This window comes from Diadema setosum, chromosome 11 (assembly GCF_964275005.1).
Source record: "Diadema setosum chromosome 11, eeDiaSeto1, whole genome shotgun sequence".
Lineage (NCBI taxonomy): Eukaryota > Metazoa > Echinodermata > Echinoidea > Diadematoida > Diadematidae > Diadema > Diadema setosum.
The window spans coordinates 3831944-3976122 of record NC_092695.1 but is presented as its reverse complement, the minus strand read 5'-3'; the positions used below and the strand labels follow the sequence as shown (position 1 = coordinate 3976122).

The following is a 144179-nucleotide window of genomic DNA, read 5'->3' as shown; positions in this document are numbered from 1 at the left end:
TGTTTTTAACAACAAAAGAGGGAGCGCGCGCCCGTTGCCCCCTCTCTGGACCCGTGTTAATGGTAACAATGATGATAATTTTGATAAATTATATTATGATGATGATGATGGCAATAATAATTTAATCAATAGAAATAACCATGATAATAATAATGATAATGATGATGATGATGATGATGATAATACATGTAGTAGTAGCAGTAGTAGTAGTAGTAGTAGTAGCAGTCTAGTAGTAGTAGTAGAATGTAGTAGTAGTAGTAGTAGTAGTAGTAGTAGTAGTAGTAGTAGAATGTAGTAGTAGTAGTAGTAGTAGTAGTAGTAGTAGTAGTACTACTACTACTACTACTACTAAGTAGTAGTAGTAGTAGTAGTAGCAGTAGCAGTAGTAATCCACACAAGTCAAACAAGTGCATGAATAAGTAAGTAGGTATACAAGCCAGTCAAGGTCCGGACCAAGCAAAATTATTCACTAATGTTATTATCATAGACTTCTCATCGGACGGTATGACTCCCTCGCGGGCCTCGCCCACTGATCTCCCCTGAAAAGAGGAGAGATCAGTGGCCTCCCCAACCAGTAACGATGGGACGATAGAGGGCGTAAGTTTTCTTTTCGCTTCGCGTCATTTTGTTTACTGTTAGAAACGGCTATTTATTCTATTAGAAGAGTCACGAAAACAAGTGAGTAACCTCCGGAAAACCATTGATTTAATTGTCTGATATAGGCTGACTGGTTTTATGCATGTTTTAGCTGAGATTGGTAGCGTAACTAGCTATATTTCAGGTGAACTGATGTAAAGTCAGTTTGTATAGTCCCATACGTTGAAAATATGTGTAGGCTCTGCAACTGTCTAGCATCTTCGTCTAGCAAGACTGGCTCCCCTAATAAACTCCAGTCTTACTGTATAGTCGCATGATAATACGAGCGTTTATGTACCGTACATACGCCTTCCCATCTAAAGTTGGATATTACGTAGAGTCTGGCACCACCAACGCCAATCCAATGCCATGGCCATGGAAAGACTGTTTACTATTAAGTGTTAGACTGTTAAATTTTAACTGTTAGTGTTAGTGTTACAAACATAGTTCTAGACAATTAGTAAAGTTTAGTGTAGCTGTAGATCTATACAATACAGCTAGCTACTGTACACTAAACTTGTACTCGGCCTGTAGGTTAGGCTTTACAACTTGCAATTGGCACAAAATAATACTTTTCACATTTTCCTATAAACTAACGTTAGACCTAATCCGTAATCGAGTGCATTGCTTGACTGAAAGATTGGTCTGTATCTGGTCGTTGGGGATATGTTTCGCAGAGACTGCGTCTGGCTTCACGGATATGGCCACGGAGGAGAGCGATAACATTAAAATAGGTAAATAAATAAATCAAAGACTCCTCCGGACAGACGAATCTTTCTGTCTACAGTCTAGTGCAATACATGCCTTCACATTTGATTTTCTGTGGTAGCTGTTTTCATAACTATCTAGTGCATCTCTATTCCAACAGGTCTACAACAAACCAGCTAGAAAAGGTTCTATGCCCAACCAGGCATGAATAGTCTATTTATTCGGCTTCAATTATCAATGTCCTTTTCACCTCATGATTAATGATCACAGACACTGTCAGTAGTGTACTCTCTACAGTGCTCAGTGCGTAATAAATTTTACCACTTTCATGTAGTGTCCTAACTTACAACTTTACATTATGTACACAACTTTACATTATGTACACATATTGCACTATAGGTATGGAAATGAAGATGTCATTGTTTCTGTGTGTATAACAGGTCTGCAATGTCAGAAGCAGTGACTCTGACGGACGCTGAAATAAGGTATGTGTGAGATATTCTTGGCTATTGCTCTGAATTCTTGTCTCAAATCAAACTATTGTTAGTGGCAAATCTTTTGTGAGGTTTTTATTTTCACTGATTAAAAAGAAAAGAAGGGAAATTGAATTTGAAAACTGAACAACCAGCCAAAATAATGCCCTCAAGTTACAAAGCACAAAGTATAAAATGGGAGTGATTTGCAATGTTTGCATGTACATACATGCAGCATACATGTTACAGGCAGGCAGCAGCTGTCTATGGATCAGATACCAAGCCCACTAGCAAAATACAGAATGCACATGTGCACCCATATACTGAGGGTATGCAAAAAGTATGATATTTGCTGTATTGCCAATTCCACCACCTGCCAAGTTGTGGAATATGCCCAGAAATATTTGCCATCTGCAATGTTCACATGAATCATATGATAACTCTTAGTTTCAGTTTATGGTAATAAAACATTTTGATGCTATTACATTGATGATGTGAAGTGGAGTGCAAAATATTTCTGTAATTCTTGTACTCATTTTTTTTTTTTTAAGCTTAAAAAAAAACAATTACTGTCAAGCATCTCTGTTGGACATTGTCTGATTGTCATAATATGGATACAAAAGTAATTGAATTCTCCTCTAGCTTTTTAATGTATACATTTTTATGTTACTTTTTTTTTACTAACTTAACTATAGTGTTTGATAACTCATCCTAACTGTTGATTCAATTAAGTAAATTACAATTCTCACTGCAGTGTTGAGTTAGCTACGAATGATTCACTCCATGTTGGAAGAATGAACCTTGTTTGCTGCCTTGTCAAAGAGAAAAAAAAAAAAGAAAAAAAACTGAAGCTGTAAGATCTGAAAAGAACTATTGGTTGTTTTGTATGTTTTCATTGACTTTCCCTATGTTCAGCTGTATTTAGTGATTGACTTAAAAATTGATTGCTTGGTAAATATCAATATCATATGTGGACATAATAGTTTTATTTCCTATTTAGTAATTGTTTGAACAGTTGATTGATTCATTTATAAATCATGTGTATGGATATGATTACTCATTAATTAATTGATTGATTGACATTATGAATTAATTCATTTAAAATGTTTCCATGAAATTGTGCAAATATTACAGTGCTTTGGAGAGTTCTACCTCCCCAGCTCACAGTCCTCAACACTTTGAAGAGACAGACACTATTCACTTCAGTAACTGCAAGACTGGGCTTGGTAAGTGTGTGAGGTGCATGCTCAAGCTCACTCATATATATTATTAGTGAGATTTGTGGGAGGCAGATTGTGGATAGTTGAAGCAATAAATCATCAACACTTACTCATACAATGTGTATAATACAGCATTGGTTTCCTGTCAGATTGAATGAGAGCAAAAAATAATATTGTGTTTTTTAAATGCATGTCATTCACTTTGTCGAACGGAATAAATCTCCTGTACTTGTCAAAAGCTATGGTAGCATTTCGTGGTTTTGTTATGCTGCAAACAACTTAATTGAGTTTTGTATGATTTTGTAACATGAAAACTAGTATGTGTCAATCCTCTATGCCTCCATAGATTTGATGTTTCACTTTATTACTTATCATTGTTTGAACTCAAAAGATGCTGATTAGATAAAGGGAATGTGGTATTTTTGTTCTGAAATTAATTTTGAGAGTGGTAACTCTTTGTGTTCAACTTTGTTGCAGAGATAATGTTTCTCTGTCACATGGAATGTAAGAGATAAAAACATACTTTCCTGTAGTGGAGCATGCTTATCATATGACTAGTCAATCACCTTATCAGATATTCCAATATTTTTCCTGTTGTCAATATCTATGGCCACACTAAGTGAAAAATGTCGAGTTACATTGTATTTGTACATGTCTTTAAATAATGTTGCAAATTCAGGATCATTTTCATTTTGTAATATTATTTAATATATAAGTAAGGTGGTGTGTTTATCATTTTTTGGTGCTAATGCTGATAAAATGTAAAATGTAAAATGTTCATACATGTGACTGTTGTTCTTAAACTTCTTTTGTAAATCTGTTGTGCGCTCTCAACTCTGCAGGGATCAAGATTGTTGGAGGGAACAGTGAAGATTTAGGTGATAATGACTATGGGATCTTTGTGAAGAGAGTCATTCCAGGTGGATTGGCAGCTGAGAGTGGTAAGTGTGAGCTTGTCAATTTATATATCATGAAAATGCCTTTTGCAAAAATGCTGAAACTGTTGTGTCTTGCAATGAGATTTTACTTCAAAGAGAATTTGTTTTTTTTTTTTTTTACTGGAAGCTATGTATTCAAGGTAGTAGATCAGCAGAAATGTCAGAGAAATTATAAGTGATGAAAAAGTTGCGATTTCACGAGTGTCAGAAACCATCATTACATCTCAATTTTTTGGACCAAAAAAAAAAAAGGAAGGAAAGTTTAGTTTAATAATTTATGTGTTATGGGAAAAATCAATTCCCTCTATTTTTGTGGAAAATCAATGTCATAGTGTTCTTAGAGCATCTTTGGTAGAAATATGGAAGTGTATCTGAGTATCCAACTACTTTGAATCATGTGCCAAAGACTTAAAAAAAAAAAAGGTGGCATTATACCTTATGTTTGATGACTAAATGAAATCAAGTGGTCCCCTGTATTTTTACCTATTTTTTTTTTGTTTTTTTAAACAAACTTGAACTTGTCCACTTCTGTGTTACAGTATACTGTTCATTTTATGAGCTTTTCTTTCTGTGTTAAATTTTCGTAGACATCCTATAGACAGCAACTAAATGTAATTGATTTTGTCCAGACCCAAGTACGAAAGTATGTTAAAAGGGTCAGCAATATAATCCAATTATAGAATAACTACCACATTTCTCTAGTAACAACATTAACAACAACAAGAGCAAAGAGGTTAAGGTAATGTGCCTGCACAGCTGTGCCTAAAGAGCAAATTTGCTCTCATATCTATTATGTAGATAGCATTTGATTGTATTGGTTGGTGATAACCCAAAGTATGATGATGATGATGATGCTGATTGTGATGACGGTGATGATGAATGTTAATCATCATCACCATCATCGTCGTCATCGTCATTCACCATCATCACCGTTTCATCATTTGCTAGGTTTTTTTTTTTTTTTTTTCTTACATTAAATCATTCCTTTTTGTTACAATCAATTCAGGTCGACTCCATGATGGGGACCAACTTCTCAGTGTCAACAAAGAGAGTCTGCAGAAGGTATCCAATGAAAGGTAAATAAACTGTGAATGCCATTGGCAATCATGTGTTCGCACAGCCCATAGTGAATTGTGCCTTTGGTTCTTACTCACAGTGAATTTGTGTGGACTACCTATCTGAACTCAAGGTTCCTGTAATCCCCCGACATTCTTGATTAAAGGGGAAGGCTAGTAACTGATCAGTGGGAATCAGTGGAAATGCTGGGAGATGATTGTTCCAATCCTTATGGGATTCATTCAAGAGTTCATTGTATATCTATTGTTGTGTGAAAATGATTTGCTTCAGAACGGTCTCATATTCAAGTAATGTGCAGATTAGTGCTCCGTCACTGACCAGGGACGCTAACCTGGAAGCATTAAACTGCACATTACTTTAATATGAGACCATTCTGAAGCAAATCATTTTCACACAACAATAGATATACAATGAACTCTCGAATGAATCCCATAAGGATTGGAACAATCATCTCCCAGCATTTCCACTGATTCCCACTGATCAGTTACTAGCCTTCCCCTTTAAGAATGCAAATCTCATGCATACTCTTACCCCTTCTGAAGATCTTGACCTCCTCAAAGAATTTGTCCTGAGGCCATAAAGCCACAGTAGTGCCTAATGTGTGCAAAATAGACTCCACTGACTTCTATGCAATAATGACTGTGAGGTAGGTCTCTTAGAGATGTTCAGTCACTCAAGAACTGACCATAAATCTGAATTTTTATGAATAAATGGGTCCACTGGGGGAAAAAATAAAACAGATGGCTGAAGGTGGAAAATGCAAGGAAGAATCTGTGCACATCTTAAAGGGAAGATAAACCCCAAGAGCAATGTGGATTGAGTGAAAGCAACAACATTAGTAGAACACATCAGTGAAAGTTTGAAGAAAATCGGACTATCGATGCAAAAGTTATGAATTTTTAAAGTTTTGATGTTGGACCGCTGGATGAGGAGACTACTAGAGGTTATGACGTATGAGTGGACAACAATACCAAGAAAATATAAAGAAAATTCTGCAAAAATCCATTTTTCATGAAAATTACAAATTCCATCAACTTGATGTTGACATATGTTAAGGGTAGCAATTATTGCCCCTGCTTTCTGAAAGCGGTTGGTCCATTGCTCTTTCATAATTCTAGAAAAGTGAATTTTTGTTGAATTTCCTTTATATTTTCTTTGTATTGTTGTCCACTCATACGTCATATCCTCTAGTAGTCTCCTCCTCTAGCGGTTCCAACACCAAAACTTTAAAAATTCATAACCTTTGCATCGATTGTCCGATTTTCCTCAAACTTTCACTGATGTGTTCTACTAATGTTGCTGCTTTCACTCAATCCACATTGTTCTTTGGGTTTACCTTCCCTTTAATGTCTCTCTTCAACATCAAGATTCTGTTTGACTTGTGATTTGAGCAGTGTGTTATACAAGTGAATGCCAATGAATTTCTGCAATGAAAATCTCCTCTTTTCTGTCCGTACATGTAGCTGTTACTAGCAATACTATTTCACTGACATTTCATGATGTTCCTACGCAAGCTTGACAGTTACGGGAGATACAACTACCCTTGGCCACCAATGCTGAAGTAACAAACATGTAGAGGTTATTTTGCTGCAATAGAGAGCAGAAGATAATCTGCATTCCTCAGCCGTAATTCCAGAGCATTTGTACCAATCACAGCAAATTAAGCTCATTAGCAAGTGTGCTGATTAGTGCACAAAGCATATTTCAAGCTGTGCTTAATAAGTATTATATGTGTAAGAGAAGGAAAAGGCCATTCAGGTTTAAGAGCATGTGCAGCTTGTTGATGTTATTTTCTCATGTTTATATTTTGCTCAGGGCTGTTCAGCTGCTCAGGAGTGCATCAGCCTCAAATCATGTGACCTTGGTTATCGCAAGAGGACCGTTCACATTGTAAGTTTATCCCTGTGGACTCACTGTAAATGGGTACAGACAATTCCACACTTCTGTTGAAACCCACCTAAACCCAGACAAATTTTTATCACACCATGTTTAAAATGTTCCTATATTTCTCAAATATGTTGATTTTGAAACAGATTTCTTTAAGTTTAGTCTTATTTCTCTCAAAGTATGTTTCAATTACTGTACTGCCCTCTAGAGGTATATATTACATGCAGTAAAGATCAGATTGTCAGACTACAGTTTTGTTTTCATAATGTTAACTTCATCATTAATGTCATTTGCAAAGCCGCCCTAGTTGAATGATATGGCAGGGCTCCAGAGAGCAGCATCGCCTCATGGAAAACAAATATGTTTGGAGCTCTACCATAGACTATCACTTTGAAATCTAAACAGAAATTTTACAAGAGGGATAATTTTACAGTTTTGAATCTGATTTTATTTTGTTTTGTGTTTGTTCAGTTGGGCATTGGCAAGGTAATATAACAACAAAGATAAATGTCATATGGTGCAAGAATCTTTGAAAACATTCCACTATCCAGTTTAGGTCACAAGTTAAGATCATAATATATGGTTTCATGATAACCATAAAGTTACTTTCTTCATTAATGTGGAAACAGCAGGACTTGCAGAAATCAATTTTACTCTATCATCTTCTCATCGCATTACATGTAGCTTAATGTCGAATCTAAATGAAATGTTCTGTTCGACTTGAATTGACTCTGTAAAAGTGAAGTCATGACATCAGAGTTTAGAAGACACTTAATTTCAATAGCGTGACCTCTTAGAGAGAAAGTTGCTCATAATAGATTGTATTCTGTCATCAATTTCTTCTCTTGAGAAATGTAATGTTTGTGTAAATGACTTACACTTATACACCAAAGAGGGCTCCAGTAATGTGGTTGCAGGATAATACCATGATTTTTGGGATGGCTTTTGTCTCAGGAGACGCTTTAAGCTGCTGCTGGAGAACCAGCTAGCCAGGAGATCAGGCTTAGGTTCCTCCAACAGTCCATCATCAACATCCGGGGCATCAAGTTCACACAGGTTGCTATGTGAGTTACCATGATGATACCGTACCTCTTGTGTGCATTTGCTTTTAACCCATTGAGGACAGGCTGATATTGCTACAACACACATTTCCCATAGATGCCTGCCCGAGTATACTCGGGACTTGTCTTCAATGGGTTACTAGTAGGATGTTATCTTTTGGCACGATTATTATTATTATTTATTTTTTTCCAGTGCACTCTCGATAAAAAACTGACTAGGTGGGTATTGTTATTGTTTCTACAATTCATCTTCATGTTTCCTCTTATACACCAAGTCTCAGGATCAGGTGCTGCTGCTAGAAGTGAATTTTAACCATGGTCTCATAGATACAGCAAAGATATTAGCATGCTTTACAGCCAGAGAAAGAAAAAAAAAACAAAAACAAGAAAGCCCACATCTTCTGTTGTGACACAAACAACTTCCACATGCAAAGATCATATAGATGAATATTGATTTGATTAATTTGATTTGATTGACTTGAGTGTGTGAAGACAGTTTCAGATAAAATATTTTTTTATCTTCCTGTTTCAACTATCTTTTCTAGTTCTATTCTTGACCCTTCATAATATGACTGGTAGTGTTCCCTGAGAACTGCACTTTGCATCTTCCAAAAAAAAACCAACAAAAAACTGACAACCAGAAATAACTAGTCATTCAAAATCTTTTACTGCCCCAAGCTGTGATAGCCATGCAGCTAATTTCAATCCTGTATTTGGCATAGATAAGGAAAATATAAACTGCTGAGAGTGTGGGGATCCAGTTACAACTTCCAGTTTGTTGTTGAATGTATCATTGAATATGTGGTTCAAATATTTATTACTGGATCTCTATGCAGATCCTGGTTTATCATCCAGGGAGGGTTCCCAGGCCACGTCCCCAACGTCCAGCGTAGAGTCATCAACGTCTGCAGCCACTGACCACTCGGACATTGATGGACCTAGGTAGGTGTGATTCTCACTAATAAGTCAGGATCACTAGTTCTAAATTTCATACTTTTTAATTCAAGATCATTGTAAGAGTTTGACATTGTCTATTTGAGTTGTTTTTTATCACATTAAGTGTGATTTTTGTCAGATTGGTCATTATACAAACCTTAACTTTACAACAAACAAACTGTGCATTTGCTTCTCTCAGTGAAAATGAATAGTGCAGCAATTAGAAATGCAAGGATTAAGGAGAGAGAAAGAGTGTATGAGGTGTAAATGCATCGTTTGGTCTCTGGGAGGATGACGAATATTACAGAAGGGGAAACAATGCACTGTGCCACAAGTTAACTAGTTGTGCATGTACAGTAAGTGGGTGAATAGGTTACTGTACAAATGAGATTGCCACGCTGTAAAAGTAGTTCAATAAATCCCAGAAATACATGGTAGTCGAGGAAGACAAGTTACCCCAAATGAAACCAGTAAAAGAAAAAGAAACCCCACCTTAAACCCAAGCAAATTGGGACAAGTGATTGGAAACTCATTGTCATTATAAATTAGAATGCTCGAGTCGCAATGACCTCTGTAGACATAGTGTAAGAAATGCCTTTATTAGACACTTATGATAGACTCACAGACTATTACCAATATCTTACTTTTATGTGACATTTTGATAGCATCCAAAACATTTTTCTTTAAGTTTCCATCAGTAGTCATACTCATCTAAATCAATCACAAGTCATCACCTTGAATGAGTAGTCTCCACTATAGTGTGCAATGTACAGTGGGAGCATGTATTCAAAATGTCTTCTCTGTGTTTCTATCAATGAAATATCTAGTTCAGACAGTATTCATATGAAAATTCCTACTGCAGGGTGGTAGCTCATCAAGTGAGGGGAATTATTGAGAGCGTCAAGTCCCCTGCTGCCTCTGATGCCTCCTACGGCAGCATCACCAAAAACAAAAAGGGATCTAAAAGTAGCACCAGGGCCCCATTTCATAAAAGATGTTAGGATAGCAACTCTTGCTGGAATGGCAACTTCCAATAGTATACAAATAATGAATATTTATGAGTGCAATGGACAGAATATTTCATGAGGTGAAAAATGAAATGATCCATTCAATGAGGCGCAGCCGAGTTGAATGGATCAAACATTTCATCTTTCACCGAATGAAATATTCTGTCCATTACACGAATGGAAAAACATTTATTATTTGTTTTATATATCGCCTAAAAATAGATCCATGTCATTTGATGTTTTATTAACTGAGAAACAAGAGAGACACTGAGATCGCGAGAGTGCAGTGCTCACTGAGCGCTATACGCTGGCGCGCTGTCGCATACACACGTAGTGTGCCAGGCTCTCAGCGAGCGTGCAATGGAGCAAATCGTATGGATCCAAAACTGCACAGTAAATGGAGCCACAATTGCACGGATGATGACGTCAGAGTGAAATGGGCCGAATGATCAATGTTAAACAACCAATCAAATGACAAGGATCTCCTCAGACGTTATATAACAACATCTAATCAGGAAGCTGGATTCTCGTCGTTGCCATGACAATTGCCATTCCAACAAGAGTTGCTATCGTATCAACTTGGATACACCTCCATACAAGCTTTGGAGAAAATAGGTCTAGAAATGTGCGTGATGGAGTGCATGAAAGAGACGTAACATGGTGGGTGCCTATGGCCCTGTTAAAGGCGTAATATTCGGAGCAGCATCACCTAAAGTAATGCTGTTTCAGGATGCGGGAATGTGCAGTTAATGTTTACTCCTCCCATCTCACTTATTGTAGGAAACAAGTCTTGCAGATTGTAGTCAGCAAAGTGGTTGGACTAGGCCTGGACCTGATTGGTGGGACCAATAGGCAGGAGGGACCTGGTATCTACATAGACCAGGTCCTGGCTGGAGGTGACTGCTACCTGGTGAGTTGGAGAATGGCATCAGTGCATAATACACATTATGCCCTGTGTATACTGCAAATTTTCAGGGTACAACAACTGCCATAGATAACATGGTTTTGTTATGATATGGAATATGCCATATATTTTGCAGTTGTTTCATCTTTGTGAATTTCATGAGTTGACTGATATGTGCAAAATTAACCCTTTTAGTGTCCAGGCACTTAGTTTAACTTGCCATCAGTGTTCAGTAATCCCTCCAAGCTTAGCCGAATTGCAGTAACAGCTGTACATTAACAAGCCCACTCAGATGCAGCAATGTGCCTCAGTCCAACAAGAATACCAAGATGGCACTGTAGGGATTAGGGGCAGTGGGTAATCTCTATTAATTTAATGATTTCTGAATAAACCATTATGAGGTGCTTTAGAACTACTACTATAATAACACTGTATGATTCATACATGTACACTGCACTGCCACAAGTGAATATAGTTTGCAAAATACTTCAAATTACGTCAGTTACTCTGTGTTGTCAGTTGCATTTCATCACGTCTGCATATTAAGTAAACCTGTACAAGTTGGTTGGTACTTTCTGGAGCTGCACTTTTCTTGTTTTTGGTGTAGTGTGGATATGCATTGTTCAGGGTCCTGTGTTTTGGTCATTAGGTCTGTTAATGTTTATTTGAACCCTTAGATCAAAGGTTCTCTCATTCTGGTGCAATTATTTCTGAAACTCTGTTTTGTCTGAAGGATGGCCGAGTGAGGGAGGGGGATCAGCTGGTTGCTATCAACGACCAAACCTTGATTGGGGTCACCCTTGAAGAAGCCCTGGCTGTCGTCAACAAATTCAGCCTCAGGTAGAGTGTGCAGTCATGAGAGTAGAAGATATATAAGGAGTTTAAATGCAAAACCCGATATATCCAACTTTGTCAATTCGAGTTTGAATTTGAAGCTACTGAAAATCAAAGAAGATACTTACGATACAAGTTCTAATAATATCTTCAAAAATATATACATAATATTATATATATTTTTTTGGAATGTAACAAGTGCAGTATCATTGAAAAGATTTATTTTTTTTTCCTGAATTTGATAATGACTGTAGAAAATATTGAAATTGGCTTTTAATCTATTCTTGCGTTCAAACTCTTCAAATATTTGTGAAGAGCATTGAAGATCTGAAATTTATGCTTGGTAGAAAACAAAGAAATATTCCTTTTCACCGTGTACTTGATTTTGGTGAGAACAACATTTATAACTTTGAAGTATCAATACAATACAAATTTAGTGTATTGAAACTTATGGAGATAGTTTTGACTGCTTTTGCGGTGAAGAGTAGGAAAATATATGCACTTATTGTAGTTATTCTTTGTTATGGTATTCAGAATTACTGGAATGTAAGTGATTGATATAAAAGGTTATGAACTCTGGTCATTTTTAGCGATGCAGATCTATCATTGAACGGGATGAAATGTTTTGTCACATAGAGTATAAAGTATAAACGTGTCTCATTATCCCCTTTGGCTGTTTGTTTTTTGCATTTTCTTTTTTCTCTTCCAGACCAGACTTGAATTCAGTGACAATCTCCTACATTCCCTGCACCAGAACTCCAGTCTCCAAAGACAGAAACTTTACCCCCAGCTCACACCCCTCTGGAACAAGCCAGTCGGTCAGCTCGCCCCAGTCGTCCCCTCAGCCTTACCCTCATCATCCCTCCCTGCAACTCAGTAGAACGCTCCCACAGATTCCAGCCAATCAGAGGTCGCGGGTTCTTCAATCATCCACACTCCCCATGCCCCACTCAGCATCCCATGCCAGGGGCAGTAGGGGACTTGACGCTCTCAATAATTCCCCTCACTTGATGAGCTACCCCCCTGCTTCACAGTCCAACATCCCACAGCAGAGTATGTCCACAACACACTCATCGGAATCCTCCACTATGGGTGCAGGGGTGCTGCCAGAAAGGAGGTCTCCAGCTGTAGGTCAGCCTGCACAAAGTCCCTCCACTCATCAGGTTGAGATCAACCCGTTCCCACAAGGTAGATATTGAAAGCCAAATTAGTATTGTACTGTGCAAGCTGTTTTTTCTGCGAGGGTTTAAATAATGCGAATTTTGCAAATCACATTTGGATCGCAAATTTAACAACACGCTAAAGTGTCACCATGCGATAGGGTAATAATGCATTTATGTTAGCATCAGCGTCATTCGCGAAAACAACATCTCCCAAAAATGTCTGTGACCTCCTCATTCATGAAAATATCTGTACATGAAAATAACAGCTTAACCCATTGAGGACGGGCTGACGGGCTGAACACGCATTTCCCATAAACACTTGCCCGAGTGTACTTGGGACTCGTCCTCAATGAGTTAAGTATGCAGTAATTCACTACATCTCTCACAATTTATGCTCAGTCTAGGGAAGATGCATGTTAATGAGCGTATGTTACACAAAGTGCATGTTTTATGCGAAATATATTCCTGTCATCTTTTCTTTTGTCTACCTCCCATGTTCCTGTAGATGATGGTCCAACCAAGATGGCCCCACTGTCCGCCCTCCCACCCCATCTCCAGGGGGGTGTGTACATGGAACCAAAGATGACATCGACTCCAGAAGGAGGTGCAGTGAATGGTGAGTAGTGGCTGCTGTCAACCCCTTTCCAGGCATCATGCATTTACATCATACATTTTTATGTACCAATCCCAGCATTCACAAAAACACAAATGCCCATAGTGTAATGAACACAAACAAACTAACAAAAATAAGAAGAAAGATAGGGAAGAAAAATCTGAGATGATTCTAGATGAAGGAAGACATTTTCAATGGATAGAAGATTGTAGTATACATATCTATAATATGTGACCCGCGACAACGGTTTCAGGCAAAAGTCACAAGAGCAAATTCCCTCCTAGGCGGGGTACAAAGATTTTGACCACTATTTTTGTCGATTTAGGTTTTTTGCAGAAATCGAATCTTTGATATGTTTTCTACATCTACGCTAAATTTTATAGCATAAGACTAAGTTTTTCCTATCGAAAATGGAATTTTAAGCACCCTATGTTAGATCGCACTCGTCAGTTTTGAGCTTCTTTCGAACGCTGCGCCAATACCCCAAGCGTTGCTACGGCGCAGGGTCTCGCATGCGATTGGCTGGTACGTCGCATACATTTACATAATTCGGCTTTCGGAGACACCAGTTGCAGCGTTTGGGGAATGCTTTGTCCACGCGTGCACGATTACATGCTCCATTGTTCTTGCTATAGTGGTTTCTATACGCTCGCTCTGTAGTGCATGCTCTTCGTTTGGCTTTCTATCCAAACTATTCTACCGCAATGTTCGACAACGGAAGTGAAACAAAAATCATGACATAACCGTGTGAAAAGAAAACTAGATACCCCTCAAATTTGTCTACTTGTACATGTAGTAAAAATTATGACAGCAGACTGACTCAATGGAAGGGAGATGAGAGGAAAGGAGCGGTCACATGCGACTAATTATATTCAACTACTACACGTCATAGATCGCATCAAACTAACGAGTCGTGTTTGTTTGTTTTAATTTAAGTAGCACCACCGAACAAAGCAACATATGTATGTCTTGTAAAAGCAAAACAAACAGGAAGCGTGACCCTTGCCAGCACTGAAAATTTTCTGCCTTCAAAAGGGTCGCCAATGATGTAGACAAATCAACCACAATGAAAACGCGATTTGTAAATATGTGGATTCGCCACCGCTCCTGTTACATGCACAATATACATGGTCATGGCGTGTGGATCCCATTGCGTAATGCGTGCACCAAATACACATGTACATGTACACCATACAGCTGTACGTGCAATTATCGTATTCGCCATCTTGAAAGATGTACTGTAAACAAACCCGAGCGAAACGCATTGTTTTTCGGCTCCATACGCTGAGCTCCGAGGAAGGTGCCCGAGAAATTTGACTCTCTCAGTGAGCCAATCAGAAGGCGATGTGGTTGCTAGAGACGGAGCTTAACATCGATTGGCACCATCGTACGGATGGGTGATTCTCCCCTCACATCGCCGCTCCGACATTGTCTTTGAGAAAGAGGTGAATCTTCAAAGCCTGTTTTCTCGCAATTTTGTCAAGCTGACATCTTAAAAAGTGCATTTTATTTCTCTTTCTATGCCCACTTATGGTGCCGTAGAATGCAAGTGTTTTATATCAATGCAAAGCTTAGGAAATGGGCAATGGGATGCAGTGAAAAAATGAATTTTCAATATTTCCGACTTTTGCCTGAAACCGTTGTCGCCGGTCACATATATTTATGTCTACATTATGTTTATATCACATTGTACAATCAATGGTTCCCTGTATGACTGTACATTTTTTTTCTCATGTAATCTACAACTTGAAAGCTACCACACACTGAGTTCAAGTTATCATTGGGAGGTATAATAAAATGATGGTGTAAATGAATGCAGATCTGTAAGTGAGACATTTGCCCATATTCCAGAGAATCCTGATGCTGCTAATCTGGTAGAAGTTTGTTTGATGCCCACGGTATTATCCTCCTGGTGTTGTTTCCTGTAAATGAACTATTCTTCACTGTAAGTCACAAAGTTGCCAGTTAGTACTGCATGTCCAAGTTCAAATGACATACTGTATAAGCCATCTATGTTGCGGTGTTGTTATTTTTGTGAATTTTGCAAGTTTTGTGCTATTTGTGACTTTAACATCCCACGAAAATATAAACTCTGATCCAAACATGAATGTGATGTGCACGCAGACATTTTTCCATTCATTACTGTACTCCACGGTGGCGAATTTAATCACTCAAGAAATTATGGGAAATACCCGATTCTAGAAAAATTAAGAGTGGCTAAATATATGGCTTGTACAGTACTGGGCACTGTTTCATAAAGCTGTTCTTAAAGTTACTTAACAAATGATTCAAATATGGCAAGCCAAGTCGGTTTCCTAATCATTGTTGATTTAAATAGCTAAAGTTGAAATTTGCAGATAATGATTATTCTTACATTTTAATCACGTTTTTAGTCGAATATGAATTTTTTTGTCCCAATATAGATGAAATATTGACATACAGTTGTACTTTGTTAAAACATAAGGAAAAAAAAAATGGGCACACATTTTGGCACTTCATATTCTAGTTGTTTGTGAAGTCATGCATAACTTTACAAACAGCTTTGTGAAACAGGGCCCTGGTCTACCACTGACTTAAACTCTCTTCTCTCAACCCAGGTCTTCCAGGCAGGCAGTCTGTACCCATCCCTGGAGGCGACCCCTCCCCCGTCCTACCCCCTTACAACATCAGCCACTACACCAATCCCCCCATCAGCTCCTCCCAGTACAGCTCCCCTACCCACAGCCCCTCGCCCCACCCTAGAGGCAGGCGGCTGTCCATTGACCCCCAGATCAGACTACGCATCGACAAGCTGCAAGTGGTAAGGACCGATCCGGGATTTGGCTTCTGGTGGGCATTTCACGAAGCACTGGACAAATTTGATCTCAGCCAATTAGATGCAAGGATGTAGCTCGTAATTGTTTGTCATCAAAAAATATCTGACAAAACACTTCATGAAAAGCCTCCAGATCATCTTTGTAAATCAAAGCGGAATGATGATGTTGCAAAGTCCAGTGGTTTCAATATCTCAGTAAAGTCATAGTTTTATTATGGTTTATGTTCCCCTAAATGATGCATTGTAGGGGTGTGCCTATCTAAGGCTACATCCCAATATGCAAATAATGTTTGGTTACATTTGAATATAATGAGACTGCAGTGTTAAAAAAGACAGTGTTTACTTGTAGAATCAGTCCTAAATTTGGCCATAAAAGTCTCCTTGATTTCTTCCATGGGGAAGGACTCATGAATTTCAGTCTGAAGGCAAGTAATGTATCAAGTTGCCCAGCATGTCTTTTCAATGATGTCCAAAGCCTACTGGGTATTTCTCAAGAATTTGATTGTGAATTGGTACTCTCGGCATTGCTGCTATGGAATAAATTACGGTCAAAGTGATTTTTGTTTCCACAGTGCATGATGAAGCGAAATGCAGTTATGTTAACCCAACAAGGCTGTTATACATCACATTTCCCATAGACATCTGCTGAGTATACTCAGGACTAGTCTTCAATAGATTAAATGAAAGAAGATGTTCTTCTTGACAAAAGAATGATGTCTACAGCCATTGCTGGTAAATACAAATTTGATATAATGCCTGTTGGACCTCACCACATCTGTCAATGTTTGTGTTGTTGTTGTTTGATACATTTGTGTGTGTTTCATGCAAATAGTTGAATACACACACACAGTTACCAGCACTATTTTGTCTTCCCTTCTCTATTTTGCTTCTCACCAGGCCCTAGAGTACCTGGGAGTCCACCCAACAGCTGAGCAGAATCGGGAGCTGGAACGGAGGCTGAGTATCGACCAGGACGGCATGGTTCCTTATGGAGGTGAGAATGTTATGCCACAGTCACAATTCCATGCTGAAATCTGACCAGTTAGGAAGCACCATCAACTAATATAAAGGAAATGATAGGGCAATGGAATTAGGTGTTTAAAACACAGTATTATTCTGAAGTGAATGGAATTGGATGTCATAATGTGTAAAATCTTTAGCTCAGGAGCAGAACTCAGAGCTTATGAATGTACTGTACATGTATTTCAATCCTTTGATAGTATCATAACATCAACAAAAGTAAAGAGGAAATTTGCAAACATTCATACATACAATTGTAGTCAATTATTATGGAGTACATGTATAACTATAGAGATGTCTATTGTGTACAGACTATAATTTGTGCCTTACATGTGACTGTGTGTTTTTCTAAAGTCTTGCAGAGCATTCATTACTCTGCCATTTTTTATGTACATTGTACTTTGAAAACGAATGACCAGAAAATACAAAATTACATGAGTGCCAACATGTCATTCATGCATAATAATTTGCAAAAACAAAGATGACTCTTTTGTTGCACATTGGCAATGAATGAAGAACTAACTAGTGCAAGGAAAATAACATGCGGATTTCACAGAGTGAGTATGGTAAAAGATACTTCTTAGGTTTTCTTCTGGGTATGATGTGAAGTGTACAATTTTCATTTGGTAGTAATGCTATACCTGTGGGTATTGTAGATACACCAAAAAGTTATTACCATATCATGCTGTCAAGTAATTGCTCTTAGAAAACCCAATAATCATCCAGCTTCTATGCAACCTGTATCCTTCCCCCACCAGAGTTTGTTGCTGTTGCTAAGCAGCTGTTCAAGATGCAGCTCAATGATACCAAAGTGGGTTCAGCATCAGTGACCCACAGCAGCTATGACGTTACAGACTTTGCAGAGCCGCCCCCGTTCCAACCCCAGGTTGGTCATTTGAATTTCCTTCTGTCAATGATGAAATGAAATTGAAAATGAAATGAACTGATCTGGAATGAAATGAAAATGAGCCACCCCCGTTTCAACCCCATATTGGTCATTGGAGAATCATCTTATCTCTTTATGAAATGAAATGAAATGGACAAAAATGAAATTGAATTAAATGAAATGAAAAAATAGATAAATGCAGTGAAATTAATCCTTGCAGTCAAATAGTTCTTGTTCCTTTTTTTTCTCTCTCTTATTACTTTAGAAAATCTGGAATTCAAATGATATTTGACATCATGTGATATTCAAATGATATTTGACATCATGTACATCATGTACATCATGATATTTTGATTATCTGATTCTGGTGTCATTCTGCCATGATGTCTGATTATCTAACTTTTGTGAATGCTATGACATGAGTTTTTTTTTTTTTTTTTTTTGTGAGACAGCCTGTTATAGACATTTCAGTGTTAGGATGTTTTGAATGAGTTACCATGCACTATGGGATTTTGAAATGTCAGGTTAGAAGGCAGAAGGGAGGTCAAGTATTCACATATACAAATATATATATAGAGAGAGGATCATATGGAATATGAACATATATATCTCTCTTCTCTTTCCTTGACCCAGGTACCAACTCCTCCTCCGATACCTGCGACCACCATCCTTCCAATCCTGGAGGTTGAGAGACTGAGTAGAGAGAGGGATGACGCTCGGCAAGAGACAGAGAGACTCAGGGTGAGGATGGAATACAAACCAATCATTCGGGGACTCATACAAGTACACACATACACTTTGTGCATACAGTGCAGATTATTCCAGACATACAGCTGCACAGTAAAAAACATATTTTGGCATTGTTACATATTCTTATATTTATTAATCTAGACATTGACATACAAATTGCATACAAATATATAAAGAGAGAAAAGTGAATCTTCTTATCACTGTTATTTATTTAATTTTTTTCAGCTTCTCTTGTTGGAAAAAGATCACTCATTAAATGCCGTGGAAGAAGAACTGCAGAGGATCAGAAAGGTGAGCGTGGTCTTTAATTAGTTTTCCAGAAGTTACGGTATTGCTGCATTGATAGTGTATATCATAAATGTAACATGGCATCTTACGGATGGTTTACTACCTGGTCTTAATCACGTACATCACTGCATTATCTGAATATCTTGTCAAATTTTGTGCAATCCTCTCATATACTTTCACATAAAGGGCATAGTAGCTTGATAGATTTGCAACCTTGTGTCTTCTATAGTGAGAGTACAGGAGACGAAGGCATTCTAATTGTGAATTTGCAGTGTATCTGTGCACTGAATGTGCAGACCATTAATGTAGTGAATTTTCAGTGCATTAGTGCAGAGCCTCAGTAGTGCATAAGTGTACATGTAGTGCATTTGCAGTGCATTGAATGTGCTGTTAATCCCAAGTTATATTACTTCTCATTTCTATGGCAAAAAGGTAAGAAATTTCTGTTCCCACCCTCCTCCCCCCCCCCCCAAAAAAAAATGCCTTTTTAGCCCTCAGAATACCACAATGCTGGTATACAAGGTTGGCATTCGTGGGTGTAGTGCATTAGCAGTGGTGTTTAAAGTTGAACTATAATAGTCAGAGTAAGGTGTTAAGTTTCTCTCTCCCTTTGTTTCTGCCTGCCTCCCAGCAAGCACAGTCAGCCATCCAGGAGAGCCGGGCACTCAAGTCCCGGGTCCACCTGGCCGAGGTGGCCCAGCAGGAGGCCCGCAGCATGGAGCTGGACTATGAGGAGGTGGTCGTCATGTTGGAAGAGGAGCTCAGTCGACTCAGGACCAAGATCAAGAGGACCCCGCCCCGCCAGTCACCCCAACCACCGGTATGACATGTTAAAGGGATGGTACAGTATTGGTGGAGATGAGAATTGGGCTTTCAACTTTTTGCAAGATACCAAGAAAACACTTACGATATAGTACAGAATATACCATTTTAAGAGGAATTCAAAGTTTATTTGATGAAAATCAGGTTTGGAATGACTGAAACATCCAAAAACAAAGTAAAACAAATTGATCGTAAATAAAGTGTGGGTCCCACACTTTATTAGGATCACTCTTTTTTGGATATCTCAGCCATTTCAAAACCAATTTTCATTAAATAAATGTTGAATTCCTCATAGAATTACATGCTCTTTCATATTTCATAAAGAGGTTTCTCATTATCTCACCTAAAAATGCTAGAAACCTGAAATTAGGTCTCAACCAAAACTATACGATCCCTTTAACCCCAGCGAGTATCAACTCCCTCCTGACCCCAGTTGAAAGTGGACCATGCTACTGTTAGAATCTAATTATGTATTCAGTATTCTAATCTGGTTTACAACCATTAAAGCATAAGCACGATAGGCCTACAAGTGTATTGATAATGTCCTTGTCATTTGTTATCATTCTACTGATCAGTAAGATGTCACTTTTAATCAGCTTACTTTAAATATCAACGAAAATATATTGCAGAATACATGTGTCTGTTTATGTCAAATAACCTCCAGTTGAACAAGGCACCGTAAAACTTGTGCTGCCTCAGGCAATGGACTTTAAGCTATCCTTAGGCTGTGTGTTTTGTATTTTTTATGGTACATATTCCTTAATCTCTGTGTAAAAACATACAGGTTGAAATAGCTGTATTTCAATTTACGTGTATCATCATAGTTTTACTCTTATGGATGATTGATTGCTCTGACCCAGGCTTATCTCTCACGAGGAAATATAAAATGATGAGGAGTCATGTACAACTGGGTATGTACAATGTAGGTGAAAGATTTGAAGTATGCGATCAAGCACCCTCAAATTGCTCGTGTAATACTAGCGTATCTCCCAATATCAGTCTGTTTGTTAAGATGTTCTGTTCACTTGTTTCATTATAAAACCATCAGGATTTCTAGACACAAAAACTGAAGACACACATCAGTTCTACTCCCAACCTCCCAAACCCCAACCCCAACCCCTCCAAATTATCCCCGTGTTGTAATCTCAAGGATCCAAGACTCCTGGAAGAATCTTCATCCTTATCATCTTTTCACTTTGTTGTCTAAAAGATGCCAGGCCCAGAGGCATCTGAGCTGCAGAAGCGTCTGGCAGTCCTTGGTTGTGAGCTGAGAAAGACGGAGGCAGGCAAGAGGACGTATGAAGTGGCCACGGACAAGCTGCTGAACTTTGCTGAAGTAGGTTTCGTAATAAATCTTAATATGTTTGAAAAGAATTGGCCAATAAGCTGCAGCAGTGTTTTATGACCCATCTGTCCTAACTACTTAATATCTGATATGTTGTGCGGGTTGTCTGGATTTTACTGCTGGGTTCTGTATTTCCTTTGTTTTCCAGTCAGTGTTTGCAAAGGTTTGCTTCATTAATCATTTGCACACTTTAAGCCATTATACAAAATGTAACATGTAATCAATCTGAGCTGTTTTTTTCTTTTATGTCTACATTTTAAATTTCTTAAAGTGTTTAGCGTAAGAAATTATTGTGTTTATGAATAAAGGATAAAATGTAAATTTCCTCCATGTCTGCTTAAATCCAACACAGAGGTGAATGTGGGGATGTATATTCCACATGTTCAATTATTTCAATCTCTAACTATACCACTTCTTCTTTGACAATTGTGACAATCGGATGCTTCCAGCTTTCTACTGTAATCGAGGTTACATTGCAGTATCCATACACGCATTGTACTAGTCTCAATGTCTCATAGGGTGTCTGTATTTTCTTTATTCAATCAGATGGTTCATGAACATCTCACAGATAGTCCAAGTGGAACGCTGAGGTAAGCTGATATTAAGAGAATCTAGCAACCAAACTGTGTGCTTGACCGTTATCAGACAGTGATACACCAAGAGAGCAGCTCAATAAGATTTTCTGAAGGAGTGAAAATAACATCTTTATCACATTCTTCGAGTTTCATGCATTGCACCAGTGGTTCAAATTGGGTTGAGGAGGGGGGGGGGGGGGAGGGGGATGAGGAGGGGGTGGGGGAGGAGGGGATAAAGGGATGGAAATTTTGCCACATGAAGATAATTCAACAAGAAAACTATGGTTACAAGTGTTTTTGATCCTCTGGAAATGCATGTATTATGATTTGTATAGAGATTTGGAAATGATCTTGCCATGGTAGCGCATGTATGCCAGTGGACAGACTCACCATAACAAACTTTTCCATGGATGTCTTGCTCACAGTAACCGCCAGAAAGGTGAGAGTGCAAGGAGGGGGACTAACGGCTTCCGACCCCCTGGTTACCTGGCCAGGCACAAAGGACCAATCAACCTGGCGTCTGAGGCTAAAGAGATTGTCAAAGCCGTCAAAGCACTCATGGAGTCAGAGCGTGAGTAGCAACCACCCTCGACCTCATTATACTTGTTTTGTTGTACAGTAGGATTGGCTGACTACAATGAATTAAGACACCTGTGTATCTGTACAGGAAAACCTCTCTGTAATAAAGTTTGCCAATGGTAGATTTTAACTTGTTTAAAACTCAATCTCTTTAAAGTTTTTGTAAAACTCAGCACATTGGGGTCTCTTTTTGTCACTTTTCATTAATAGTAAAGTACTAATGAAATAGGTATCAGCTAAATACATCGTACAGTATGATGGAAAATCAGGACCACTGAAATCACCTTCTTACATACAGTGCACGTCGTATTAAATATGTAAATGAGCTTGTTACAATGTGTAACAGGATTTCTCCATATTTATATTGCATATGATATAAAGTAAACTTATGCAACCAGTTGTACAGTGTACATTATGACTCGTTCAGTTATTCTATCTTATCGCTCTGTGTCTATCTGGGTGTTGTATGACTGAATAAACGGTGTGGCAAGCAAACATGATACATACAGTATTTAATTTACCATAATGAAACACTAACTCCATATAAACACTGTATACTGATTCTGTGAAAGGAATACAAGTGAACAGATGTTGAAGGAACTTTTATAGTGCTTTCTGAAGTCAAGCCAGTAACCTTATGAGCTTGTGAAAAATTAAGACTAACGCAATACGCTAAATGTTTAGTATCTATAATCATGTGAAGTGATAATGATTGTTATTCATACAAAGATTATCTATGGAAGTACAAATACAACTGAATGCACACATATCATCTAAAATTTCACAGAATGAACTTTGAATCTCTGTAAGTTTGACATTTTTCCCAATTTGGGCCTTTGCTAATCATCCTTCCTTTATAATGCAGGAACCACTGTAAGTGTAAGATAGTAGAACGTTCAAGGTTTACCACTATGAAATGTGTCAGTGGTTTACACTTCCTTTCTTTGTTGCTCACTGAATATTTGATGTTTCATCATTACAGCTCTGCCAAATGGCTGGGAAGAAGCCTATACTTCAGATGGAACAAAATACTTTTTGAAGTAAGTTAAATCATGTTTATGAGTCACTAAGTCAAATCATATTCTGCAAGGAAAAAATTTAATGACTGATATAAATGCACCATTGATATTTTACACAAAACTTATGTCCTTGAAACTCTTTGAATGAACTTTGAATCTCTGCCAAATGGTGCATGCTTTCGTAACTCCTTTTTTATCTAAAATAATTTTCCACATGTGGATATCAGGAATGTGGTTTACTTCAAGTCAGTTTTATGAAATGCTCTGTAACTGTTTGAAACATTCTGAAGTATATCTTACAAACAAAAAGACAGACAGACTGAAATAGGGACTTACATTGTAGCCTCCAAGTATAGGGTCCTTCATACAGAGCAAATATCTGCATGTTAAAATAATGAGGTTCGTATGATGTAGATATTCACAGCTGTCAATGCTTCCATGTTGTGATTCAGTTTGCCAAAGTTTGCTTGTATCATCACATAAGATGACAATGGTGATGATGATAAATAAAAATTATTTCAATGAAGACAGTGACAAAGATTATGATGGTAATGGTAATGGCAACAATGATTTTATTAAACAACGAAAATACTTATCGTTGCTGGGGTGACAAGACCTTGTATCTGCAATTTTGGTGAAAATGACTTTTTTTTTAATTGATAGTCAAATAATGGGTTAAGTGATGTCCTGTCCAAATCCCAACTGTCTTAGTCCAAAAATGAAGCCACCACGACATGTCAAAGGAAAGGCTATCCCATTCGCCATAGTGCTTTGGCCGCCATGTTTTTTGGCTCTCCTGAACATTTGACATTTTGTAGATACGAGGTCTTGTCACCCCAGCGACGTTTTAATGGTGGTGGTAGTGACAGTGAACACTTTGGAAGATGGTGCTATTAATCATACATGTAATCTTGTGCAATTTTAATTTCAGTCACTTGACCCAGAGTACAACGTGGATCCACCCGTCTTCCGGTGTCAACCACCTCCCTTCCATCGAGGAAAGAGACGACCTGCCCGAGACCAGAACATGACATTCTTAATGATGGAGAGATGGCACTGTTCTTCCACAGTGAAGATTCACCACATAAATTTAAAGTGTTAACAAATCAATTTTCTCTTGTACATGTATTCTGTGTCAATCCTCATATCAGTACTACGTTTGGGATGTGTGTTGTTTTCTTGTTGACCAAGACTTGATTAACTGCGACTGGTGAATAGAGCCAGTTTTAATTGAAGATTTTTTTCAGACAGTACAAATTTCTTACACCTTGTTGGTAACACCTTGCTCGACAGTGATGCGTATGTGTATAATATGTCAACCAGTTCATTTTATGGGTATAGACATGGACTTTAAGGCCTTTAGTTTTACACTGTAAATGTATTGTGTAACATGCAGTTAAGGAGTGTTGTCTTGAAAAAGGGGATGATAAGTGTGTGTCTGTTTATCAAGCGTGCTAAATATAATTGAATGTACTAATTTTGGTGTGACTGTATAACATCGTTGTCATGCTAGTCTCTCTCAAGCATCATGTATCAAAATCTTTTATATAGTTTACAGTCTCCATTATGTAAATCTTGTACAGTAAACACTACAGTGTTTTGTGCCCACTTGCTCTTCATCAGACCACAAACCATTTCAACATAAAGTATTGTAAGCAAGCTTTTCCCTCTGAATCCAGAACCTCATTATGAGGAAGTCAGAAATAGCGAGATACCCGATATGGTAACAAAATGATTTTGTACACTGTACATGTAGGCCCCAATCCTTTTTATGCCTCAGCCACGAAGTGGTGCCGGAGGCATTATGTTTTCGGGTTGTCCGTCTGTCCTTCCGTCCGTCCGTAATGAATTTTGTGGACAGGGTAACTATCAATACCTTTTGAGGTATCCTAATGAAACTTGGCATGTATGTGTATTAGGGGGTGAAGTTGTGCCTATCAACTTTTGGGTGCACATGCTCAAGGTCAAAGGTCAAAAGGTCAAGGTCAAATACATAAAATTTCACTATTTCCACCATATTTATGCAATGCCTGAAGATATTTTCTTGAAACTTAGTGTATACATGTATTACCCAATTAAGATTCTCTGATGAAAGTTTGGGTCGTGAGGTCAAAGGTCAAAGGTCAAATAAAAATATTAAAACTCCACCTTTTTTCTGTGTACCTTGGAAATTGTTTAAGATATCTTCATGGAACATAGTATGTATACATGTACAGTTGAACCTCTCGTATCCGGACAAGTCGGGAGCGGGGCTCATCCGGATAAGGGATTGGGCCGGATACGGGAGACTCAATGCTTTATACATGTACATACATGTATACATACACATGTACTGATGTAGCCCATTGTAGTACCACATGTAGTAATGTGTATACTGCAACCTTTTCATTGTTACACTCAGTAACAGACCCCAAAATAGAGGTGTATGTTAATGTTGGAAGTAATATGTAATTCATGTGTGTTTGTGTAGGAGTTCTCAAGGAGTTGGGAATCCCCCTTTCCTCCCGTAATTATAAAAAAAAAAAAAATCACGGCGAGATTGCATCCGTATAATAGAGAGATCCGGATAAAGGGAGGCTGGATAAGAGAGGTTCAACTGTACTGACTGGCAGTAAAATCTAGAGAATTTAGGGTTCATGAGGTCAGGGGTCAAAGGTCAAGGGCTACACTTCAAAATTTTACTATTTCCCTCATGTTTAGCAATGCCAGCAGGATTTTTTTTTTTTTTTTTTTTTTTTTTTTTTTTTTACACTTGGTGTATGCATGTGTAACCTAATAGAAATTCTCTGGAAATTTTTTTTTTTTCTTTTTCTCTTTTTTTTTTGCCTCAAAGGTCAAAAGGTCAAAGATCAAGTGAAAGTGCTGAACTAACTTTTTCCTCCATATCTGGGAAGTGGCTCAAGTTATCTTGAAACTTACTACATATTTATGCATGTTCTGCCTGACAGTGATTATCTTATGAATTTTAGGGCAAAGGCCAGATGAAAATGGTAACAATTTACTATTCACTACAGAAATTGCACTTTTTTTCCGTACCTTGAAAATTACTCAATGCATAAATGTATGAATGGGTCAAAGTCAGGTTAAAGTCCTTAAATCCCCAAATACATGCTCTTCTATTCATCCAATTAAACCTAGGTCAAGGAAGGTGAACATTCAACACATTTGTGACAAACTTGTCATGATCTTAATATTTTGCCAATTTTGTGAAAATGTAATCACACATTGTCCACATGTACTATCTAGACCTATTAGGAGAATCATGCATTATGGCGGAGGCATACCAGTCGCCATAGCGACATTTCTAGTCTGTTCATGTTTTGTTCCTGATACACCGAGATACCCGACAAAATATCAGTGGACCAGGTCCAAACCAGAATATCAGTCATTCTTCATCATCTGTCAATTAGCCTGTCACTATTCAAGCTGATACATTTGCTCCAACCTTGATGACTGATCTCAATTTAAAGGAAGAAAAATGTTGAGAGAGTTCACCTAAACAGGTGTACCTGATGCAAATGACAGGTTAAAGGGAAGACAAACCCAAAGAGCAATGTGGATTGAGTGAAAGCAGTAACATTAGTAGAACACATCAGTGAAAGTTTGAGGAAAATCGGACAATCGATGCAAAAGTTATGAATTTTTAAAGTTTTGGTGTTGGAACCGCTGGATGAGGAGACTACTAGAGGTTATGACGTATGAGAGGACCACAATATAAAGGAAATATAAAAGGAATTCCACAAAAATTCACTTTTCTAGCAAAATGAAAGAGTTCTTGACTAACCGCTTTCAGAAAGCAGGGGAAATAAGTGCTACCCCTAACATATGTCAGTATCAAGTTGATGGAATATGTAATTTTCATGAAAAATGAATTTTCATTGAATTCCCTTTTTATTTTCTTTATATTGTAGTCCACTCATACGTCATAACCTCTAGTAGTCTCCTTACCCAGCAGTTGCAACACCAAAACTTTAAAAATTCATAACTTTTGCATCGATTGCCCGATTTTCCTCAAATTTTCACCGATGTGCTCTATTAATATTACTGCTTTCACTCAATCCACATTGCTCTTTGGGTTTACTTTCCCTTTAAGATTCAGGAATGTACAATTAATCACTCAGTAAACAAGACAAACCATTCAGACACCCACTTCTGGTTTCGATGCACATTTTTATTTAACAAGCAGCAAAGTTCCACACACTGATTGAGCAAAGTCAACAACATGTAGCATGAATACTCAGCAAATATTTATATTGAATTAAATGTTTACGTGTTTAATCAGTGCTCAGTATTCTTTGAGTGTAACTGGAAGACATTACACGTATCTGTTGTCCTTGCAGGTAAAACTAATATGACGTTGACTCTACACTTGAGCAGCAGTTGTTTTTCATTCATACATTATTTTGAAAGTTATGTACAGTGGACTCCCGTTATAACGAAGTTCTCGGGACTGGCAGTTTTCTTTCGTTATATCGAAATTTCGTTATAACGAACAAACAAACAGTAAAAATACATAGAGTAGATAATGTTGCGACCTGAATTTTTACTTCGTTGTAACCGGAATTTCGTTATAACTGTGTTTGTTATAACAGGAGTGCACTGTATAGGCGTTTCTATGAAATATAGAAAGAAAAATGTATTCAAGTAAAAATTCATGTCCCAAAGTTATCATTGTCTTTTAATATGTCCTTTACTGTTCAGCTACAACGGATTTTGTTATAACAAACTTAATGAAAACTGCCAGTCCCAAGAACTTTTTTTATACTGCAAGTCACTTGTGTGAATAATACAATCTTTAAGAAATGATAGGCATTATTGTTAAGAAATGTTTACATTTACTTTCTTTTGCAATCTTGACCAATTATAAAACCGATTTAAGATCAGCGTAACATTATGGCTGCATGAACATCTGGATATGTCATATGAGGGTAAATAGGTCATTAATACCTTGCATGTGTACAGCTTCATCATCATGGTTTATAATATTACAGTATTTTGTTTACAGGGAAGGGAAAAACTGGTGCAAGGGAAAAACTTATAATTTTGCAACACAGAGAATGTCTTTTCCAAGCAAAACTTTGCAGAACAGTCGACTCTCAGCATGAAAGAACTGTGATGTTACAAACACCTTGTCATAATTATACCTCCCAAAGTTTGAATTTAACAGAAATCTTACTGTGTTCCAAACCCCGATTTAAAAACAATCGAGTCTTACAAGGTGCTATCAATAGTTTCATGGACTTCTTTGATAAAACTAGACATTATTTGCAATTACAAACCCAGTATTCTTTAGAATTGCTCATTTAATAATCAAGTCAATTATACGGCACAAGGCGGCAAATGTTTTTCCTGCTACTTTGTACAGCTTTGAGTCATAAAGTCTTATCACCAAGACCTGTGAATGTACGGTATCATCATGTTTATTGCATCATAACTGTAACTATATTGAGATGTCAAATAAAGTCTTACTCTATTTTGGTATGATAAAAATGAGCACCTTGATACGTTGTCTTTTTTGGCTTGATGAATGAAAGCAATGCAGAGCCCATGCATTAGCCTGCTAAAGCAATAAGAGAAGAAAAGAGTACGGACTGAAGTAGAAACAACAAACATAGTGGACATCTATGCAAAAATTGACCATGGTAAGCATTTATGACTTGCATGTCACTTAATTGTAACATGTTTCATGCAGCCTTATCAAGAGTTCTTGCTAAGCACTTGTCACGGTGTCAACTTTACATTACCTCTGTATGTAAAAAAAATGACCAGAAATAAGATTTTATTTCAACAAAACAGACAGACATCCTATCTCAGAGATATGGAAGAAGACATTGGTTTTGAAGTAGTATTATACCATTCATTACCAAATAATGACATTCTCTCTTTATCAACTTGAGAAATATCAAATCTTATACAGTCAACCTGGCTTAAGTCGACCTCACATAGTCGAATAATCGCCTAAGTCGAAGGTCTTTCCATTCCAAGTCCTCTTCTCTTTATATTCTATTGATTTTAATCCCTCATAAGTCAAATTTTCTCGAAGTCAAAGCTATTTCTTCAGTTCAAATAGATTCAACTTTTATATAGCAAGGTTGACTGTATTAAGTACGGAAGACTTTATGTATGACTTCATAAGTATGGAACACTACTGCGCAATACATCTACAAGTAGACCATTTTGAAAATTGTATTCTTTTTAAGCTACATTGTATACAAGCATTACACACTTGTATTATGGACCAGACTTGCAGCCTGACAACATATAATTATGCATCTTTGGATTTACATGTCCACATTAATCTCATCTGAAATGAAATGCAATTCACCAAAAGCAGCTCTACATCATTCACCTGATTAGAGCTCCTTGCCTGCCTACTCTGACAAGTATCCTATACTTCTTTCTGCTCTTACAAATACATGTGTATATTAAAAGAAACCTCAAGTGGTAACAATGAAGGCAACCAGGGTACTGTGACAGTGCACAGACTGGAATAACAGTATCAACCAGAATTAGGAAATCCACTTTGCCACATATCGGAGAAGACTGCAGTGAATGGTCTTCAACATTAACAAATATTTGAAACAAGTGAGTCTTATAAAAAACGGTTTCACTCTTTTCGTCACACTATTAACCTCAAATGTAATGATTACAACTAACTGTAGGGTTCTGATACATGTCATGTTAGGAGCTGACCAGTTTTTTCTTTCCCTCTGAAGGCCTTCAGCTCCTCCCAAGTTATGTCCAATGTGTAAATGATATAAAGTTGGATAAGATTTCTAGATATGTTATAGTAACCCCAATGAACTATGCATGGGAAATATGTCAGGGTAGCAGCTTGCTATATGCAGTATCTTTCACCAGCTCATGATGTGATTCTTAACTTCTTCTTCTGAAATTTCTTGATACACAATTAGTGTACAATGTACATTTATGGCACCACTGAACTTCACTGGAATGAGAGCTGATATGACGTCGGATCACTGCTGGGTGGCCTGAAGTGTTGCTATGTCATACTTGGTCACTCTTGATTTGTACCTATGAAGACAGAGGGAGAGATAGAAAAAAAAAATAATGCACATAACAGATTGAAAGAGGAAAACAAAAACACAGAGATTGCAGATAAAGCAGAACATGAGTTGCCATTCTGGTAAAATCACTTGCACAAAACATGGTACAAAGAGCCTACATACACAGAATTGATGTTATTATTATTATTATTATTATTTATTCGGCATTTGCAAAACAGTACAAGTGATAACAGAGAAACAAATAAGACAAGTAAAACACAAGAAAACAAAGTGTCAGGCTTTCCCTGTTGAGCTTCCCTAAGGAGCCGGGTTGGAAAAAAGCAATCAAAATCACTATGACCCTTGTTCAGCTCTCTGGCGATTTTCAAGTTTCATCTTTGTGCTTCTAACATGAAGCAGAAGTGAAAACAGAATGAGGGACAAATTTGCATGACTGGGATAACCTCAAAATGGCTGCACTACCTCAAAGAAACTTGGCCAATGACAGATACAATTGTACATGGTAGCCAAATGTACACATGTATTATTGTTCTAACTGTTGCAAACAATGTGGCTTTCAAAACTGTAAAATGGCAGGTGATATACAATGTAACATTGTTTTATGATTCCCACCATACATTTGTTTTGCTGGCTATGCCTATCACGTAATGTTCAACTTCTACATTGTAATTTGTCAAGTTAAGATACAAAGCTGTACTGCCATAATATACAGGCTCATACCTACCAACATTTCAAGATGAAATATCTTACTCGTGGATTGCAAAAATCTTATTTTATATGCAAACTGAAGTTAAAAATCTTACTTTTGGTCAAATCTTCAGAAAATACACATGAAAGGTATATCTAAATATTTTTTAAAAAATCTGATTTCTCTGACAGAAAATCTGATTTTGCTATTTTTAACGTAAAAAATCTTACTGAATCTGATAAAATCTTACTAGTTGGCAAGTATGCAGGCTGTTTGAGATAACACCACACCCAGTCATGAAATTTTACATATTATTAGTACTCACTCATCGCTCTTCGTCACTCGGTAGAAGTGATCAGTGTAGTCTGAATGTCCAAGCATCTCAACAAAGTCCTCGTCATGGGTAATGATAAGCAGCTGGAAGTGTCGCTGTGACTCTCGACTCTTCAGGATCCTTGGGGAGGTAAATTGGACACCTTTGCATTGAACAGCTTTACATTTCTTACGTGAGCTACTACACAACCAGTAACTGTGGAATACGTACATGTTTTGTTTTAACATTGATTTCCAACTCCTAGTATTTTTTGAATGAGTATCCCTCATATCTAAACCTGCATTTTGGGCACATGAAATTGAGTGCAAGTATTTTTTTTTTCAGTCTGCAGTTTGATGGTTTAATCTCCATTATGGATGTTGACTCCACTATTTTCATCTACTAGGGAACATAAAACTTTATGGGGTTGTACATCATGTTAAAACCAAGCAACTCTTCTTTCAGAATCTCACCTATACTTAAATACATGTAGATATCAAAGCTGTGGATTTTGTAATACAGTGCACTCCTGCTATGACGAACGCAGTTATAAAAAAAATTCTCATTACAACGAAGTGAAAATTCAGGTTCCAAAAATATCTTCATATCTTTCTATACTTTACTGTTTGGTTATAACAAAATTTTGATGGTCATGACAACTTTGTTACATTGAGAGTGCATTATACATGTACAACTCAAGGTAACAATGATTAATGTCCTTACGTTGTTGTTGTACCTCTTTTATTTATTCATCAATTTCTGTGGCTATCTATCTATATGTAGTCATTCAATTTTTTTATCTTTGTACTAATTGATATAATCAGAAAATGAAAACAATATCTATATTGCAACTGATTGACAAATTGCCCTACATCGACGTAAATAAGCACTGAATTGATCAGTGTTTTAGTAGTAGCCATGATAAAAAAATCATGGGCGTACATACTCGAGCAGGATTCGAACCCACGACCTCCTGATCACCGGACAGGCGTCATCTCCACTAGACCACCGAGCTTTCGCCCGACAGCAAGTGTTGGTTCTAATCCTTATATCATGCAGCGGGTACTGCTTTGTTATTCAAATTTATGAAGTTCTTCCGTCGAGATGTTTACATTGCAACTGATTGACAAATTGCCCTACATCGACGTAAATAAGCACTGAATTGATCAGTGTTTTAGTAGTAGCCATGATAAAAAAATCATGGGCGTACATACTCGAGCAGGATTCGAACCCACGACCTCCTGATCACCGGACAGGCGTCATCTCCACTAGACCACCGAGCTTTCGCCCGACAGCAAGTGTTGGTTCTAATCCTTATATCATGCAGCGGGTACTGCTTTGTTATTCAAATTTATGAAGTTCTTCCGTCGAGATGTTTACATTGCAACTGATTGACAAATTGCCCTACATCGACGTAAATAAGCACTGAATTGATCAGTGTTTTAGTAGTAGCCATGATAAAAAAATCATGGGCGTACATACTCGAGCAGGATTCGAACCCACGACCTCCTGATCACCGGACAGGCGTCATCTCCACTAGACCACCGAGCTTTCGCCCGACAGCAAGTGTTGGTTCTAATCCTTATATCATGCAGCGGGTACTGCTTTGTTATTCAAATTTATGAAGTTCTTCCGTCGAGATGTTTACATTGCAACTGATTGACAAATTGCCCTACATCGACGTAAATAAGCACTGAATTGATCAGTGTTTTAGTAGTAGCCATGATAAAAAAATCATGGGCGTACATACTCGAGCAGGATTCGAACCCACGACCTCCTGATCACCGGACAGGCGTCATCTCCACTAGACCACCGAGCTTTCGCCCGACAGCAAGTGTTGGTTCTAATCCTTATATCATGCAGCGGGTACTGCTTTGTTATTCAAATTTATGAAGTTCTTCCGTCGAGATGTTTACATTGCAACTGATTGACAAATTGCCCTACATCGACGTAAATAAGCACTGAATTGATCAGTGTTTTAGTAGTAGCCATGATAAAAAAAATCATGGGCGTACATACTCGAGCAGGATTCGAACCCACGACCTCCTGATCACCGGACAGGCGTCATCTCCACTAGACCACCGAGCTTTCGCCCGACAGCAAGTGTTGGTTCTAATCCTTATATCATGCAGCGGGTACTGCTTTGTTATTCAAATTTATGAAGTTCTTCCGTCGAGATGTTTACATTGCAAGATGATTACATTACATTTGAATAACAAAGCAGTACCCGCTGCATGATATAAGGATTAGAACCAACACTTGCTGTCGGGCGAAAGCTCGGTGGTCTAGTGGAGATGACGCCTGTCCGGTGATCAGGAGGTCGTGGGTTCGAATCCTGCTCGAGTATGTACGCCCATGATTTTTTTATCATGGCTACTACTAAAACACTGATCAATTCAGTGCTTATTTACGTCGATGTAGGGCAATTTGTCAATCAGTTGCAATGTAAACATCTCGACGGAAGAACTTCATAAATTTGAATAACAAAGCAGTACCCGCTGCATGATATAAGGATTAGAACCAACACTTGCTGTCGGGCGAAAGCTCGGTGGTCTAGTGGAGATGACGCCTGTCCGGTGATCAGGAGGTCGTGGGTTCGAATCCTGCTCGAGTATGTACGCCCATGATTTTTTTATCATGGCTACTACTAAAACACTGATCAATTCAGTGCTTATTTACGTCGATGTAGGGCAATTTGTCAATCAGTTGCAATGTAAACATCTCGACGGAAGAACTTCATAAATTTGAATAACAAAGCAGTACCCGCTGCATGATATAAGGATTAGAACCAACACTTGCTGTCGGGCGAAAGCTCGGTGGTCTAGTGGAGATGACGCCTGTCCGGTGATCAGGAGGTCGTGGGTTCGAATCCTGCTCGAGTATGTACGCCCATGATTTTTTTTATCATGGCTACTACTAAAACACTGATCAATTCAGTGCTTATTTACGTCGATGTAGGGCAATTTGTCAATCAGTTGCAATGTAAACATCTCGACGGAAGAACTTCATAAATTTGAATAACAAAGCAGTACCCGCTGCATGATATAAGGATTAGAACCAACACTTGCTGTCGGGCGAAAGCTCGGTGGTCTAGTGGAGATGACGCCTGTCCGGTGATCAGGAGGTCGTGGGTTCGAATCCTGCTCGAGTATGTACGCCCATGATTTTTTTATCATGGCTACTACTAAAACACTGATCAATTCAGTGCTTATTTACGTCGATGTAGGGCAATTTGTCAATCAGTTGCAATGTAAACATCTCGACGGAAGAACTTCATAAATTTGAATAACAAAGCAGTACCCGCTGCATGATATAAGGATTAGAACCAACACTTGCTGTCGGGCGAAAGCTCGGTGGTCTAGTGGAGATGACGCCTGTCCGGTGATCAGGAGGTCGTGGGTTCGAATCCTGCTCGAGTATGTACGCCCATGATTTTTTTATCATGGCTACTACTAAAACACTGATCAATTCAGTGCTTATTTACGTCGATGTAGGGCAATTTGTCAATCAGTTGCAATGTAAACATCTCGACGGAAGAACTTCATAAATTTGAATAACAAAGCAGTACCCGCTGCATGATATAAGGATTAGAACCAACACTTGCTGTCGGGCGAAAGCTCGGTGGTCTAGTGGAGATGACGCCTGTCCGGTGATCAGGAGGTCGTGGGTTCGAATCCTGCTCGAGTATGTACGCCCATGATTTTTTATCATGGCTACTACTAAAACACTGATCAATTCAGTGCTTATTTACGTCGATGTAGGGCAATTTGTCAATCAGTTGCAATGTAAACATCTCGACGGAAGAACTTCATAAATTTGAATAATATCTATATTCCGTACAATGGCAAGCATGTTGGTACATTAATGAGTGAAGGCTAGCAAGGAAACAAGAGAAGTGTCACATACTCAACAAGGGCATGGGCAAGGCTCTCAATGTTGTCCCTATCAAGGTTTGTGGTGGGTTCATCCAGCGCCAAGACCCCACAGCTCAGACAGAAGGTCTCTGCCAAGGCTAGACGGATCAGGAGCGAGGCCAGGACCTGGAACCAATAAAATAGTGGGTTGGTATAGACAAACAGGTCCAGGGATGGTGAATGCATGAGAAAGGATAATAGAATTATGGAGACATATAAAGATACAGAGAGATAAGAAGATGGATACATAGATAATAAAAGGCCAGTAGATATATTAGACAGATACAAGTAGCTGAATGAATATGCTTGAGTATGAACATATGGAGACAGAGAGACAAATATCAAGAGAGAAGACAGATAGAGGAAGAGAGATAGAGACAGGTGCTCATCGCATATCACTACAATACAAATATATATTGTACCAGGGTTCATACTCTCTCTCATGAATTGAATTCCATGACTTTCCATGACCTTTTTAGACAGAATTCCATAACCTTTTTAGACAAAATTCCATGACCTTTCCATGACTTTTATACATTTTTTTTTTTTTTTTTTACATATTAGACTGAAAATTTGATCTCAAATCAAAGCAAGCAAAGGGGGTACCTACACATCTCACACAAACAACAGACAAACTTAAACTTTTATAATTTTTGCAATTCCATGACTTCCATGACCTTTTGATGAAAATATCAGTTTTTCATGACTTTCAAGGCCTGGAAAAAGACTTAGCCAAATTCCATGACTTTCCAGGTTTTCCATGACCCGTATGAACCCTGTGTACAGATGAAACACAAATCAGGAAAGGGAATATGTAATACTGACACTGTTTTCTTAACAGTCATTTCCTTGTATTTCTGTTCCGTGGACATCTTAGGGAACATGTTGCACATGAAACCTTATTTTTCACTTTTTGCCTTCTCCCCATTTGCTTCTATGCTATTGCATGGATTATTAATCATTGCTCATACCATTATGCATGGCATCCGCATATTTAGTGTCAATTTTGGGGAATGCAATCATTCATTCAGTTCATCAAAAGTTTTGTTTGTGATACAAAATAGTAAATCAACTTGAATAGTTCCTTACATTATAAAGTGCAGACGTCAATTGACATACTTTTTACATGCATCAACTACAATGTAATTACAACAAATGGAAAACTTTCGCAGTGACCTCTCACCTTTTGACCTGCACTGCACCTCCCCCTCATGTCAAGGGCTGTATTACCCTTCACCATTACAACCTGCAGAGAAGTGATAAGAAAGTCAACTTTTGTTATAAACAGCAACATTTGAATTCGTGCAGCATTGATCGCCACATGGGGTAGGTCCCATTTTCAAACATCTTAAAATAAGTCCATAACCAGACAGAGCAAAATCAATCCTTTCCAATGATAGCCTACCTCCCTTGTTGTATAACAAGGATTATTCTGGAAGTTATGATTAAAAACGTCACATATTTTCTTATTATCTACTTTGTTATTTAACAGGTTTGATTGCAAATATCTCAAATTGAAAGGAAAGGAGTTAATTCGTTTTGCGATCAAACTCTTCATATGTTACTTTACGTATTGAAGATGAATGTGGATTAATTATGAATGCAATAAAGAAGTAACACTGGATCATTTCTGAAACAATTCTATCAATGTGAACAGTTTGGGCTGAAGATTGTTCCAGAGTCTACGAGTATGAGAGGAGACTGCATTGAGTGCATTAAAACTGGTGCAAATTGGGGACATGGTGAATGAACATTGACCACATCATGACGGAAAATTTGGTCTGTGTTCACTGAGGAGATCTGACACACAGGAACGCATTCACAAAGGTGGTTTAAACTTAAGCCATGGTACAAACTAATAGACCATGGTCTGAAATAAGCATGAAATAGGCGTAACTTTGACATGCGTGTATCAACGCGTGATTGTTACTGGACGTCTGTTGGCGCACGCAATCTGTCAACCATATTCTGCAGTAGACATTTGCATAGACCATGATTTAAGCAATGGTTTCAATAGTACCACCTTCGTGAATGTGGGCCATAGATTCACAGTAAAGTATACACTGCCAACAAAATGATGGACAGAAAAAAGGAAGACAAAATGCTTGCTCACTCTGTAGTTGTAAGTCCTTCTGGTAGTGGAGGCTGCACCAGTCTCATCATCAGCACAGATCTCAATGTAGTCAATGTCTGTGAGAAATTGGGATACAGAAACATAACTAGAAAAGCACTTGGAGAACACAGACCTCCGTTAAGCCAGCATTCATTTCCCAAAATAGAAGCCTTTTGTTTACATCATCGCACGGCGCCTTGCCCGAGCAGAGCACAAGCTTTAGTGCGTATATGTAAACCTCCAGTATGTGCAATTTGAACCCTAAATTCCTTGACCTTACATGCCAAAAGATGAAAAATCCTTCAAAAACTCATAAAAATCCCCGGATCACTACCAAAATTGAATGAGGTGTTCCTTGTGTCAATATCGACTTTTTATACAAGTTTTATTTCAATCTGTACTCAACTTTTTGAGTTATTTGCAAACAGACAAACCAACGCCGATGATCACTTAACCTCCTCCTTCCTTGGCGGAGGTACCTGGATGTAATAATAGCTCTATGACTTTAAATTGAAAATTCTCTTGCATGGTATACTAAAGTCAGTGTAATCACATATTAGAGATATATACACTGTATTTTTTTTTTCAATTCATCAGTGCTTATTTTTTTCATATATAACCAACATGCAATCTGCTTTGAGGGCTAATACTAACTTTGAGGGTTTGAATGATAGACAACAATCATACACTCAATATGTATGTTGTCTGCAACAAGCCAAAATGACTACAGAATAATGCAGTGCATTTCAAGAAGAACGATCCAGGGTAGATATTCTACCTTTCTCTTGTACGAATACATTGGAAATTGATGGCCAGAATGTGCATACATACATGTCACCAAATTAGCCAAATTATAAATTAGCAAACACAAGAACCACGAAAGCTGCAAATGAGGTGTTTTTGACAAAACGGAACAAAAATAAATTCAGGCAATACCCATAGTTACAGATACAGTAATACATGTGTGGACAACTCAGAATTTGAAAAAATAAATAAATAAAAGACTAACCCCATGTAAGTTGGGAATACATTTCCCTTTTGTACCGAGAATAACGATGATTTTTTTTTGATGTCTGAATAAATTAACTGGAAATTTGTAGCATTGTGTCCCCCTCCATCATGAAGAAGTTTCCAATTTTATTATTCTGCGAAAAGGTCTGAGTGACCTACCTCCACAATATTTGTACCAGCTTACAAAAGGAATATGATTTTCAGGGTTGCGAATATGACATACAGACTCTATTAGACCTACCTTGCCACACAACACACCACCTACACACAAAAGGAAAATTAGTATCAATATCTTTGAAATGAAGCACAACATACAGGTACTCTTCACAAAACGCATCTTCATACCAAGTATCAGGCTGTAGAAACGGTACGGAGAGAAGAAATACATTGCATACGTAGCTGCCAAACATCCCTACTTACCACTGCCCTTGTACGTCACACGCCAATAATCTCGGATAATCTTGTTGATCTCTGCCATCTTCTGGCTGTGATAAGTGTTGATGGCACTGTGAGACAAACAAAGAAATATTTTGACTTTGATTCTGAAGTTGTGTGTTTAATGCGACTGCTGTAAAACCAGAAATTTTCACATGCATAAGGCTTTGTCTGTTTGCGATATTTTTGCGTGTTGTTAAATTCCTGGTATATCAATGATTTGTGAAATTCACAAAAAATAAACTCTAGCAAAAATAACAGCTTTTACAGTAAGAAAAAGGAGCTAAAATTCTGGATTTCTCTGTCCTTATAAAATGAAGTGGGAAACTTGATTCAAAACAACAAAATTCATCAGGAAACATGAAGCAAATATAATAATTTGGATATGTGCGAACAATTTGGAGAGAAAATTATTTTGATGTTTGACAAGTTTTTGTAAACAACTGCATGTGCACATGGTCTGCAGTATATTCCCTTTCTCCCATTCTTTCATCATTATAGCAGGTGCCCACATGCCCATGAATGGGATAAATGGGATATTACTTGAATCATGGCTCCTCTGCTGTACAGACAGATTTGATATTTTTTTCCATTACTTAAAACAATCTTACCTGTTCATAGCATTGTAGTATTTCTCCAAGTCTTTGTTTGCAATCTCTGTAGTCTGCATTGTGGGAAAAAAAAAAGCACAACATAAGACTCCATATAAAACATCATCAAGACAATGTATTCACACATTCTCTCAGAATATTCACTTTATAGAGAGAGAGAACACATTTATCATACAAAAACAGAAGAATACGAGAGAAATTTTAGAGAGCAAGACAAAAAGTAAAACCAGCCTATGTTTTGGTCAGAGTGTGAAGATCATTGAAACAAAACATTTTCTGGTGGTCTACCATGCGTATGCTGTCATTCTGAAAGTAACATCAAAAGATCGCATAACAATGATAGGGATTGCACCATCTTGCCATGCAAAACACCTACTAACACAAAGACATAAAATTACAAATTCTGCTCCTGTACTGCTGTTTTCTCTACCAAAAGATGAGCCCCACTCACCCGACACTTGATCATCATGTTGTTGTAGTTGGTCTCAGCATTGCGGTAGATATCCTGCTGTAGCTCCCTATCTTGTTTCTGAACCTCCTTCTTCAGCTCAGCGCAGCGCCCATGCAGCAGATTCTTCTGCAATGGCAATATGGATGTTCACCAGCACACACATAATGTAAGGACAAGATTTACTAACTGTGTCTGAAACCAGATAAAAAAGATTATAGCCCTTGTCAGGAAGAAACTGGTCAAAATGTGCTAGAATCTATCTATATTACAATTCAAAAAGACACACACACAACGCAGTATTTACTGTTGAGCAGCTATAAAAATGCTACTAGTATAACATTATCTCCTTTTGAATCACTTAGTGCCTATGTGTACAAAACTGATCTACATGGATTCTTTTTTTTTTTTCATAATCTCTTTCAAAAACTGGCCCTATCAAAGTGATAAACAAAGCCCAAAGCAAAATTTGTCATGAAAACGTGCATGAAAGAATAATGCTTCTCACTCTTGTGGTAGGAGAAATTATAATCTCGCTCACAATTTTTGCTAGCATTTTTGTCATTTGAAATGAAGTTCATCAAAGGAGAGCAGTAGGGGTAGGATAAGGAAGAATGGGATGATACATTGATCAGAATATACACTGTACATTGTATCCTTTACTTTTAGAGTATTGTTTACCACTGGGGTGATACATTGATCAGAATATACATTGTATCCTTTACTTTTAGAGTATTGTTTACCACTGGGGTGATACATTGATCAGAATATACATTGTATCCTTTACTTTTAGAGTATTGTTTACCACTGGGGTGATACATTGATCAGAATATACATTGTATCCTTTACTTTTAGAGTATTGTTTACCACTGGGGTGATACATTGATCAGAATATACATTGTATCCTTTACTTTTAGAGTATTGTTTACCACTGGGAACAGTGATAGAAAAAAATGTTTAAGTTATCACATCTCAGTGATTGAAAAAAAAATGTTTAAGTTATCACATCTAACGCATAGGTCAGTTGTATCACAAAATATCCTAACATACAAAAATTTTGCAATAAACCCTAAAATATTGGGAAATACCACAATTTTCTCAATAAACCATAGATTGTAGATGGTTTCTTCTAGAAATAATTTCATTATTACCATTGTTCACATTTTGAATATACAATAATACTTAACATTGATTACAATGATTAACATTTTTACATTGGTTGTTTCTATCCCTAATAAATGCACATTTTAGAACTATTTTGATGCACTGAAGCTGGGTTTTTGTTTCATCTGCAAATGGTAAATAATGCTTTTAAGATTCGTACCTCTCTGTTTAACTGTGTCTTTTTATCCTCCACATCTGCCTTCTCCCTCTCAATAGTGACCTGGTTGTATCCACCCAGCCTCTCCTCGAATTGTCTCATCTCTGTAGCCTTCTTCTCGACATCCTGACGATACACAAAGAGCTGCATGTTGTCCTCCAGCTCAATCTCCTTCACCTGAGGGAGAGGTGGAAATCTTAACTCTTTATGTGCCATGTTCGCACGTCCCGCTCAGTCGACGGTGTGCCAACTTCGCATATTCTGCTCAAACGCACAAACCCGCCCAAACTGATCGATAAATTGCAAAATGCCACAGTACAATGAAAGTGTTTCCCCGCGATTCCGTTCCTCTCTCATATAGCTTGCATTTTACGTGGTAATTGACTATCAAGCAGTATTCTGTACTAGATTTACGTGTAAATTGTAAGTTTTTGTTACTGTTTTGTGTGCAAAAGTCATGCTTTTAACAGTAATGTAGCTACTGCTAAAGTGTAAGAAAAACAGTCATAGATTTGTAATAAAATAATACATCAAGCCAAAGCTTGGTATTTTCTCCACAACTTTTACTCACTATTTGTCTAGCTCAACAGAAATCTATAAAAGTTACACAGACTTGAAAAAGAGAACGTTATCTCAAAGCATGACTATAGCGTCTCAGAATAATGCGGCACACAGGGGGTTTACACCATGGCACATCAGGAGTTAACCAATCAGTCCAAAAAAACCCTTCTGTAGTTTGCTGTGGGACTACATACATTGTATATCGAGCAAGTTTATCTTTATTCATTTATTTATTCCTTTTTTTTTGTGGTAAAATTTGCAATCATGGAGTACAGCAAAACATGATCCGGAAATGCATCCATTCCAAAATATACAGCAATTCTACATCATTTTCAAGTGAATCATTTTCAAGTTGGCGAAAAGGAAAAAGAGAGAGAAACCAAAACACAGTGTAGCAGGTTTTATTACGATTTGACCTAAAACAAGCAAATCATGAAATTTTAAAGTTTCAAATGTATTAGAGAAACACAAATATTATATTAGTCACAAGCAAATATGCAAATTCATGGAGGTCATAATGCAATCACCTCACAAATCTTCTGTAGTCCTGTACATACACTAATCCTGTAGTAAATTTCCCTCTTTCTGCATGAAAGTAAAATCAAGTAAGTTTCATCTTTCACACAAAAGGGTTATAGTCTCGTACTCACATAAAAATGTTGTAATGATGGCTTCTGTAGGGGGTGGCCTGCAGTTACCATATCATCTGTTACAGACCTGATTTAAATATTTTTGTGTGCACCTCTGATTTCTACAGCTTTTTGTTCTAATACTTAACCTCTTCAAATCATAATTGTGTAATACCATGAAGAACATAATGTACACTGCACTATAAAAATGGGCAGATCTGAATGATTGCATTTCATACTGGAGAATTTTAGTAAACTGCAGTTTTTAGATAAGTTTGTAGAAGAGAGGACTAGTGGCTATCATGATATCTCAAAGGCAGGGTTGCTACAGATTATCTAAAATGTATTGGAATGTCCACATCATTATTCCTCATTTACAGTATCATAGAGGTTAAAGGTCACACCCTTTGGTTACTGATGTCATCTTTGAGCTGGTCAATGTTGGTCTGAAGATCCTTTAATTCTCGGCTCAGTTGCTCCAGGTTTTGAGCTAGGTCCACAAGTTTCTCTTGAACTTGTTGAAGCTGTTCTCCTTTTCCTTCTGTCTCATAGCTGATGGAAAGAGAGAGCATGTCACTTGAAATCACGAAACTTGTATATCAGAATCTAGTGAGCTCGGCACATAGTCTATGGGTATCTGAGAATCTCATACAAAATGGGTTAAGATTGAGGAAAATGTTTTATAATATCCCTCACGTACACAATGTACATTTAGTACAACGCGTTGTGGAGTATCTGAGTATTCTCTCCATTTACCACTCTCGCAGTATTGTCTGACAAGGCTGCTTTTATGTAGGGTTTTTGTCTTAGGACCAGTAACAAAATGAAGAAATTTTGATACGTTGTAAAAGATGTTTTTGTCCATTTCAAGCCTTTAGCTTTTTCAAAAATACCATAAATAGATTTTTCAAAAAACATTCATTTTATTATTACAAAACAGACCAAAAGATAGGAAAACAAAACCATTAACTTGATCCTGATACTTGCTATTCTGCATTTAATGAATGCTTTGAGTTTAAAGGGTGTGTACAGTTCTGGTCGAGGTGAAGATTTAGCTTTTAACGTTTTGTGAGATATTCAGAAACCACTCTATGAGATGTCAAAGATCATGCGGTTCTAAGGGGTATCAAAAGTTTATTCGATGAAAATCCGTTTTGAAATGGCTGAGATATCCAAAAACAAGGTGAAACAAAGAGATATTAATAAAGTTGGGGCATGTCGCCTTTTATTACTAGCACTTTTTTGGATATCTCAGCCATCTGAAAACCAATTTTCGTCAAATAAACGTTGCATCCTTCTTAAAATTACATGCTCTTTCATATTTCATAAGAGGCTTTTCATTATCTCACTTAGGAATGTTCAAAACATGAATCCCTACCTCCACCAGTACTGTACAGTCCCTTTAACATTATGGAATTGAGGTTATATCAAGCAATTATGCTCACAGTACTTCACATTATATCATCATCTATGTCACTATATTCAGACCTTTTCCTTCTATATTCTGTTACGAACCCAATGGCTATGTTAGTTTAGAGAGGAAAGAAGGAGGCTATGCTGCGATGCACATGGTAATGTTGACCGGCTTTCTTGAAATGACCTGTCACTAAGATGATGAAAAAAGGAGACTTACAACCATACGTACCTTGCAATGTTCCTGGTACAAATGCGAATGTCTCGCAGCTGGGAGTTCACTTTGTCAATCTGTGAAGAAAATATAAAAATTGATCATTAAACTCGTCTTCCTTTTTTCATTCTTAAGAGACAGTTTGGCTTTGAATAATACATTGTATTTAATCCACTTGTAACAAAGCCTAGGTACATGTATATAAACCCGTTGAGGATGAGTCCCGTGTAAACTCGAGCAAGTGTCTATGGGAAATGCATGTTGTAGCAAAATCAGTCCGTCCTCAACGGGTTAATTCAATATAACACGCACATACACACAAACACACAAATTGTACAACATCTGAAAGTAATACCTCCATTTCTTTTGTGAGATATCACTGGAAAAAAAAATTATTTATGCATGCATAGCTATCAAGACAAGTGGGCAACTTTATAAAGAGGAGAAAAAAAGCACTGGGGAATAGAAGAATCATAGAATAAAAGTCAGAGAATTCGGCATAAGTACAAGTTGAAGCAGAAAGAAAAAACATACATGTTGGATATGTGTTCAATTTGGATGCCTCGCTGCTTACCTGTTCCAGAACGACCTTGATTTCCTCTTCTTTCTTCTTGATGATTGCCCTTTTCTCCTGATCCAAGCTTTTCAACTTGTCCTGGGTAAATATGGATTGTATTCACTCTCAGTCAACATATTGCTTATCAAAAGAAATGATCCTTGTAAAATATAGATTGCATTCATCATTAATTGACATATTGCTCATACCAAAATTATGATCAGATCACTTGCTAGGTCTGCAGGAAGGAGCACTTTGGTAATTCTTTTGAGCTACATCATTGAGCAAACTGCAGTTAGGTGATCTAGGGCAAGTTTACCATCCTACATTGCCATCCTAGAATGTATTATAAAATAGTTCTCCCTTTTTTTCTGTCATTTTTCTTCCACACCTGTAAGATACCTGTCAGGCACATATCACAAAATATATATGGAGTCAAAAGGGGCCTGAGCTTTCGATCCTAGCAGAATCTTCGTCAGAGGCAAAATGACAAACATGCAGGGAAAGCAATCACATATAAGGACTTTACACAACAAGAACAGACAGGGACAAGCTGGGTACACAGAACAAAGAAACAAAGGAGAGGGAGGTCATGGGCAAGGAGCCCAACAGGTAAAAGGAGGGGGATTAAAGCAGGAGGGTGGACAGACAATAGGCAGAGGAGAGGGGACAGACAAAAGGCAGAGGGGGTCAGTGATGATCATGAGGATCAAGGAGGCAACCAATGAAGGAAAAGGATGAATAGGGAGGCAACATCAAAGAAGATAGGGAACACCAGAGGGATAAAGAAAGGGAAAGAGTGAAAAAAGCAACAGCAAGAGGAAGGGAGGGGGGGGGGGGGGGGGCTGAGCAAACAGTGAGCCCTGAAAGGTGTACCAGGAGGAGGCAACAAGGGGAAGAAATCAAACATATCAAAGTGTATACATATACACACACAGTAATAATAATGACAATGAAATAACAGTAATGAAAAGAATATTGATAAAAGAAATAAAATAAAGCACATATGAAAAACTGGGGGAGAGAAAACTGTATACATTGTAAGTACACAAAAAGCAGGCAAGGCAAGATAAGCACAAGTATGTGTAAACAAACAAAACCGGGTGTGTGTGTGTGTGTATAGGTAGAAAAGGCTGTATAAAAGAGACTCGGACTAGAGGAAGGAATCAATTGGGGAAAAAAGGGTCTGCAAATGGAAAAAGGCACAAAGAAAGAACAAAATGAAATTGAAAAATGAAAAATGAAAAAGCGAATAATAATGGTGATAATAATAATTAAAAAAAAAATATATATATATATATATATTTTAGAGATATAAGAGGTGGTTAGTCATTTCCCTCCTGGATGTTGAGGCCATGGGGTTGGATGGTGTGAAGTCGTCTCATCCAGAGCTTCTCTCTGCTGGTTCTGACTGTGTCTGGACGAGTGCCTAAAGATTCAATGCCCTGTAGAGTCATATCAGTGATGGAATGATCGGGTAGATTGAAATGGTGGCCCACTGGAGTGTCGAGCTTGGCTGTGTTGACAGTAGATCTATGTCCGTAGAAGCGTCTTTTGAGTGTTGTCTTGGTTTCCCCAACATACTGGATTCTACAAATTCTGCAAGTGATGAGATACACGACATTAGTGGTGGTACAAGTGATGTTTCCCTTTGTGTGGTGAGAGAGGCCGGTAGAGTTGCTGGTGAAAGAGTCACTCTCATGGATGTGTATGCTACAAATGATGCACCTGCTGGCTGAACATTTGAATGTGCCATGCTGTAAAGGAGAAGAATTGTCAGTGAGGGAGGGTACTTCAGCACGGACGATGAGATCCTTGAGGTTGTGGGGGCGCCGGTACGCCAGGATGGGAGTATCTGGGACGGCCTGGGAGAGACGATCAGAGGTGTGAAGGATATGGTGATTATCACGAAGGATATTGTGGAGAGAGGGTAGATTGGGATGGAAAGTGGTCACGAGTGGTATTCTGTCAGTGGTGTCCTGCTTGTTGGTTTTCGGTTTGAGAACTTCAGATCTGGGGAGAGAACGAACTTTGTTGATGGCTTGTTGAACTCTCCTGGTACCGTAGCCCCTGGCTGCGAGATGTCTCTTCAGGTTCCTGGCATGGAAAGAAAACTCAGAATCCTCAGAGCAGATACGGCGAAGTCTGAGGGCTTGACTGTAAGGGATACTGGTTTTGCAGTGGCGGGGATGGCAGCTGGCTGAGTGAAGGTACTGATGGGTGTCTGTGGGTTTAGTGTAGAGAGTGGTGGTGACATGGTTAGACTCCTTTCTAACGGTGACATCGAGGAAGTTGGTCTCTTCTTGGGAGAAGTCGGAAGTGAATTTGATGGTTCTGTGGAAAGAATTGATGTGGTCAATGAAAGTATGGAGGCTTTCTTCCTCCCTGGTCCAGATGAAGAAAACGTCATCGATGTAGCGCCACCAAATCCATGGACGACAGGGCGCTGAATCTAACATCTGCTGCTCTAGCTTGGTCATGAAGAGACAGGCGAAGGAAGGAGCCATCCGGGTACCCATTGCTGTGCCAGATACCTGTAGGTAGTGCTTGTCCATGAATGTGAAGTTGTTTTTCGTCAGTACATGTGACATGAGGGATTTGATGTCAGATATGGGGGGGTTGGAATGGCCGCTGCATGTCAAAGCCTCACAGGAGGCTAGAATACCTTCATCATGGGGAATATTGGTGTAGAGAGAGGAGACGTCGAAAGTACCGATGATTGCTGTCTCGGGTATCTGGTCCTTGATGTCATCGAGCTTCCTGAGAAAGTCTGGTGTGTCATGAATGTAGGAGGGTGCGAGTGAGACAAGAGGTTTAATGTGGTGATCAACAAAGAGGGAAATGTTCTCTGTTGGGGAACCATTTCCAGAGAGGATGGGACGACCAGGATTGCCAGGTTTGTGGATCTTGGGGAGGAGATAAAATCGGGCAGGTTTGGCATTAACGGGGGAGAGAAATTTGTGAGCCTTCTTGGTGAGGTGTTCATGTTCCTTCATGTCATCGAGTGTCGACTGGATCTGTTGGGAGAAATTATCTGTGGGATCAAAGTCAAGAGGTGTGTAGTGGGAAGGATTGCGGAGATGTTTCATGGCTTCATCGATGTACTGCTGGCGGTCCATTACTACAACAGCTGATCCTTTGTCTGCGGGCTTGATGATGATGTCCGACCTGTTTTTGAGAGATGAGAGAGCCTGGCGCTCTTCCTTTGGGAGATTGTCATGTGATGCAATGTCGAGGGTATCTGCGGAGTGGACTTGAGATGAGACAGCTTCGATGTACGTTTCCAGGGAGGGAACTCTATTCTTGGGGGGAATCCATGAGCTTTTTTGATGAAAGGGCTCAGGACCAGATCTGAAGTTCTCAAACCGAAAACCAACAAGCAGGACACCACTGACAGAATACCACTCGTGACCACTTTCCATCCCAATCTACCCTCTCTCCACAATATCCTTCGTGATAATCACCATATCCTTCACACCTCTGATCGTCTCTCCCAGGCCGTCCCAGATACTCCCATCCTGGCGTACCGGCGCCCCCACAACCTCAAGGATCTCATCGTCCGTGCTGAAGTACCCTCCCTCACTGACAATTCTTCTCCTTTACAGCATGGCACATTCAAATGTTCAGCCAGCAGGTGCATCATTTGTAGCATACACATCCATGAGAGTGACTCTTTCACCAGCAACTCTACCGGCCTCTCTCACCACACAAAGGGAAACATCACTTGTACCACCACTAATGTCGTGTATCTCATCACTTGCAGAATTTGTAGAATCCAGTATGTTGGGGAAACCAAGACAACACTCAAAAGACGCTTCTACGGACATAGATCTACTGTCAACACAGCCAAGCTCGACACTCCAGTGGGCCACCATTTCAATCTACCCGATCATTCCATCACTGATATGACTCTACAGGGCATTGAATCTTTAGGCACTCGTCCAGACACAGTCAGAACCAGCAGAGAGAAGCTCTGGATGAGACGACTTCACACCATCCAACCCCATGGCCTCAACATCCAGGAGGGAAATGACTAACCACCTCTTATATCTCTAAAATATATATATATATATATATTTTTTTTTTAATTATTATTATCACCATTATTATTCGCTTTTTCATTTTTCATTTTTCAATTTCATTTTGTTCTTTCTTTGTGCCTTTTTCCATTTGCAGACCCTTTTTTCCCCAATTGATTCCTTCCTCTAGTCCGAGTCTCTTTTATACAGCCTTTTCTACCTATACACACACACACACACCCGGTTTTGTTTGTTTACACATACTTGTGCTTATCTTGCCTTGCCTGCTTTTTGTGTACTTACAATGTATACAGTTTTCTCTCCCCCAGTTTTTCATATGTGCTTTATTTTATTTCTTTTATCAATATTCTTTTCATTACTGTTATTTCATTGTCATTATTATTACTGTGTGTGTATATGTATACACTTTGATATGTTTGATTTCTTCCCCTTGTTGCCTCCTCCTGGTACACCTTTCAGGGCCTACTGTTTGCTCAGCCCCCCCCCCCCCCCCTCCCTTCCTCTTGCTGTTGCTTTTTTCACTCTTTCCCTTTCTTTATCCCTCTGGTGTTCCCTATCTTCTTTGATGTTGCCTCCCTATTCATCCTTTTCCTTCATTGGTTGCCTCCTTGATCCTCATGATCATCACTGACCCCCTCTGCCTTTTGTCTGTCCCCTCTCCTCTGCCTATTGTCTGTCCACCCTCCTGCTTTAATCCCCCTCCTTTTACCTGTTGGGCTCCTTGCCCATGACCTCCCTCTCCTTTGTTTCTTTGTTCTGTGTACCCAGCTTGTCCCTGTCTGTTCTTGTTGTGTAAAGTCCTTATATGTGATTGCTTTCCCTGCATGTTTGTCATTTTGCCTCTGACGAAGATTCTGCTAGGATCGAAAGCTCAGGCCCCTTTTGACTCCATTTTACTCCATTGGCTCGCCCTTATTGGATAAGCAGTTTTCAGCAGCTTTTTTTGCTACAAAATATATATCATAGAATATCATTTTTGAAATGCCTGTGGATAAAAGGCACAAATTTTACACTCACTCAAGAGAGTTCTCAGAGAAAGAAAGAGTGATTATAGTACCAGAAAGGTGTAGATAGAAAGAAGATTCAATGAATTCCTGGCCCTGCTTTCAAGACAATAAAATTATAAAAGTGTGTAAAACTTTTGACTGACATACAGGTCTGCCAACATTCCCACATCCAAATCAGGGAGATTCCAAACAGCAGTCAGGGAAATATCTATGTGTTACATGCATTTCAATGGACGAAAATAATTCCAAAATCAGGGAGATTTTAATATTCTCTTATTCAGACATGAACAGATTTTGACATTTTCAGGGAGACTCCTGCAGAATCAGGGAGACTTGGCAGCTCTGGACAAAGTGTATTTCATTTCATCCAGGAGGGATCTTGGTTTACCTGAATTGGCCTCTGTTCTTCTCTCGCATCCTGTTATTGCATAAAACAACATAAAAAAACAAAGAAAGAAAGAATTCAAAGCTAACAATTCAAGGAATGAAAGACATTTTCACTGACAAAGTCAATACTGTAAAAGTGGAAATTTTCGCGGTGTTGAAATTTTCGCGCATTTCGCGCAACCAGACACTAGCGCAAAAATAAAAGCGCGCAAATGTTTTTGCTTGCCATATGTACCTGTACTTGGTGTCTTGATTCCGCGGAAATAAAAACACGCGAAACTCCTCTTACCCGGCCAAGCGCGAAAAATTAGTCGCGCAAAAATAACCACTTTTACAGTACCTTATTTTGGTAATTTCCTCACGATCAACCCATAGCATCACTCTTTTCATAGCATTCCAAACTCTCTAAATGATATCGACAATCATCATTTTGCAAGTCAGTGAGTGACTATGTTTTAGTACTGGTTCTCTTGTCTTCTTGTTTTTGTGAAGAGAATGTATGACAAAGTGCAATCACTTTAATCTCCTATTCACTGATATTTTGTTAACTTGAAAAAAAGAAATCAGTCTTGTGGTAGAATTCATACATGTATTTTATATCTTACGAATTTTTCATTTTCAAAACACATCTAACTTTAATATAATATCATTATTCACGTTCAAGTGTAATAACAAACACACACACACACACCATGAGATGACATACAAAACATACAAATTACACAGAATTATATAGCCTAGGGCTTTTCTGTGAATTATATGAGCATTTTTTTAATTTTTTTATTTACTGGCATCAAATGCCATTGTATGGGCCTTTCTGTCCAATAATGCCCCAAGAAGAGGTTGTAAAATACATGTACATACATAAACTCCAGTAATGCCCCAAGAGGTCGTAAACTACATACATAAACTCTAAACAGGGGATACTTTTTAATTTGACGCTGAAAATCACTTGCTATGTTTAAATAACCTACTTTCCGCATTATTGCTGCCCCATAAATTATCAATGTTTTGACTGTGCTGTTCCACTTTCTCACTTTGCCTAATTCAGGCAATATTCCCCAGTATTAGGACACCTCCTCAAAGCTGAAACTTCTCGCTAGAACACTCTTACAGTTGCCATGGCAACCGCATCCCCTCGCATCCCTCACCTCAATCTCCCTCTTGAAGGTGATGTTGGTGGAGCTGAGCTCAGTGGCCTCTCCCTCCAGCTTCTCCCGTTTCTGGAGCTTGGCCGAGAGGCGGAGAACCTCGCTGGTGATGCTGTTGATGTTCACCCTCATCAGGTTTACGCTGTCCACATGTTCTTGGCGCTGCCGCTGCTTGGTGTTTAGGGTGTGCTTCAGCGTGTTCCTGGTCAGAAATTTATCACTTTGCATTCAGTTTCCCTTAATATCCAGAGTGATCACAAATCAGAACAATAGTAGGCACATTAAGGGCTCACAAAGCAAAAATTAACTAATTTTTGTCAGCTGTCAGTATAAATTTGTTCAAACTTTTAAAAATCAAAGACTGGATGTAGATTATGAAGCACACTCAGGGATGGCAATGTGCCTCAGTCCAACAAGATAGCCATGGCGACACAATAAGGATTTTAAAAGGGAATTACGTAAGCTCTAATAATTGACAATAGTTTCCAGATACTGTAAAAAAGTGGAAATTTTCGCGCAACTAATTTTTCACCCTCAGCCACGTAAGAAGAGTTTCGCGTGTTTTTCATTCAGCGGAATTAAGACATCAACTACTGGAACATACAGTGTACGTACAATGTACAACTGTACATCAAGCAAAAATATTTGTGTGCTTTTATTTTTGCACTACTTTCTGGTTGCGCGAAATGCACAAAAATTTCAACACTGCCAAACTTTCCACTTTTACAGTATCTATACCAATCAGTGAACAACAACATTATATTATACATCACATCAACTGGGACTATGGAACTAATATAGGCACTAATGTTGAGGCTCAAAATGACATATGTTCCAGGAATAAAAGCAAATCAAACAAATCATTTACATATCGGGATTGGTGTACATCTTTATGAAGCATTTGTTAACACACACACACACACACACACACACACACACACACACAAACACACAAGGAAAGCCACTGAACTGGGCCTCCTCTGGTTACATGTGGGAAAAGTAGCAATATATCACATTTTGATGTAAATATAGATTACATTTTGAATAAATGTAAAAAGACAAATGTAATCTGGTGTGAGTTATTTCACTTACAATTTGATCTCAACATCGTCCATCTCAGATTTCACCTGCTGCAGTGTCCTAGTGGCATCTAGGGATAAAGAAATTTTGAGCACATTCAAATGAAACCCCAGTGACTAATATTCACATTTGGAAATTGCAACAGAGGCTGGTGTAGCAGGCATGGAGAGTAGCCTTAGAGCAAGCAGCAGAAATCTAGAGAGATATGAGGCTATAAAGTATTTGACTCAGTGTGTCATGTTCACATGCTTGACTCAGTCAACATCTTGCAAACTTAGCATATTGTATCTTGCTTAGATGTTTGTGTACAACCACGAACAAATCGATATCCCACATAGTAGTAGCATAAACTGTTACAGTAGTAAGTCCCACATAAGAAACCATGAGTTACATTATTTATTGGTTTGGTGCTGTATTTTGTTTGACTTTTAATTTTTTTACTATTCATCCTCAATTCTTCATAAGGAACAAGTAAAAAGACCTTTGGTACAGAGACTATCATTATGACACCATCCAGAACTTCAGTGCATATCTTTAATACATGTCTGGTTTGAGAAAAATTAGATAAACCTGAATAAGTTTAAATCTGCTTAAAATCGGAAAGAAATTTGTTAAAATTTGCAAAGTCGACAGAAACAAGAAATTTGAACGACTAAAGTAAGTTCCCAGTTTTTTCAGATCAATAATGGATTAAGCAACTAAGAGGCATTTGAAAATTCTGCCATTGAAACCAACAATCGTATATGCATAATCAAAGGCTTGGACTAAAGTACAGTAGAACCTCAGTTATCCCGCCACGTCAGGACTGGAGGGCGTCCAGATAATCAATTTGGTCATATAAGAGAGATATGCTCAAATAAAGCACTTTTTAGCATATCATGGTGGGGGTATAAATGTACATTTGTACAAATATGTTACTACATTAGCCAATTTGCTATTAAATATCACAATTATCTGCATGACATTGTCATGTTTCATACATCGTAACTTGCTATTGATTTTAAACAAAATATTAAGTAAAATATCCCTCAATGTATTGTTTGTTTGATTGATATTGACTGACAATGAGATTGATATTGCGACTCGTCAAATACTGGCGCTGCATTGTAGTGTAACCACTGCTGTGCACTCAGTACCGGTCACAAGCGCGACACCAGTCATTGACATCGTCTCATGAACCGACTTAAAAGTTACAGTCTACTGCAATGATTGGAATATATCCTGTCATGTATTCGCACCATGATGATTGAACGTGTGTTTGTTTTGAGTGAAATACATGAAAACACAAAAAGAAATGTCAGCCAGTCGACGTCTGGATAACAGAGAATCCAGTTAATTGATGGCTGGGTAATGGAGATCCTACTGTAATAGATTCTGCCCCTGATTCAATGAGTTAAAGAAATGAATTTTGACCTGAGCCAGACAGGTGTTTGGACTGCTCCCCAATCTTCCTCTCCAGATCCCGCAGCTCACTGAGAGTCTTCTCCAGCACCTGGATGTCTGGCTGGATGTCCCTGGCCATCGCCTCGTCCGTCTGAAGGACTGCTAACTCTTCCTCACCCTATGGAGAAGCAAGCAGTGCAGTGCATCAAATCAGGGCCTGTTAGATTGTGTGGACATGACAGCGGTCAGGCCGCCTGAAAGTGCAAGCCCACTGTTCCCTGCGACTCCCATCGATGCTAGAGTAAAACCATTTTAGATATCAGTCGACGGTGAGTATGAGTCCGACAGATGTGGTGACATCATAATCATCATCCTAAGTACAAGCTGCACACGCTGCCCGTCCTCAATCTGGGAAGACCTGAAATCCTTCAAGGACATGTTCTCGATTCTGGGGGTGGAAGTGCCTGAAAACCTGGAGCACGCGCAGTATCATGAAATGACATCATCACGTCACAGTCCACATTCTGGGTGTGACATCTAAAAGTCCCTATTAAAAGTCTGAAAGGGACACTCCGTCCGTATGAAAACAGAAGAATCAGAGAAGTAAATCGGTGAAAATCTAGGGACACATACAGAAAAGAAGAAGTTATGAACTGTGAAAGTATGGAGAGCAAAAACAAACTGGTTGGTGTGTGTAACTTACAATGTAGGTGCTGAGCATCTCTCTATTCTGTGTGTACACAAGGTTTCACTAAAATTATTCAAATTTTTCTTGAGAGAAAAATGTTCTTTGGACCTGCATTTGGAATATTGTATGTTATGCATTTTTGTGTGTCCTCATCTGTGGATAAGTACTGTCTCTGCCCAGATTTTTCAGAAAAATACAGGTAGAAAATTAAAACCAGGTTTTGACCACAACTGAATGAATAATGACACACTGTCATCATTTTTCTTAGAGAAAAACTACTGTGAAGGTGTGAAGATTTCCTATGACTATATTAATTTCATTACAACTATTTTGGTGACAATATAATTTTAACATCTCATCAAACTTAATGAAAAATATTTATAATGCAATGTACCTTTTCTCTACTTCACTGTAATATGGAGGATGTCTCTCCTTACCTCTTCAATAGTCCTCCTGAGTTTCTCAATTTCAGCATTCACCGATGCCAGTTGGGTATTCAGGTCTGGAATTTCTTGTGACAGCTTGGTTGCCTGTAACATTGTCAAGGTCAGTATTATGTCAAGAATAATGGATGACTTGCAAAAATCCATAATTTTATATACATCTTGATACTGAGTCAGCATCAAATCATTGCCCTTTACACTGCTACAATACAAATAACAATATAGCATACTTGCCAACATTTCAAGATAAATATCTTACTCGTGGATTGCAAAAATCTTATCTTATATGCAAACTGAAGTTAAAAATCTTACTTTCAGTCAAATCCTCAGAAAATACACATGAAAGGTATATCTAAATATTTTTTAAAAATCTGATTTCTCTGACAGAAAATCTGATTTTGCTATTTTTAACGTAAAAAATCTTTAATACCGAATCTGATAATATCTTACTAGTTGGCAAGTATGATATAGGCAGTGACACTTAAAAAAAAATGAAGTCATTTATAATTCCATCATTTCACTCTGAGACTTCATCATTTTCATTATCTTAAAATTCAATATCACAACTGTCACTGTCGTTTCAAATCATGTCGATGTCAAGTACATGTACAATTGTATCATTCTCCTGAATGTAACAATCTTAATCATTACAGTCATTACCTACGGTGTCAGTGTCATTGCTATGACTGTGAACACGCCCAATTCAATACAAGATTCTTAAAAATTGAAAGAAGAATTATTTCAAAGATGAACTGTGTGATGGAAGAAAGCTTGGTTACCAGATAAACATAGGATTGAGTAAATTGGCTCTGATGTTCAGATACATACATGAGATTAAGCATTTAAACATAGTAGGTCATTTCAAGGAATAATGCTAACATGGTTTTTGAATAGAAGAGAAAAATTAGTTCAAGACTTTTCCAAGCCTTTATTTTTTTTGAATAAACATTAAACTTCTTATCTTGCTTTTAAGTTTTCACTCACTGTAATTTTCTTGGCGTAGCTATGAAGTTAACACGCTGTAGTGTCTAGCTCTATTAGGTTAATTCTGTTAAGACCACTGCCTTAGAATACCACTGTTAATGTACATGACTGTTTACCTTCAGCTAGTTGTGATAGGTTTCATTACTAGATACTGCTAGTCCCAAGATATTGAATACTCACAGTTTGCTTGATTGGTTTCAGGCCTATGAGATGTTGGTATTTGTTCCTCTGCTTGTCAATGGTACGCTCCTTTTCCTTCATCTTGCTGGGTGCCAAGCGGAGCTTGTCTTGAAGCTGCATCAAACAAGATGAGTTTTGGGCTTTAATAGTAAGTACAATTTGTACTACAAACACGTCACTCACTCGTAACAGGTACAAGACAGAGTAAACATACTAACTTAGAAAAAATAAAGAAAAGAAATGTGTAAATGGAAACTTTGTACTACAATGTAGCTTGGCTTTGCAGGAGTTGTAAATAAAATCATGCATTTAACAAGTACAATAGGACACAATTTATTTTGTTGATTCCCCCCCCCCCCAAAAAAAAAAAAAAAAAAAAAAAAAAAAAAAGCTGCATCAGTCCACAAGCATGAGTACAGCATTCTGGATATTCAAATTAATTGAATTCTTGCAACAAGTTGTTTTTATCGCAACCGATTGACCTCCTAGCAACCTGACAGGCGTCTTATCCTTATAAGGATTAGAACCAGCACTGGCTGTTGGGCAGAAGCTTGGTGGTCTAGTGGATACGACACATGAAGTTGAACTTGTTTTTCCAACACAAGAAAAGTGATTCCAAACTATATCACGTCCATCTAGTAAGCTCAGAAAACAAAACAAAACTAAAGAACAAAAGCAAGGCAGCCATGAAGACAAAATAAGAACAACATCCCACAGATGAGATACCGAGAGATATTTGTGACCGTGCATCACAAACAAACAAAAAGTCGCACACACTGATTTTGTGTGAGGACTGAAAATAGGTGAAATAGGTCAATCTAGCCGATCTTGACTTTTTCATATTTTCTGAAAGAGCAAGTCTTCTTCTACATCATGCTAAAATTTGGGATCATAAAGCGGGTAGGAAAGTGTGTTTTTCAGCAGTTTATTTCGAACAGTTTTTTGGTAGAATAGTGTGATTACGGTAGGTGTGTCTTTAGAGTCCCATTTTCATTTCTTAAAAACCTTGTACGCACTCTTCACTTTCAACTCTAATAACTTTTGAAAGGAAAATGCTACTGCTTTGAAAGTTGGCATTAATTATGGACAGAATGTGTTAATAAGGCAAACTTAATTTCACTTTAATCTGATAATCCCTTCATTGTTGTTACTCTAGTGGTTTACTTCCTGTTTTTTGTCCCATTCATCGCACAGCCAGCACGGCTTGGCAAAGATTTAGCACTTGAATAGACAATGTACTTCAGAGCCTCTTTTCTCAGTTCACACTTTTCCCGACTGTGTGCATTCTTTTCAATATTTAGATAGGTTAGGAGAGTCCATTTGAATTGAGTTATATATCATTTTAAAGCTTAAAGTCTGCTCTTTCAGAATATGCTCTTAACTAAAATTTCATTTTTTGGCGACTTTTTGTTTGTTTTGAGGTGCAGGGTCACATATGAAGAGTTTGATCACAGAACAAGTTAACTTCATTCTTTTCGATTTGAGATATTTGCAATCAAACCTGTTAGATAACAAAGAAGATAATAAGGAAATATGAGGCATTTTTAATCATAATTTCCAGAATAAAACTTCTTGTTCGTTTTGTGATGCAGGGTCACGTTAAACTCACTTCTTGAACAAGTTCCTGAACTTCCTCCCCTGAATCAAAGCCACGATGACAGAGAGGACACAGAGCTTCCGATCTCTTCAAGGAATCAATGTAACGCTGGAACAAGTGAGTGCTGCCTGTCAGTGCTCCTCGCTCACTGTGTCAAGACAACCGGTTTTAGCAAAATACTGTTAATCTTTCTGTAATTCTTTTCTTTTTTTTTTAAATTAGTGGAGTAAGATGGCTTTCAGGTCTCTACATGCTACTAATAACAGCGTAATACACAAATGCTATTAACACAGATATCAAGTGTTCAAGATATTTGCACATATCAAATTTCATGCTATGCTTGAATGATTGTTGCCAAAAAAAGAAAAATACTGGAATATTTTGCATCAGAACACAATCCTTGTTCAGCGTAGATTGATGCATACAAACATTTTGTAAAATAACACTGTCCCCCTCTGGTTCCATTTCCTTTCTTTTTTTTTCAGAGATGAAAAGAGAACAATTTGATGTGACAGATATCACAGTGCCTTTAAAAATCAGCCCTGAAATGGAAAATTCAACAAGGCTTTATTTGGAAGGACAACAGAAAAGTGTGTGGGGATGCCACAGTCTAATTCAAACGACTGAATTTGAAAACATGACTGAGTGTGACTGACATATTTACTTTGCGAGAAAAGATTATTTCTGTGCAGTACCAATGAAACTTCCAGTTCTCTTTGTAAGCAAAATATTATCAGGGTTGAAAATTTTGATGAACTATGGTAGAAAAAGACAAGGCAATCGCCAAATTGTGTCTCGCCCATTCGCGTACAAGGAATTAATATTTTTTATAACTCCCAGAAGCTAATTGACCTGCTTATGACCTTTGACCTTGTGGTGACCTTCAACACCCTAAGGGACATTTACCATCCAAGTTTGGTCACAAACGGAAAAAGGGATCAAAAGTAATGAGCCATAATCGAAATGCGCCATAAAAACTTAACATTGGGCCCTAAAAATTTGTTGACCCCTTTCTGTGACCTTTGACCTTGTGATGACCTTTAACTCCCCAGGGACATCTACCGTCTAAGTTTGGTCACAAACGGACATAGGGATCAAAAGTTATGAGCCACAATCAAAACGCGCCCTAAAAACATAACATTGGGCCCTAAAAGTTTGTTGACCCCTGTCTGTGACCTTTGACCTTGTGACGACCTTCACCTCCCCGAGGGACATCTTCCATCTAAGTTTGGTCACAAACGGACAAAGGGATCAAAAGTTATGAGCCATAAAGGAAATGCACCCTAAAAACTTAACATTGGGCCCTAAAAGTCCGTTGACCCCCGTCTGTAACCTTTAACCTTGTGGTTACCTTCAACTTCCCAAGAGACATCTACCATCACCAAAGTTTGATTGCCATTGTACAGTTTGTAGCAACATGTGCCGAGTTACATGTGATAAGAGAGTCTTCCAAGTAAACTTTAACGCATGATCTCAAATGACCTTTGACCTTATCATGTGACCTCTTACGGCACCATAACATGAAGGTACCCCTAGTGCATCCATCACCCAAGTTTGATTGCCATTGTAGCAACATGTGTCGAGTTACGTGTGATAAGAGAGTCTTGCAAGTAAACTTTAACGTATGACCTCAAATGACCTTTGACCTTATCCTGTGACCTCCAACAGCACCATAACATGAAGGTACCCCTAGTGCATCTATGACCCAAGTTAGGTTGTAATCCAAGCAACTTATGTGAAGTTATTTGTCAAAAGAGAGTCTTGCAGGTAAACTTTAACATAGAAAAGAGAGTCTTGCACATACTCTTTAATATATGACCTCAAATGACCTTTGACATCATCACATGACCTCCGACAACACCATAACATGAAGATACCCCTAGTGCTTCTATCACCCAAGTGTGGCTGCCATTGCTGTAACAGTTGCCAAGTTATGCATCATAAGAGAGTCTTGCAGGTAAACTTTAACATTTGTGACGGACGACGGACGACGGACGGACGACGGACGGACGACGGACGGACGACGGACGGACGACGGACGGACGACGGACGGACGCCATTTGGATCCCTTAGTCTCGCCTTCACCTCCGGTGGGCAAGACAAAAATGAAAAGAAAACAATGTTGCTTACTTCTGAAGATTGTTGATTGATTGCTGCAGCTCCTCCAAAGTCTCGTCAATGTCTTGACTCCCACACGCTGACATCAGCTTCTCCTTATTCTCTCGAAGTTCATCCTCTTTTTTCCTCAGTTGGTTCCTAGACGACGGACACAAGGGGTCAGTACAGAGCACTTGCGTGATGCCTACAGACTGAACAACTTGATGACTAAGACCCCGTTTACAGTGCGAGGCTCGGCTGTGGCCGAGCCGCGGCCGAGCCCTTCTTCATTTCATTGTAAACGCGCAAAAGGCCAAATGCGAGGCCAAAATTGGTCGCGCATTTTGCCACGCTCTGGAGGTGGTCTGGAGGTGGTCTCGGCCGCGGCTCTGCCGCGGCCGAGCCCGGCCTCTTCTTGGCGTAAACGCAGACTGGGCCAAATGCGCGGCCAATTTTAGTCTGGCTTCCAAACCCTCTGCCTGTACTATTTCGCTATTCAGGATATTAACCCCCTAAACGTCGAAAACTAGTATAGTTTAAGGTGGTTTTGTCCTGCACAGGATTTTTTCCTTCGGCAAAGGCCTTTGCCCGAACAGCGAGTTTGTCGCCACAGAATTCAGTTGGCAAAGGGTCTGAAAACCAGACAATACCAAATTGCGTTTGTTTACAAGCAGAGCGCCACTACGATAAAATATTGAAAGGTTTGAATTAAAAGCGCCGCCGAGCCTAGCAGTGTAAACAGACAAAATTGCGAGGCTCGGCCGCGCAATTGAGGCCGGGCTCGGCCATGGCCGAGCCGCAGCCGAGCCCGGCCCCGCACTGTAAACGGGGTCAAAGTTTACAATCTGATTTACAATGCTGAGATAACGGGCTGGCTTCTTGGTATTAACCTTTCTATCGCTTCAAACCAAGAGAACGACCAGTTTTGCGACATGAACATACAGTGCACTCCCGTTATAATGAACGAGGATAAATTGAAATTCCGATTACAACAAAGTAAAAAATCAGACCGCAACATTATACACTCTGTGCATTTTTTTTGTTTATTTATTCAGTTATAATGATATTTTGATATAACGAAAGAAAACTGCCGGTCCCTAGTAGCAAGTGCACTTACTACTAGGTTGGAAAAGAAGTAAATTGGACAAAAATACATGCAGTTATGAAACAGAAAGATAATAGATATTGATAGAAGAAACTCTAGTATTTCAATCAAAGTCATTTTCTGGGCAGCAGAACACAAATAAATATGAATTTAGATCACAAATGCGGATAGCCTCATTTACATTTTTGGAATCTGATATACCGGTTCCTGTGAGGAACAAGTTACACTTGCACACAGGACCAGTTTAGTTGGTCTTGGTGGACCTCAAAGCCAGGGTCTGCTTGATGGCAAAGAAGGCATTCTAAAGACTGAGCTACCCTCATGGCTGCCCTACATCTCACCTTAGAGAATCTCGACTTGCTTCTTTGGCACCAAGCTGAACTTTGGCCCCATGTAACTTGTTGGCACAGCTCTTCACTTCCTCTGACTTTTGACTAGAAACATGAAAGAAGTGGATGGTAACAGATGAGATGTTTGCTCTAAGTTTACTGCATTATTATGTCCCCCTTCGGAAATTTGACTCTTTTTACTGAGCAAACTTTTAGGTGGTTAAACAGAAAATTAATCACTTGACTATAATATGCTTTTTGCAGAATCATAAAAAGAACATGAACTCTCATGTAGACGTCTAATCCAACATAAGTCTATCTCCAAATCCCAGGACCCGCAGAGTCACTCCCAGATGCTGAACATTCCTCATGCACGTACCCTCATCTACCAGAGAAGTTTTATTCCGGACACAACACGACTATGGAACAGCCTACCAGACCTAGACAGAAAGATCCGTCTGTCCGGAGGACTCTTTTCCATTTTGCCATTAACGCTGTCCTCCGTAGACAGACGGAAGGTATCAGTACCCATTGCTGTGGGGATGTTCTTAACCACTGTCTCTATGGAAAATTGGGTGAGGTACATGTACCTCACCCTTCTCGATTGCGTCTAATTCACGGCCCTAGGTCAGCAAATTTAAGCTTGAATAGTGAAATCAACTATTCAAGAATACACTACACTCACCAGATTAATGAATAATCAAACATTTTGGTAGAATTTTCAACATAAAACACACATCAACCAGTCCGTCGCGTCGTCACGTTTAAACTGCAGAAACATATAGTATGAATCTATTAGCCAATCACATGCGAGGTAGTTTCTACGTGTTTTTTCACTAAAACACGTACCTCGCATTTGATTGGCTTACAGATTCAAAATGGCGACTTACAGCAAGCGAACGGCCATGTTGCGATATGGATAAAATTTCTGCGTTATAACTGAGTTACTGTGAGTATTTCGATTGCACAATGTGAAAAATTTACCCCAAATATTGCTGCATAATGTGTCATGTCATGTCAAACTTGTTTGAATGTAAAAAAGCTGTCTGAAATTTGGTTTATCGTAACGTTTGATCTGTGCGTGACTGCTCCTCACAGGAGCTGGCATCAGTGACTTCGGTCTGTATACGGAGGGGATCCGTGAAGCCAGACGTAGTCTCCGCGGAACATTCCCCGACGGACAGATACAGACCGATTTTTCGGTCAAACCAGACCAAGCCATCAATTGCACCTCTACTTTAATGTTCAAGGAAGAGGTGAAACATCTCCAGCTCCGCTAGGTGGCAGGAGCAGTTTTTAGCAGCACATGTTTGAATTAGCACTGTATATGTAATGTGCCTTCACAGCAAACATTTTGGAATACACTGTACATGCATGTCCCTTGCACCACACCAGTACGCTGTTACACCACAAGGTTGTATGTACTTTACTGAAAGGAGAAGAAGAAGAACATAATTATCAAATTGTACACAAATATATATAAATTTGATACCTTTTTTACTTGGAAAAGAAACAATAACTGATTTCCTCCAGTGATCTAATGACTGCCTTAAAGTGCAATCAAGGCTACTGCATGGCATTAAAGATCAAATTTTCCACCACAGACAAATCAAAATACCATTTTGGTATTTAAATATTCTTATGCATATCATGTCACAGCTAGAAGAAGGAATTCAGTCTTGGCTAACTTACATCAAGTAGTCACGCAGCTTGCCTCGTACATTCTCTGAAGGAAAGTGTCCAAGGAGATGAAGCATGTCATCTTCTCGTTTGTTTCTCCTGCAAGAGAGAAACGCATGATAAGAATAAGAAAGGTTCATAGCTCATAAACTCACTCCAAGAACATGATATTGAAATTTATAGAATGGGTAGCGAGAATCCTGCAATCTGATTGGTCGAGAGCTATGTGTTCATTTTTACTGGCTGCACGCTGGTCATAGTGGTAAACATGTTATCGCGCACTTAGCAAGAGTACGCGTACTTGTAACAAAGGTTCGCGCACTAAAGCAAGCGTTCGCGCACTCAGCTTGGCCATGCATCCAGTAAAAACTTATGCATGGCTGGCCATGCATCCAGTAAAAACGGTAAGTACGGGTATGCATGCCCTTTACGGAAAGCCAAAAGGAAATGCATCCAGTAATTTTGTCATCGGGTAACACGATAGAAAACTGGGTTTTTGACAAGAAAATTACCCATTCTATAAATCAAATGACGCACATGTCTTTTCGTGCGTCAGTCGGAATATAGTGTGCATGCGGTAACTATGGAATTTAGCCTAAACCCACTCGGCTTCGCCTCGTGGGTTAAGCATTCCATAGTTACCTTATGCACACAATTCCGACTGACGCACTCAGACCTGTGCGTCATTTGTATACTAGAATCAGTTAATATCAACTGAAACAAGGAACACAGGTTTTTCTTCTCATAGGGCACTATGTGTCTGGTTGACACCACTTGCTGACTATTGCAAGTCTCCTAGGGCAGACCATGAGGGGTTGGCATCTCTCACACATTTTTCATGTGTGTATTTGGGACGGACCACTTTACCTGGTTGCATCTTGCTCTTTGGAAGGAGTGAAGTGGGGGCATGGGAAATCACTGGGTGGGGTAGGGTAGGAGTCATGGTGATGGGGTGGCGTGAAAAAAGAAGGGGTGTCGAGGCGGGAGCAAACTTACACTCTTCTGATTTGATCCTCCTTGGCATTCTTGTCTTTCTGCAACATCTCCATCTTCACTCTGGCTTGTGACTGGGATGAGATCGTTGTAAGCTCATTGCTAATCACGGGACAAAACAAGGTGGCAACAGATAGTAAGACGGTATTTTCTCATGGATCTTGACCCAGCTAGTCTTAGTGCAAGTCATTATAAGTGCTTTGTTTGCCACGGAGCGAATTTGCTGGTGTGTTTTCAAGATCTTGGCCAGCTGTTACAGATCTCCTGAAACCATCACAAAAGCCATATCTGGCCTTGTAGGACAGTTTCATAGGTGATGAATTTGCAATGGAAAAGCACATGAAACCATTAAATTAACCATATGTAGTCCACAAATCTGGACATACAGGACCTGTTCATGAGTGGCCAAATTTGAATTACAGTAGAAAAATAGAATCACAGTGATGGAACAAAAAATATCAGTAAGCATTATCCCATTTGAAGAAGCAACATCAATAAATTTTCTTTTGGACACAAACTTATATAACACATCTTCATTAATAATGTACTGTGGTATACACTGGTATAAGCACGGGCACCCCATGGAGTAAATCCTACATTTACAGTTTGGGATGAGAATGGCTGCAAAGGGTTTCTTTGCTACTCACGTGAGTTCACTCTTTCTCTTCTCCAGCTGACTAGTATCCCTGGCCAGTGAGTCAATCTCCCTCCTCACTTCTCCCTCATCCATACTCCTCTCCAGCTGCTGCAACTCGCTCTCCTACAAGAAAAGGCAGATGGGAAAAATTACTCCGAGAATGAAGCACAAAAAGCAGACATTAAAGGGACTGTACAGTTCTTGTTGAGGTGAGGATTTAGCTTTTAACGTTTTGCAAGATATTCAGAAACCACTCTATGAGATGTCAAAGAGCATGCAATTCTAAGGGGTGTCAAACATTTATTTGAGGAAATTCGGTTTTTTCAAATGGCTGAGATATTCAAAAACAAGGTAAAACAAAGAGATCCTGATAAAGGCATGGCCTGTCGCCTTTTATCATCATCTCTTTTTTGGATATCTCAGCCATTTGAAAACCAATTTTTATCAAATAAACGTTAAATCCTTCTTAAATTACATAGTTTTTCATATCTAATAAGAGGTTTCTCATTATCTCACTTAAGAATGTTATAACCATTACTGTACGGTCCCATAAAATTTGTAGGAAGTCATAGGATTTTTTTGGTACTCATGCTCTCAGAATTGGCAAATTCTTGAACACATTATTTTTGATTAATCATCTGTGCATAGAAACACTGCCTTTCTCTTCAATTACTGTTAATTTCTTTTGATGAAATACAAGCTACATGTATGCACAGCTTCAAGGTTGATCTTGTTTAACATCCATTAAAGCCATGAGGAGTAATAGCTACTTTCATATTGCTTTGTTTACCCTGATAATCATAAATCTAAGAAATAATGAATTTTATAGACTAGATTCAGATTGCTCGTCAACATAGTGAACATGCTTTCTTTCTTATACTAATTTGGCACGCACTGCAGATATCACTGCCTTATAAACAAAACAATTTGGCATGAAATTCAGATATCACTGTCTTCTAAATACAAAAAGTAATTGATTCACAATGCATTCTTCCAAATGAAATTTAAACTGTCTCACCATCACAAAATAGCGGTAAATTCACAGAAGATAGATTTTCATGACTTGTGATATGCATATCATCCACACAATATATCACTTTTTTTTTTCCCTTTGGACATTTTGAACTGAATTTACAGCTGAAGAAAAACATTTAGCTAATTTTAAGTAACATTAGACTTTCGACCTTGCATGATGTACCTATGTCAAGTTGCAATGAAATCTACTAAAGAGATTTTCCTACACTCTACATCATAACAAGCCATAATGCTCCTATCAATTATTCGGGCGGGGCTAAAAAAACAAAACAACAAGGAAAAGTAGAAATTACGCGGTGCGTAATATATGTCCCCGCCGGAAGTAGCATTTAGTAGCAAAATGTACAATATAGGTAAAAAGATCAAGGTCAAAGGTCAAAGAAGTCAAAGGTCAAAATTCTATGTAGACGTTTTGAAGCCCTCACCTAGTGCCATCACATAAAGCAAACGGAATCGAAATCGGGTTAGAAATGGCGAAGGAGTAGCAGTTTGTAGCCAATGTACAATATAGGTAAAAAAATCAAGGTCAAAGGTCAAAGAAGTCAAAGGTCAAAATTCTGTGTAGACGTTTTGAAGCCCTCACCTAGTGCCATCACATAAAGCAAATGGAATCGAAATCGGGTTAGAAATGGCGAAGGAGTAGCATTTGGTAGCAAAATGTACAATACAGGTCAAAAATCAAGGTCAAAGGTCAAAGAAGTCAAAGGTCAAAATTCTGTGTAGAAGTTTTGAAGCCCTCACCTAGTGCCATCACTTAAAGCAAACGGAATTGTAATCGGGTTACAAATGGCGAAGGAGTAGCATTTTGTAGCCAATGTACAATATAGGTCAAAAATCAAGGTCAAAGGTCAAAGAAGTCAAAGGTCATAATTCTGTGTAGAAGTTTTGAAGCCCTCACCTAGTGCCATCACATAAAGCAAACGGAATCGAAATCGGGTTAGAAATGGCGAAGGAGTAGCATTTGGTAGCAAAATGTACAATACAGGTCAAAAATCAAGGTCAAAGGTCAAAGAAGTCAAAGGTCAAAATTCTGTGTAGATGTTTTGAAGCCCTCACCTAGTGCCATCATATAAAGCAAACGGAATCAAAATCGGGTTAGAAATGGCGAAAGAGTAGCATTTTGAAGCAAAATGTACAATATAGGTCAAAGGTCAAGGTCAAAGGTCACAACTGAAATTCTGTATAGAAGTTTCAAAGCTCCCATGTAGTGCTATCATATAAAGCAAACAGAATCAAAATCGGGTTAGAAATGGCGAAGGAGTAGCATTTTGAACATTTTGATCACACACGGACGCACACACAGACGGACGGACGGACACACGGACACACACACCTACGGAGCCCGTTTCATAGTCCCCTGCTCGAACTCGTTCGGCGGGGACAAAAACATAACAAAAGAAGCCCTAAACTGTCATATTTTCTCATGACATACCGCCCTCTTTTGATCCCCTTCGAGCTCCTTCATCCTCTGCGAACTGGCGTCCATGGTGCCGAGCTCCGCTTTGATGTCGCGAAGCTTGGCGGAATTCTCTCTCTGTCATTTGGGATGGAAGGGTTGAAGGAATGAAAACAGCTGATGTTACTCTGTGTACAAGACATGCATCAATAAAAATACATGGAATGCATTATGTATCAGCAGGCATCCCAGCCTTGTAAACAACACTGCAGTATTCTGAGAGATGAAAAGCTGATTCTTGGTGGGAAAACAGTATCTTTACCCTTTTTTTTTTTGCAATACACATGCATGGTAATACAATTTAGGACAAGCAGTATTTTCCACGAAAGCTGCAGTACTTTTGGCAACACATACAGTATGAAATACTTTAAAATAAAGAAACAGTTGGCATCTCTGTACCAATAAGATCCTGACCCCAAAGTGGTCAATACATACTCTTTACAAAATTTCCTACACAGATTGCACATATGGTACCACTGGTATTTGGCCAAAGTGGTACTCAGTGAGTGAAGATATGTGTGGTGCCACTGGTACCTAGCCAAAGACAAGACAATGATGTATACACAAAATAGACCGTTCTGGATGCAATCAAATTCTATGAGTGTTTAGCTCACAAAGTTGCTCTAAACAACCACAAAGCTTGCCCTACCTAGCAACAGCTAAGTTAATTCCTGCCTAATGAACTCAATGGGAGGGAAGAGACAAATGAATTGCTTCACTATTTTAATCTGTAGGAAAAGAAACATCCATGAATTGTAATACATTAAAGTGAAATGTTTATTCTTACGGGTACATGGTGGCTCTAGAACCTGGCACTAGACCAGTTTTACTCCCAGCAGTTTAAAGGGATGGTATAGTATTGGTGGAGGTGAGGATTGAGCTCTTAACTTTTTGCAAGATACCAAAAAACTACTTATGAAATAATACAGACAATGACATTAAATTAAAAGTTTATTACATGAACATCAGTTTTGGAATGGCTGAGACATCCAAAAACAAAGTAAAACAAAGTAAAACAAAGCCATCCCAATAAAAGGAGGCCCCCACCTTTTAATAGAATCGGTCTGTTTGGGATATCCCATCCATTTCAAAACCAATTTCCATCAAATAAATGTTGAATCCGTCTTGGAATTAAGTGCTCTTTCATAGTTTCTATGAGGTTTCTCATTATCTCACAAAAAGAAACAAAAAAATGTTAGAAACCTTAAGTTAGGTCTCAATCAAAACTATACAAACCCTTCAGTATTTGTGGTGCCACCGGTACCTGGTCAAAGACAGGCTGTGTTGCACACATAATTATTATGAGTACATGGTGCCTCGAGAATCTAGTATGAGACCAGGAGTATCCACAACAATTCAAACTATCTGCGCTACCATTGGTAACAGGGCTAAGAATGCTGGTGCTCAAAATAACTGCACATGTGGTAACAAGCACACGACAGGCGGTACCCACAATGGTATCCTGCTTGCTCTTGATGGTAGTCTCCAGGCGTGTGTTGGTGTCTCTTAAATCCTGGCACTGCTTTTCCACTGTCTGCTCCTTCTCCTCATACTGCCACTGAAACGTTAAGTGCGTACACAGAAAGACACAATTTTAGCTCGATTGTTCATCCTTAGTATATTACTACAAATCTTCTCACTTCCCTTTTTGACTTACTTTTCCTGCTGCTCACGAAAATATTCATAATGATTAATAATGATTATGACAATAAATACTACTACTACTGATGATGGTTATAACAACAACAACAACAATAATAATAATAACTAGAGAAGCACTCTGAGAGCGCAGACCTCCGCCAAGCATGCAAATCATTTTCACCACTGATCTTGTTCTTCCATGGATTTCCACCCATACGTACTTGTAGCATTGTGTGCTGAAAGTTGCCTGATTTCCCAATATAGAAGCCTTTGTTACGTCATAAACCCTCAGCTGCACGGCACGCCTCACCCTAGCAGAAACTAGAGCGTGCAGGCAAACCTCAAATACGCGCAGCCTGAACTCCCAAGTTCATTGACCCTACCTGCCAAAATATAAAAAATCCTTCATAAATTCCCCCCAAATTCTCGAATCACTACCAAAAGTTAATCGTTTGTTACTTGTGTCATTCTCAACCTTTCCTGCAAGTTTCATCCCAATCCATTAACTACTTTTTGAGTTATTTTGCACACGGACAAACTAACTAACTAACTAACTAACAAACGAACGAACAAACAAACCAACGGTAACAAAAACATAACCTCCTCCCTTGGCTGAGGTAATAATAATAATAAGAAGAAGAAGAAGAATAGCAATAATTATAATAACAATGATAGTAATGAAATGTTTTAACAGGAACAGGAATTTTATGTCATTAACATTCATCTAATATTGTTATCAACACCATTACGCGTATTTTCATTATTATCATCATCTCCATCAACACGTGGTATCATGATGCAGCGAAGGTTCTTGTTACCATGACGACATTCATACCTTGATCTGCTCTGCCTCCCCTCTCTGGATCTCTGTCCAGTGGTTCACCTCCTCCATGAACTCGCCGGCTCTAGTGGCAGTGATCTCTCCAGCCCTGCTGTAGCCACCAAGAAGGAGCTTGGATGCAAGTACCTGGATGTAACGGTCTCGCTTTGTGATGGTTTCTTGATGTTGCTGTAAGTAAAATTGATTGCGATGTTTTACCAGTTTAGGATGGTTTACTGATTTTGCTACAACACGCATTTCCCTTTTGTAAGATTTGTAAGATTTGTAAGATTTTATTGACTCTAACAACCCCCTCTCGGGGTATGAGAGTACAAACATATTTACAATATATGAATACAAAAATATAAGTGATAATGTACATGTACATGTGAAAATAACAGATATAAATAAATATGTTTACAAAACAAGGTGTAAAGGACGTTTAACTACTATACCACTACGTGTACAAACATTCACATCTACTCTACTTTCTACAAAACTACTGTCTTTCTTCTTTGGTATTGAAGAGAACTGAAACATAATAATTCTGACAAATTTGGCTAGTTTTTTCACATGGCAAGCAGTAGTTGAATTGAATAATTTGGCCATAAGTAATGCACTTGGTCTACTGGCCGTCAAGCTACTTGGTAAATACAATTATAGTCTCTCTTTGTTGAAAAAGGGACAAACAAAAATATACTGAAATTCATCCCCTATATCATCGGATGAACATATAGTACAATGCAATTCATCTGTCAGGCTTGCATCAAACCTGCCCTTATTAACGGGTAATCCATTAGATCTACATCTAAATTTACTTAATGTAACATAATCTTTCTTACACAAGACCTGTAAATACTTCTCTAACATCAAATTATCCTTAAACATTCTATAATTTGTACAGATTCTATTTGACCATGTTGATGCTCTCCACTCTTGAATAAACATATCAAAAAGTCTAACTTTTGAGGTGTGTGAAATCCATGCAGCACTAAATCCACCCCCTTGTGCTAACCACACATTCCCTAGCCCTGCATAATAAAAAATATTTGTGACAAATAATAACCATTGTGATTTTGACAGGGAGTGTATGTCTCCTTGTAAATGCAGAAGAAATTTGAAAATTGTACATGAGTGTTTGGTTTCTCTTCCCTTGACTAATCTCAACCAGAATCCAATCATTCGACATTTAATATGGTTCAAAATTACTCCACGTCCAGTTTCACCATAGACGCTTGCCCCAGTATACTCGGGACTCATCCTCAATGGGTGAAGACATAAGAATTTAGGTGTGTATTCAGCACTGAAAATTTTTCTGTCAGTGCAGCTAAAAAGATGTCAGTTTGAATACATTATTCAAAAAGACATTGCATGATTCATTCAATTCCTAAAGTTTAGCAAATTTTGTCACACCAAAGGATAATGTTCTAAAGAAAGCAGTCAGCATTTGAGCAACACATGCATTTGAAACACACATTATTATCAAATTCTAAAATAACACACATTTCATTAAATTGTGCACTAATACACTGAGGTATGCCCTTATATTCTATGTCATTCTAGACTTAATTATTATTATTATTTATTATCAATTATTATTAAAAAAAGCCCTTGTTGAACTCATCATAGGACAAGCTCGCATGATAACCAGTGGATAAAAATAGTAGCAATCAAGAGGTCACCCTAACCTTTGCTTCTTGCTTCAGTACACCCTCGCTGACCAATAGCTTGGACCTCTCATTGGTCTTTGTCTGGGCCAACATCTGTGTTCTCTGCTTCTTCCTTTCACACTGACAAAAGGAGGAGAAATGGAATTACAACATGTATAATGTACTCTATGTCAGTCAAGAATACACTATAATAAATGCTGCAAATGATTGTCAGAGCAGATTTAAAATCACGGAAGTTTGGTATCAAAATAACTCTACACATCAAATTGACAGATTCATAGATTATTCACTGTTTTGTTCTGGTACATGTTTTTTAGTCTTGTTCCCGATGACTACATTTTGCAGTACCTGTCAACTTTCATGAATTTTATATTTTATATATATATTTCTTTTTGTCAGGATTTAATTTGGTATTAAGGTGAGCACAAATTTTGATTACATAACACATAAGCACAGATATCATCACAATGATTATACATCCATCCTCAAATAACACAAAGATGTAAGCGCCGAGAAGCACGTAACACACAGGAGAAAAGAAGTGAAGTACTGTGTAATAATAGCAGTACCCGTATTAATTGACATGGTATTAAAATGAACATCATGGCTGCAAGGGTATGTGTACTTCTTTGGATAACCAAAGACATGCAATAATCAAGTATAATCATACATGAATGGTGGGTGAATACATATGTTGGATGGAGTATGGATAATCTCAGCTTGGGTGTTGCAAGGAGTGCTTAAAATGCATGTCCAGAATGTCCATGGTGTGCAATGTGCTCATACTTTTCTCTAAACAGGATTTCAGAATTTCAAAGTCACAGATTCTGCCATTTGTTTCTGATACTTTGTTTTTTTTTTTTCACGAGGTACGGTAGATCTACAAAAGCCTTGATCACTTTTGAGATAAAATTGCCTGATTCATTAGACATTATGAAACCAATCAGGCTCTGTACCTCTTGTAGGGAGCGCTCCTTCTCCTTCACTTGCCTCTGGTGGTCTGCATGGATTTGCTTCAAGTCTTCAACCGATCCTGATAGAATTCATTGGAATCACACAAACACAATGAAAACAGAAAGTGAGGAAAATCAGAAATCTGATTTTTAAAACTCTGTGCCATTATCACTGGATATGGAGACTACAACACTTCATGATATCATTATGTACAACAATACATGTGTAAAGAAAATATAAAGAAAATTCAACATTATTTGCACTTTTCCAGCATAATGTAGGAGTGCCTTAAGTACCTCTTTTCAGAAAGCAGGGGGAATGGGGGAATGATGCGTTTACCTTTAGCTTAATATTCATTCCTGGCAATTCTCATGATTATGTGATTGCAACCACCATGGGACTCAAATTGTTAAAGGTCCTGTTTACCTTTTGGGAGCAGTGATTTCAAAAAAATTTCAAAAGATCACATTTGATACATATGTGTAGGTCAGTTGTGTCACAAAACATCCTACTGCATAAAATTTTCGCAATAAAGCCTAAAATATAAGGACTAGGAGATATCACTATTTTTCTTAATAAACCATAACTGTAGACGGTTTAGTCTGGAAACAATTTTATTATTGCTATTACTGTTCATTTTGTACATTTTAACAATACTTAACATCCATTATACTTGTTCAAATAAATTTCCACATTGGTTGTTTCTATCTCTAACACACATTTTAGGACTATTTTGAAGCACTAATGCTGGGTTTTTGTTTCATCTGCAAATGGTAAATTATGCCTTTGATAACCAAGAAGTCCCGAGGTACAATTTCCTCTCTGCAAAGCCACCTCACCTTGGAAGATGTTCTCCAGCTTGTTCTCGATGCTTTGCATGCTTCGTACCAACTGGTCTTTCTGCCCCTGGAGTTTGGCTGGGACGTTGCCATAGAAACAGGAAGAGAACCCAGATATGTGGCAATTATAGAGAGTACCAAGGACATTCAAAGCAAAAAGAAATATATGCCAAGTTTCATTTGGATACCTCACATGGTTCTTAATTTCTGTCAAATCCATAAAAATGATAACAGACAGACAGTGGACAAGCTGAAAACATTATGTCTGTGGCAACACTTTGTGACAGATACAAAGAAATAGTAAATGGAAATGATAGAGGGAGGCATACATACAGCATGGTGTCGACAGAGAGAGAGAGGAAAAAAAAAATAGAGGGAGACAGACAGGCATATCGACAAACACACAAGGAAGAAAGAGTAAGTTTGGATACAACATCTACACTACAAGCACGTACATAATTCTTGTGATCCGATTGGTCCACTGCTCATTGCATGACATTTGCTTATAAAGGTGATAGTATGTTGTCACTGTTGAGAATTTTTCTTTTTCAATATATACTGCATTGTGCAATCATCCCTATACATTTACTCCCATGATATGCTCTTTATCACCTTGTAGCTTTGTACCATCACTCTCCTCTGAAGTGAATGTACATTATTATTATTATTATTATTTATTTATTTATTTGGTAATTCAACATAAAATACAAGCGGGCATAGAATACAAACAGAAAATCATATTATGTGATATAAAGATTGTGGTAATTCTAGGTGCATGCCACTGGTTCCCAGGGGAGAAAAAGGGGTGAAGATTCAATGTTTCTGATTGCTTAACCTTACAATCTCATTCACCTCTCTCGGGGGAAAAAAAAACAAAACAAAACATCTCAAACAATCTGTGACGCCAAATACACAGTGTCCTTTACATTGTACATATCATGGAGTTACCCCGGCACTAGGATGAACTTACCGACTTCATTGGCCAACTTGGTGATGTGGTGTGTCTTCTTGACAAGCTCTTCATACTGTGCCTGCACATAGACAAATCAACCCAACAATATTACACGGAGACCAGTGGTTGCTGTGACAACATTCATGCATCTTTCTTTTCTAATCAGGTCAAAAAAAATTGCAATCCTCCCCTCTGTAACTCCTCTGTAAAGCACCTTGAGAACCTACTCTGTGTTGAACTGTGTTCTACAAAAATATCAGAGCATTATTATGATCGCAATGGCCGACAATGGTGCAGACATTAATACAGCAAAATGAAAGGATAATATTGGCAGAAATAAAATATTTTTTCTCGTTCACTATTTGTCGTTCATATGTATACTATCAGAGAAAGAATACACTGTGAAAATTGTGAAATTAATTGAAATCATGTTTGGATGTAACGAAAAAGATATACAGTTGAACCTCTATTATCCGGCCTCCCTTTATCCAGATCTCTCTATTATACGGACGCAATCTCGCCGTGATTTTTTTTTTTAATATCATAATTACGGGAGGAAAGGGGGATTCCCAACTCCATGAGAACTCCTACACAAACACACATGAATTACACATACTTGATACATTTCTTAATAATTATTTAGGTAAATCCCAAGAATTTATAAAAGAAAATGATTTCATTCTTGCAAACACAAACCTCTATTTTGGGGTCTGTTACTGAGTGTAACAATGAAAAGGTTGCAGTGTACACATTACTACATGTGGTACTACAATGGGCTACATCAGTACATGTGTATGTATAAGTACATAAAGCATTGAGTCTCCCATATCCGGCCAAATCCCTTATCCGGATGAGCCCCGGTCCCAACTTGTCCGGATACAAGAGGTTCAACTGTATCGAGTTTCATTAAACTCATTCTGACTGTACAGGCGATGGATTCTTATATCCTTAAATGATTAGTCCACGAAAAGAGGAAAGCCAAGGTGAAGTTCGAAAATGACCTACCTCTACTGGTTCCAGCTTTTCTTCAATCTTTCTCACAGATGCCTCATCTGCTGCTAATCTTGTCTTCTTTTCATCCAGGTCTTGAGAGAGCTGAAGTGGCAAAGATTTTTTTTTTTTTTTTTCACAGAAGTTACAGATCTACCATTCTATGCAGCTTAGTCTGCAAGTATTAACTATTAATGGCATAGAACACTTCAGGAAGCCTTTATCAAAACTAATATCTACAGTGATCATACAGGGTGAATGAAATTGAAATGGCACCCACGGTCTGCTTTGGAGCATTCTCTAGAAAGAAACACTGCCAAATTACAATTTATGGATTCATAATCTTGTATACATATACTTAAAGCTGGGTGGGTAAAGAATTTCTGCCTAACAAAGGCCACAACATTGCACCATCAATGTGTTGAACACATGATGAAATAGTCAGCTTCTTGCAATAATTATTGTTAAGCATAATAGGGCCTTTGTTTGTTTGTTCAATCATCCATTTGTTCTAGTAATGTCATTGCTATAGTCAGGGTTGTTGACTGGGACTAACCCGTCTTGTCATTTTACTAGCTAGAACACATGCGCAAATGTTTTAACTTTATTAACTATGCCATATGTCATCACTTTCAGCATAGTCCCACCTATGAACATCTGTGAGGTTTGCTGTTTGTATAAAGAAGATGTATGAATCCAACATGTTTTTCAGTGTCTCTACAGACAAAAAATCAACAGATGTTAGAACTTGCTAGATGTAATTTCCACTAAATAATTTTTTTTCCTTTGTTCAAAAATTGGCACAAATTGGTAGGGTCATACTCTGGTACATTCCAATGATTTCTAAAAACATTTATATAATATTGACTCTCCTCGAGGGAGATACCAGAAAATATTGCCCAAACTGAAATAATATTGCCCGAGTCAAAGACGAGGGCAATATTCTTTCAGTGCGGGCAATATCTATCCGGTATCTCCCTCAAGGCCAGTCAATATCATAATTATTACCTACGAACTGTATCCCCTAGGTAAATTAAGAAAATATGTAAATACGGCTATACACATGATATAGATCAAGCCACATTTGACTACCTGTAGATCATCAACATGTCGAATAATTGAAAAATTGTTCATCAATGTATATCATTCAACTCCAACTTCAAAGATACATATGAAGTTGTAACAGGCGAACTTCAAACATCTGAATGCTTTTACACTTTATTTTTACTTCTGTTTAAATTTGGAGAGTTGTAAAACTGATGGTCACTCTGCAATTATTGAGCACAAATGGACTAGTCATTGTTTGACGCGTAGTGCTGCTGTAAGTGGTCGACCTTGTATGAGTTGATTTATCAGCGTTCTTCTGCAGTGCGTGTAACCGACACCCAGCGACGTCCTGGAATGTTTTCTTCGGAATGTTTACATTTAAAGCAGGGAGGTGGGGAGAGAGATCCCACTCTTTCTCTTCCCACCTCCCTGTGTAAAGTGAATGGCGAAAACCGGAAGATTGCACTGTTTGCACACATTGTTTTGTGTACGGTACGGTGTGCGTAACCGACACGCAGCGACGTGGCGAAAATCGGCAGAGGCGAACGAATATTGCCTGCTGACTTTTAACCCTGCAAAATAACAACTGCTGACCTTTAACCCTGCAAAATATCAACTGCAATTGCCTCACAAAACTACCTCGTATAGGTAATAATCTATTTTATGTTTTATTAATATAGTATACAACAGTTGATATATAAAAGTTTAATAAGATGACATCTTTTACCTGCTTGGCTTTCTCTTTCCATTCTTTGAGGTTTCTGGTTTCTATCACATATTCTCTAATATCTCCAGCCTGAAATAAAAGGGGAGAGGAGTAATTTAAACAAAATATTTCATGTTAATGATATTTCTATACATATGTGACCGGCGACAACGGTTTCAGGCAAAAGTCGGAAATTTTGAAAATTCATTTTTTCATTGAATCACATTGCCCATTTCCTAAGCTTTACATTGGTATAAAACACTTGTATTCTCCGGTACTGTGAGTGGTCATATAAAGCGAAATATAATGCACTTTTTGATTTGTTAGCCTGACAAAATTGCGAGAAAACGGGCTTTGAAGATTCCCCTCATGCTCGAAGACAATGCCAGGCGGCGATGCGAGGTGAGAATCACCCATCTGTACAATGATGCCAATCGAGATTAAGCTCCGCCTCTAGCAACCACAGCGGCTTCTGATTGGCTCACTGAGAGAGTCAAATTTCCCGGGCACCCTCCTCGGAACTCAGCGTATGGAGCCGAATGCACAATGCGTTTCGCTCGGGTTTGTTTACCAGTACGTCTTTCAAGCTGGCGGATACGATAACTACAAGCTGCTGGTTACGTGTGCATGGTGCACGTATTACTCAATGGCATCCACACGCTATGCCAGTGTGTATACGTTACGGGAGCGGGAAGCACATTCGTTTCCACATCTTTACAAATCACGTTTTTATAGTGCTTGATTAGTCTTCTAAATTTCATCATGGGGACCCTTTCGAAGGCAGGAGGATGAAAAGGGTCATGCTTTCTGTAGTTTCTTTTTTTTTAAGCTGTACATGTGTTGCGTTGTGCGGTAAACAAGCAAGCAAGCAAACAAACAAACACGACTTTACTTAGTTTGGTGCAATTTTGACGTTTACGACAGTGTATTATTTGAATACTGGTCATTTATGACCACTCCTTTTCTCTCTTCTGCTGTCTTTTTGAGTCAGCCTGTCATATTTACTACACGCACAATATCAACAAGTCAGTTTCCGATCGTACGTTGCACGATTTGTGTGGCAATTTGCCACTCTGATACGCTTAAATCATGTTCCCTATCGTATCTATTTTCACATTAAGTTAGTGCTGCCTAGTGTTGCTGTTCACCTTTTGTTTCACTAATTCCGTTGTCAAACATTGCGGTAAAAAAGCTCGGATAGAAAGCCAAACGAGGAGCTTACACTAAAGACCGAGCGTACTGGTATCTATTGTAGCAACAACAATGGAGCATGCATGCGTAATTAGCGTGGACAAAACATTTCCGACACGCTGCGAGGCGTATCTCTGAAAGCCGAACTATGTAAATGTGTGCGACGCACTATCCAATCGCAGGCGAGATGCCGCGCCGTAGCAACGCTGGGCATAGTGGCGCGGCGTTCGAAAGAAGATCGAAACTGACGAGTGCGCTCCAACATAGGGTGTTTAAAATTCCATTTTAGGTAGGAAAAACTTAGTGTTATGCTGTGAAATTCAGTGTATATGTAGAAAACATATCAAAGATTCAAATTCTGCAAAAACCCAAAATCGAAAAAAATAATGGTCAAAATGTTTGTACCCCGCCTAGGAGGGAATTTGCCTTTGCGACTTTTGCCTGAAACCGTTGTCGCGGGTCACATATGTACATGTAACAAGTTTACTGTATAACACATATTCATTTAAAGTTCATATATTTTCAATTCAATTCAATTCAATTCATTTTATTTTCATACTTCTCATTTATGAACATTACAACAGAAACCAGACAAGTTCTTTTACCTTGTGAACAATGTGCAGAAAACAAACAATATACAAGGTGATAACACAGTAATTACATGTAATGATAACTGGTCAAAATCGAAATCGAAATGGGGTTGATCAAAGAGAAGTATGACGGGACCTACATGAAAGCTAGCTTGTTTGGCTGTAAGCCCCGAGTAATCAGTGTTTGTGAAAAAGAAACGGAGAATGGATAGAAGATAAGACCAGAATGATGATGTAGGTTGCCAAATTTTATGTAATAAAAAAGAAGAAGAAAAAGAAGAAGAAGAGAACAAACAAACTATACATTAATATGAACTTACTGTGACCGAGCCATCATTATTATACAGCCTACTTTGTATATATAGTATAACCTATTGTTGCATTAAAACTTTCACCAGGATATGATCAGTAAGACACAAAAAGTTAACATGTACAGCTATTAAGCCATTTGGTGCCTGCCGTCAAGCTCTGCATAGAAGGTTAGAGAGGGGTAGAGGGAAAGATGAAGAGAGGGAAACGAAGTAGAATGTGGAATTGCTAATGATGAATTCAGAGAGCCTGATGGCAAGACCCCAAATGGAATCTGCAACGTGTTGACAAAATGTTTGATTGGACAATAACATACCACAGTATTACATAAGACATTACGACTGTTCAGTGTCTGCAAAATATGCACTCAATAAAAACTCTTTCAATTTACGTTTAAAGGAATATAAAGACGAGCAGCTTGTTATTTCGGGGGAGAGGTCATTCCAGTATCTAGGGCCCGTATACTTTATCGTTTTTTTAGCGAAAATTGTTCGAGTACGTGGAAGGTGAAATGCATCACTTTGGCGGGTAGGATAATTGTGAATCAAATAGTTTTTTCTGAACATGCGAGTGAAAACATCCGGTAACTCATTGGCAGAAAATTTGTACATAAATATGATATATACACTGCAGTTTGTCAGCTATAGTGAAACAAACCAGCAAATGGATGTATAATCATTCTTCTTGTCAAACAGCAAATGAATTACATATTAAACACAACAAAGAATCTACAATGTTTTTCAGGAAATGTTGTAAATGAAGTGAATTGCTTTATCTTCATATTTATTAAGGGCGTTGAGTTGGCTCAGTCAGTAGCGCATCTGCCTCACGGTCACGCGGCCCAGGTTCGAACCCGAGTCTGGACTGAGCAATGTTGTGTGTAAGCATACCATCCCCTCTAGCAAGAGACAAAACACTCTGTCCCTCGGATAGGACATAAAATGGAGGTCCCGTGTATGAGAGAGCAACAACTCATGCACGTAAAAGATCCAGCTTCATTCATTCATTCATCGCAAAGAGTAGGGTGTTTAACCTGGTGAAGTGGTCCCACCTCACATCCAACTGGACCCCATGGAAGACCAGCTTAATGTAGCTGAATCTGGGCTATCCAGCCATCTTCTCAGATGGAAAATGAACAAACAAACAAACAAACAATCAATGTCTATCAATAATCGTCAATTTCCTGCTTCATTAAACAATACATATTAGAAAGAACTTAGTAATGAAATTCTGATAGCACAATGATAACAAATAATTTGTTAGCATGATCTCCATAGCAATAATCTGCAAATGTATGGTTTCTTTACTTCTTGGATGGATTAACGACTACCCAGCTGTATGAATTAAAAAACTAAAGATACAGTGTACATGCCATACAGGAAGAGTAGAAGGAAAAGAAAGTATATATATTCATGTATATATGGATTTATTTGTCCATTTCAATGTAATAAGCCCTAATAAAAAATTTATTTAAAGATATTTACCTGTCCTGCCCTCAGCTTCCTTATAGCCTCCAGAGCCTTGATGTATCTGAAAAGAAGAAAAAAATATTTACTTATTTTTTTTTTAAGTGAAAGCTCAATTAATGAAGAGTTATCTTCTGACTCACAAAGAGCTCCGTAGATCAAATGCTCATGTGACTATCACAAGTTCACCTTCCACTCATTCACCCATTCAAACAATTTCTTAAGAAGAACATAGCAACTTGGGGGGAGGGGTTGAGGGACCTCCAGGGGGTAGCATGGCGTCTATTTTGTATATTCTTTCAAACTGATCAAAATATCTTCCAATTTTGCAGAAAATTTGACCATGCATTTTCAGAAAGGAGTTGCAATGTGAAAACTAGCACCTAATTTCGTCCTAGCTCTAAGAGGTCCACCCCGTATCTGCCATTTACAAGCAAAATTGTAAGTACACTTACTAAAAATATTTACTCAAAGCATTTCTGTTTTCTTTGGTTCAGGGGAGCAAAAGAAAAAAAAACAAAAAACAGGCAAGCACTTACTGCAGGATCAAAGATTTAAAAATGAGCAATCTTTCCCACATTTTTCTCCAATTATCAAAATATCTTTTATCAACTAGATTTAATGACATCAACTGTAGGCACCCCCCCCCCCAGATCTTGGCTGTCGACCGTGCGATCATGATGAAAAATCAGCACACACATTGCCTGCGACATAATCTACAAAACTGTAAGAGTTGATCTACGAAAAATGATCATTTACGCTACTTTATGCTAATTTGCGCATAATGTACAGTATGCATGAAATCAGACCATTTGTTATATAACACTGAATTTTACAAAAATGGTGTTTATATCCGTTGTGGTGTCCTTCAGCACATGTAAGTGAAAAAATTGTGCCATCCAAACAGATTCCTAAGTACTTCATTGTTTTTTAATTCTTTGTGTATTTCCTTGTTTTCAGACTTTTTTTTTTTTATTGATAAAATGTTTCAGCTCCTGTTAAGAGAATGAAGATATATTATTAATTGATTTTAATCAAATATAAGAAAAAATGACCATGCTTTCATGAAATTTGAAAATTTCATACATACACATGTACATATTTAGGCGTAACTTGGTAAATGCGTGCCTACGTCGCAAATTTGGTGTCAAATGATGCAACAGACTCTAAAGAACTTAAATTTCTGCCATGCTTGTGAAATGATGGCACTACTTACCTCGTGGCAGCAAATATCTCATCAAACTTAGTCTTTAGTGTCTTGCCGTCACTTAGAGGCCTATCAAAGGAACATAATGTGGAAGCAGAAAAAAAAAGAAGATAAATGTTACATTTTTAAGGGTGATCATTAAATTGGCACCTCTGAATTTCACTGCATATCTTAAATGGGAAAAGGATTAGATGGAAGTGGTTACATTCTTTAAATCTGCACAGACTCAACCAGGAAGCTAAATTTTCTATTTAGTGTGTCAATTAGTTATAGACTGAGCAATTTACAGGATTTCAAACATGCTGAAACTGAAAAGGCTTTCAAACATGCTGAAACTGAAACAAATCATGGCTGGACAACAAAGGACACAAAAGTTAGATTTGCTTTTCACAAATACCATGTGAAACACCAGGAATGAAGGGTAAATGTTATGATACAAAGGACACAGCTGCAAGCCACAGGAATGTGGTTTTCAGGCCTCCTTGGGGTGATATTATGCACTCTCCTGTTAAAGCCAAAACATAAAATGTGTACATGTAGTTCTCAGAAAGGCTCAAAATTCATCTTTCACCATTTGGAATTTGCCTGCAATGCATGTATCGACATCAAAAGGCTCTTACAAAGAAACTTGGCTGGCTGACACAATTTGCCGAAACAATGAGTTGTTTTGGAGCAGTCTGAGATCAAAGTGTAAAGAACCCTTCGTGTTCTGTAGTGGGTAGGTAGAACATCAAGTGATGATTGATCATGCCCTAGCAATGGCATTTTCCAACAAGCTCCATGCAATTCATTCTAGCAGGGAAGATCATTCAGTTGATACTGCTGTGGCCAAATTTGACTATCAATGATTAATCAATTGATTATAAAAAAAAAAATATGTAGCAACCATGATCAGGTATGATTACAACTGTGATACTTCCGGCAAACCTTTATGGCTAATATTTTGCATTTTTGTTGTTACCAAACTAAAATTGTGCTTTTTCTACAGTTGTTATTTCACACATTTCTACTTTAGCGTAATAAACACATGTGCATTTTAGAGCAAAAATTGACAGTTCGGCAGGGATATGAAAAATGCATTTTCCCTTTTAAAGAGGAAATCCGATTAGGTTGCCCTTTCTAATATGTGTAGCAGTATGATTCTGAAAAAAATACAGGGTGAAAAAAAAAGAGTAGTATGGCTATACATGAGGCAGAGTAATTCATTCTAAGGTACGAGTTACCTTGCCAAGAACCACACGGATTATGCCTTTCAAATATATATTGATCCCACAAAGAAACAAACAAGTTAATATACTGTTGCCACATCTGTTCGTCATTAATCATTTCTTTAATATCAACATGACCGATCAAACATATCCAAATCCCAGGTCTATTCATGGTGCCTTGGCAAGGCTATGGTTTCTCTACACTGCTATTGAAATCTAAAGCTCAATACATGCAAATGGCACTTTCACACTTTCACATGGTAGCACTTTCGAAGTCATAAAAACCACAATTGTCTATACAAAGACATGTGAATCAGCCTTTTGCCACTGCCATATTGCACAACCAGTATGATCTCTGCCGCCTGGTTGATTGTCTCACATGCACTGTACAATTTCCCCTTGTAACCTAACCAAACACCTTCCATGTTTCCCTTCCCTGTTGCCCCTAATTTTAAGACTTTTAGTTCTTGCTGTACAAGGTTATACATATCTCACAATCACCTCAATGTGGCCAACATAAGTTTCATCTCATTTTTCCATCTATATTCGTTAGTTTTCAAATTCATACCTACCAGGGAAATACAACTCTATCTTGAATCTAATAGCCCTTGTTGTTCATCTGAAAACTGACTAATTACATGACTCATTTTGACACATCATATTCATAATGAATGTTTGTTGTCTTTCCCTGAATGTTCACTTATTGAAAATTGAGAGATCTTTCTTTAAGGGGGGTTACAGATTTGCTTGAAATGGGGATTCAGGTTTGGATTTTTTGTGAGATAATTAGAAACCACTCAATGAAATATTATAATAACATAATAATAATTCTTAAGGGAATTAAAAATTAATTTGATGAAAATCAAAGTTTGATGAGAACGAAGAGGTCCTAATAAACTGTGGGACCCACCTTTTATTACGACCATTATTATAATTATTCTATTATTAAAGAATGTCTTTATTAATCTCACCCATTTTATAACTGATTTTCATCAAATAAACCCATAATTCCACTTAGAATTGTATGCTCTTTAATAGTTCACATCAGTGGTTTCTAATCATCTCACAAAAAGTTCAAATGTCAATCCCCATTTCAACCAAAACTATACCACCCCTTTCATTTTCCAGACACCTCTTTATTTATTTATTTTTTACTTTATTGTAACATTTTGCTATCCATTATAGTACCTACCAATATCGTAATGGCTAATAATTCATGTTCTTGTTTTCACTCTACAGCTACTTTCTTTTTGACAAGTTCCAGTAGTCTCTTCTTATGTCAGAACAAGTTCATAGATCTTCTCATAATTTCTTCTTATAACAGATCTATTCCATGTTAATAGCAGTCCATTTCAGGGCGACAAAATGCTACACTGAGCTAATACAGAATGTTTAGTGCTGCTTGGTAGTATACATAGCATTAAATGTACACTGGTTCATGTTTGGTTTGACTGGGATGTAGACATGTACATTCAGTCAGAAGAATAAGGAGGAGAAAGAGGCAAAGAAAAAGAATTATAATGTAGGAGGAAGAGACTTACAAAGGAGGGAGAAGAAGTTGAGGTTAGTATGATGATGATAATGAGGAGGAGGAGGAGGAGGAAGAGGAAGAGGAGGAGGAGAAGAGGAGAAAGCACTTTATGTGACTTGGAGGATAGGTAAAGACAGGGAAGGAGAGACAATGAATGACAGTGGAAGGGGAAAAACAGACGAAACAATATGCTGTAAAAGTGGAAATTGATTCCGCGGAATTAAAAACACGCAAAACTCTTCTTACTCGGCCAAGCGCGAAAAATTAGTCGCGCGAAAATATCCACTTTTACAGTGTCTGGTGATAATTGGATGACAATGCTGATAATGATAATTGTAATGTATTCTGATTAAGCAGACATAAAACACTCACAAAATCATGAAAGTCATAATGAAATCAGTGTAACCATAGCAGAATAATCTAATTGAAGTTGCATCTCTAACAAACCATGTTCTGTAAAACTCAGGTGAATGAAGTGAGGGAAACATTGCAAAAACTGAATTGAAAGTAGAAAGTTACAAAAGTACAAAATGTGATTTTTTTTTTTTTGGAGGGGGGGGGGGGTGTCAGTTGTAATACTCCGTTCCAAAGAAACCCCCCCCCCCCCAAGAAAAAAGAAAAAAAAGAAGAAGATAAATACATGACTAAATGATACTGCTTTGGTTGCCAGGGTGATTATGCTCTTACCAGTTTGCATCCTCCTGGTGGCAGAAGATGACATTGTTGAGGACAGGTTTGGACACTCCCAGGCACTCTACCATCTTTAGATCACAAAGACAAAGACAATAAGATATCATTTAAAACAATGATAACGATAATCATGGCAAGAATCTATAATCAAACAACTTCAGTCACTACGATACTGAAAGAACAGCAGTAGTAGGCAATAGCATTTCACTATGATGTATATTGTTGCTTTGCGATATTTCATTTCTTTCTTTGTTTAATTTTCCATCTGAGAAGATGGCTGGAATGCCAGTATCCAGCTGCCCTCTCTACCTGGTCTTCCATGGGGTCCAGTTAGATGTGAGGTGTACCACTTCACCAAGTTCTGCATCCTTATTTTTGAAGTGAATGCATAAAGTGGGATCTTTTACATGCCTGGGTTGCGACTCTCACACACAGGACCTCCACTGTATGTCCTATCTGAGGGACAGAGTGTTTTTGCCTCTTACTAGAGGGGACGGTATGACTTCACACAACATTGCTCAGCTAGACTCAGGAATCAAACCCAGGTCATATGGATTGGGAGACAGATGCACTGCTGACAAACCCAAATATTTTGGACAGCTAATGAGAGAACAAGGCAAGTGCCAAATTGTGTCTCGCCCATTCGCATAGAAGAAATTAATGTTAATCTTATTCCTGGAAATTCATTGACCTGCCTATGACCTTTGACCTGGTGGTGACCATCAACTCCCCAAGGGACATTTACCATCCAAGTTTGGTCCCAAATGGACAAAGGGATAAAAAGTTAAGAGCCATAATCGAAATGCACCGTAAAAACTTAACATTGGGCTCTAAAAGTTCATTGACCCATGCTTGTGACCACTGACCTTGTGGTGACCATCCACTCCCCAAGGGACATCTACCATCCAAGTTTAGTCACAAATGGAGTTATGGATCAAAAGTTATGACCCATAATAGAAACGCACCATAAAAACTTAACATTGGGCTCTAAAAGTTCGTTGACCCCTGCTTGTGACCTTTGACATTGTGGTGATCATCCACTCCCCAAGGGACATCTACCATCCAAGTTTAGTCCCAAATGGACAAAGGGATAAAAAGTTAAGAGCCATAATCGAAATGCGCCATAAAAACTTAACATTGGGCTCTAAAAGTTTGTTGACCCCTGCTTGTGACCTTTGACATTGTGGTGATCATCCACTCCCCAAGGGACATCTACCATCCAAGTTTAGTCACAAACAGACCTACGGATCAAAAGTTATGACCCATAATAGAAACGCACCATAAAAACTTAACATTGGGCCCTAAAGTTCATTGACCCTGCCTGTGAGCTTTGACCTTGAGGTGACCTTCATATATGGTAAAATGTGAAACTTTGTATGACCCCTCTTCCCTCGAAGTTTGATTGCAATTGAAGCCCAGAGTAAAGAGTTATTGAAGTTTTTGTAGCGTTACGGACAGACTACGGGCGGACGGGCGCTACGACGGACAGACGGACAGACGGACAGACGGACAGACGGACGGACGGACGGACGAACGGACGGACGCCGCAGGCGATCCCTTAGTCTCCCCTCACCTCCGGTGGGCTCGACAAAAATGAAATAGCTACTGCCAGCAAGCTATGTATCTTTACACCATGCCAGTCTATGTTATAAAAATAAATAAACTGGGACTGCTCCTAAAGTGGTCAGTGCAAAGGGCAACCACTTCAGCCCATCTCATAGACATTGGGGATGATTACTTCACAGACAATTCTATTCAGAACAATCATCGGTCTGCCAACTGCAGCCAAAAGTCATTAAACAAGCTGTACTGTCCTTGCTCTGCATTTCACACACAAACTTTAGATACTTACTTCTCGATCAATTTCTGCACATCTGGAACTGATACTGTGCCTCTGTAAGAAAACAATAAAAAGAAAGTCGAAAGTGTTCTCTCTGTTTTTCTATACACATGTGTCGATTTTACATCCTTCTGTAAGTAGTTGTACAACTGTATGAAAAGTATTATTCCACATGAATTTATTTATTGCTAAACTTCTTAAAGGTCCCAAAGAAAGTTCTTCCATTTTGATTCAAGGAAAGAAAATAATGCAAAGGAGATTGGCACAACATTCCGTGTGATACATGTATAACAAAATATATGTGACCTGCTACAACAAAAGGATCCGAAAGTCGGGGGAGGACAATTTTCTGAAAATGGCATGACATTATTTCCTTACCCTTCTACTTTAATTTCATATTATAGCACAACTCATAAAAGTACTCGGTTGTGGAGATATTGATGATGTTATCAGCGCATGTCAAGTGGTTCAGGAAATCAGTTTTGAGAAAAACGCCTTCAAAGTTTTCCTTCCGATGCTATCATGTTCAAGGGGAGGCGAGACAGTTTTCTTCGCTTGACAATAGAAAGCATGCTCCTTGCGACCTCCGGGATGTTCATTCAAGTTAGCGCCAGCGGTCTACACACGACCTATCAGTAATCAAGATACCTTGCACTGACCAATAAGATCACTCCCTTGTTGCTAGGGGCGAAGTCTAGCTGCAACGCTATTTAAAATCCAAATCTTCGGACACGTTTCTGTTACATTGAAAGTCAGAAAATCATGGCCTAAAAAAATGCTGATTTCTTGCCTTTCCTTTAATCATTTAGCTTCGAAATTATGGCCGATGATAGACAAAACATTAGACTACAAAATTATGCCAAAAACAGAAATCTGATTGCTTTGACCAATTTTGATGACGTGACTTCATACTCGATTTTCTCTGCCCAGCCGTCAGCGACTTTAGGATCCTTTTGTTGTAGCGGGTCACATACACATGTATATCAAATCATTCCCTTTCTGCCCCTCCTGTTGCCAGGCATAATCTAAAGTACAAGCAGGCACATCCCACTTTATTGTAATATTTCATTCCAAAATTGGGGGAAGTACCACTTCAGGTAATAATTTCAAAGCTTTACTACTGCAGAAAAAAAAAAAAAACCTTTGCACATTCTATACAACAAAAGAAAAAGGAAGGAAAAAATTATCAAAGGCATGGTACAGTTTCGGTTAAGATGAGGCTTCACGTTTCCAACGATTTTTGTATGATGATTTTTTGAGACATTGAAAATCCTCTCATGAAACAAGGAAAATCATTTGACTCTAAGTGAAATTCAAAATTCATTTAATGAAAATTGGCTTTGAAATGGTTACTTTTAATAGTTCAATCTATTTGCTGCTATCACTGGATAGAAGTCTACAGCAATATGTGATGTCACAACAATAAAAAGAAAATAAAAAGAGAATTTCACAGATGTCTATTCTTTCTTTTTAATGAAAAGGACACATTCTCTTGACTTATTACTGATATAGCATGTTAACCTGTTGAGGAAAGCTAATTTCGCTACAACATGCATTTCCCAAAGACAAGTTTGCCCGAGTATACTTAGGACTTGTCCTCAACGGGTTAAGGGTTATACTACTAACCCTCCCTCCTGATAGAGGTAAGTTATGACCTTTTTCATTCTGCTAGAAAAACTGAAAGTTATAGTGATAGGATACACCTGTTGATCTGTATTTCCTTTGTTTTTGCATTATTGTGGTAAGAATAGCAAACTTTGGAATGGATTGTTTCTCTACATTTCTGCAATCTTTGTTCACTGAATCCACATTTGAAGGAATATTCCCCCAACAATACTCATCTTACCTCTCCAAAGTTGTCTTCTCTCAGAATGGTTGCTTCAAGAGACTTGAACTCTATCTTTTTTCTCTGCAGAGACAAGCAAAAATAAGGATGTGCTTTGAAATAGCAAATTATAGATTGTTCATGATAAAGACTAAAATGTTCATTTTACAGGGTTTATTGGTGTTTAGACATAATTCATTCTACATAAGTTTCTATATGATTCCCACAATGTACAATGTACTTAGAGCTACTGTTACTGTATGTGATTATGAAATGGTCTACACTCAGTAAAAAAAAGGAAGAAAGTAAACAATTTTTTGAGTTCATCTTTCTCAAAGACTATTTGATTGACAATGATGTTTCATATCGTACCATGTTAAAGGTATTAAAAAATTTTATTGGCTATCAACCTACTAGGTCAATAAAAAGAGAAACTTTACACATGAGTGAACACATTCATTTTTCTCTTCCATGGCACAAAAGTAAAAATTGGAAAATGGACAAGCTGTTTTTGAAACGTGTATGCTCTCCATTATAACAATGAGAACAAAACACAAATTCAACACAATATAAATGCAAATTAATTTGCAAAAATCAATCTATGATCTCTATAAAGTTTCTATAACCCTCTAAAGATAAAGAAAGACAAAAAATAATGGCAGAAATTGAATAATCTTATGTCAAATCCGTAGTCAAAAGACATAAGAGAAAAAGTAATGGTAACAAAGAAGGTTAAATTTGAAACGTTAATCCAAATTAAGAAAACTTGAAATGATATTTGGTTCTTAAATTTGTCTTGTGCATTCTTAAATTCCTTAACTAAAAGGTGAAATGAAGAAATTCTGTTGTTTTTATCACCTTTGTGGCTTACTCCCTATGTCATTTAATGTTTGAATTGACCCAGCCTATGACCTTTGACCTGGTGGTGACCTTCAACTCCCCAAGGGGCATTTACCATCCAAGTTGACCCATGCTTGTGACCACTGACCTTGTTGTGACCTTCAAATCCCCAAGGGACCTCTACCATCCAAGTTTGGTCACAAACGGACCTACATGTGTATGGATCAAAAGTCATGACCCATAATAGAAAAGCACCATAAAAACTTTAACAGTGGGCTCTAAAAGTTCGTTGACCCATGCTTGTGACCATTGACCTTGTGGTGACCATCCACTCCCCAAGGGACATGTACCATCTAAGTTTAGTCACAAATGGAGCTTTGGATCAAAAGTTATGACCCATAAAATAGAAACGCGCCATAGAAACTTAACATTGGGCTCTAAACTTCTTTGACCCCTGCTTATGACCTTTGACCTTGTGGTGACCATCCACTCCCCAAGGGACAGCTACCATCCAAGTTTGGTCACAAATGGAGTTATGGATCAAAAGTTATGACCCATAATAGAAATGCGCCATAAAAACTTAACATTGGGATCTAAAAGTTCGTTGACCCATGCTTGTGACCATTGACCTTGTGGTGACCATTCACTCCCCAAGGGACATCTACCATCTAAGTTTTGTCACAAATGGAGTTACGGATCAAAAGTTATGACCCATAATAGAAACACGCCATAAAAACTTAACATTGGGCCCTAAAGTTCATTGACCCCTGTCTGTGAGCTTTGACCTTGAGGTGACCTTCATATATGGTAAAATGTGAAACTTTGTATGACCCCTCTTCCCTCGAAGTTTGATTGCAATTGAAGCCCAGAGTAAAGAATTATTGAAGTTTTTGTAGCGTTACGGACAGACGACGGACGGACAGATGGACGGACGGACGACGGACGGACGACGGACGGATGACGGACGGACGATGGACTGACAGACGCCGCAGGCGATCCCTTAGTCTCCTCTCACCTCCGGTGGGCTCGACAAAAATGAATGTGTTCACTCATGCATAAAGTTCCCTTTGTATAAACCTACCAAGTTGATAGCCAATTAAATAATCTTTAATACGGTATATGACACAATGATTTTTATCAAAATCTTCTATGAAAAGTATTAACTGGTAAAAGTGTTTACTTTCTTTCTTTGCTTCCGAAAATATCAACGCCCTCTAGACTAATGACAAAAGAAGTAGCAGGCTGAGCTGGATGAGGTGTTGACTTTGTCACAGGCGGGAACTTCAGTGCAGTGAGGGCACTTTTTGTGGAAGGGACTACCGTAAGAAAAGAGTCTGGATGCCAGACTTATTGCTCATGAGAGGTGATCTTTGAAACTATGTGACACCTGCAGAAATACCGTGGTGTGTTGAACCTACTGCAGTTGCCTCATTTGACAGTCAGTGAGGAATTACAATAACTTAATTAAAAAATCAAAAATGTTTACATTATTGCATTGATAATATAATATTTTGGATTGAAGTGAACTTGTTTTATGATATACAGTCGCTGTATCTTTTCATAATCACATGCATGTCAAGATACAGTTCTGAACTTTTAATCTGGACAAAGGTTTATCAATGGCATTTCAAAATGATAGTCCATCCATAAATAAAGGTTACACACTTCATAAAGAAAGGGTTTGACAACTCTCTTATGGTAAGCTCTATGATAAAAACAATTCAGTATATATAAAGTGAGCTCTGCAGACAGGGCTCCCTTTTAATAAATGTTTTTATTGATATAGAGTGCATTGTGGAAGTTCTGAAACTGAAATCTCATGTCCAACATGTCCCTTTTAATGAAATGTTTTTATTGATATAGAGTGCATTGTGGAAGTTCTGAAACTGAAATCTCATGTCCAACAGGCACTGTCACGTCTGATGAGAAAGTTTCGTCTTACAAAAGCAGGCTCTTTGCTTTAAATAGAGGGCAGTTTATGACTCTTCAGCAACGGAGGCAAATGGATACTGCAACTTTTGAAAAGGCTGAACTCTTGCACCAATTTCCCATAAAACTATGAAAGGCATAAAAAAGAACTACAGACAACTCCCATTACAACAAAGTCCTCGGGACTGAGAGTTTTCTTTCCACATATCAAAATTTCATTATAGTCAGACAATAAAGTGTGAGTGTTAAAAGGGACTGTACAGTACTGGTTGAGGTGACGATTCAGCTTGTAACGTTTTGCAGGATATTTAGAAACCACTCTATGATATGTTAAAGAGCATACAATTCTAAGGGGAATCAAAAGTTTATTTGATGAAAATTGGTTTTGAAATGACTGAGATATCCGAAAACAAGGTACAAGAAAGAGATCCTAATAAAATTCATGGCCTGTCAATTTTATTAGGATCATTTTTTTTTTGGGATATCTCAGCCATTTCAAGGCCAATTTTCATCAAATAAACATTGAATCCTTATAATCGATAAAAATGTTATAATCCTGAATCCTCACCTCACCCAGTACTGTACAGTCCATTTAAATAATAAGAGACAGAATGCAGCTCAAAAGGCATATAAGACCGGGTTGAAACATTTTACCGCTTTAAAATTATCCCCCACCCCCGTAAAAAAATCATGGGGGGTTCCAAACAAACCTTCTGAGTTGCCACAAGATTTCTTGTCACCACAACATCTTTTCCTGCCTTGTCCTTGAAACGCAGCTTGACCTGTGCTTTGACCTCTGTTTCATGGGCAACCTTAGATATAAAAAGAAAAGATGTTATAGAAAGTCAACGAGGCTAGATTTATTAAATCTTTGAGAGTTCAAGATGAGTTCAAGTTAACTGAACTACCTTCCTTGCTTCCATCATCTTCTAAACCAACCATGATTGGTCAATTACTTGTAGTTTTTCAAGGTTGATGCCTTACACTAGAATTCAAGCCTTTACAGGCTTGAAAGTCTTTACAATGGAATACACAAATAAAAATTTCAATACTAATAATCATTACTTTTCTATGATTACATGAACAATTACACTAAAAGCAATTTTTTACAAGATGAATTCTACAATGTATGATGCTTGGATTTTCACTGATACCCAACATGATTGTAATGATACTAATCTGCCAAAATCGGAATACAGTATCCCATTAAACTGCTAATGTCATCCTTAACAATTCCATGCTCTATTCAAGGGAGCATTCCTGATATCTTCAAAGAAAAAAAAATAATAAAACAAAAATATGCAGCTACAAACAGCAGTCACAGTGCAATATTTTCCGAGCTGCTGGTTTCTATTTGTGACCGTGCATCACAAAACGAACAAGAAGTCGCACACACTGATTTTGTGTGAGGACTGAAAATAGGTGAAATGGGTCAACCTAGCTGATCTTGACTTTTTCATATTTTCTGAAAGAGCAAGTCTTCTTCTACATTATGCTAAAATTTGGGATCATAAAACGGACAGGAAAGTGTCTTTTTAGCAGTTTATCTCGAACAGCTTTTTGGTAGAATAGTGTGATTATGTGTGTCTTTAGAGCCCCCTTTTCATTTCATAAAAGACCTTGAACACACTCTTCACTTTCAACTCTAATAACTTTTGGAAGGATAATGCTACCGCTTTGAAAGTTGGTATTAATTATGGACAGAATGTGTTAATAAGGCATGCTCATTTTCAGTATAATCTGATAATCCCTTCATTTTTGTTACTCTGGTGGTTTCCATCCTGTTTTTTGTCCCATTCATCACACAGCCGGCACGGCTAGGTAAAAATTTAGCGCTTGAACAGACACTGTACTTCAGAGCCTCTTTTCTCAGTTCACACTTTTCCCAAGTGTGTGCTTTCTTTCCAATATTTAGATAGGTTAGGAGAGTCCATTTGATTTGAGTTATACATCATTTTAAAGCTTAAAGTCTGCTCTTTCAGAATATGCTCTCAACTGAAATTTCATGTCTGGCAACTTTGTGTTCATTTTGTGAGGCAGGGTCACATTTACAATTAACAAACAAACAACTACGTACCATGCAATGAGCCTCAATATCTAAGAGACTATTCCAGATAATTTCATCGAATGTGTCATGGAAATAATTGAATAGGTTTGCCATGGTAATATTTCCAAAGGACTGTGGTTTACATTAAAAAACTAGAAATGTCGCTATGGCGACTGATGCCTCCGCCATAATGCATGATTCTCTCAATAGTTGTATAGTACAATGTCTTCACAATGTGTGATGACAGTTTCACATAACTGGCAAAATATTGATATGACAGGTTTGTCAGAAATGTCTTGAATGTTCACTTTCCTCAAACTGAGTTTGCTATAATTGTCTAAGAGTGCAGGTACACATATTTGGGGAATTGAGGACTTTTACTTGACTTCTGACCGACCCTGTTATAAGTTTATGCATTAAGTAATTTTCAAGGTATGAAGAAAGAGTGTAATTACAGTACAAAATATATATATTTTCTATTTAAACCTGACCTTTGACCTTCTGGCTGGAAATTTCCCAGAGAATCTCCATTAGGTAATACATGTTTATATTAAGTTTTAAAACTAATAATTCACGCATTGCATATACTAGTATATGAGGGAAACAGTAACATTTTGAGGAGTTGACCTTGACCTTTGACCCCTGACTATTGACCCATGACCCCTAAATTCCCTAGGTAGATAATCCCTGCCAGTCAGTACATGCATATGTACCAAGTTCCATGAAGATACATTGAACCATTTGCGAGAAAAGTGAAATTGCAACATTTTCACCTAACCTTTGACCTTTGACCTTATGACATGAAACTCTCTCTGGAGAATGTTTATGCAGTAGTACATGTCTACACTAAGTTTCAATAAAATACCTTTGGGCATTGCATAGATATAGGGGAAATAGCAACATTTTTAGCATTTGACCTTGACCTTTTGACCTTTGACCTCTTGCCAATGTCACTAAAATCTCCTCAACTAATTGCCCCATCATACATCATCCTTGGACCAAGTTTGGTGAAAGCTGCTTCATCCAGTTTTGAGTTATCACATAAACAGATAAACTTTAGGATTTGAACTTGATCTTTACCTTTGACCTCTGTCCGATTTCACTAAAAAACTAATCATGTAATATATTGTCCCATCATACATCATCCTCGGACAAAGTTTGGTGAAATTTGCTCGATCCAGTCTTGAGTTATCGCGTAAACGGATACAATTTCATGATTTGACCTTGACCTTTGATCATTTCACCCAAAATCTAATCAAGTAATTGCCCTATCATACTATATACTTGGGCCAAGTTTGGTAAAATTCCAGTCAATATTTCTCAAGTTATCGCGTAAACAAATGTGGACGTACGTACAGACAGACAGACAACCCGAAAACATAATGCCTCCGGCACCACTTCGTGGCGGAGGCATAAAAATAAACAAAGGGAACCTCAAGTTTCAAATTAACATTCTAGATAATTTCCAGAAAATTTTACAGACATTTATTAAAGATACTGTAAAAGTGTATATTTTCGAGTGACTAATTTTTTGCGCTCAGCTGAAGAAGAAAAGTTTAATGTTTTTAATTCCACAGAATCAAGACATCAATTACTGGAACATATGTCAAGCAAAAATATTAGCATGCTTTTTCTCGCTAGTTTTTGGTTGTGTGAAAATGTCAACACAGTAAAACTTTCCACTTTTACAGTACAGTCATTTTTGCAGCACACTAGTTTCATACAAAAGGTCACGTAATTACAAAAACTTGATTGGGCAGAGCCCAGGGGCTTCCTTGTGGAACTTTTTAGATCAGCTGTACTGAGCATCATGTACTGCACAAATCAGCCATCACGTCAAAGAAACCACATTTCTGCGGCTTGGTGCTGTGTACTTTATAGCAAATGAATGAAAGAAAAGATGAAGGGAATGCTTACTTTGGGGTCATGAATGAAGGCAGCACCCTTGCTACCAGGTGGGAAATCCCCAGAGCAGATGTATTTGAGACACTCGATGATAGTCTATAAATAACAAAGAAAAACAAGAGAGACAGAAAGACAAACTTAATTGTGATACTAATAACAATGAAACTCGAATCCCATAAAGCATAATCGATTTGCAACATATAGTGTGTTTATCTTGCAGGGTATTTCAGGTCTTATCTCAAACTTGCATGCTTAAGGTGCAGCTCTTTAACACCATGTATCCATTTAAACACCCGTAAGTTCACTAAGAAGAATAAAAGGGATATTTTTAATGCAACATGATGGCAGAAGTTTCACTATCATATGACATAAAAAGAGTTGCAATTTTTCATACCATGTGTAGTTATATAAGAATATTGCATTAATATCATGCTGTAAAACTTAAACTAATCTGGCATTTAAACTACCTAATTGTGACACTAGACTCTACAAGTACATGATATCTCTGCACACACATTACATAATAATGATAATGTTTTAACAAGATATTCATGGAGTAGTAAATGCTGCTGAAAAGAATAAGAAAGTAATATCAACTGTATGCTATTGGCATAAGTATTGGCAGATGAAACTAGAATTATCACTGATGGTGATTAATATCCCTGCCCCTAGTGTTGCTTTAGTTTGTGATGTCACGAGGGCAATGATGTTAATACCAAGTTTGTGCACTTGTCGAATTGGAAACAGAATAATTTTACTTTACTGTACAATTACAGAGTTGATACTGAGTTCCACAAGGTTTGGGTAAAAAGTGTGGTTACCATGGCAATGCATTGTCTGATACAAAGACAAGGGACATTTTGCATAACTACACTTAAAGACCATCATACACACCAAATTTGACCTTCATAGCTTGAATGGTTTATTTTGATACAAAAAAGATTGGTTACCATGGCAACACATTTTCCTCAAACTAACACATTGGTGTCTTGCAAAACTACACTTCTACATTATGATACATACTAAATTTGACTTTAATTGTGTGAATGATGGAAAAGTTATTCGATCTGCAAGGTTTTGGTAAAATTGTGGTTACCATGGCAACGGTTTATGTGACAAACACAAAAATTATGTGTTCCGCATCTATACCTCAGGGCCATAATGCCTATCAAATTGCTTGAAAACTGTGGAAGAAGTTCAATCCACAGGATTAAAAAAAATCCCCATAAAAACATGCAGTTACCATGGCAACGCATTGTCCGATACAAATACAAGGACATTTTGCAAAACTACACTTAAAGAGCATCATACACACCAAATTTTACCTTCATAGGTTAAATGGTTCAATTTGATACAAAAATGAGTGGTTACCATGGTAACACGTTTCTTATATTAACGCATCAATTGGTGTCTTGCATAACTACACCTCCCGATCATCATACATACTAAATTTGACTTTAATTGCTTGAATGATGTGGAAGTTATTCAATCCACAAGGTTTTGGTAAAATGATGGTTACCATGGCAACACTTTATCCGACAAACACAAAAATTATATGTTCCACATCTATGCCTCAAGGCCATAATGCCTATCAAATTTGATTTCAATTGCTTCAAAACTGTGGAAGTTGTTCACTCCACAACATTTCAAAGAAAACATGCGGTTACCATGGCAATGCTTTGTCAAGTACAAACACAAAGAGTGTCTTGCATAACTACACCTATAGATCATCATCTCAATTTTGAAATTGATTGCTTAAATACTATGGAAGTTATTCAATCCACAAGGTTTTGGTAAAATTACGGTTACCATGCCAACGCATTGTCCGACAAACACAAAAAACATGTCTTGCACATCTAAATGTATACCTCAATATCATCATTTACCCTAAGTTTCATTTAAATTGCTTCAAAACTGTAGAAGGAGTTTGCAACGCAAGATTTTGCAACAGACTGACCGACCGACCGCCCGCCTGCCCGCCTGCCCGCCTGCCCAACATCACGGTGATTCCTATGATACCCCCTTCACACTACGTGTGGCGGGGGTATAATGAGATCATTTCTTGCTGACAATACCCAGTGATCATCGGTCTGCAAAATATCATTCAAACAATGAATGGGGATAAGTGGGCTGATACAATATTTTGCTCAAAGTGTAATGTAAGACTCACTGTATACAACACAGGCCAAACTGAGTCTTTGTCAGTCTGGTTCCATTGCACAAATCAGTAACCATTCATTATTAATTTTATATCTTGGACATTCGACAGGTGCAGCCCAAGTCAAGTCCAGATTGCAAAAACAACCCTCTCTTCGGGCAAGGCTAACTGTAACTTTGTTGAAAAGTTTGACGCTTTGATAAAAAACCTTGAGAGTGATGAATACTTGTGCATGGTTGCTATAATACTCCTGTACAGAGGAGTGTGATGGTATACAAATAGTGTGGTCACAAGTTTGACTGTACACTAACTTCACGAGGTGAAAGATGGGGTGCTCTGTTATTAAACTCAACATTCATCTTGCTGAACACCACATATGCCGAATATTTTGCATTCATCATACATTTCTAAGTAAAATTTTGAAACTTGCAAATGGGCATTTGGGTAAGTGCCTAGGGCCCATTCAATTTGCTTGCCCAAAAGTGATCTTAAAGGGACTGTACAGTACTGGTTGAGGTGGGGATTCATGTTTTGAACATTCCTAAGTGAGATAATGAGAAACCTCTTATGAAATATGAAAGAGCATGTAATTTTAAGAAGGATTCAACGTTAATTTGATGAAAATTGGTTTTCAGATGGCTGCGATATCCAAAAAAGTGATAATATTAAAAAAAGCGACAGGCAACGTCTTTTATTAGATCTCTTTGTTTCACCTTGTTTTTGGATATCTCAGCCATTTCAAAACCGATTTTCAACAAATAAACTTTTGATACCCCATAGAATTGCATGCTCTTTGACATCTCATAGAGTGGTTTCTGAATATCTCGCAAAACGTTAAAAGCTAAATCCTCACCCCGACCATAACTGTACACACCCTTTAAGTTATTCTTGGAGTACGGGTGTATCTAAAGTAGGTTCGTAGCACCCTGCCAGTGTTTAATATCATAATCAGGGGTCGCACTTAACTTTTTTTTTAACTAGCCAGACGGACTACTTAGAATCAATTTTGATACTGAAGCGATATTTTGGCTAGCCAGACGGACTAGTAGCTTACAGAATTTTATGATTTTTAGCTAGTCCGACGTGATTTTGGGTGGCCAATGGCCAGCGGACCATCGCCAATTTCGAACCCTGATAATCATCATTAACTGACTGCAAGCTGTACGAGTTCCCATCTTGACTAAAATTAGTAATACATGTATCTGTGCACAATTTTACTAACTGTTTTTCCTGCTCCATTTTGACCCACGATAAGTGTGAGTGGGTGGAAGAACTGGATGATCTGTTTGTCCGAGTCTTCTGGTCCAAAGCTGCGGATTCCTTGGATGCTCATTTTCTCCACGGAAGCCATTTTGATGGGCTGTGTGGGTGGTGCCTTTCCCTAGATGATACAATACCTATGGAGGAAGGGAAATTAAATCCGTATGAGTTTACACTAGATTGGTCCTGCTTGTGTTTATGGATACGCTGAAATTATGAGAGTGTACTAGCTGTGTGACACCTGGACTTGGTTATAATCAAAATGCACTTAACCCATTGAGGACGGGCTGATTTTGCTATACACGCACGTTCCCACAGTCTATAGACGCTAGCCCAAGTATACATGGGACTCGTCCCCAACAGGTCAAGAACATGTGCACTCAGCTTGTATGTGTGGATTGAATGACTGCAGTAATACCAAGGAGGTACCTCCTTGGTAACACTAGTAGAACACATCAGTGAAAGTTTGAGGAAACCGGATGATCCGTTCAAAAGTTATATGTTTCAGTGAAGCCATTGCTGGATGAGAAGAGGAAAACAGTTTGTGGTATCACTGCAGAACAATACCATAGAAGTAGAGGATTGCTAAAAGAAATATCTAACAATTACACATTCCTTTTCTCCACTTACTAGTCACTGGCATATACATATTAATTATGTACATTTGTCTGGTGGAAAGTATTCTTCCCAGGTCCTGTCTGAAAAGGGCAAGTCAAGTGCTCTTTCATTTTGCCAGAAATGAGAAAATATGTTGAATTCAACAACATTGGTGTGCTACACCAGCGTCACCAGTTTCTCCCACAGCCAATTAGTTGCAAACATACACTATGCAAGAGTTTGAGACGACAGCTCTAGGTCCATACACAGGACGTATTAAGCCACGTGCATGGTTCCGTTACGTAGATGATACATTGGTTTGTCATCCTCCAGGAAGAAAGTACTTCCTTCTTCAACAGCATCACTCCTTAGACACACACATTTCCTCCACACAAGAAATGTGTGAAGACAAAAAACTTGCATTCTTAGATGTGGAAGCCCATGTTGAGGCATCTACATGGTACCCTCTCTGCTTTGTATTACAGGAAACAAACTAAGTTTGATAACATTGACCAGCCACTAAACTTTCAATGACATTATCGCCTAGTTCATAAACTTGCCAGCATCCTCGAAGGACTCTTTTCCACAGAAGACATGACAGTTCATTGTCCTTCAAAGGTAACAAAAGAGAAAATAGACATGGATCAAATTCAGAAAAACGCCTCGACTGGCCAGATACGAGTATCCTGATCCTGACTGGGAGTTTTCAATTTAAGTTGACACAGCCTAGCAAGAAGGCAAGTAAATCAATCATGCGGTGTACCAGTACAGAAACAGAAAGTCACCATCAGAGCGTACCATGTCCTGTACAGCCTAGAGGTACATCGTCTCTCGGACAAAATCAAGAGATTATTCCAGAAGCATGACAGCACCATCACCTTCTTCAAACCTCACATCACCTTGAGACAGGAATTGGTGGATGTCACGGAAAAAGTTCCAAAAGACAAGCAGAGGAACATTGACTTCACAGCATTCAATGTTTTCAGGACCAGCTGAGAAATGAGGACTGTCTACAATTTTTATCTGAGGGAAACTTGGCAATTGTTTGGCAATTTATTGCAGGCCCGCAAGCCGTATGAACAGCATTGTCCCCGAAGGTCCAGCACTAACGTTACAGCAGGTCAGACAGTAACCCCGAGGCGCTCCTTCGTTTGAGCTGGTCGCAGTTTAATAGTCAGACAGTATCCCTGACTCAGCAGTCTACACACAGAGACTCCAACCCCAAGCACCTTCTAATCAGTGTCTAATCTGGATATTCTCCCGCCGAAACCCCTAGCAAACGGGAGATCAATCATCATCCAACTTTGATGTGCGCAAGGCGTACATCACGAGCACAAAGCACAAAGTTCCTCGGCGGCTGGAGTCCCGCTCTAGGGTTTTATGTGCTCTCTCGTGTCATCTCATGCTTATTTTTCAATGTACGATGACACTCGGTAAGAAATCATTTCAAGCGGGAGACACAGAGCCAGGGCGGGAGAAATTAAATCTCAAGCAGAACGGGAGATTTTGCAAAAATGGGCTTTCGGTGGGAGATCTCCTGTCGAAAGCGGGAGAGTTGGAGTCTCTGTACACATAGGCCTATAACATAAACTCAAATAATCATTCATATGTTTGATACCAATGATGTGGTCATTTCTAGACAACAGAATGCAAATGTTTTGCATGGTTTGATTTGAACAAGGTATCACTATCAAAGTCGACAAAGAATCCATCTGGGAATGGATAGAGAGACCCATACTCCACAAACACAAGAAGCCAAAGTAACAAAATGTGGCCAGGTGGCCTCTTCTTCAATTTGTCGCACTAAAAGTATCAGAGACAGAGTATTGATGCTGAATCCTCATATTTTACCATATAATTATACAACTTAAAAGCCAAAGTGCACATCTGCATCTTGTAATGATCTAACGTTAGCATCTTAAAGGATCGAAAACACACATATACTGTACTAACGTTAGAGACTAAGGTTAGATCTGTTACTGTTTAATAAAGGAATAGACTCAAGTCAGCTCAGAGCCGGTTGATGCATTCCTGTCAAAGAAGTACAACAGATTCACATATTCTGCAGAGTGATTTTTTTCAGTAGCAGTCAATACTGCAATAATAAGGAAATCAAGGAATTCAAGTTTGACTATTTTAAAGTGGAAGTTTGCAGAAAGTTGGAGGGCATTATTACGCATTTATGAGACCATTTGTCATTCCAGAGCCAAGAGGTCCGACAAGATCAAGACAGGTGAATAAATTTACATACAGACAGATACAGTGTACAGGTGAATATTAAAATTACTTGATCGATGTTTCTTCTTCTTCTTCTTCTTCTTTCAATAAAGTACAGGCCACCTTGTGTGGTGTATCAGCGTACTGGTGTTTGTGATAACTTACCATACGTGACAATCGAAATGATGTAAGATATACCCGCAGAAGTCAGTGGCTAAATCAGGGGCTTTGATCTTGGGCTTCAAAAACCCTAAGTTTACAGGCGCTAGGCATCGTCGTCAATATCGCTACCCCCGAATCCCGTGCTGTCGACGTACACCGAGCGACCGACACGTACTCACGGCTACCTGCTCGGCCCTGTGTGTATGACAGTATTGACGCAACGTGCATGCAAACCCGATTTGTTTCGCGCGGCAACGTGCCTTGACCTGCCCTCAACCACCGACCTCTAGTGCCCTCAACGTGCACAAAACACTGCACATACCGTACTACACCTACATTGTAGTCTGTAGTGTAATCGTTCCGCGCTGCACACTCGCGTCGGGGATTCCCCAGAACACCGTACGTACAACAAATCGTGGATTAGTTAGCATGATTACGCATGGGGCAGGTCTCTTCCCACCTACACTAGGTCCTCCCTGCATGGGGGAACTTTTCTGACATATAAGACGAAGCAACATGTGCTACGCCGTCAGACAGTGGCGTACCGTGGGTCAAGACATTGGGGGGGCACCTCATGGCAGCAACATCAGAATTGCATAACGTAACAATTAAATGCGAGCGAGCGGAGCGAGCGAGCTTGAAAATTTTGACATTTTACAGTCCCCAAACTGCCGTTTGTAGCTATATATAATAATATATTTATGTACGTATATATATATATATATATATATATATATATATTTGCTTTGGAAATTAAGGGGGTTGCACCGGGCGCAACTGCTGGCAGTTACTGGCAGTAACACCACGAGAATGGCATAACGATTAAATGCGAGCGAGCGAAGCGAGCGAGCTTGGAAATTTTGACATTTTACAGTCCCCAAACTGCCGTTTGTAGCTATATTTTTTCGCTTTGGAAATTCAGGAGGGGGGGGGGGGGGGCTCACCGGGTGCAACTGCTGGAAATTACTGGCAGTAATATCAGGAGAATGGCTTATAACGGTTAAATGCGAGCGAGCGAAGCGAGCGAGCTTGAAAATTTTGACATTTTATGTTCCCAAAACTGCCGTTTTTAGGTATATTATTTTTTCGCTTTGGAAATTAAGGGGAGGGGGCGCATCGGGCGCAACTGCTGGCAATTACTTACAGCAACATCAGGGGAATTGCGTAGCGATTAAATGCGAGCGAGCGAAGCGAGCGAGCTTGAAAATTTTGACATTTTACAGTCCCAAAACTGCCGTTTGTAGCTATATTTTTTCGCTTTGGAAATTAAGGAGAGGGGGCGCACCGGGCGCAACTGCTGGCAATTATTGACAGCAACATCAGGAGAATTGCATAACAATTAAATGCGAGCGAGCGAAGCGAGCGAGCTTGAAAATTTTGACATTTTATGTTCCCAAAACTGCCGTTTTTAGGTATAATTTTTCGCTTTGGAAATTAAGGGGAGGGGGCGCATCGGGCGCAACTGCTGGCAATTACTTACAGCAACATCAGGAGAATTGCGTAGCGATTAAATGCGAGCGAGCGAAGCGAGCGAGCTTGAAAATTTTGACATTTTACAGTCCCAAAACTGCCGTTTGTAGCTATATTTTTTCGCTTTGGAAATTAAGGAGAGGGGGCGCACCGGGCGCAACTGCTGGCAATTATTGACAGCAACATCAGGAGAATTGCATAACAATTAAATGCGAGCGAGCGAAGCGAGCGAGCTTGAAAATTTTGACATTTTATATTCCCAAAACTGCCGTTTTTAGCTATATTTTTTCGCTTTGGAAATTAAGGGGAGGGGGCGCACCGGGCGCAACTGCTGGCAATTATTACTGACAGCAACATCAGGAGAATTGCATAGCGATTAAATGCGAGCGAGCTTGAAAATTTTGACATTTTACAGTCCCAAAACTGCCGTTTGTAGCTATATTTTTTTCGCTTTGGAAATTAAGGGGAGGGGGCGCACCGGGCGCAACTGCTGGCAATTACTTACAGCAACATCAGGAGAATTGCATAACGATTAAATGCGAGCGAGCGAGCTGGAAAATTTTGACATTTTACAGTCCCCAAACTGCCGTTTGTAGCTATATTTTTTTCGCTTTGGAAATTAAGGGAGGGGACGCACCGGGCGCAACTGCTGGCAATTACTGACAGCAGCATCAGGAGAATTGCATAACGATTAAATACGAGCGAGCGAAGCGAGCGAGCTTGAAAATTTTGACATTTTACAGTCCAAAAACTGTCGTTTGTAGTTACATATATATTTTTTCGCTTTGGAGGGAGGGGGCGCCCGGTGCGCCCCCTGGATCCGCCACTGGTAGTCAAGGGTGTCGGTTTTATGTTCATGATTGGGGGAGGTATGACCAGCGAGGGGGCGTCAAAGTGACCAAGCGGGAGAAGGATGTCCAAAATCTGCACTTTATATAGAGCATCCCCTAATTTGTTTGTGTTTGTGAGTGTGTGTGTGTTTCATATAGATGGAAAAGTTAGGAAATAGCCAAGGTCAAGTCTTATTATTGGCAATGCAAGGCATTTTGATATAGATTAGTATGTAAAGCAACACTGCAAAATCAATGATCAAGCTTTGATAGCAAATGTGTACAACCTATCAAACATCACATTGCGCAACATTGCAGCGACTCTTTTTGCCATTCCGATGTTCTGAGTACACTGCGCAAATCCTGCTTGTATTCAAAATGCCAACCAGGAATCACACTGAATCACAATCTTTTGTCGTCTCCGGGCTTTTTGAACAATGTTTCACTATATACCTCTTTAATCATATGGTTAAAAGAAATCTTAGAAAAATATCTTTTTTCTTGATCATCCTTTCATGTCGATTTCAAAAGCAGTTTACTAACCCTTGAATTGAAATTTTGGTAAGGTTTTTTTTTTCTTTTTTTTTTCTTTTTTTTTAACCAGCGGATTGGGGGGGGGGGGGGGCACGTGCCCCCCCCCCATGCCCCCCGTAGTTACGCCACTGCCGTCAGAGTATGGTAGTACAGTGTAGGGCTACATGAATTTGATTTGTATCTTGAGCTTAGGATGATTCGATGATGTGTACCTTTGAAAATTGCACACTGAAGCAAAATAAAAAACAAACACCTAGAATCAAATAAACATTGTTACTAGTATAGTTCTAAAAGTAATCTCACACTTCCGACTTATAGTCACTATATGTGTAATGCATACTTGCCAACTAGTAAGATTTTATCAGATTCAGTAAGATTTTTTGCATTAAAAATAGCAAAATCAGATTTTCTGTCAGAGAAATCAGATTTTTAAACAATATTTAGATATACCTTTCATGTGTATTTTCTGAAGATTTGACCAAAAGTAAGATTTTTAACTTCAGTTTGCATATAAAATAAGATTTTTTGCAATCCACGAGTAAGATATTTCATCTTGAAATGTTGGCAGGTATGGTAATGTCAAAACTACGTGAATCATTAATCATGGCGGGCTTTTTTTTTGGGGGGGGGGGGTGCCATAATATGAGGGGGTGGATTAGTCAACCCTACTACCACGATCTCGACTAATGAGTCAAGCTTTATCATTATCAATTCATTGATTATGAAATTCATGCAAGGAATTGGTATTTGGGCCTTAATTAGTCATGTAGACCCCATGCAAGCCATGGAATTTTTCCTTTGTTTAAAAACAAACAGACAATTTATCACAAGAATTACAGGTCTGAAATTGTAGGCCTTCATTGTGAAATGGGCTCCACTCAAATCAATTCTTTTGTACTTATCGTCTTTGTAATTTCTCACGTATGGTCTCTTTATTTTGAGTATAAGCAAAGACAAACAAAAGAGTGTAGGCCTACATACTTTGATTTTGACCATCTGCCCTTGACAATGAGAACTAACAGGCATGGATAGTACATGATTTAAAGGGACTGTACAGTACTGGTTGAGGTGAGGATTCAGCTTGTAACGTTTTGCGAGATATTTAGGAATCACTCTAGTCTATGAAATGTTAAAGAGCATAATCAAAAGTTTATTTTATGAAAATAGGTTTTGAAATGACTGAGATATCTAAAAACAAGGTAAAACAAAGAGATCCTAATAGAAGTCGTGGCCTGTCAGTTTCATTAGGATCGCTTTTTAGGATATCTCAGCCATTTCAAGACCAATTTTCATCAAATAAACTTCTTGAAATTACATTCTCTTTCATACTTCATAAGAGGTTTCTCATTATCTCACACACACACATCAAAAAAAAAAAAAAAAATGTTATAACCTGAATCCTTCACCTCAACCAGTAGGGCCTACTTTACAGTCCCTTTAAATGAATAACAAATTTACGAACACAACAAGGCAATTAACAATTTTGATTCGATTTGATTTGATTTGATTTGATTTAATTTGATTTGATTTGATTTGATATTATTGGATTAGATCTTATTTGAGTTGATTTGATTTTTGCATTCCTCTTCATTCAAGCAGATAACAGGAAACCATGTAAATTAAGCAAAGTAATGAGTAATATTTGAAAAGTGAAAATGCATGTTCCTATCTTTCCATGCCAGTTCATGTGTTACAAATATGATATATATATATATATATATATATATATATATATATATATATATATGTATATATATATTTTTTTGTTCCACACGCGCACGACTGTAAAATGCCGCTGGCGCAATAACTTTTATCAGCATGTGCGCGAGATTCTGGGCTCGAAGTCATGAACGGCTAAAGCGCGTTTTTTTTTTTTTTTTTTTTTCGCAGTTCGGAAGTGACGGCAGAAAAACCTTGAGGGGGGGGGGGAGCCTTTTTAGGTTAAAAGTCATGGTATTTTTTTTTTTCTTCAGGGAGGTTATTTATTTCCAACCTCCTCATGAACTCCCGCTTGGAAGCGAGGCATCAGTAGGCCCTATGTTTGATTTAAAAAAAAAAAAAAATGGTCTGTGACGATACGGTGGGAATATCGCAGGTTTGATTTTAGCATAAACAGTGAAATGTTATCGAGTGCACAATATGTAGGCTTATCACTCAATTATCTCAATTGGGATCGAGTTACACTTGTATCAAATAATGCCTTACCAGATCAAAGCCTATATATTTTGTCGATAGATGTAAGCAACCGAAGGCCAAGTTGAACAGAAGTGTGTGATTAGTATAGAAATTAAATTCATTTTGTTGACAACTTTGAAGCTGCCATCATATTCATAACTATAAATTGGTAGATTATACTCTGTTAGCGCTAAATATACCGCATGAATAATGCGTATTTATACCAGCATGAGTAATGCGTATGGAAGCAGATATACAAGTGAACCGAAAGAACTACAAACAAATTAGCTACTTTGATAGATCATATTCATTGGAACGATAATGACAACAGGAATATAAAGTTATTTTGGTGTATTAAATGCAGGTGTGAGTACTCACACAACGATTTATATAGATACGGAAAGTGAAATCTGATCCTCAAGGTGAAGAATATCGAAATATAAGCAAAATTGATATGAACAAGTTCAAACATGATCTTCAAAAGTTGGCAAGCTGTGAAGATTGTTATTGCTTAGACTGATGATGCAGTGTGTAAATTTATGGGAATATAATATTGTTGATGTAAACTCGGCCTAAACATCCCATGCCCCCCAAAAGAAGCAAGCGACTGAGACACCAATTTTCATCTTGAATGCACTCATGGTTATCATACAGTCACGAGATAACAATATAAGCTTTAGAAAATGACTTGGAAAGAAAAAGATAGTAAGTTTATTGGTCAATATATAGAGGAGATTGAAGAACAAACAAAAAAGCAGGAGATGTAAAAAGAATTAAAGAAAAAATATTATGCAAAAACATAAACAGGAAAAAAAAAATCCAGCACAGGCTTGGAAGACATTAAAAAGCTTTTCACCCAGTAAGTAATCATTTCATTCATTGCGTCATTTTGGACATACACGTTAAGAACATGATTAGCATGTTTAGCAAGTACATTTATTTTTTTTTAATTGGTCGAAATTTATCTGAATTGATCAAAACTTAATGTGACACTCTTAACAATGTTCCTAAGAGTGACGATGAATGAATTTTGATAAGAGTCTCTGATAATCAAGTTTTAACTGAATTGTATATACGAATGTAAAGGTAAAAAATGGACTGATCTTGGTGGGATATCACTTGTTATTCTTAAATCGTCGGCTGCTTAAATCACAACAGCTCCCACGTATTTGCTCAACAGGAAAATATTTCTGAGAGAGTTACCTTCTCGATATACTTGATGCGGAGTTAAACTGAAATATGCTGATAATGTTTGCAAGAAAGTAAGTAAAATGATTAGTTGTTTTCGCTTTATACGAAGACTCAAAATTATGATTAGTGAACAAGGTATAGACTTATGTCAGTTATTTACAATTGCCACAGTTCGATTTAAACAGAATACGACTCTGGTAAAATAAACAAAGAGATTCAGGATACAAAAACTTCAAAACGGGCAAAGCAGGGAGATAATTATCTTTCAGATCAATCCCGTCTCTTATATCAAATAACATAATACATTTTATTTTCAAGTGGATCATTTCTAGACGCCCAGCAGAATATCTGCTTTAATTAGTCTATCAACTTTGGAAAACAGAGGCACCCGTTATCTGACAGATTGGCTGCTCTTAGTCAGCTAATATGAATTCACTACGACCGTAATAATATCATTATAAGCATCCAAAACCAATTGAAGGAGTTGCTATTGCAAGAGAATGGTGTCATAGGGGCAGTAGTATAGGTCCTTTGATTCCCTTTCCGTGATTATAATATCAAAAGAAAAAATCCACTTTTAATGCTTTTTTAGGTGACATAATAATTTTCATGCAATAATGTACTCTAGGACATTGACTCCGGGCATTGACTACCAACACAGCATGTCAAAGAGAATTGGTACACACACATACACCCAAACAAACCTACACACACAGAAACTACATGGATTGTCAATTGTGCTGATGAAGTCGAGACCTCATTCAATGTCAGGTTTACAGGGGCGGATCCAGGAATTCTGTACAGGGGGGGGGGGGGAGCAACTAATATTTCTGGAGCCACTTCCAGGTTTCATTTCATTCTTTTCTTTTTTATTTATTCTGTTTTTAACGAAAAATAAAGGGGGCGTGCGCCGGTTGCGCCCCCTCTGGATCCGCCACTGCAGATATATGCTATCAAAACAGGAAGGACTGAAAACAAGCCACACAATTTACTTTCGCAAAGGAGAGGATCGAGGGAGAAATAACACTATCATGTTTCTCTTCAGCCAAACAGACTACATAATAGTACAGAAATCGACATTGCTATAAGTTTCCACCAAAGGGAAAAAATGGATATATCAAATGAAACTGTCAAGAAAGGAAAATCTAACAATCACCATGTATTCTACCGTAGGCCTTATGTCCCCCAAAATTACAATGGGGCCCTCCGCAATATCAACTTAAAAAATGATGTATCAATCCAAATACAATTTCAGGGTATGAAACTCATGAAAAATCAGATTATAGAGCTCCAATATCTTAACTTTTTAAATCATTACACACCCTTAAACTGCAAGATTTGAATAAAATGCAAATTGTTGATTATGTTCTTTTATGCAACGTTATCATGCTAAAACTCTTTCGCCTTATTTACAAAATATGTTTTCTTTGAACTCTGATGTACATAATACAAGATCGTCAAATCATTTTCATCGATGGCGTTTTTTTTTACTGACAAATGTAAATACAGGTTCGTTACGTCTAGTATACTTTTCCTGTTTTTTGGAATACTTTAGATTTGAGCAAACTTAATATACAGTTTAATAATATTTTTAAAAGACAGTATAAGAAAATGTTAATTAGTGAGTATTGACATTTTGGATGTGGATAATGGGTCTTCTTTTTTATTTGTATGATGTTGTTTTTATATTCTTTGTCGTGATCAATTTGGTACATGTCTTTATTGAGTTATTTTTATAATGATTATATCGCGGGGTATGTGAAATACAACAAACCTATTCTGGCTTTCTACGCACATACCATTTTCTGATTAACTGCACACACAATGTTAATGAGCTTGTGTTCTTTATGTACCTATTATGCTATCTGTTTTCCCTATTTTTTCTCTTTTTCATATTCTTTCCCCGTTTTGTCAATGTTTTCATTGTTTTCATATCTACACTTTTGTACAACGTGCTCATATTTACATGTATTTTATATCTATAAATTGAATTGGAAATAAAGATTTCAATTGAATTGAATTGAAACACTAGAGTCACCCACTTCTTACAGAATACCCCACCCGATATGCTTCAGTGGTCAACAATGGTCAAAGAGAAATGAGGAGTTTTGTAGCATGTCACACGAATCCCTTCCCTCCCAATTCTGTCCATTTTGTTCAGCAGTTCCAAGAGCATCCAAGTGCTAAACTTGAAGAATCAGACACATGACATGCTCAAAAACGATCCACATTTCTCTGTGACCAGCTAACCAAATTAAACGGGGATTTTAGGCAAAAATATAGCTGAGACGTTATATCTAAAAACACTGTAAGAAGCGATTAGATAGTTTAATCATTTTGAAAGTAATCAGTGCGAAATTCGATTGATTTTTTTTTTTTTCGGGGGACATACTGTATATATACCTGTACTACAATACCTACATAGCTTCACCGCTCGTTCGCCATACGTTATTATTGTTGTTTGTAAGTAAGTATACGCTTTGCGATCAAACCGTGATACGCTGCTTTCCTGTGCGCTCGTCTCATCTACATCCGTATACAATGTCTTTGCTTCTCGGCATCGCATGTACCGACAGAGCACTTGCACTATTTTATTTCAGGGTGAAGTATCTAGAAATCATCGTCATCATTGTTTGTTTGCCTGTGTATATATGCATTGAAATCTTTGTCATCACACCATGGGTGCAATAAGGAGCGTACTGATGATACTACAGATCATCATTTTGGTTGGCATTGTGATCACGTCGCTTACTTCGGCGATAACCATCTCTCTTCTCAAGGTAATGTAAAGTTCTCCTATAAAAGTTCTCGATACATCGAGGTAGGGGCCTATTTCGTGTATATGTCACTTCTGTGCTCTAGACTTGCACGTCGAAACATTCCGAACATTATTTTGGTATAGCAGGGTTACATCATATTAGGCCTACGAGTTGTACGGGCTCGCCAAAACTTGGAGTCACTTTCCATTCGTTTCCCAAGACCACCATCTTCAAATGCAATGTTGACATATTGTACCTCAATAGGCTTTCTACGACTGGATATCAAATGAAAGAGTGAACACTATAAAGGCGTTCACTTTGCATTTGCTGAGGCAATTCATCAGTATCATGGTGTCGTGAATTTTACACTCTTGCTGAAATTCTCAGGGAAACTTCGATTTGCTTGCGAGATATATAATATTTTTGTTTTTATATTCCCACACATTGATATAATACAGACACAGGAAGGCTTACAATGTATATAAAATACAAAGGTTCTTAAGTTGTTAGCCGCACCGGCCCGATTCGAACGCTATAGGCATTCCCTGTAGTAGTTGCAACTTCCTGGGACTATTTGTTTATGTTATTTCAAAATCTGATAAAAATGTGATCGAGGTGCTATCTGACGAATTAATGATATACGCAGGTCTGTCATTTTTATGAAGTAAACGATTTTTTAGTACACATTCCATCAACTTGTTGCAGACTTTATGTTAAGGGTGATATTTCCCTTATTCCTGAATGAGGAAGAGTTTAAGTCAGGGCTGCACACTAACCCATTCTTTCTGCCGGTCCGACATGTCTCTGTCGGACCGGTAGATGCCCCATTTTACCATTTTTTACCGGTCCGAACAGAAAACTTACCGGTCAACAACGGCAACCTAAAAAAAACCCATTAAATTACTTGCAAACTTATTTTCTTGTTTTTATGGACGTACCCCCCCCCCCATGTACATTTTACTGATTAATGTCTTTTTAAACTTGAATTATTTATTGCACAAGAAATAAAAAAAAATGAGAAAAAAAAATAGAATGTTTGTTCGTGAATTACAGTGTAAAATGATAATGAAAAAAAAAATCAGATTGTATCATGCGTTTGTGACTTTTTCTAAACATCGGCGCACGAACTTGCTGCATAACCGTGATTTAATGAATTATTTTAGCTGTGATATTTTCTGATGCACGAGCTACAAGGGGTTCTTTATTTTTCTTTCGACACTCTCTTCGCATTTGTGCATGCGTTCTGAAAGGTACACGACATGCAGGGCCGAATTCGCAATCCTCTTTGCGCCCATTTCTACCTCAAATATCAGCGGGATTGTGACGATTTCATGAATTACTTCGGCTGTAACATTTTATGATGCACGCGCCAAAAGGGGTGAAAATGTGTCCTTTATTTTTTTGCCGATATAAACTCTTCGAATTTCGTAAGTGCGTTCTTAAAAGATGTACCACACGGCCGAATTCATGATACTTTTTGCGCCTATTTTTACCTCAAATATCAGCGGGATTGTGACGATTTCATGAATTACTTCGGCTGTAATCTTTTATGATTCATGCGCCAAAAGGGGTTGAAAATGTGTCCTTTATTTTTTCCCGATAAACTCTTCGAATTTCGTAAGTGCGTTCTTAAAAGATGTTCCACACCGTCGAATTCATGATACTTTTTGCGCCTATATTTCTACCTCAAATATCAGCGGGATTGTGACGATTTCATGAATTACTTCGGCTGTAATCTTTTATGATTCACGCGCCAAAAGGAGTTGAAAATGTGTCCTTTTATTTTTTCCCGATAAACTCTTCGAATTTCGTAAGTGCGTTCTTAAAAGATGTTCCACACCGCCGAATTCATGATACTTTTTGCGCCTATATTTCTACCTCAAATATCAGCGGGATTGTGACGATTTCATGAATTACTTCGGCTGTAATCTTTTATGATTCACGCGCCAAAAGGGGTTGAAAATGTGTCCTTTTATTTTTTCCCGATAAACTCTTCGAATTTCGTAAGTGCGTTCTTAAAAGATGTTCCACACCGCCGAATTCATGATACTTTTTGCGCCTATTTCTACCTCAAACAAATTATCAGCGGAATTGTGGCAATTTCATGAATTACTTCGGGTGTAACTTTTTGTGATCTCATGCACGCACCAGCTAAAATGGTTGAAAATGCGTTCTTTATTTTTCTCCCCACAATCTCTTCGCATTCCGTACATAAAGATATACGACACGGCCGAATTCACGATCCTTTTTGCGCCTATTTCTACCTCAAATATCAGCGGGATTGCGATGATTTCATGAATAACTTCGGCTGTATTCTTTCATGATGAACGCGCCAAAAGGGGTTGAAAATGTGTCCGTTATTTTTTCCCGATAAACTGTTCGAATTTCGTAAGTGCGTTCTTAAAAGATGTACCACACAGCCGAATTCATGATACTTTTTGCGCCTATTTTTACCTCAAATATCAGCGGGATTGTGACGATTTCATGAATTACTTCGGCTGTAATCTTTTATGATTCATGCGCCAAAAGGGGTTGAAAATGTGTCCTTTATTTTTTCCCGATAAACTCTTTGAATTTCGTAAGTGCATTCTTAAAAGATGTTCCACACCGCCGAATTCATGATACTTTTTGCGCCTATATTTCTACCTCAAATATCAGCGGGATTGTGACGATTTCATGAATTACTTCGGCTGTAATCTTTTATGATTCACGCGCCAAAAGGGGTTGAAAATGTGTCCTTTTATTTTTTCCCGATAAACTCTTCGAATTTCGTAAGTGCGTTCTTAAAAGATGTTCCACACCGCCGAATTCATGATACTTTTTGCGCCTATATTTCTACCTCAAATATCAGCGGGATTGTGACGATATCATGAATTACTTCGGCTGTAATCTTTTATGATTCACGCGCCAAAAGGGGTTGAAAATGTGTCCTTTTATTTTTTCCCGATAAACTCTTCGAATTTCGTAAGTGCGTTCTTAAAAGATGTTCCACACCGCCGAATTCATGATACTTTTTGCGCCTATATTTCTACCTCAAATATCAGCGGGATTGTGACGATTTCATGAATTACTTCGGCTGTAATCTTTTATGATTCACGCGCCAAAAGGGGTTGAAAATGTGTCCTTTTATTTTTTCCCGATAAACTCTTCGAATTTCGTAAGTGCGTTCTTAAAAGATGTTCCACACCGCCGAATTCATGATACTTTTTGCGCCTATTTCTACCTCAAATATCAGCGGGATTGCGATGATTTCATGAATAACTTCGGCTGTATTCTTTCATGATGAACGCGCCAAAAGGGGTTGAAAATGTGTCCTTTATTTTTTCCCGATAAACTGTTCGAATTTCGTATGTGCGTTCTTAAAAGATGTATGTGTACCACACAGCCGAATTCATGATACTTTTTGCGCCTATTTCTACCTCAAATATCAGCGGGATTGTGACGATATCATGAATTACTTCGGCTGTAATCTTTTATGATTCACGCGCCAAAAGGGGTTGAAAATGTGTCCTTTTATTTTTTCCCGATAAACTCTTCGAATTTCGTAAGTGCGTTCTTAAAAGATGTTCCACACCGCCGAATTCATGATACTTTTTGCGCCTATTTCTACCTCAAATATCAGCGGAATTGTGACGATTTCATGAATTACTTCGGGTGTAATCTTTTGTGATCCACGCACCAGCTAGAATGGTTGAAAATGCGTTCTTTATTTTTCTCCCCATAATCTCTTCGCGTTTCGTATACAGAAAGGTATACGACACGGCCGAATTCACGATCCTTTTTGCGTCTATTTCTACCTCAGATATCAGCGGGATTGCGATGATTTCATGAATTACTTCGGCTGTAATCTTTTATGATGAACGCGCCAATATGGGTTGAAAATGTGTCCTTTATTTTTTTCTCTTCGCATTTCGTAAATGCGTTCTTAAAAGATATACGCCACGACCAAAAATCATAATTCTTTTTGCGCCTATTGTCTCCTCAAACTTCAACGGGATTGCGATGATTTTATGAATTATTATTCGGCTATAATCTTTATGATGCACGCGCCAAAACGGGTTGAAAATGTGTCCTGTATTTTTCTCCCAATAATCTCTTCACATATCGTATACATGCGTTCTTAAAAGGTAGGCCTATACGACACGGCCGAATTCACGGTCCTTTTAGCGCCTATTTCTACATCAAATATCAGCGGGATTGCGATATTTCATTAATTATTTCGGCTGTAATCTTTTGTGATACACGCGACAGAAGGGTTGAAAATAAGTTCTTTATTTTTCTCCCGATAATCTCTTCACATTTGTGAATGCGTTTTCAAAATTATACACTGCACGCAGGGCCGAATTCGAGATTCTTTTGCGCCTATTATTGTTTACTCAAATTTCAACGGGATTGCGATAATTTCATGAATTACTCTTTGGCTGTAATCTATATGATGCAAGCGCCAAAAGGGGTTGAAAATGTGTACATTATTTTTATCCCGCTAATCTCCTACCATTTAGTACATGCGTTGTTAAAAGGTATACGACACGGCCGAATTCAAGATCCTTTTTGCGTCTATTTCTACCTCAAATATCAGCGGGATTGTGGCGAATTCATGAATTACTTCGGATGTAATCTTTTGTAATGCACGCACCAGAAGGGTAAAAATGTGTCCTTTATTTTTCTCCCGATAATCTCGTTGCATTTGTGCATGCGTTTTTGATAACCGACACGGCATGCAGGACTGGATTCAAGATCTTTTTTGCGCCTATTTATTTCCTCAAATTTCAACGGGTTTGCGTTGATTTCATGAATTGTTATTCGGCTGTAATCTTTTATGATGCACGCACCAAATTAATATGTCCTTATTTTATTTTTCTCCTCTATAATCTCTTCGCATTTCGTACTTGTATGAGCTTTTGAAAGGTGTACGACGCGGCCGAATTCATGATCCTTTTTGGGACGATTTCTACCTGAAATATGTAAGCGGGACTGCGATGATTTCATGATTTTTTTTTTCTCCCTTGTATTATCTCTTTACATTTTTTTAAGGGCCGATTTCGTGATCCTTTTCGCGCCTATCTTCATTATGAGACCATTCTGAACGAATGAAAATATTCATTTACTGTATCGCTGAATATAGAATATGTTTTTACTTTTTCTAAAAATCGGCACAAGTAAAAAAGTTCTAACATGTCAACTGCCACGCAGCTGCGAAGCCGGGATCGGATCGATCTTGCGTAAAAAAAAAAAAAAAAAAAAAAAAAAAAAAATCATGAGTAAAATGACCCAGAAATGCGTGCGCTTCTATTAATGCTTCTTGTCTGGCATGACCGCCGATCGCAAGCAAACGAACAAACAGAACGGGATCGGGGAAACAATCCATGCATTTCAACAGTTACATTGTACCGTACATCCTTTGCATGTATTGCATAGCATGGCAGTGCGTGAGCAGCGCCAATGCGCAAGCGAGCGCGAATAACTGGTCGACTGCTAGTGCTCAAAAGTTCAAAACTAATATACAATTGTATGTTTACTTTACAAATTGCACCGGTAGACATATTCGAAAACTTGCGTAAAACGTGTTGAACAATGCGATATCTTGCATTCTGTTTCTCCCTGATCGGGGCTGATCTTTTTCTGTCTACTGACCCCGCCAATGCTTTTTTTTTTACTGGTCATGTCGGACCGGTAACTTGTGGATTTCCTGAAAAGTTACCGGTCCGACAGTGACTTTTGCCGGTCTTGACCGTCGGACCGGCGCCAGTGTGCAGCCCTGGTTTAAGTGCTCTTTCATTATGCTAGAAAATTGAAAATTATGTTTAACTTTCTTTGCCATAATACAAGAAAATATTATACTCAACATAATAATCATTTACGTAATTACTATGCGATAACCATCGGCGTTATGAATTTAATATACACTGTAAAAACATCGGTGTTGGATTTAACGCCATGGGTGTTAAATCTAACACCGATCAAGCTTCAATACAGGACCACACCCACAGGTGTAGAAAATGTATTGTGACGGTGTTAAAAAGTGTTCACCTGGCACTTCGTGGTGTTAATTTGACACTGTGGCCGGTGATATTTTTGACACTGCGCTAGAGTTAATTCATTAATGACACCGCATGGTGTTGATTTGATATTGGTGGTGTTAATTTCAATGGTATAACACCCGTCCAGCTTCAATAGACCACACCAACTGGTGTTACTGTCGTGTAAATGTGTTTACACATTTTTAAAAAAATCAAGTACTTTATCGGAAAATTCTTTATCGTCTTGTTGAAGTTCAGAATTAACAAGAAATTCAGTAACTAAGAAACTATTAAAAAACAATTTCATATTTCGAAATGACACCAGGAGGTGTTAATCTAACACCACGAATGAGCACCGGAAATTTAACACCAGTTCGGTGTTTCATATTTAACACCGGACTTTTTGCAGTGTAGTCTTCTCATGCGGCGATGACAACACCGACTCTTTAATAATTCATAACTTTTGAATCTATTGTCCGATTTTCCTCAAACTTTCACTGGTGTGTTCTCCTAATATTGCTGTGCTTTGACTCATACAATCCACATTATTATGTATATAGGTTTTAGTTTCTCTTTATACTTATTTGTTTATGTCTCTGGTTTCGATTTATTACGCATAGCAAATTGTTTCTGGTGAATAATGTGATGAAAGTTTTGAGCTTATGCCTCCAATAGTATTATGTTTGATGCAACTCTTGAATCCCTTTATTGGTCTTAAAATATTGATATGAATTCAAGATTTTGGTGGCCATTAATGGCGGCTATATTCATCTCATAACCCTCAGGTATTCAAATGTTTCCTCATCCGGATTCGGAATAAGCACCCTCGAAATAGATTTTAGCCATGAAATCTTTTCACCTTTTTTTTTTCTCACCATTTAACACTTGTATAAGAAAAATATATATGGGATGATAGGATGACAGACTCTACTATGTTTGCATGTGCGTGTAACATCAGTATAGCATGACGAACGTGATACTGCACTTTTAAGCGTATAATGTCATCAGGTGCTAATTTTTTTATGTGTGTGTGTGTGTGTGTGTGTTGCAGTAATCTGTATTTGATTTCCATAATTTCACATTTAACAAAAACACTCATCTTGAATATATCAACACAATATAAAACAGCAGTGTTTGGTCAACTAAAAAAGAAATGAAATAATTAATTCTTGACTTGAAATGCATAGGCCTATATTTATATACAGCTTATGAACACATAGACTTTCACGTACTTGTACACCGAAAACAAACAAACAAAACAAAATAAAAATACCCCTACGTGCTCTCTTATCCGTCCCTCCCCCCCCCGTCCCCACCCCCCCCCCCCGTCCTCACATCTCAATCTCTGCATTTCAATAAAGTACTTGCAATCAATCAAATTCTACAGTCTATTCATATCCTGTTGTAATCTATATCATCTAAATATAGCCGTATTACCACAGGAGAAAGTAGCAAAAAGGAGGGGTACTATAGAGAGAAAAAAAATAGTAGGCCTTTAAACCATAACCCCCAGAGAAAAGAACGTTAAGAAATATTTGAACCCTATAAAACTAATCTACATGTATCTCCTTACAAACCCAAGATGTACCCTTGAATTAAAAAAAATTATCAATTGACATATTCCCACTTCTAAACTGGAAATCAACTTTTCCTTACCCAATTGCCAATTTCTTTTTCTTTTCAATACTTTTCAATGCTTTCTCTTACTCTCTTCTAAATTATGTTTAAAAGATGGTAAAAAGTGCTATGTATACTTCTTGACTTAAAGATAGCTCAGCAAAATGATCAAAGAATAAACAAACCTACCAGACAGTCCAACAAAATGCACATATAAACACACACACACACACACACACACACACACACGCGTACAGACGACATATCGCATCCTGACATATATATATATATTTTAACCAATGCATCTTTAACCCTCTGTCCATTCCATTGCAGGGTGACTTCGATGGGGGATGTCCACTCTATCCTTCGTTTATACGTCGAGAGGCACATGTCATTTATATCTCACTCAACGATGTCTCCAACTGTCAATACATCATCGGATTTAATGTGAGTATACCTACATGTATATCAGTATTATCACAAATCCGTTTCAAAGAAGTAAGTGGAAGCAATATTGTAACATTCAGTTCAGTTCAAAACCTGTCGTAAAACCGCGAAGCGCTGGCGGATCTGCAAGCGCATTCAAAATTGCATTCAGCTGACAGAAACATTTTACTGGAACATGTTGAACTCTGAGATCGATGTGCGAAAAAAAAATGTGCGTATGACTTCGATCGCCTCGACTGCGACAAATCGTGAGACTCGTCCACTCTCACAAAGATGCCAGCTAATCCCCATCCCAATGAGATACCCACTTATTAAGTGGGTATCTCATTGGCCTTTAAAGTATAAGTGGCTACTTGAGTCCTGCTGGTCGCGAGGAAGTCGTGCTCCACCTCGACATCGATCTCTTGGAGACAAGTCTGGTCCTCGGGGAGTTGCGAGACAATCGCACATGTTCAATTTTTACGATGACTTTTTCCAGTCTCCAGCTGGTCCAGGTATAGTTTCCGTAGTAGTAGCAAAGTCGCAGAGACTAATTTTGTCTGCGAGGTCTCTGATACGTCTCCGCGACCTTGCTGAGACCCATTGGTGACCTACCAAAGACGTCCCGGAGACTTCTTTACGACTGAAAAGACGCCTCGGAGACGCTGAAACATAGCGGCGACGTCTCCGCGACTTCCAGGCTGATGATTTAACATTTACATTTATATGTCAGAATTATTTGTGTTCATGCAGACAGGTTTAGTATAGTATGATTTTGATATCTATTTCAGCAAATTTTATGGAAGTTCTATTCGCACATGCCCATGTGTCTTTACCATTTTGTTCTACTCATTTTTTATAAGTAGGAACGAGGAGAATGATTAGGCCCTACCATCATAAAAACTATATCTTCTTAGAAAGTGGCTGGTTGTTATGCAACGAGACGTGAATAAATTGTGTCCCTATCCGTGGGGGCATGAAATCCAGTTTGGCACATATACTTTAAATAATGATTTCGAGTATATTAGTGGTGGCATCGAACATGGGATGAAAGATAAAAGACTGTTGTCTTAGCTTTGATTTGGACAAACAAACAAGACAGGCAAATGTTATTAAGGAAACTTTTAGTGATCATTACCTTTTTTACCCTGCCACAGGTAAAAAGCTGCTTTATGCACTCTAAAAAAAAAAAAAAAAAATCCGGGTCAGAACTGACCCGGAACTGGGTCCGTTGGGGTCACATCCCGTTCCGGGTAAAAAATGACCTGGGGTTCGGTCATGAAGACCCAGAATGGGGTCAACCTGACCTAATTCATGACTCTGAATGAGGTCATATCTGATCATATTCCTTGTCATTTTGTCGTGATGTTTTAAGAGTGTACATAAAGAGAATGAACATAGATTCAAGGCTGGGAGAAATATGAAATGAAAGCTGAAACACTTATGGAACATGCTGCTGCAATGGGAAGAATTCCAAGTCATGAGTAGTGTTTCCAATGTCTATGATTTTTTGTTGTTGAAAGTACACTTTTATGTATATTGACAGACATGCTCCTGAAAAGAAAAGTCGAATTAAGAAAAAAAAAAGAATCTCCTTGGTTTTACAATGATATTCTATTACTGATCACCCAAAGGAATGAACAAGAGGAAAAGGAAAATAATACGGTAACGATGACGGCAGAGAATCAAAGAAATAAGGTTACCAGGAAGAAGAGAACTCTTGCCGGCCAAATAACATATACCTACCATGTCCTGAAAATCAATTGCAAATCCAACCTCGGACATAGATTACATGAAGTGTGTTATGATATCCATTCTTTCAATCAATACGAAAATGGTTTTAAAATTTTTAGTTTGATCATATTTACATTTATCTGGATCAGAACGGTTTTACCAGTTGTCATCAATCCAGTTTCAGACCGAAACATTCTACCATGACATCACTATTGAATGTCACGAAAGACTGGCTGGATAGCTTAGACAAAGGTAATCTATAGTTGGAGTGGTGACACTCGACCTAAGAATATAGCCTGTGTCACAGTAGACCATTTAACTCTTTTGAATACCAAAGCTACGGCTTGCAGAAGAGAGGTGGTTCCATTTTCATGATATGAAAGTGACACTGATATGCACGGTATTTTCATGCATGACGTTAGAAAATAAAAAGACGGGAATTCAAATTCATCGTTCCGCCATTAGTGTTATTGGGAAAATGTGATTTCTCCTTTATAATAACCCTGAAATTGTGTACATTTTAGCTGCAACCGGAAAGGTATTTTTTCCATTAAACGCAAAATGTGTATTTGCTTACCTTTAATAGACTATGTGTGGTCGTGAAATTGACACATTGACATGGTTTACAAACTGACGAAGTAAAAACAAATAAACCACGCAAGTGTCTAAAAAGGTCATTTAGTTGTTTTAGGTACTCTACTCGTGCACATGTCTGCATATATATTTCTTTAATATTTCTATTTCATTTTTAAGGCCGTTGCTCTTGTGCTGGCTATATTGATTGGAGTAGGACGAGCTGTGGAAGTGATCAAACAACAGGGCATCTCAGATAGGTAAGGCGATATCTTTCAACTTGCATATAGCTATACGGTATGACAATGTGCACGCCGCATTGTTTTGTTTTTGACTCGTACAGTTCAGTTAGTGAGTTCAAATAAGATGTTTAATGTTTACTGTAAATAAATACAGTGGATCTTATTAATCCAGGAGATGTAGCAGTAATGTAGCATAAGAGCGAGAAGGAAAATGTTATCATTACAAGTGTCTATGTTGCTAAATGGACGTCAACTGGATTGATGTGATATTTGACAACATTATACTCCACGATATTACAAACCAATATGTACGCGCGTTTTTTATGCGCCCGCACAGAATTTTGAAGTGCTCAATGTTATTCAGAAACATGTTATTCAAAATAATTTCTAAGTCATTTGGAACACTTTAATTTTACTTTGACGCGTGCGTACGTGCGCGTCAGGATATCCTGTCCAGTGACTATTGTGCGATACCATCACACGTGACCCAAATGTTATGCTTTCCAAATTGGAATCATAAATAGTATTTAGTCATAAAGATTATTGGAATGACTGATCATCTGACATGACCGGGGAAAAAATGGCGCATCGGTAACGTCATGCATGGCTGATCTCACTAAAAGGGTTATAACCATTGTGTAGACATGTCCCATAACATGACCATAACTCAATTCAATTCAATTCAATTCAATTCAATATGAAATTGCGCAGAAATTGGCTTAATGACTTTGAGACACAGCGACCACAATATACGGCAGAAAGGGAAAGAGATATGAACCTCGTCGCTTTAAGATTGACACTGTCATTATGTTCATGCGAGAATGGAATTTAGGTTTCGCGCGAACTATCAGCTCCGGCAAAGCAAGTTCGAAAAATCCGAGATACTCCACAAGATGTCCTCACGAATAACTCGATATTTACACTTTCAGAGCCGAATTTGAACGTTTCTTTATCGTGTGTCCATCTTTGCCATGCTCAGCTTTAGAACAGTGTTGTGATTTTTTTATTATTATAATTATTATCATTATTATCATTATCATTATTATTATTATCATTATCATCATTATCATTATCATTATTATTGTGATTGTTATTATCATCATCATTATTGACAACAGGCAGGTTGACAGGATGATTTTCAATATTCTCTTCATTAGTATTAAGCGTAATAATATCTAAAAAACCATGGCAGGGAAGAAATGTTTATTTGAAGAACTTTTGAATAAAACTAATGTAACCCCTCTCCTGTCTGGTCACACAACCCTCTTTAGAAACTTAATTTTTCGCCATCTAAGAATGACACTTTCTTTTTGTGTCCTTTGTTTTCCAGCCCGTTGTTTACCCTACTCATGGGGATACTATGCGGTGTGATCACTCTCCTTGCTCTGATCTCTGCCTGCATTGTTACTATGGGATTCAAAGCCCTGTGCCACCAGCTCGTGTCACACGAACCCAACGCTTCAAAGTGGGTGATAAACTTTCTAATCCCATACTCAAGAATTTGAAATCAGGAAAAGAAAAAAAAAATCTACTTTGAAATTTTAGACGCTATAGCTAGGTTTCAAAAGAGGATAACTAACAGTGGAGGATGTGATTGTAGATCTCTCGTAGTACAGTCTTTAAGAAACTGCATGTAGTACATCTGCAGAATGGGTGTGCGTGTGTGTGTGTGTGTGTGTGTGTTTGTGTGTAATAATAGCTGACATTAATATAACTCTTTAAAGGTATAGGGCCTACTGCATACCGTTGGGGGCAGTGATCTAAAAATGTTCGAGTTACCACATTTGATGCTTATGACGGAACGTGTATAGGTCATGTAACACAAAACATCATACCATATATACAAATTTCACAATAAAACCTAAAATATTATGCAGAGATATCACTATTTTCTCACTAAATCATAACTATAGGCGGTTAATTCTAGAAACAATTACAACATAACTATTGTTCACATTTCGTATATTAAAGAATACGCAACATTGATCATACATATTACATTGTATTTTCACATTGGTTGTTTCTATCCCTAACTCACAGTTTGGAACTATTTCGTAGCACTAAAGCTGGGTTTTGTTTCATCTGCAAATGACAACTATGACAATGGTGCGGGGAGGAGAAAAGTAGGCCGGATATTCATTTCGGTGATTTGTGTTTTTTTGTTTTTGTTTTTGTTTTTGTTTTTTTTTTAATTCAAGTATCACGGATTTCTCAATTTTTTATATATCATTAAAAGGTTAAGATGAATTTGAATTTAAAGAGATATTGAGTAACACAAAAGGATGATTCGGATGGTGAAAAGAAAGAAAGTTGACATCGCTTATAGAAAGTAACCTGTCCGTCAATGGATATTTCCAGAAGTTGGGAGAATTCATCTGATTTTTTTGTTGTTGATAGAACAGGAAAGGGGAAAAATATGTATCAAGATTATGAGTTTGGAAGTTTGAAAATCATTAATGTTCTAACATACCCATCGTTGCCCATTGTTAAAGCTCAGCGAATAAATTGTAGAAACTCCTTTTTATTTGGAGAAAAGATGTGGGCTAGAATTGTATTTTGATTGAGTTGTATTTTAAATCTCTAGCAAAAAATAGTCTTCTTTTGTGTTTATGTTTCATATGTTATGACATTCAAATTACCATGCATCCTTTTATTTGCAATTTATGAGAGCCTGGTTAGATCTTGAGAAATACAGGCATTTTGGAAAGGATGCCATTCATCCAATAATTTTTTTACAACAAGAATGCAGATAAGATGTTTTTTTCTTTTTCAGCGATTTATGAGGAGGAGATAGGTATGGTGGTATATACATGACATGTTAGATATAGGCCATTTGAAATGTCGGTTATATTTTCAGTTTAGAATGAAAGAATGAACGTTGTCTTACTTAGGTAATATTTTCAAAGCTAAGGCTTTAAGGACATTACTTATCGTTTGCAGATAAAACCAAAACCCAGCGTTAAAATAGTTATAAAAGGTGAGTTAGGGATAGAAGCCACCGATGCAAAAACTTTGAATCAGCATAATCAATGTTAAAGGGTGTGTACAGTTCTGATCGAGATGAGGATTTAGCTTTTAACATTTTGCGAGATGTTCAGAAACCACTCTATGAGATGTCAAAGAGCATGCAATTCCAAGGGGTATCAAAAGTTTATTTAATGAAAATCGGTTTTGAAGTGGCCGAAATATCCAAAAACAAGGTGATACAAGGAGATCCTAATAAAGTTGTGGCCTGTCGTCTTTTATTATCCCTTTTTTTGGATATCTCAGCCATTTGAAAACCAATTTTCATCAAATAAACGTTGAATCCTTCTCAAAATTACATGCTCTTTCATATTTCATAAGAGGTTTCTCATTATCTCTCTTAGGAATGTAAAAAAAAAAACAACAACATGATTCCCCACCTCCACCAGTACTGTACAGCCCCTTTAAGTATATTGTTAAATATAAAAAAATGTGAACAATACTAAAAATGTTTTTATATAACCTAAACCGTCAACAGTCATGACAGATATGTTTTAGTGGGGATATGGTGTCATATTCAGGCTTTATTACGATCTTTATTAATTATGGTACAATATTGGGATTCCACTGTGGCCTACATATTATACATGAAAAATGTGATTATATCTCGAACATTTTTTAAATCACTGCTCCCAGGTATAGTAATCAGTACCTTAAAGGCAGAGGAACATTTTAGAATCAATGCTATACCACAAAAGTGGAAGTGTTATGCAATATCAGGTACATTTCAGCGGGTAGATCTTACAAACTCTCACTCACCGTTAAGTAATTTCGGTAAAAATAAACCCTGGGTGTTTTTATAATCTAGGAGTATGAGGTTATTTTTGAAGATTTACAGTCGTCATTATCAGAAATGACCATAAGATTTATGAGTATACAAATAAAGATATACAAGGAACGTCTCATGAAGTTTGCCAACAGGGATGTACAACTTAACTCGCATTTGTTTATACACTGTGATGTGGTTAAATCAAAATGGCAATATCAATTCAGAATGTTATAAATTAAGACACATGGACACATGGAATGAAAAGATATATTTTGTAAATTTTAGGTCATTCACATAAATCTTGGTGCGGAAATAGTTCAATTATTTTGATTAAATGCATAATTTTCAGATCTAGGACAGAAGAAAAGATCCCCACTAAAAGAAAAAAAAAAAAGAACAGAAAATATCATTATTATTACCTTAATGCAGCGAAAATGCATTTACAAAAGTATGAAACTTCGCATAAGGGTTCGACGGAGGAGTGGGGGGGGGGGGGGTGAAGGGAACTGGAAAAACATTATAGACTATAGGATTAAGGAGAAGCATCTGCAAAACAAAACTCGGGTAGACTGAGTTCTTTGGTCAATTCACATGAATTAGCTGTACAAGTATTGTTGTTGTTTTTTTTTACATTTCTGTTTCTATATAAGAAGAAAAGTATTACACTCGCAGGAAAGATTATAACAGTCTTGTTTATTGGGTAAACAATGTGTGACAATGTTGCTCCAGCTTATTACCATTTCATATTGTTTGTTGTCAATATATAAAGGTTATTGAGGAAAAAATTGTGTGTTTGTGTGTGTATGTGTGTGTGTGTGTGCGTTTGTGTGATTTCTTTCCCTTGTAACGTTTTCAGGTTACTACAAAATTCAAGATAACGTCTCCGACATGATCTGGCCAGTCTAAACATTGAGACACATTGGCTAGTGTAAGGGACGTGTGCTAGAATTGTGATTATGAACGAAATTTTAAAATCATGTGAAAAGAAGAAAATTATTTATGCAGAATTGTCATCGTCAGACATCGGCCTTCAGCAATATTCAGGACAGTAAGTTCCAAATCTTTTCTGTGCATCGGTTCTGGCACGCGATTGATATTCGTTCACGCACACACACACACACACACAAAATGCGATTCATCTTGAAAGTGTTCAAAGTTAATTTCTGGTATTGAGGGTAAATATGCTACCTCCGTATATGTCTCATTCCCCACGGGAACCTGGTTACTTTTGTGTGAAGCCTATGGGGATTTAAGAATTCGGTATGGAATGGGATATTTGAGAGAACTGCTGTATTTGAAGCATTTTGATAAGAACAACTTTAAAACAATGTCTGACGAATAAACCTGTCAAGATTTTAAATAGGTCCAAATGTTATTAGGTGTTGCAACACAACGACACAAACATTTGATTTGTCAACCGTTTTACGGTGACTGCTGTCTTTTTTTGTTCATTTCACGAACAGGTGTGTTACTTTTCAGAACCCCAGATGGAAAGACTATGACGGAAGATATTTCTATAACTATCTCAGCAATGCACAGGTATAAATGTCTGAAAAACGTAGTCCCATTTTTGCGCATTTCTATAACTACCTCAGCAATGCACAGGTATAAATGTTTGAAAAACGTAGTCCCATTTTTGCGCATTTCTATAACTACCTCAGCAATGCACAGGTATAAATGTTTGAAAAACGTAGTCCCATCTTTGCGCATTCAGTGGTTGATATAGCTTACTTCTTCGATTGTCGCCTCCGTTGCTTTTAGTAAATAAACTATGTAAATTAAAGAAAAGATGTCATCAAAAGGGCTTATTGACGAATCTTTAGCTACAGATATGGAGTGAAGTGAATTTCTATGAATATTCGATGTAAGCTCTGACAGACTTGTTCTTTTTTATCTATTGGCCATCAAAACTTCATTTTTTCAATAGTTAATTCTCATGCACGAAAGACCATAATTAATAACCTCAGTTATCGTAATCTTGAACTCATATGATCACTTTCAACGCAATAAATGAATAGTTTTTACATGTAGCCTGAAGAGCTTTTAAGAGAGATACTACCATCAACTTCATCTCTACCTCAATTACAGATCACTTCCTGGGTGAGCGTGATACTCTGGTTACTAGTGGGCGTGGCTACCTACCTCCTCTTCTCTTGCTTCCGAGTGAACAGAGACGACGCCGTTCCCATCTTGACCTGAACTTGAGTTGCTACGGAAACACAAACACATACAGACACACACACCCAAACACACGTACACACACTTATACATACACTTTTCTATTAAGAATAAATGGACAAAAGCACCTACAAACATGAACACACAATCCATTTCGTATAATGGTCCCTTAGGAGTGAGTTTTGTTATCTTAATCGGTTAGTCATGAGTTGGTTTCGGACGTAATTCGGGTAAACTATGATGTGACGTAGGAACTCCCAAAGTACAACTTTTTTAGGAAACGTTCTGAAAACGTTATGTGTTTGCTGGGACGCACTTAGATATGAGGGATTGAAGAAAAGAATCAAAGTTTCCTTTTTTTCGGTTCCCACTATCGTGCGATCCGTTTAAAGAACGTCACGATTGCCCAATCGTAACTGATCATGGAAGTTTCGTCAACTGCATGTGAAATTTCATGTTTGGAGACGAGTCGATACGATTTGGTGCGCTTTGATGCGATATGGTCACGATTGGTCTGTTTCAAGCAATGCGATCTGCCACGAGCTGGCTTACCGCCTAGATAAGATGCAATACGATTATCCCGATTGACTCGCCGATTGGATCCCGATCTCTGACGATCATAACAATCAGGGTTCCAGATCTGTTACGTGCAGACACGTCCGGATACGTTCCAGTACGATCATCATGAACCAATGAGCTCTGTTGTGGTAGGATACGATGTCTTTGGCAATCGGGATCGGAAGCAAAGACGATTTCAGCCACGATTTGACCCTGACGGGTATAAATACAGCCCCACTCACCACAGACTTCATTGTTTCTCGAATTTTACGGAGTTAACATCCCAACCAACAGACGCTGAAAACGATCGAACTTGAGGAAGACAACGTAAAACTTGCAGTGTTACTTTTTGCTTACATCACCACCAGGGAGGAAGAAGATGAGCAGCTAGACCAGCCACAACCCCAACCACGAAAGGTCAGGACATCTGCAGCCAGGCAGTTCTGAGTACGACCATTGCTCACAGAGGGAATGACACAACAGTTTGGTCAGTTCTCTACCCTCCCAGACACCCAGTTGAGACTGGCTGATCCAGTAACTTTCCAAAACTACACAAGACTACACCCCGGCTCTTCAATGAAGTCTTGCACAGGGTAACTCCAGCAATAGAGAGGTAACACACCATGCACTTTTAGGCAACCTTTTTCCCCTGGACTGAAACTGACAGTGACACTGAGGCACCTTGCAACAGGTGACAGCTATCGGTCTCTTGCTTACATGCCTTCAGGTGTGGAGTGTCCAGCATCTCGAGATGATCCCGAAAATGTGCCGGGCTATTGTGCAAGCGAACAAAGATGATTAAATCATCTTTGTTCAGCTCACCCATGACTCCTGAAGCCTCGCGAGCTGCTGCAGCTGGCCTGTTTGAGCAGAGATGGAATATCCCCCACGCAGTTGGGGCTTTGGATGGCAAACACATTGCTACCAGGAAGCCACCCCACACTGGCAGCCTCTTCTACAATTACAAAGGCGAGCTTTTCGATACCATTGCTCGCTCTTGTAGACGTATATTACAAGTTTGTGAGGATCGAACTTGGTGGAAAAGGACACATGTAAGATGCTCAGATATTTGGCTACTCTGAGTTGTTAAGCTTCTTGGAACGAGAAGTCCTAGGACTCCCCCCAGCCTGCCCACTGACTACACGCCCTGATTATCTCCAAGACATGCCCTTCTTCATTCTTGGTGATAGCGCCTTTGCACTCAGGAAATACCTCATAAAACCGTACCCTTACGAAAAAGTCCTGTGGTACTCCTGTGGTAATTACCACAGGACGGTACCACAGGACAGTACCACAGGACCGTACCACAGGACAGTACCACAGGACAGTACCACAGGAAAGTACCACAGGAAAGTACCACAGGACAGTACCACAGGAATTGTCCTGTGGTATTTTGGGACATACCACAGGACAGTACCACAGGAATTCCTGTGGTATTTTGGGACGTACCACAGGGCAGTACCACAGGAAAGTACCACAGGACCGGTACCACAGAACAGTACCACAGGACAGTACCACAGGAATTCCTGTGGTATTTTGGGACGTACCACAGGGCAGTACCACAGGACTAGTACCACAGAACAGTACCACAGGAACTTTCCTATGGTATTTTGGGACAGTACCACAGGACAGTACCACAGGTCGATCATTACCACACAGCTAGCATTACCACAGGGCAGTACCACACAGCATTTCCATGGTACCACAGGAGAGTACCACACAGGATAGATCGAAAAAAAAATCTGGGAAAATTTTAGCCACATATCAAGGAATATTCCTGATAGGTGAGTGATGGATTTCAGGATAAACATGGCCCTACTTAAAAACCTGTCCTACTCCTAACATATAACCTCAAACGAGAGTCTAATGGCCAAGTGCCAATCTAGTCCTATAATAGATCTATATAGTCATATTCTATTCCTAGGTAGCCATCGACCGTATCAGCACATATTATGGCCGTCTATCCGTAAAGCATTAGGGCATGGTTACTAACTCGATTGTACTTTATTATCAAGATATGAAATTACACTTTCATAACAATATCTATGATATTGGGAATAACATAACATAATTAGACAATCTTTCATAAAGTTCAAAGTAAGTGCAATCATTAAAGGGACCGTGTAGTTTTGGTTGAGACCTAATTTCAGGTTTCTAAACATTTTTTGGTGAGATGATAAGAAACCTCTTATAAAATATGAAAGAGCATGTAATTCTATGAGGAATTCAACGTTTATTTGGTGAAAATTGGTTTTGAAATGGCTGAGATATCCAAAAAAGAGCGATTCTATTAAAGTGTGGGACCCACACTTTATTACGATCGCTTTGTTTTACTTTGTTTTTGGATGTTTCAGTCATTCCAAACCCGATTTTCATCAAATAAACTTTGAATTCCTCTTGAAATGGTATGTTCTGTACTATATCAGGGAAGTGTCTTCTTGGTATCTCGCAAAAAGTTAAAAGCCCAATTCTCATCTCCACCAATACTGCACTATCCCTTTAATACTTTGACTTTTTAAGTCATATATGTATTTTCTAAAATCTAGAATGCTTTATATGAATATTCATGAGCTATGTAAAAATTTGTACCACAGGAGTACCACAGGAGTACCACAGGAGTACCGCAGAAGTCCTTATGAAATTTCTCATGCTTTACATCAGCACTTTCACTAAATAGGTAATACTGTAGGAGTATAGGACAGGATAAGAAATGGCAAATCAATTGTTATAATTCACAGCATAACTCATCTATGAATTAATTAAGGAATGTTAACATGTGCTTTTTTGTTTGTATTTTTGTTATAAATATCAGTTGATTCTGCCTTACAATTTTCCTGTGTGGTACTCCTGTGTGGTACTGCTGTTTGATATTCTCCTGATGTGATAGTTCTCTGGTATAAAATGTTAGGGAAAAAAAAAAAGAATATCCTGTAGCATTTTTCTGTGGTACTTACGAATTTAATTTTCTGTGTGGTACTTCTGTGTGGAATAGCACCATATTATGATTTTCCTGTGGGATTTTGGACAGTTCCTGTGGTACTCTCCTGTGGTATACATCGAAAATTACCATAGGAGTTCCTGTCGTACTGTCCTGTGGTACGTCCCAAAATTCCACAGGACAATTCGTGTGGTACTGTCCTGTGGCACTATCCTGTGGTACTTTCCTGTGGTACTGCCCTGTGGTACTGTCCTGTGGTACGTCCCAAAATACCACAGGACAAGTCGTGTGGTACTGTCCTGTGGTACTGTCCTGTGGTATGTCCCAAAATACCACAGGACAAGTCGTGTGGTACTGTCCTGTGGTAATATCATGTGGTACTGCCCTGTGGTACTGCCCTGTGGTATTGTCCTGTGGTACTGCCCTGTGGTACTGTCCTGTGGTACGTCCCAAAATACCACAGGACAAGTCGTGTGGTACTGTCCTGTGGTACTGTCCTGTGGTACTATCCTGTGGTACTGCCCTGTGGTACGTCCCAAAATACCACAGGACAAGTCGTGTGGTACTGTCCTGTGGTACTTTCCTGTGGTACTTTCCTGTGGTACTGCCCTGTGGTATTGTCTAGTGGTACTGCCCTGTGGTACTGTCCTGTGGTACATCCCAAAATACCACAGGACAAGTCGTGTGGTACTGTCCTGTGGTACTTTCCTGTGGTACTGCCCTGTGGTACTGCCCTGTGGTACTGTCCTGTGGTACGTCCCAAAATACCACAGGACAAGTCGTGTGGTACTGTCCTGAGGTACTATCCTTTGGTACTTTCCTGTGGTACTGCCCTGTGGTACGTCCCAAAATACCGCAGGACAAGTCGTGTGGTACTGTCCTGTGGTACTATCCTGTGGTACTTTCCTGTGGCACTGCTCTGTGGTACTGTCCTGTGGTACTGCCCTGTGGTACTGCCCTGTGGTACTGTCCTGTGGTACGTCCCAAAATACCACAGGACAAGTCGTGAGGTACTGTCCTGTGGTACTATCCTGTGGTACGTCCTAAAATACCACAGGACAATTCCTGTGGTACTGTCGTGTGGTACTGTCCTGTGGTACTCTCCTGTGGAACTGCCCTGTGGTACTGCCCTGTGGTACTGTCCTGTGGTACATCCTAAAATACCACAGAACAAGTCGTGTGGTACTGTCCTGTGGTACTATCCTGTGGTACTTTCCTGTTGTACTCTCCTGTGGTACGTCCCAAAATACCACAGGACAATTCATGTGGTACTGTCCTGTGGTACTGTCGTGTGGTATACGTCCTAAAATACCACAGGACAATTTGTGTGTATACTGTCTTGTGGTACTGTCCTGTGGTACTTTCCTGTGGTAATGTCCTGTGGTACTGCCCTGTGGTACATCCCAGAGTATCACACGAGCCTGTGACACAGTACCACACAGTTCCTGTGTTAACATATATTTGTGTGGTACATTGTGTGGTACCAACCAGTACCACAGGGAGTACCACATGAGCCTGTAAAACAGTACCACACAGTTCCTGTGGTAACATTTATGTGGTACATTGTGTGGCACTGACAAGTACTACAGGGAGTACCCTACAAGCCTGTGGTACAGTACCACACAGTTCCTGTGGTAACATTACAAGTGTGTGGTACATTGTGTGGTACCGACAAGTACCACAGGGAGTACCACAGGACTTTTTTGTTAGGGTATCAGCAGAAGAAGAATAACCAGGGAAGAGAGGATCTGCAATTACAGACTCTCACGGGGAGGAGAGTGGTGGAAAATTCCTTTGGGATCCTTGCCAGCAAATTCAGATGTCTCCTTAGAACACTAGAGCAGTGTACGCCCGACACTGTGAAGGGTATGGTGGAGGGGGCAGTTGTTCTACACAACCTCCTGAGGCAGAGGCATCCAGATAATTTCGTCTTTTTCCTTCTTCACTAAATGAAGTTGTCCTCTTCTTTCTCGTAGCTTTCCGGACAGGAGTTGTCTTCCCATCTTCCTCTGCCTCCCCATCTGCCAGCTGTGACTGGATAGATTCAGGCTCAGGGGTGGCAGGATCCTCCTACCCTTATCTTTCTTGCCTCTGATGCCTTTGGGTTGCATGTCGAAGACTTTTCAGATTACTAAGAATATAGCGAGAGCAAGTTGAAATGAAACATGTGCTCTCTACAGGTGCAGAGTGCCTATTAGGCCTATGAGAAATAACCCGTTAAGCGGGGCTCCCACTATCGTGCGATCCATTGCGAACTCCACGATTGGACATCCGTAACTGATCGTGGAAAATTTGATGAACTCGTCTGAAATTTCACGTTTGGATACGAAGTTATGCGAGTCAATACGTGTTGGTACGCTTGGATGCGATATGGTCACGATTGGTCTATTTCAAGCGATACGATCTGTCACGATCTGGTCTGCCGTTCAAATACGATCCGACAGGATTGTCCTGATTGAGTTCACGATTGGTACCGATCTAACATGACCATTACAATCAGGATCCCTGATCTGGTACGTGCAGCAACGTACTGATACGTTCCAATACGAATACCTCGAACCAATAAGGGCTGCTGAGATAAGATACGATATCTTTTACGATCGGGATCAGAAGCGACCCCCATTTTAGGCGCGATTAGACCCGAATGGGAATATTATAGTCCGGCTGACGATGGATTTCATTGTTTCCCTTAAATTATGCAGAGTGATTAGGCCTATTAATTTTATCCACAATCATTGATGATGGCAAGGCTTGACAGGTTGACGATGATGACAACGTAACCTTTGCAGTATTGCTAATGACGATTATGTTATCAGAGAGAAAGCAGCACCCAGGCTAGCCAAAACATCAGATATTCCCTCGTCTAATATTAAACGTAAAGAAATTAATAGATTACTAAATCGACATGCTCACCCTCCCCCTCACAAAAAAAAATTGAAATAACGAACCCAAATACATAAGATCAGATGATTGCCCGTCTTCCCTAGAAAAAAAAAACAGCAAAACAAAATGACCTTTCTCTTCTCTCCAATACATGAAGAAAATAATTATATGATGAAATGGAAGCTACGAAAGAGGATAGGATCATTTTGAATGTTATGTAACATAAAGTGTTATATACGCTCGATATAAGAAAGTTGGCCGAAAGGATAGTTTTGCTTATATGTTCGATTTCACATTCGCAAAGTGTATGTATGATATGTCTTTTTATTAGGTGATCCGAGTATCCTCTCGGATCACCTATTGTATCTGTACGGATTCTTTCTTCTTCTTTCTTTATTTCTCCCCAAAAGTTGTGCAGAGGTTAGCTCAGAAAGTGCTATGTCTATCAAGTTCAAACTTATACCATGTATGTATCGTGTCCCAAAGACGGAAATCGAACTAAAATCAAAGTGATCAGTCGACCGTGACGTCACTATGACGTCATTATATGAAAACACATTTTCATGCATATCTCATTAATGGAATGGAATATTTCAATGAAATTTACGTCACATATATTTCAAGTCAAGTGAATTTTAATCATATTCTCATAATTCTTTTTTATCTCAAAACGAGCGCGTACGCGCGCGTTGAAATATTTATATGCTCAGATCGAGCTCAAAATTTTTTTGCACGCGTTTCAGACCATTAAGAGCATTTTTTGAAAAATTGAAAAAATTGGACGGACGCGTACGCGCGCGCGCATATACGCACGCACAGCTCATATGAAATTGAAATTTCCAGTTTTTTCACTTTGATCGGATGTCTAAAATGTCAAGGAATATTTATACCAAGTTTCAAGTCAATCCAACTCAATATGACGTCATACGGGCCCGTCAAAGTTGAAATTCCGCGCGCGCGTCAATGGCGATATACAGTGCAACTATGCCAAAAAACTGCCAATTTTAAATCCGATTTTACTCGTCAGGATGGACGGTGACCCCCCATTTTCTTTACATATTCTGAAAGCTGATGAGTTGTATATGTCATTTCATGGGGTGGCAATGCTGACAAAATGATTAAAAGATATCAAATTTCTTAATAAAGTAAAAAAAGTAAATTTTCAAAATGACGTCATCAAATTTCAAGTTTACTCAAATGTATCTCACTAGTCCTTTGTCAATTTTCACCCAGATTTCAGTATGTTGTAGCTTATTTAATGTTCTTTCAAACATAAAATTACAATGTTTTGATTGGATAACGGTATCACCTCGTAAAAATGGATTGAAAGTAATCTTGTCAAATTTGACCAGTTTACGTGTTATCTCTATGGGAGTGCAGTTTTTCTGGAAATGAAAATTGACATGACTATCTTTATCGAGCACTAGCTCACTTACCCTTCGATAAATTTCTCCCAGATTTTAATATGTTCTAGCTGAGACTTTGCGCTACCGCAGATGTGCCCTTCGTTTTTTCATACGATGTTGGGATCACGTCAAATATTTTGGTTGAAATTCAGGCTTATCTTCGATGTATTGAGATATTTCTTTCTTTCTGCAATTTTCTTTGCAATAACTCAAGAAAGACGGCCTCTATCTCTTCCATATTTTGCACATGTTTAGTTCATGTCACGTACATTATTTCATAAAATAACAACTACTTGATCGGACACCATCTTGGGTATGTAAATTAGGGTCAAAGGTCACAAGTGTTTCATCCTGTATCTTAGTGAATACATGTCCTATCTTTCCCATATTTTGCACACGCAAAGACCATGTTACAAGGATCATTTCACAAAATAACTACTTTTTACTCAGATGCCATCTTGTCTGTGCAAATTGAGGTCAAAGGTCATATGTACTTCTTTTTGTATCTTCGTTATGACGTGTTATCTCTATGGGAGGGAATTTTCTTTAATGTGAAAATTGACATGTTTGTCTTTATCGAGCACTAGCTCACTTACCCTTCGGTGAATTTCTCCCAGATTTTAATATGTTGTAGCTGAGACTTTGCCCTATCGTCTTGTTTCCTTCGTTTTTTCATACGATGTCGGGATTACGATAAAAGATTGGTTGAAATTAAAGCTTATCTTATATGTATTGAGATATTTCTTTCTTTCTGCAACTTTCTTTGCAATAACTCAAGAAAAACACGCCCTATCACCCTCATATTTTGCACATGTTTAGTTCATGTCTCGTACATCATTTCATAAAATAACAACTACTAGATCGGACAACATCTTGGGTATGTAAATTAGGGTCAAAGGTCATAAATGTTTCATCTTGTATCTTAGTGAATACCTGTCCTATCTTTCCCATATTTTTCACACGTATAGACGATGTCGCGAGAATCATTTCACAAAATAACCACTATTTCATCAGATGCAATCTTGGGAGTGCAAAGGTGGGTCAAAGGTCATATGTATTCATTGCTGTATCTTCGTTATTCAGTGTATACAGAATTTGGTACCAAAGATGGCAGATATGACTCCCTTTTCGAAATGAGAATACAAACATCACACGGCCAATGTCTCTAAACACAGATGAAACTTGTATGGTCATGCCTATTGCGATCAGGACTCGAATCATTGATAAAAAAAAATCGGATCACCTTAATTTGTCAGTGATGACAAATTACAATCTCTAGTTTCAAAATGTCGTTATCTCATGGGTTATTAAAAGTTTTGTTCATTCGGCTTGATTTAGTGTTTTACTTAACAATGTTTAAAGAAGAAATTTACAGGAAATAATTTCATATAAATTGACTGTTTACCATCATTTAATGTTATTTTGATTAATTTCTGACATAAATCATGCAATAAAGTTGTCTCTGCTTTGAATATAAGAATCTTTATTTTTATCAAATTTGAGCACTGGAAGAAGTTCGATGCGGCTACGAAAAGTGCCAAATCTGTGACGTCACCACGTGTGTATGCAACCCTGTGGGATTTACGTATCTATAGGCAAACTGTGTGCACTTTTCAGGAAATTGCTGTGTAATTTGTTGTCAATCTAGAATAAATCGTCCGCCAAAACTATATATTCACGTCGTGAAATTGTTTGTTTGTGTTCATTGGAATCATATTTTACACCCATAAATTTACGGAAAAACAAAGTTTTAAAAGCACAAAACCTATCGTCATCTCAAGATTCACGATTGCCGTGATCAGCTGTTCCTTCGTACAGCCACAATTTGCTGTTATTATTGACACAACAAATCGATCATTGTGGGGGAATTGCGTATAGCTGAGGTAATCTTACATACTAATGAAGGATGATAACTAAGTCAAAGAGCTGTTATTGATTGGAAATCATTTTTACACCCATAAATTTACGGAAATACGACGTTTGAAAAGCACAAAACCTACCGTAATCAGCTCAAGATTCGCGATTGCCGTGATCAGGTGTACGCACAACAGTACCAGCAGAATCGGCAGTGAAGAGGTATTCCTTGATGCCGTGATTTCAGCTTGATTCTTCTTCGAAATGATATGATGAAGGTTTGTTAAATAAATGTGACCTTCATTTTCTCTTTTGTGTGGTTTAAATTCTAATTTCTACTTCAACTTGCTCAAAAAACAGTCTAACAAAGCCGGGAACTGCAACATTTCCGTGCTGAGTAGCAGTCACGATACACGTCTTGCATGCAATCATGCACCGCTGCTGCAGCGATCCCCATAGTATAACACGTAGGTTGCTTGTAAACAAGGGGGTCCTCGGCGCAGTTGACCAATCGTGAACACGTATTTCGATCACGTGTCTTGGTAAGCAACAAGGCTGTTTACGCGTCTGGGAGACGATTTGCATAAACTTACGCATGTTTCAGACGAATTTATGAATGAAAGTGAGTAGCATGACATCATGTCATAACCATATTTGGAATAAGCAGAGGTAGAGCTTTCTGTAGGTACCAAATGTGTCAGGGTTCAAGGCAGAATATCTAAGACACGATCGCCAAAAGAACAGTCATTTTCGCCGTAAGCGAAGGCGATTTGGTCTTTAGACGAAAGATTTTGGCCAACATTTGGGATTGACATCCCACTTTTCTCTTCAAAATTCCACATTTTGTAGGTTGTATTTCGAAATGTTGTTGATATCAGTCAGAAACTAGAAAATTTCCCCTACAACATGGTACCAAAATGTCAATTTGGTCACTGAGGTAGGTCATTTTTTGACCTTTTTCGGGCTGTAGCGCGAAATTACATTTGCCGAGAAGTTTCGGGTTTTGCCAGAGCGGGTCTCATATAGCCGTACGGCAAATCAGCTCATACACATTAGGTGACGTCGCTCAAATCCGATGTTTCTTGTAGCGAACGGAGGTACGTGGTCATGGAAATTGGGTGTTTTTCAATCTCAAAAACAGTTTGGGGGTAAAGTTACATCGTCTAAAAGATATCCAGTTTTGTTAACTAGCTTCTTAGCTTTCCGTATATATCAAACTTGTCATATTATCTAGATTCTCTATAAATTTCTGCTTTAACATAACTGATACACACACATAACAGAAAAGTAACTCCCTAATCAAAATGATGTCACTTTTGAACAAAAAAGGAGGTTTTACACAAAATTATTTTGCAGGGGTATATTGCTACACTTAATGAATAACTAACTGTGAAAAATAATAAGAGCGATCTTCATTGTCATAATCATACGAGTGATCTCACATCCACGACAATGGTCACTTTTACATTTGCAATAATAATGAGAGTTGAAAATAACCATTTTCCTCTAAAATTATGCTCTACCAAACAAACAAACAAAAAGACACTGAAAAGTGTCAAAATAGATGTAAAGGGGTCAAACGATAGCTGATGAAACAACAACTCTTAATTACTATGTACAATACACAAACAGCAGGATACTGCACCCCCCCCCAAAAAAAAAATACTCTGCAATATACTTTAAAAAATTAACCATTTGTCTTTGATATGTATCCATTCAAGCACGATTCATTAATTTATTCTCATCTTTGTACTGACGTTAGTCAATACGCGCAGACGTACAATTGCCATTTTATTTTTGCTCACTTATCCTGTTTTGTGTGTCTGTATAATGGTAATAGCAACTCATTAATGAAAACATCATTAACATAATGTATGAAAACATCTAAAAATCTGTGATACAACTTTCAATGAAATCATTAAAAAATGATTTTGATAATGTATCTTAAAAATTACGACAATTAAACCCCACACCGTCATACAATTTACCGTTGGAAATAATAATCTAAAGATGCAGGCTACCACCTATCAGAATACAAAATAAATCAATTTATGAGTAAAATAAGGGCAAATGGGCAAAAAATAATAATAATAAGCGGAAGTGAAGTGAAAAAGTCGATCCCGATCAACACGATCAAGAAGCACGATTAGAAGAGATTTGCTGCGTTTGGATACGATCCTAGACGATCTGATGCGATGATCACGATCAAAAACTAATCGTGTTAATTGAACCGTCCAAAATTTTCCTACGATTAACGCGATTGCCACGATTGACCTTAAGATCTGATACAATCGGATAAGACCAACACGCTTGCTGCACGATTAAAACCACGATTTCAATCGAGGCGCCAATCGTGATAGTGGGAACCCCGCTTAACAGATCTTGAGCATCAATGAATAAAAAAATGTGACTACTCGTATCTACTCGTTATCAAGTCATATCTTCTTGTTGGTCATTCGTATCTGATCGTGGACACTGGGATACGACAGAGAATTATAGATCGTGACAGATCGTGGCAGATCGCAGGAGATTGCAGCTTATCTCAACATGTCGTGATGTTTATCCGTTCCGAGATTGATTGTGATAACCACGATTAAAAGTCACGATTAGATGCGATCTTTTGAGCTTTGTTAAGATCTGATACGCTCTGATGCGATGACCGTAATTGGGAACCAATCCGACTATTCTAAATCATGGAAATTTTTTGAACCTTCCGAAATTTTTTCACGATTACCGCGATTAATGCGATTGACTTCAAGGTCTGATATGATCTAATAAGATCACCATGAGTACTCCACGATTAAGACCCTCAAAATCAAAAAGTAATGTAGATGTGTTCTCTCAAAGAGTTTATTTTTGTAATAGTGAAATTGGGGATTTATTGTACGGAGTATGGAATCAAAAGAAATATCAAACTCTGGAACAATGAAATATACAATTTCCTTTTCCTAGTACTCTCTCTTATCCTTTTGTTCCCCGTCCCCTACAACCCACATCCTGGCCCTCGAGAGCTCCCGTTTAATATATAAAGAGCTCAAAGATATTAATCAGGTAGCACTGTGGTCACATAATGGTGCATATTGGAGATAATTTACTGCTGTCAAAAATTTCCTACAATCAATAATTACATTAGAGAACGACATTTGATTATGAAGGATGTTGTAATTATAATTATAACCATTTGCAGGTGAAACAAAAACCAAGTATTAGTGCTTTAAAGGTTTAAAAGCTTTAGTGCTTTGAGTTTGGGATAGAAACAGCCACTGTAAAAATGTGAATCCGTATAATTTTAAGTATTGTTAAATACACAAAATGTGAAGAATAGCTTATGATAAAAATGTTACCAGACTTAACCGTCTACAACGGTTTAATGAGAAAAATATGGATATCTCCTTATATTGTGGGCTTTATTGCGAAAATTTTATATGGTAGGATGTTTCATGATCCAACAGACCTAGACATATGCATCATATGTGATATCTTGAACATTTTTAAAGTCACTGTTCCCAAAGGTAAACAGAACCTCTAATATATTGTCTCCGCCTAGGACCTTTCAAATAAGACAATTTAATTTGGCTCGTGGTAAGGAGAGTGTCAAAACATCTTCGTATAGGACTGTGTTGTCTTAGCAACCTTTTCCTTTTTTCTCTATCCCTCTTCCCTTTCCGCATTATGTCATTATAATCCATGTAATTTTTTTCCGTTCTTCTTTCGCAAATTGGCGTCTAAATCATTGCAACTTGTTTGTTCTTTATCCGTATTATTGATGAAGTAAATGCGTATTTGAATAAATGGATAAACACTGACTAAGTCTTAGCTTCCCTTTCATTTATCGAGCTCACCGTTAATTCTTCCAGAGCAGGAAAGATGAAATACACTGTAAAATACTTTTACTTCTACATTTCTGTCTTCTACCTATAACCACGTATATAGGGTCTACACACAAATATCAATAATCATGTGTGGTTGCATTTCTTTTAAACATAAATGTAACACAATGTAATAACACATAGAATACTTTATCTCCCCTCTCCCTCCCTCTCTCTCCCTCTCTCTATGTCTCCCTCTCTATGTATATATATATATATATATACATATATATACATGTTTAACGAAGAATAAACCGGTAATGCAATATTTCCCCAATATATGAGAAAGAATGAGTTCATTGAGTTGCTCAGTAAACTCATTCTTTCTTATATATTGGCTAAATATTGCATTACCGGTTTATTCTTCGTTATATTGGAGCCAATACGTGAATTCGCAACATGTTTATATATATGTTTATATATACATACATACATATATGTTATATATATGCATATTTATATATACATCATATATGAATATATGAATTCACTTCACTTTATGACAACTAATATAATTATAAACATTACCATGTCACAAAAGAATGAACGTCACATGCTATAATTGCAATTGTGTTACGATATGTGCGTGTTCTCTGTCAACTGGAAGCATGGAAGAAAGTGTTAAGTCGAAAATCAGAGCGTTGAATACTGATATTTTCTTCACCTCCTGTGGCTGTTACAGTAGTCGGCGCAGAGTGCAAATACTTAAGTACAATATGCCGCTAATACCAGTGCAGGGGTATTTGTTTTACCGGTGCACCTGTCAACTGCCATGCCTTAATTTACGTCGGCGATTGCCCCATTTTCAGCTTCACGCGGACGTTTGAGATTTTTGTAATGTAAATATAATCTGTATGTTGCATTCCCCTTCCACGCTTGTCAGCCGTGCCGAGTGATCTTTGCAAATCAAGACGATGATAACTTACTCTGACTTTAATATAGATAATCATTTTACGAAAGAAAATGCACTTTAGCATACCTTAGACCACCGTATATGTCACACAAATCATTTTGGTTGAGATGGGCTTCAGGTTCCAATGTTTGTTTGTTTTTATCTAAAATTATTCGATATAATGAGAAACCTCTACTGAAATATGAAAGATCGTGTAATTCTAAGAGGAATTCAAAGTTAATTTGATGACAATTGGTTGTAAAATGCCTGAGATATGCAAAATAGAGCAATTCTAATAAAAAGTGTGATCCACCTTTTCCTACCTTTTATTTGGTTGTTATGGGATATCTCAGCCATTCCAAAACGGAATTTCATCATACAAACTTTGAATTCCTCTCACATGTAGAATATTATGTTGCGTATTGTTTCAAAAGTGTGCGTTTTTTTTTTTTTTTTTTTTAGCTTGCAGAATGTTATGAACCAATCTTCGTCTACACCAATACTTCATATACCATCCAATCATATAGTCATGGGTGACGAAATAGTGATAATACTTTATAGTTAACAAAATATTATAACTCTGTTGGCGCTAAATATACCAGCATGACTAATGTGCATTCTATGAAACAGGTAGATACAAGTGTACAGACAAGAATTACAAACAAATCAACAACGTTTATTGGTCATGTAACTATAGCGAATAACTATAGTAACAGAATAGGAATGTAAAGTCATTTGGTGTATTAGAGGTGTGGATATTCACTCAACAAATTTACGATCCTCGAAGTGTATAATATCGAAATATAAACAAATTGACGTGAACAGTTATTAAAAAGGATCCATGGCAGGCTGCAAAAGATCACCCCAGCCCAGTTAGATGATGCAGTGCGTAAATGGGTAAATTATTGACAGAAATAGTAATGGGCCTTAACATCCTATCTGTCCATAAGAGGAAAACGACTTGAAAACCAAATTTGCCTTTGAATGAACTCTATAGATATACTATTCAAAACAAAGGTTAGGAAAGAGAAGGATTGTAAGTTATTTTGCGCGCGTACGCGGAACAAATAATATATCGGGTCATTGTGTTACAGGAAAATAAAAACGAAATGTTTATGTGCATGAATCGAGTAGATGAAACAATATTCGTATAAAAACACATCAGTATGAATTACCAACTTTGAGGGAAGTCAGACTATACGTTCAAGAAAAAAAAAGGAGTTACGATTTCTTTTCCGTCATCGTTAGATGAGAAAACTGCAATAGTTTGTGCACACACTTTAATAGTCTGGCCTACTGTGTTGTAATCTTACAGGGAAAGAAATGTGGCTTGAGTGAATGTAGAAGTAGGCCTATACATCACTGCAGAGTATTGAAAAATTAAAAAGTACTAAACGTGTGAAATTCTCTTTCTCTGCTTTAATGTCCACATTGACGTCATGACGTCAGTTTTACATTTACTCAAACCACATACCTGTCCCTAATTGTATCCCACATGTATTGTAGCAACATGAGTAGGGAAAAAAGACACAACCGGCTGTATACAATGCATTACCAAAGATTATGAAATATCGACATTCGTATTGGCTTTAAAAATATTAAAATGGATGCGGAGGTTATAACAGCAGGGATAAGAGAACGAAACGGAAAGTACATAGTTACCACTGCTGTGCAGCGCAGGATGACTTGATCTCGGTGACCATCGTGAAAGAGAGGGGGTGTTTCCTAGACATAGACATTGTGTAGTAATTGAGGCTGCACTAGGTGTTTAGTGAGAACATAAAAAAAAAAAAAAAACAAACCCGGGACTAATAATGAACATTGATGGCGCTTGGTGAATCACTTCCTCCAATGTTTCGGCGAGGGACAGCTTTGAAGCTGTGATCAAAGATATCAGATGTTAAATTGTTTTACCATATGTTTTGGGGGAATGCACCCTACAGGCTTTGCTACTGCAGCATTCCTCCCCATCTCCTGCATTTTCTTAACTTCAGAATGTTTTTGTGCTTTTTCTTTTTCACCCAGTCATTTGTATATCCATAAATTTCATTTATCATATTTTGTAATATTGAAATTTAAATGTATTTATTTTTTATGTGGGAAGAAAATGTATTTTCAAGTTCTGTTGGAGATGGAAAAAAAAATAAATGAAATGACATGAAAAATGAGGCCAACTTACAGGTAGGCAAAATCATTCTCATCTATAAAGCCCCGTCTTAAAAAATAAAAACCCAAAAAGAAATGTGGATTTAGTGATCAGAGCAGCAACTTTAGTAGAGCACTTCAGTGAAAGTTCTAGAAAAATCGGACTATGGATGTAAACGTTATGAATTCTTTAAGTTTTTGTGCTGGAACCGCTGGATGAGGAGACTACTTGAGTTTATGATTCATGTGCTGACGACAAACAAAGAAAATATTAAAATCAAACATGATTTCACTTTTCTAGCATAATGGAAGAGCACTTGACTAAACCATTTCAGAAAGCAGGGGGATAATCACAATGCCCTTAATATAATATGTCAATATCAAGTTGATGGATTGTGTAATTTTCATTAAAAAAAAT

The 144179-nt window shown here is 38.2% G+C and overlaps 3 protein-coding genes and 1 pseudogene across 3 annotated transcripts; 2 read left to right on the top strand and 2 right to left on the bottom strand.

Annotated features, from left to right (window-relative positions):
- Nucleotides 1-1791: 1791 nt before the first annotated feature.
- On the top strand, nucleotides 1792-24622 carry LOC140235057 (syntaxin-binding protein 4-like). Its single transcript, XM_072315094.1, has 22 exons — nucleotides 1792-1829; nucleotides 2952-3043; nucleotides 3880-3978; nucleotides 4982-5051; nucleotides 6868-6942; nucleotides 7894-8003; nucleotides 8837-8942; nucleotides 10724-10853; nucleotides 11581-11687; nucleotides 12391-12872; nucleotides 13350-13460; nucleotides 16055-16257; nucleotides 17170-17266; nucleotides 18051-18178; nucleotides 18812-18919; nucleotides 19154-19219; nucleotides 19848-20036; nucleotides 21249-21374; nucleotides 21930-21973; nucleotides 22384-22529; nucleotides 23520-23577; nucleotides 24488-24622. Exons 1-22 carry the CDS (start codon nucleotides 1792-1794, stop codon nucleotides 24585-24587), a joined length of 2685 nt encoding a protein of 894 aa, XP_072171195.1. The 3' UTR covers nucleotides 24588-24622.
- Nucleotides 24623-27706: 3084 nt separating this feature from the next.
- Nucleotides 27707-101940, bottom strand: LOC140235494 (DNA repair protein RAD50-like). Its single transcript, XM_072315520.1, has 42 exons — nucleotides 101678-101940; nucleotides 98661-98835; nucleotides 95293-95376; nucleotides 92039-92140; nucleotides 88581-88643; nucleotides 86747-86788; nucleotides 84892-84965; nucleotides 81475-81534; nucleotides 80277-80322; nucleotides 76724-76792; nucleotides 74965-75054; nucleotides 73978-74038; nucleotides 73008-73085; nucleotides 72171-72247; nucleotides 71233-71334; nucleotides 69560-69733; nucleotides 68537-68641; nucleotides 67060-67161; nucleotides 64603-64715; nucleotides 63959-64057; nucleotides 62975-63061; nucleotides 61295-61387; nucleotides 59882-60007; nucleotides 57764-57899; nucleotides 56155-56268; nucleotides 54985-55077; nucleotides 53890-54037; nucleotides 52489-52546; nucleotides 51397-51598; nucleotides 50247-50276; nucleotides 44830-44910; nucleotides 44274-44332; nucleotides 43033-43180; nucleotides 41442-41615; nucleotides 40121-40246; nucleotides 39670-39722; nucleotides 39044-39129; nucleotides 37613-37689; nucleotides 36683-36745; nucleotides 35492-35625; nucleotides 31598-31726; nucleotides 27707-30591 (listed from the first exon to the last, which is right to left on the bottom strand). The coding sequence occupies exons 2-42, from the start codon at nucleotides 98787-98789 to the stop codon at nucleotides 30534-30536; spliced, it is 3945 nt and encodes a 1314-aa protein (XP_072171621.1). The 5' UTR covers nucleotides 98790-98835; nucleotides 101678-101940; the 3' UTR covers nucleotides 27707-30533.
- Nucleotides 46856-47930, bottom strand: LOC140235493 (uncharacterized; annotated as a pseudogene).
- An 8612-nt stretch (nucleotides 101941-110552) lies between the features above and the next one.
- LOC140234952 (uncharacterized) lies at nucleotides 110553-128221 on the top strand. Its single transcript, XM_072314990.1, has 5 exons — nucleotides 110553-110654; nucleotides 118604-118717; nucleotides 121184-121263; nucleotides 122576-122710; nucleotides 128143-128221. Exons 1-5 carry the CDS (start codon nucleotides 110553-110555, stop codon nucleotides 128219-128221), a joined length of 510 nt encoding a protein of 169 aa, XP_072171091.1.
- Nucleotides 128222-144179: the final 15958 nt, after the last annotated feature.

Excerpts from the sequence above, each read along its gene's own strand:
- LOC140235057 (XM_072315094.1), top strand. The coding sequence starts at position 1,792 with ATGTCAGAAGCAGTGACTCTGACGGACGCTGAAATAAG. Across the intron at positions 6,943-7,893 it reads GCAAGAGGACCGTTCACATT|GAGACGCTTTAAGCTGCTGC; the intron begins GTAAGTTTATCC and ends CTTTTGTCTCAG. Across the intron at positions 17,267-18,050 it reads CGGCATGGTTCCTTATGGAG|AGTTTGTTGCTGTTGCTAAG; the intron begins GTGAGAATGTTA and ends TTCCCCCACCAG.
- LOC140235494 (XM_072315520.1), bottom strand. The coding sequence starts at position 98,789 with ATGGCTTCCGTGGAGAAAATGAGCATCCAAGGAATCCGCAGCTTTGGA. Across the intron at positions 68,642-69,559 it reads GGGAGGCAGAGCAGATCAAG|TGGCAGTATGAGGAGAAGGA; the intron begins GTATGAATGTCG and ends TTAACGTTTCAG. Across the intron at positions 30,592-31,597 it reads CGAGTGACGAAGAGCGATGA|GTACAAATCAAGAGTGACCA; the intron begins GTGAGTACTAAT and ends CTGTCTTCATAG.
- LOC140234952 (XM_072314990.1), top strand. The coding sequence starts at position 110,553 with ATGGGTGCAATAAGGAGCGTACTGATGATACTACAGATCATCATTTTG. Across the intron at positions 118,718-121,183 it reads AATACATCATCGGATTTAAT|GCCGTTGCTCTTGTGCTGGC; the intron begins GTGAGTATACCT and ends TTCATTTTTAAG. Across the intron at positions 122,711-128,142 it reads CACGAACCCAACGCTTCAAA|GGAGGAAGAAGATGAGCAGC; the intron begins GTGGGTGATAAA and ends CATCACCACCAG.